At 49.3% G+C, this 143,133-nt stretch overlaps 3 protein-coding genes and 1 pseudogene across 5 annotated transcripts; 2 read left to right on the forward strand and 2 right to left on the reverse strand.

Moving 5' to 3' along the window:
• Window positions 1–3,222: 3,222 nt before the first annotated feature.
• Window positions 3,223–29,736, forward strand: LOC132382748 (double C2-like domain-containing protein alpha). The gene is given in 11 exon segments (XM_059953199.1): window positions 3,223–3,360; window positions 3,363–3,510; window positions 6,768–6,847; window positions 9,791–9,865; window positions 10,762–10,871; window positions 10,981–11,104; window positions 25,749–25,802; window positions 27,940–28,088; window positions 28,558–28,639; window positions 29,127–29,223; window positions 29,435–29,736. Coding segments are annotated over 11 exon segments (1,179 nt in total). The 3' UTR covers window positions 29,557–29,736.
• Window positions 29,737–36,353: 6,617 nt separating this feature from the next.
• hirip3 (HIRA interacting protein 3) lies at window positions 36,354–50,632 on the reverse strand. The gene is made up of 7 exons (XM_059953339.1): window positions 50,170–50,632; window positions 47,042–47,162; window positions 44,332–44,515; window positions 40,549–43,073; window positions 38,656–38,836; window positions 38,211–38,309; window positions 36,354–36,718 (listed from the first exon to the last, which is right to left on the reverse strand). Exons 1-7 carry the CDS (start codon window positions 50,220–50,222, stop codon window positions 36,540–36,542), a joined length of 3,342 nt encoding a protein of 1,113 aa, XP_059809322.1. The 5' UTR covers window positions 50,223–50,632; the 3' UTR covers window positions 36,354–36,539.
• A 10,814-nt stretch (window positions 50,633–61,446) lies between these two features.
• On the reverse strand, window positions 61,447–102,403 carry LOC132382863 (sulfotransferase 1C4-like). Of its 3 annotated transcripts, none has more exons than XM_059953340.1 (8): window positions 102,289–102,403; window positions 91,559–91,722; window positions 79,266–79,394; window positions 78,604–78,701; window positions 78,133–78,259; window positions 63,795–63,889; window positions 62,930–63,110; window positions 61,447–61,639 (listed from the first exon to the last, which is right to left on the reverse strand). In XM_059953340.1, the coding sequence occupies exons 2-8, from the start codon at window positions 91,719–91,721 to the stop codon at window positions 61,527–61,529; spliced, it is 906 nt and encodes a 301-aa protein (XP_059809323.1). In that variant the 5' UTR covers window position 91,722; window positions 102,289–102,403; the 3' UTR covers window positions 61,447–61,526. The 3 variants fall into 3 exon arrangements, with proteins under 3 accessions (XP_059809323.1, XP_059809324.1, XP_059809325.1); XM_059953341.1 differs by lacking the exon at window positions 102,289–102,403 and adding an exon at window positions 101,394–102,262; XM_059953342.1 differs by lacking the exon at window positions 79,266–79,394.
• Window positions 102,404–126,120: 23,717 nt separating this feature from the next.
• The window catches only part of LOC132382864 (coronin-1A-like), a 55,424-nt pseudogene continuing 38,411 nt past the window's right edge, over window positions 126,121–143,133 (forward strand).

The following is a 143,133-nucleotide window of genomic DNA, read 5'->3' on the forward strand; positions in this document are numbered from 1 at the left end:
CCTCACTCAGAGGGTTGTGAGAGTGTGGAAAGAGCTGCCAGTGGAGGGAGTACACATGAGCTTGATTTTAACATTTAAGATAAATTTGGATAAGTAAGTGGATGGTAGGGATATAGAGAGCTAAGGTCTTGGTGGAGGTCAACGGCAGTTTAATGGTTTGACACGGATTGGATGGGCCGAAAGGCCTGTTTCTGTGCTGTACTTTTCTGTGACTCTGTGTGTGTGTGTGTGTGTGTGTGTGTGTGTGTGTGTGTGTGTGTGTGTGTGTGTGTGTGCGCGAGGCAGTGCCTGCATCAATGTATACATTGTACAATGTATCAGAGCCTGTGTCAGTGTATACATTATACAGTGTATCAATGTCTGTATCAGAGCCTGCATCAATGTATACATTGTACAATGTATCAGAGCCTGTGTCAGTGTATACATTATACAGTGTATCAGTGTCTGTATCAGAGCCTGCATCAATGTAGACATTGTACAATGTATGTCTTTGTGGACTTGCCTGTGTGTGTGAGAGAGAGGGAGTGTATGTGTGTCTGTCTGTCTGAGTGGTGACTGGATGCACCGGTCAGTATGGAAGATGATGTGATCCTGGGGTGTCTGTTACACCAACTGAACCAGTGGCAATGACCCAGAGTGAGTTATGTTCTGCGTCCAGATCCTGACACTCTGTCAATGTTCCTCTCCCTGACTATCCACGTGTCCCTGCAACACCCGTCCCCTGACACTCCTCTCCCTCCAGCAACCTTCCTCTCCTCCTCCCTCCCTGGTCCTCCTTTCCCGTTCCATCTCTCCTATATCTGTTTCTTCTCTCCCTCTGTCACCTGTCCCTCCCTCCACTATGCACTCTCCCCCTCCCCCACTTCCGTCCACTCTCTCACTCAACCCTCTCTCTCTCCCTACCTTCCTCATTCATTTCATCTCCCCAATCCCTCACCTCTCTCTCAGTTCCTCCACCCCACCCTCCCCCTCCCCGTGGTCGTCCCTCAGTGATGACTAAGGTCTGACGAGGGTGTGTTGCGTCTCCCGGTGTCAATGACCGCGTCAATGAGCCGTCGCTGGCAGCAGAGCGGTGGGGCGGGGTGGACAGACTGACATCTGGGGGAGTGTGGGAGAGGGGGGTAGAGACGGGGCAAGGGAGGGAGAGGTAGAGGGGAAATAAAGCTGGAGAGGGTAGGGGAGGGGAAAAGGGGAAAGAAGAGGAAATAAAAGTGGATAGAGGGAGGGGGAGTGTGGGAGATGTGGGAGGGAGAAAGGAAAGGGGAGGGGGATGTAATGGAAGAGGTGTGGTGAAAGGGAGGGGAAGGGGAGGAAGAAAGGGGAGAGAGGGGAGAGAAAGGTGGGACAGGATGTAAAAAGGGGGAGGGAGAGAATGAGGGGAGAAGGAGGAAGGAAGTGGGAGAGGAGAGCGAAAGGTAGAACAGGAGTGAAGAAGAGAGGAGAGGGGGAAGAAAGGGGAGGGGTGGAGAGGAGGGAGAAGGAGAAGGGAGGGGAATGAGGTGGGGAGGAGTGGGAAGGGGAATGAGGTGGGGAGGAGTGGGAAGGGGAATGAGGTGGGGGAGAAGGAGGGAGGGGGAGGGGAATGAAGTGAGGTAGAAAGGGAGAGGAGAGCGAGGAGGATAACAGGGGAGAGGGAGAGAGGAGGGGAGATGAGGAAAGGGGAGAGTAGAGAGAAGGGAGAGTGAAATGAAGGGGAGCGAAGAGGGGAGGAGAGAGAGTGATAGGAAGGATTGGGAAGAGGGGAATGGGGATAGGAAGGTTAAGAGGGAGGGGTGATGGGAGAAAGGGAATACAGAGGGGAATGGGGTGGAGGGGTTGGAGAGGGAATGGCTAGAGTAGGGGAAAGAGGGGGACAGAGGTGGGGGCTGTTTTTTCTCTCTCGGGAGTTGTATACATGGAGACAGTATTTGCCCCACCCCACACACAGACTCAGCTCTCTGCCGTCAGGAGAAGAATTCCCTCCCTCCTCCGCCCCAGGACCAGCTGGTGTGTACTAGGAGCTGTCGGTGCGGACAGATCTCTCTCCCACTCATTCTCACAGCTGTTCCTCCGCTCGGCACCGCTCCCGCTCTCCGGAATACCATCTAGCAGAGTGGGGGATAGGGCTCTGGACACAGGGAGCGTCAGACACAGGGATCTCCGGACACAGTGACCTTCGGCCAAAGGGATCTCCGGACACAGGGAGCGTCAGACACAGGGATCTCCGGACACGGGGAGCGTCAGACACAGGGATCTCCGGACTCAGTGACCTTCGGCCAAAGGGATCTCCGGACACAGGGAGCGTCAGACACAGGGATCTCCGGACACGGGGAGGGTCGGATACAGGGATCTCCGGACTCAGTGACCTTCGGCCAAAGGGATCTCCGGACACAGGGAGCGTCAGACACAGGGATCTCCGGACACGGGGAGCGTCAGACACAGGGATCTCCGGACTCAGTGACCTTCGGCCAAAGGGATCTCCGGACACAGGGAGCGTCAGACACAGGGATCTCCGGACACGGGGAGGGTCGGATACAGGGATCTCCGGACTCAGTGACCTTCGGCCAAAGGGATCTCCGGACGCAGGGAGCGTCAGACACAGGGATCTCCGGACGCGGGGAGGGTCGGAGGCTGAGATCTCAGGAGGAGTCTCGGTTTTACCTCCGTGGTCCGTTCCAGACTTCATTCTGGTCTGTCTGCTATCGATCTGGTTTATCTCACTTCAGGTTCGGCTCTGGTTCCATTCCACTGTTATCCGAATTTGCTGATTTGACTCCGATCAATCCCACTTTGACCCTGATCTACTCCGACCCTACAACCCCGGTCCTGCTGCAGTCTGACTCTGATCTACTCCGACCCTACAACCCCGGTCCTGCTGCAGTCTGACCCTGATCTACTCCGACCCTACAACCCCGGTCCTGCTGCAGTCTGACTCTGATCTACTCCGACCCTACAACCCCGGTCCTGCTGCAGTCTGACCCTGATCTACTCCGACCCTACAACCCCGGTCCTGCTGCAGTCTGACCCTGATCTACTCCGATCCTACAACCCCGGTCCTGCTGCAGTCTGACTCTGGTCTGCTCCGGACTTACTCCCCTCCCGCTCTCCGTCGGGCTCCACTCTCACGGTAACCTCTCCAAGTTGTTCCCAGTCCGCTTCTGGTCTCCATCCTTTCCACTCCCACTCCCGCCCTCTCTCTACTCCGACTCCGTTCCAAATCAACACTCTGTCCCCTCCGGCTCCATGGCTGGGAGGGAGAAATCCGCTCCGTCCATACACGAACACATGGCTATTGACGTGAACCCGGGACCCATCCGGCCCATTCCTCACATCTCGCACCGCTTCCCGCGACCGCTGGCCGTACGCGGACCCGGAGCCGGATCAGCGGCAGAACCCGTAGCGGGACCTGGAATGGATCAGCCGAAGGGCCCAGACCCGGATTGGCGGCGGGTGCCGAGGCCGAAGCTGGAGCCGGACCACAGCCGCACCCGGAGTCTCCGGAACTCGATGCCAATGACTCGGATGATTCAAGTGAGTGGTTCCCTGATCTCCGGCCCTCAGTCCCGGCATCCATCACCTCAGTTCGTCAATCTCTCCATCCCTAAATCCCTCCATTCCTCCTTCCCTCCCGCCCATCCCGTCTCCACTCTGCCGCCTCACCTTGCTGTTCCATCCCCTCCACCCCGCCCCAGTCGTCATCTCTTAGCACCTGGGGCAGAAAACCTACTGACGCAGGAGGGTCGCTGCTTGGAGACCGTGGGGCTGAGGGGTTCCGACACTCACCACTCTTTGCGTAATAAAATGCCCGTATTGTACCTGATTCTACATTCACCCCTGACAGGCTGAGTAAAACACCTCTGACAACTCCCCGCACTTTTCTTCAATCACCTTGAAATGATGGTCCCTAGGGGTAGCCATTTCCGCCCTGGCTGTCCACGCTCGGTCAATATCTTTTACCATTTTGTACGCCCCGACAAGTCGTTCGCTCCAAAGAGAAAATCCCTAACGGCCACGGTGTCCACCCGATTCCCTGCTGTTGGTCCATGTCCCCAAACACTCCCAGTGCTTCCTACTGTCCCTGCTCAACCACTTCCTCTGGCAACTCGTTCCCCATTCTTAGTGAGAAATATTGCCCCCTTGGGTCCCTTTTAAATCTCTCTCATCTCACCCAAAGTTTGTGCCCCGTAGTTTTGGAGTACCTCTCCCTCCAACATCCTCACCCACACTGGCCCGTCTCCTCCCCGTTTATCCCCCTCACTACTCATACACACCCTCACCACCAACACACCTCCATCTCCCTCCTCCTCGCACCATCCTCTTCTCTCCCTCCCCTTCCCCCGCTCCCTGACGTCCCACCCCTCCCTCCCCAACTCACTTGCCCTCACATCTCTCCCTTCCCCATTCCCTTGCCCACACATCACTCCCTCCCATTACCTTGCGCCCACACCTCCCCCACTCCCATGTCGTCACTCCTCTCCCTCCCTTACCCTCCTCCCCCGCCCTCACTCCGCTCCCAACCCCACACCTCCCCCACTCCCATGTCGTCACTCCGCTCCCTCCCTTACCCTCCTCCCCCGCCCTCAGTCTTCTTCCTCCCCCACTCCTCTCTCTCCCTCACTCCTCTCCCTCCCTCACTCCTCTCCGTCCCCCACTCCTCTCCGTCCCTCACTCCTCTCCCTCCCTCACTCCTCTCCCTCCCTCACTCCTCTCCGTCCCCCACTCCTCTCCGTCCCCCACTCCTCTCCCTCCCTCACTCCTCTCCGTCCCACACTCCTCTCCGTCCCACACTCCTCTCCCTCCCTCTCTCCCTCCCTCACTCCTCTCCGTCCCCCACTCCTCTCCCTCCCTCACTCCTCCCTCCCTCACTCCTCCCTCCCTCACTCCTCTCCGTCCCCCACTCCTCTCCGTCCCACACTCCTCTCCCTCCCTCTCTCCCTCCCTCACTCCTCTCCGTCCCCCACTCCTCTCCCTCCCTCACTCCTCCCTCCCTCACTCCTCCCTCCCTCACTCCTCTCCGTCCCCCACTCCTCTCCGTCCCCCACTCCTCTCTCTCCCTCACTCCTCTCCGTCCCCCACTCCTCTCTCTCCCTCCCTCACTCCTCTCCCTCCCTCACTCCTCTCCCTCCCTCACTCCTCTCCGTCCCCCACTCCTCTCCGTCCCCCACTCCTCTCCGTCCCCCACTCCTCTCCGTCCCCCACTCCTCTCCCTCCCCCACTCCTCTCCGTCCCCCACTCCTCTCCGTCCCTCACTCCTCTCCGTCCCTCACTCCTCTCCCTCCCTCCCTCACTCCTCTCCGTCCCCCACTCCTCTCCGTCCCCCACTCCTCTCTCTCCCTCCCTCACTCCTCCCCCTCCCTCACTCCTCTCCGTCCCCCACTCCTCTCCGTCCCCCACTCCTCTCCGTCCCCCACTCCTCTCCGTCCCCCACTCCTCTCCGTCCCTCACTCCTCTCTGTCCCCCACTCCTCTCCGTCCCCCACTCCTCTCCGTCCCCCACTCCTCTCCGTCCCCCACTCCTCTCCGTCCCCCACTCCTCTCCCTCCCTCCCTCACTCCTCTCCCTCCCTCTCTCCCTCCCTCACTCCTCTCTCTCCCTCACTCCTCTCCCTCCCTCACTCCTCTCCGTCCCTCCCTCACTCCTCTCCCTTGCCCTCACTCCTCTCCCTCCCTCACTCCTCTCCCTCCCTCACTCCTCTCCCTCCCTCACTCCTCTCCGTCCCTCCCTCACTCCTCTCCCTCCCTCACTCCTCTCCCTCCCTCACTCCTCTCCGTCCCCCACTCCTCTCCCTCCCTCACTCCTCTCCCTCCCTCACTCCTCTCCGTCCCTCACTCCTCTCCGTCCCCCACTCCTCTCCGTCCCACACTCCTCTCCGTCCCCCACTCCTCTCCGTCCCCCACTCCTCTCCGTCCCACACTCCTCTCCGTCCCCCACTCCTCTCTCTCCCTCCCTCACTCCTCTCCGTCCCCCACTCCTCTCTCTCCCTCCCTCACTCCTCTCCCTCCCTCACTCCTCTCCGTCCCCCACTCCTCTCCGTCCCCCACTCCTCTCTCTCCCTCCCTCACTCCTCTCCCTCCCTCACTCCTCTCCCTCCCTCACTCCTCTCCCTCCCTCACTCCTCTCCCTCCCTCACTCCTCTCCGTCCCCCACTCCTCTCTCTCCCTCCCTCACTCCTCTCCCTCCCTCACTCCTCTCCGTCCCCCACTCCTCTCCGTCCCCCACTCCTCTCCGTCCCCCACTCCTCTCCGTCCCCCACTCCTCTCCGTCCCTCACTCCTCTCCCTCCCTCACTCCTCTCCGTCCCCCACTCCTCTCTCTCCCTCACTCCTCTCTCTCCCTCACTCCTCTCTCTCCCTCCCTCACTCCTCTCCCTCCCTCACTCCTCTCCCTCCCCCACTCCTCTCCGTCCCCCACTCCTCTCCGTCCCCCACTCCTCTCCGTCCCCCACTCCTCTCCGTCCCTCACTCCTCTCCGTCCCCCACTCCTCTCTCTCCCTCCCTCACTCCTCTCCCTCCCTCACTCCTCTCCATCCCCCACTCCTCTCCGTCCCCCACTCCTCTCCGTCCCCCACTCCTCTCCGTCCCCCACTCCTCTCTCTCCCTCCCTCACTCCTCTCCCTCCCTCACTCCTCTCCGTCCCCCACTCCTCTCCGTCCCCCACTCCTCTCCGTCCCCCACTCCTCTCCGTCCCCCACTCCTCTCCGTCCCTCACTCCTCTCCGTCCCCCACTCCTCTCCGTCCCCCACTCCTCTCTCTCCCTTGCCCTCACTAATGCTGCTGTCTTGTAATTCCAGTGAGCCTGGGCACTCTGGAATTTGACCTGTTGTACCGGTCGGAGGAGCAGGTTCTGCAGTGTTCAATTCACAGAGCAAAGGTAATGGTCTGTGAGGGGGGGGGGCGGTCACTCACAAAGGTAATGGTCTGTGAGGGGGGGCGGTCTTTCACAAAGGTAATAGTCTGTGGGGGGGCAATCTCTTCACAAAGGTAATAGTCTGTGAGGGGGGGCGGTCTCTTCACAAAGGTAATAGTCTGTGAGGGGGGCGGTCTCTCACAAAGGTAATAGTCTGTGAGGGGGGCGGTCACAAAGGTAATAGTTTGTGAGGGGGGCAATTTCTCACAAAGATAATAGTCTGTGAGGGGGGGTGGTCTCTCACAAAGGTAATAGTTTGTGAGGGGGGCAATTTCTCACAAAGATAATAGTCTGTGGGGGGGCAATCTCTTCACAAAGATAATAGTCTGTGAGGGGGGGGCGGTCTCTCACAAAGGTAATAGTCTGTGAGGGGGGGCAATCTCTTCACAAAGGTAATAGTCTGTGAGGGGGCAATCTCTTCACAAAGGTAATTGTGGGGGGGGCGGTCTCTCACAAAGGTAATAGTCTGTGAGGGGGGGCAATCTCACAAAGGTAATAGTCTGTGGGGGGGCAATCTCACAAAGGTAATAGTCTGTGGGGGGGGCAATCTCTCACAAAGGTAATAGTCTGTGAGGGGGGGCAATCTCTCACAAAGGTAATAGTCTGTGGGGGGGCAATCTCACAAAGGTAATAGTCTGTGGGGGGGCAATCTCTCACAAAGGTAATAGTCTGTGAGGGGGGGCAATCTCTCACAAAGGTAATAGTCTGTAGGGGGGGTCACAGCACAGGTGCTTAGACCACCGTTCAGTTCTGGCCTCGATAAACCTTCTCCAAGATCAACCCTTTGCTCTCATATAACCTTTCCTTTTTCCTTCATCCATGAATATGTCTGTCTTTTAAATGGCCCTAATATATCTGTCTCTACCACCACCTCCTGCAGAGTGTTCCACACACCCACCACTCTCTGTGTAAGAAACCTACCTCTGAAATCCCCCCTATACTCTCCTCCAAACACCTTTAAATTATAGGTATTGGCCATTTCCGTACTCTGGTTGTCCACTCTGTCAATGCCTCTCAAAATCTTCTACACATCTATCAGGTCACCTCTCATCCTCCGTCGCTCAAGGACAAAAACCGTAGCTCACTCTATCTATCTTAATAAGACATGCTTTCTAATCCAGGCAGCATCCTGGTAAATCTCCTCTGCACCCTCTCTAATACAGGCAGCATCCTGGTGAATCTCCTCTGCACCCTCTCTAATCCAGGCAGCATCCTGGTAAATCTCCTCTGCACCCTCTCTAGTCCAGACAGCATCCTGGTAAATCTCCTCTGCACCCTCTCTAATCCAGACAGCATCCTGGTGAATCTCCTCTGCACCCTCTCTAATCCAGACAGCATCCTGGTAAATCTCCTCTGCACCCTCTCTAATCCAGACAGCATCCTGGTGAATCTCCTCTGCACCCTCTCTAATCCAGGCAGCATCCTGGTGAATCTCCTCTGCACCCTGTCTAAAGTTTCCACATCCTCCCTATAATGAGGTGACTAGAACTGAACACATTAAATATTTCAAGTGTGGTCTAACTGGAGTTTCATCGAGCGGCAACATTACCCCCTGATGAACGGAGGCTGCCTGAAGCTCCTTGCTCGACTTGTGTGGCAACTGAGGCACCTATGGACGTGGAACTGAAAACACATCTTAACCCAACACTCACACAAGTCCTGGGGAACACAGCAGGCAACACCTGTGGAGAGGAAAACAGTCAGCATTTCAGTTTGAGACCCTTCATCAGTACACACTGACACACATCAGAGCCACTCCCTGTACACACTCTAAAACTTTAAAATTCAAACAAAGTTTAGTATCAAATACCCCATGTCACCATACAGTACAGCTCCGAGATTCACACCCTTACTGGCGTACACGGCAAGCCTCAGGAACACTAGAAACAATGAATGACTACACTGAACAAACAACTAACAGGAAAATGACAACAAACTGGGCGAATACAAACGAGAAAAGAAGAAATAACTATCAAGAATATGAGATGAAGAGTCATTGAAAGTGAGTTCCTTGGCTGTGGGAACGGTTCAGTGGAGTTGAGTGGCGTTTTCCCACTGGTTCGAGAGCCTGATGGATGAGAGGTAATAATTGTTCCTGAACCTGATGGTGTGAGTCCTGACGTTCTTGCCCCTCCTTCCTGATGGCAGCAGCGAGAAGAAAAAATGTCCTGGTTGGTGGGGTCCCAGATGATGGATGCTGCTTTCCTGCAACAAATGTCCGTGAAGATGGGGAGGGCTTTCCCCGTGAAGATGAGGAGTGATGGGGAGGGCTTTACCCGTGAAGATGAGGAGTGATGGGGAGGGCTTTACCCGTGAAGATGAGGAGTGATGGGGAGGGTTTTACCCGTGAAGATGAGGAGTGATGGAGAGGGCTTTACCCGTGAAGATGAGGAGTGATGGAGAGGGCTTTACCCGTGATTGCCTCGCCATATCCACTATTTTCTGCAGGATTTTCCGCTCAAGGGCGTTGGTGTTTCTATGTCAGGCCGTGATGCAACCAGTCGCCTCCACACATCTATAGAAGCTTGCCCAAGTTTTAGATTTCATGCCGAATCTTCACAAAGTCCTGAGGAAGCAGACGCGCTTTCTTCGTAATTGCAGTTCCGTGTTGGTCCCTGGACAGGTTCTCTCAAATGATAACACCGAGGAATTTAAAGTTGCTGACCCTTTCCACACCTAATTCTCCGATGCACTTCTGATTTCCTCCCTCTGAAGTCAAAAACCAACCCTTTGTCTGCTGACAGTGAGTTGCTGTGCCTCTCTCACCTGGTCCAGTCAGACGTTACACATTCGCACCAATTTGTACAACGCTTTGAGAAGTTAAACTCATTGCTCCGTCCGCCCAATGGTGCGATCTGCTCTCCTCCCATTGGCTAAGCTCTGACCTGTTCCTCTCCTGATTGGCAGGGTCTGAAGCCAATGGATTTGAACGGTCTTTCGGATCCTTACGTGAAGCTCCACCTTCTGCCAGGACCCTGCAAGGTGGGTATTGGATCCATGTCCTAATCGGCAGCGATGGGTCGAGGGAGGAGTGGGCAAGAGGGGGAGGGAGATAGAGCGGGGAGCGACTCCACACCGTCCCATCACACACTCCCGGGGCCAGACACAGAGTGAATCTCCCTCCACACCTTCCCATCACACACTCCCAGGGTCAGACACAGAGTGAATCTCCCTCCACACCTTCCCATCACACACTCCCGGGGTCAGACACAGAGTGAATCTCCCTCCACACCGTCCCATCTCACACTCCCGGGGTCAGACACAGAATGAATCTCCCTCCACACCTTCCCATCTCACACTCCCGGGGTCAGACACAGAGTGAATCCCCCTCCACACCGTCCCATCACAGACTCCCGGGGTCAGACACAGAGTGAATCTCCCTCCACACCTTCCCATCTCACACTCCCGGGGTCAGACACAGAGTGAATCCCCCTCCACACCGTCCCATCACAGACTCCCGGGGTCAGACACAGAGTGAATCCCCCTCCACACCGTCCCATCTCACACTCCCGGGGTCAGACACAGAGTGAATCTCCCTCCACACCTTCCCATCTCACACTCCCGGGGTCAGACACAGAGTGAATCCCCCTCCACACCGTCCCATCACAGACTCCCGGGGTCAGACACAGAGTGAATCTCCCTCCACACCGTCCCATCACAGACTCCCGGGGTCAGACACAGAGTGAATCCCCCTCCACACCGTCCCATCTCACACTCCCGGGGTCAGACACAGAGTGAATCTCCCTCCACACCTTCCCATCTCACACTCCCGGGGTCAGACACAGAGTGAATCTCCCTCCACACCGTCCCATCACACATTCCCGGGATCAGACACAGAGTGAAACTCCCTCTGTAACCATGGATGTTATTATTCCCAGGGAAACAAGCTGAGGACAAAGACGGTGCGTAACACCCTGAACCCTTGCTGGAACGAGACGCTGGTCTATTACGGAGTGATGGACGAGGATCTCCTTCGGAAAACTCTCAGGCGAGTGGGTGAGACTGGGGGACAGTTCCTCGTGCGGGAGCAGGATACTTGGAAATCCTGGGCTGTGAGATCTTCCTCTGTAACCCATGGTCTCCTGTTGTCCCCGCAGGGTTTCTGTTTGCGATGCCGACCTGCTGGGTCACAACGACTTCATTGGGGAAACGCGGGTCCCACTTCGGAAGTTGACAGCCGACCAGCGACGGCGCTTTAATATCGTTCTAGAGAGACCGCCGGTGAGGTGTGGGGGTGGGGGAGAACGGTCCTGAGTCATACCCCACTATACCACAACTCGTCTTCATCACCCTAATCCTTCCCGACACCATTCCCTCCCCTGCACCCCACCCTATCTTCGAGAACCCTACCCTTGTGCCCCAATTTGTCTCTGTTATCCTTTCCTCCCTGACACCCCTCCCCGTTTCCAACACTCTCCTCCCCACATCCCTTTCCATTCTAATCCCATCCCTCTATACCCCTCCCTCCCCTATACCCCGATTCAACTCCACCTCCCATACCTGAACCCTCATTACTCTCTGCCCTTCCCCGTTTCCAACACTCTCCTCCCCTACATCCCTTTCCATTCTAATCCCATCCCTCTCCCACACACCTCACTCTGAGACATCCTCCCTCCCCTATACCCCGATTCATCTCCACCTCCCATACCTGAACCCTCTGCCCCTCCCCGTTTCCAACACTCTCCTCCCCACATCCCTTTCCATTCTAATCCCATCCCTCTCCCACACACCTCACTCTGAGACATCCTCCCTCCCCTATACCCCGATTCATCTCCACCTCCCATACCTGAACCCTCTGCCCCTCCCCGTTTCCAACACTCTCCTCCCCACATCCCTTTCCATTCTAATCCCATCTCTCTATACTCCTCCCTCCCCTATACCCCGATTCATCTCCACCTCCTATACCTGAACCCTCTGCCCCTCCCCGTTTCCTTCACCCCTCCTCTACGTCACTCCCATCTCCGTGCCCTTTTCCCTCCTGTACATACCTCTTCATCTCCGAGATCCCTCGTACATTCATCTCCATCTCGTCGAACCCCTCACTCCATCACCCTCTTCCCTATGCCCCTCCCAGTCTCCAAAGCCCTTTCCTTGACACCTCACTCCATCACCCTCTCCCCTATGCCCCTCCCAGTCTCCAAAACCCTTTCCTCGACACCAACACCCTCTCCCCTATGCCCCTCCCAGTCTCCAAAACCCTTTCCTCGACACCAACACCCTCTCCCCTATGCCCCTCCCAGTCTCCAAAACCCTTTCCTTGACACCTCACTCCATCACCCTCTCCCCTATGCCCCTCCCAGTCTCCAAAGCCCTTTCCTTGACACCTCACTCCATCACCCTCTCCCCTATGCCCCTCCCAGTCTCCAAAACCCTTTCCTCGACACCTCACTCCATCACCCTCTCCCCTATGCCCCTCCCAGTCTCCAAAACCCTTTCCTCGACACCACCCTCTCCCCTATGCCCCTCCCAGTCTCCAAAACCCTTTCCTCGACACCTCACTCCATCACCCTCTCCCCTATGCCCCTCCCAGTCTCCAAAACCCTTTCCTCGACACCTCACTCCATCACCCTCTCCCCTATGCCCCTCCCAGTCTCCAAAACCCTTTCCTCGACACCTCACTCCATCACCCTCTCCCCTATGCCCCTCCCAGTCTCCAAAACCCTTTCCTCGACACCTCACTCCATCACTCTCTCCCCTATGCCCCTCCCAGTCTCCAAAACCCTTTCCTCGACACCTCACTCCATCACCCTTTCCCCTATGCCCCTCCCAGTCTCCAAAACCCTTTCCTCGACACCACACTCCATCACCCTTTCCCCTATGCCCCTCCCAGTCTCCAAAACCCTTTCCTCGACACCTCACTCCATCACCCTCTCCCCTATGCCCCTCCCAGTCTCCAAAACCCTTTCTTCAACACCTCACTCCATCACCCTCTCCCCTATGCCCCTCCCAGTCTCCAAAACCCCTTCCCCTACACCTCACTCCATCACCCTCTCCCCTATGCCCCTCCCAGTCTCCAAAACCCCTTCCCCTACACCTCACTCCATCACCCTCTCCCCTATGCCCCTCCCAGTCTCCAAAACCCTTTCATCGACACCTCACTCCATCACCCTCTCCCCATGCCCCTCCCAGACTTCAAAACCCTTTCCTCGACACCTCACTCCACCATCTCCCCTATGCCCCTCCCAGTCTCCAAAACCCTTTCCTCGACACCAACACCCTCTCCCCTATGCCCCTCCCAGACTCCAAAACCCTTTCCTCAACACCTCACTCCATCACCCTCTCCCCTATGCCCCTCCGACTCCAAAACCCTTTCCTCGACACCTCACTCCATCACCCTCTCCCTTATGCTCCTCCGACTCCAAAACCCTTTCCTCAACACCTCACTCCATCACCCTCTCCCTTATGCCCCTCCCAGTCTCCAAAACCCCTTCCCCTACACCTCACCGCATATCCACGGGCCCCTCCCTGTCTATCATGTCCATGCGCCCCGCACAGCCGCTGGCAACCCACTCCAGGCAAAGAGGAACTTTCTGCACGTTTCTCCTTTCACTTCCCCCCCCCTCACCTTAATGCATATTTTCTGGTATTAAACATTTCCACTCTGGCGATAAAGCTTCAATATAATTATGGAGAAGGACAGGACAAGACCTAGAGTTGAGATTTTTGAGTGGAGAAAAGCTAACTTTGAGGAGATGCGAAGGGATTTAGAGAGAGTGGATTGGGTCAAGTTGTTTTATGGGAAGGATGTAATAGAGAAATCGAGGTCATTTAAGGGTGAAATTATGAGGGTACAGAATCTTTATGTTCCTGTTAGGTTGAAAGGAAAGGTTAAAGGTTTGAAAGCACCAAGGTTTTCAAGGGATATTAGAAATTTGGTTCGGAAAAAGAGGGATGTCTACAATAGATATAGGCAGCATGGAGTAAAGGAATTGCTCGAGGAATATAAAGAATGTAAAAGGAATCTTAAGAAAGAGATTAGAAAAGCTAAAAGAAGATACAAGGTTGGTTTGGCAAATAAGGTGAAAGTAAATCCGAAAGGTTTCTACAGTTATATTAAAAGCAAGAGGATAGTGAGGGATAAAATTGGCCCCTTAGAGAATCAGAGTGGTCAGCTATGTGTGGAGCCGAGGGAGATGGGAGAGACTTTGAACGATTTCTTCTCTTCGGTATTCACTAACGAGAAGGATATTGAATTGTGTAAGGTGTGGGAAACAAGTAAGGAAGTTATGGAACCTATGACAATTAAAGAGGTGGAAGTACTGGTGCTTTTAAGAAATTTAAAAGTGGATAAATCTCCACGTCCTGACAGGATATTCCCCAGGACCTTGAGGGAAGTTTGTGTAGAAATAGCAGGAGCTCTGACGGAGATCTTTAATATGTCATTAGAAACGGGGATTGTGCCGGAGGATTGGCGTATTGCTCATGTGGTTCCATTGTTTAAAAAGGGTTCTAGAAGTAAGCCTATCAATTATAGACCTGTCAGTTTGAAATCAGTGGTGGGTAAATTAATGGAAAGTATTCTTAGAGATAGTATTAATAATTATCTGAATAGACAGGATCTGATTAGGAGTAGCCAGCATGGATTTGTGCGTGGAAGATCATGTTTGACAAACCTTATTGAATTTTTTGAAGAAGTTACGAGGAATGTTGACGAGGGTAAGGCAGTGGATGTAGTCTATATGGACTTCAGCAAAGCCTTTGACAAAGTTCCACATGGAAGGTTAGTTAAGAAGGTTCAGTCGTTAGGTATTAATGCTGGAGTAATAAAATGGATTCAACAGTGGCTAGATGGGAGATGCCAGAGAGTAGTGGTGGATAATTGTTTATCGGGATGGAGGCCGGTGACTAGCGGGGTGCCTCAGGGATCTGTTTTGGGCCCAATGTTGTTTGTAATATACATAAATGATCTGGATGATGGGGTGGTAAATTGGATTAGTAAGTATGCCGATGATACTAAGGTAGGAGGTGTTGTGGATAATGAGGTGGGTTTTCAAAGCTTGCAGGGAGATTTATGCCGGTTAGAAGAATGGGCTGAACGTTGGCAGATGGAGTTTAATGCTGAGAAGTGTGAGGTTCTACATTTTGGCAGGAATAATCCAAATAGAACATACAGGGTAAATGGTAGGACATTGAGGAATGCAGTGGAACAGAGAGATCTAGGAATAACAGTGCATAGTTCCCTGAAGGTGGAGTCTCATGTAGATAGGGTGGTGAAGAAGGCTTTTGGAACGCTGGCCTTTATAAATCAAAGCATTGAGTACAGAAGTTGGAATGTAATGTTAAAATTGTAGAAGGCATTGGTAAGGCCAAATTTAGAATATTGTGTGAAGTTCTGGTCACCGAATTATAGGAAAGATATCAATAAATTAGAGAGAGTGCAGAGACGATTTACTAGGATGTTACCTGGGTTTCAGCACTTAAGTTACAGAGAAAGGTTGAACAAGTTAGGTCTCTATTCATTGGAGCGTAGAAGGTTGAGGGGGGCATTTGATCGAAGTATTTAAAATTTTGAGAGGGATAGATAGAGTTGACGTGAATAGGCTGTTTCCATTGAGAGTAGGGGAGATTCAAACGAGAGGACACGATTTGAGAGTTAGGGGGCAGAAGTTTAAGGGAAACACGAGGGGGTATTTCTTTACTCAGAGAGTGATAGCTGTGTGGAATGAGCTTCCTGTAGAAGTAGTAGAGGCCAGTTCAGTCATTTAAGGTAAAATTGGATAGGTATATGGACAGGAAAGGAGTGGAGGGTTATGGGCTGAGTGCGTGTAGGTGGGACTAGTTCGGCATGGACTAGGAGGGCCGAGATGGCCTGTTTCCGTGCTGTGATTGTTATATGGTTATACTGGCTGCCTCCGCTATCAGTGCCTCTCATAATCGTATAAATCTCGATCACGTTGCCCCTCAGCCTCTGTCGCTCCAGAGAAAACAACCCAAGTTTGTCCAGCCTCTCCTTCCAGCTCACACCCTCAAATCCAGACGGCATCCTTGTGAACTCTCTACACCTCTCCAAAACCTCCACATGCCCCAGATCCAGACGGCATCCTGGTGAACTCTCTACACCTCTCCAAAACCTCCACATGCCCCTAATCCAGGCGGCACCCATAGCCCCCACACCCGCACTGTAATGAGGCAACCAGAACCGAATATATTACTCCGGATGTGCAGACCGGAGTTTTATAAAACTGCACCAAACCTTCCCGACTCTTGTAGTCGGTGTCGCAACTGATGAAAGTAAATGCGCTGTAAACCTTCTCTACCGTCCTGTCTACTTGTGCGGCCGCTTTCGGGAGCTGTGGTCTTGCACCCCAAGGTTCTTGTACATCAGCCTATGAGAGTCCACACACCGAGCTGACTCACAACTGCCCCTTTTAACAAACTGTTTATTTACATAACATATACACAAGGTACAGACATTCAATATCTGTAAAACAGTAAGTATAAACAGATTAAAACATAGTTACCACCGTCTATAAAAAACAGTCAATACCCCGGGGGGGGGGGCACCGCTCCCGGAAGTCCTCCCCTGAACCCATTTCAGCCGCGTCTCCCGGACAGTCAGGCACGAACGTATCTTCGGGGATATGGCAGGCAGTCGGCCCGGGCAGCGCCCTCCACTTTCCGCCGCCTAGACCCGTGAATGGCCACCCTAGCCCTCCTCACGACCCGCCCCGTATACGAGGAGCGCGGGACCAACCTCAGCAGCGGCCCCCTGAGAAGCTCATTGAGCGGCTGCAGAATCAGAATCAGAATCAGACTTTAATCGCCAAGTACCTGTACACATACAAGGAATTTACTTCCAGCAGATGTTGTCTCTCTGCTCATAACAATAATAATGATAAATATAAATGAAAATATAGATTATACATACAAGTAGTGCAATCCAAGTAATAGTTAGCCGACAGTTAACCGGCAGTTAACTGTTCAGCAAAGTGACCGCAGTAGGGAAAAAACTTCTCCAGTGCCTATTGGTCTTAGTCTGGAGGGATCTGAAGCGCCTACCAGACGGAAGCAGTTCAAACAGTCCGTGCGCAGGATGGGAGGAGTACTTTATGGTGTTCCCCGCCCTCTTCTTCAACCTGGAAGAGTACAGGTCCACAATAGAGGGCCTTTGACATTCCGGTCACGCGTGGTAAACTGACTCCTCCCGCCCACAGAATGGACAGGTAGACGAGGTGTCAGTGAACCTGCTCAAAACCCTGTTAATCCCACCCCAGGTCCCCGATGTACCCCGCTGCGTAAAAGAGATTTCCACTGGGGACCTCCAAGGCGAGGAAGTGGAAGGTGTGCAGGGGCGGCCCGTACAGGAGGCGCACGGTGGGCATCCCTGCGAGACGGCTCACGTTACGCGGGACTCCCTCCCGCCTGCTATCCCGAGGCCTGGGTCCGACGAGCACATCGGATGATGGTTCAGCCGGAGCCCCTCCACTTCCCCGCGCCCCACGACGCCCGTCTCAACTGCCCCTGTCCTACCCTGCCTCTCCGTGAAACACACAGAAAAACGCAGGAGGAACTCAAACAGGCCAAGCAGTATCAGTGGAGGGAAATGGACCAGAAGAACAATGTCCATTCCGTTCCAGTCCAAATGCAGGGTGTCGGCCCGAAGCGTCAACTATTTTTCCTTCCATAGATTCAAGATTCAATCCTGCTTAAACTCATTTCCTGTACACAAGTGGAAGGAGAACAAAATAATTGTTACTCGGGACCCGATGCAGCCAAAAAATAACCAACACAAAAGATAAAGAACAGAATAATAAGACACAGTAAATATGGGGAGAAGGCTCGAACATCAGAGATGCAAAGGGACTCCTGTCCTTGTGCGAGACTCCCAGGTTAATTTACAGGTTTAGACTGTGGTAAAGAAGGCAATTGCAATGTTAGCATTTATTTCAAGTGGAATAGACTATAAAAGCAAGGAGATAATGCTGAGCCTTTACAATACACTAGTCAGGCAGCACTCGGAGTATTTTCAACAGTTTTGGCCCCCGTATCTCAGCAAGGATGGGTTGTCATTGGAGAGAGTCCAGAGAAGGTTTACGAGGATGATTCCAGGAATGTAGGGGTTGACATATGAGGAGCATTTGGCAGCTTTGGGCCTGTACTCACTGGAATTTAGAGGGATGCGGGGCACAGGGTGGGGTGGGTGGGTGATGGCTTTGAAACCCACCGAATGTTGAAAATACTGGATAGTGGATGTGGAGAGGGTGTTTTCTATGGTGGGGGTATCCAGCCACAAAATTGAGGGGCGGCCTTTTAGAACAGAGGCAAGGAGGAATTTCTTCAGCCAGAGAGTAGTGAACCTGTGGAGTGCTCTGCCACTGACTGCGGTGGAGGCCAAGTCTGTGGGTGTATTTAAGGCGGAAAATGATAGTTTCCTGTTCTGTCAGGGCATCAAAAGATATGGCGAGAAGATAGGTGCATGGGGTTGAGGGGGATCCGGGATCAGCCATGACCCGATAGGCTGAACGGCCTAATTCTGCTCCTATGCCATATGGTCTTATACTCTTATAAACACATAAGATAGTTTAGCTGCACAGGTTGATTGTATGTAACAATAAATTGTAGCAGGTGAATGACGGTGGAGTTAGTGGGTAGAGATATTGATCAGCATTACTGCTTGGGGCAAGGAGCCGCTTTAAAGTCTGGTGTCCCTGTGTGGATGCTTGGCAGCCTCCTCCCTGATGGGAGTGGGACAAACAGCAGAGTGCGCGGAATACTTCGTGATGTCCTGGCCCTTTTCTGTATATACCTCTTTGTTGGCAGGTGAGCTGGTGAAGGTCATACACTGGGCGGTTGTGACTACCTGTTGTAGAGCCTTCCTGTGCGCCGCCGTACACTTACTGTACCGTGCAATGATGCAGCTTGTTAGAAAGCTCTCGGCTTCACATCTGTAGAATGACGTGGGGATGGGTTGCAAAGACCAGCTGCCTTCAGAAAACGGAGTGGTTTGGGATGGCGCTCGCAGGAGTTGGAGACGGCTTTTCTCTGCAGCTGCTGTGAAGGTGGGTGGGCTGGCGTGATAACCATCTCCTTCGTCTTGTCGACATTTGCCTGGCTCCGGGCCCGGAGCTCTTTCACCTCCTCTCTGTAGGCCCGGCTCATCATTGTTGGTGATGGGCCCCACACTGCCGTGTTATCGGCGAACTTGTAGCCGTGCAGTTGGGTGTGTGAGCGGAGTGTACAGCCCTGGGGGACACCCGCGTTGAGGGTGAAGGGGAGGATCCTGACTCCCCGAGGTCTGTTGATTAGGAAGGGTAACGCCCGGTTGCACTGAGGAGGGGTTTGTTCACCGACTTGTGGAACAGCAGTGTTGAATGCCGATCGGAAATCCAGAATCAGCGTTCTGACATGTGTCCTTGTTTTCCAGGTGTGTCGGGGCCAGGTGCTGGCAGATAGAGCGGTTCTGTCGGTAAGATTATTGCTGAGTGTGCAGTGGTGGCAGGAATGGAGGTTTTGATGTGAGCCGTTCAAAACACTTCGCTGTGCTTGGCCCATTGGACCGTGGTTGTGAAGGTGTAGAGTTCTTTAGTACAGTGCGGCTGCTCTGAAGCCTGTGGGGCGGCAGCCTGGATGAGTGAAGTGTTGAAGATATCCGTGAAGAGACGGTGTGCAAACTCGGCCTGGGATCTCTCCTGCCCCGGCCGCCTTACAGGAGTTGACTTTCTGTCGAGTTCACATACAGACTGTGACCGTCACCCGTGTCGGGGCTGGTGTCGTGACGGGTGGTTTGGAGATGTCACAGGTGCAGTCGACGCTGTTTTCCTTTGCGTAGTCGGTGTTGCCTTTGATGCCCACATTATCGGACCGGGGGGGGGGGTAAGTAGGCCGTCTTTGCCCTCTTGGTGCCTAAGACGAAGTTTCAAGGGCTGCTCTGTCACCAGACTTGAAGGCAGCGTCGCGGGTTCACCCAGGGCTTCTGGTTGGGCCGTAAGATGACCGTCCTTGAGGTAGCAACTTCCTGATGTAGCCGGTGACAGATGAGGCGTTTTCCTCGCAAATTCCGACTCCGTTTGTGACGGCCTCCTGCCAAGGTAGCTTCGTAAGTACAGCTTCTGTATAAATACGGTTTGTTCCTCCGCTGGCAACGATGACTCGTTGGTGAAATTTCGGTAAAATGTCCTGTAGGTTAACACGATTAGCGTCTCCTGCAATTATGAAGAGACCGTCTGAATGCGTATTTTTATAGACAATCGACAATAGGAGCAGAAGTAGACCATTCGGCCCTTCGAGTCTGCACCGCCATTTTGAGATCATGGCTGATCAATTACTATCAATACCCGGTTCCTGCCTTGTCCCCATATCCTTTGATTCCCCTATCCATAAGATACCTATCTAGCTCCTTCTTGAAAGCATCCAGAGAATTGGCCTCCACTAAAGGTAGACCCCCACAACTCTCTGGGAGAAGAAGTTTTTCCTTAACTCTGTCCTAAATGACCCACCCCTTACTCTCAAACCATGCTCCCAGCATCTGGAACATACTTCCTGCCTCTATCTTGTCCAATCCCTTAATAATCTTATATGTTGCAATCAGATCCCCTCTCAATCTCCTTAATTCCAGCGTGTACAAGCCCAGTCTCTCTAACCTCTCTGCGTAAGACAGTCCAGACATCCCAGGAATTAACCTCGTGAATCTACGCTGCACTTCCTCTACAGCCAGGATGTCCCTCCTTAACCCTGGAGACCAAAACTGTACCCAATACTCCAGGTGTGGTCTCACCAGGGTTCTGTACAAATGCAAGAGGATTTCCTTGCTCTTGTACTCAATTCCCTTTGTAATAAAGGCCAACATTCCATTAGCCTTCTTCACTGCCTGCTGCACTTGCTCATTCACCTTCAGTGACTGATGAATAAGGACTCCGAGATCTCTTTGTATTTCTCCCTTACCCAACTCTACACCGTTCAGATAATAATCTGCCTTCCTGTTCTTACTCCCAAAGTGGATAACCTCACACTTATTCACATTAAACGCCATCTGCTAAGTATCTGCCCACTCACTCAGCCTATCCAAGTCACCCTGAATTCTCCTATCAGCCTCATCACGTCACACTGCCACCCAGCTTAGTATCATCAGCAAACTTGTGGCACCTGTGGCACCCCACTAGTCACCACCTGCCATTCAGAGAAACACCCATTCACCGCTACCCTTTGCTTTCTATCTGCCAACCAGTTTTCTATCCATGTCAATGCCTTCTCCCCGATGCCCTGAGCTTTGATTTTACCCACCAATCTTCCATGTGGGACCTTATCAAATGCCTTCTGAAAATCGAGGTACACTACATCCACTGGATCTCCCCCGTCTAACTTCCTGGTTACATCCTCGAAAAACTCCAACAGATTAGTCAAGCATGATTTACCCTTGGTAAATCCTTGCTGGCTCGGCCCAATCCTATCACTGCTATCTAGATATGCCACTATTTCATCCTTAATAATGGACTCTAGCATCTTTCCCACCACCGATGTCAGGCTGACAGGTCGATAGTTCTCTGTTTTCTCCCTCCCTCCTTTCTTAAAAAGTGGGATAACATTAGCCATTCTCCATTCCTCAGGAACTAATCCTGAATTTAAGGAACATTGGAAAATGATTACCAATGCATCCGCAATTTCCAGGGCCACCTCCTTTAGTACCCTAGGGTGCTGACCATCTGGACCTGGGGATTTGTCAGCCTTCAGTCCCATCAGTCTACTCATCACCGTTTCCTTCCCAATGTCGATCTGTTTCATTTCCTCTGTTACTCTATGTCCTTGGCCCATCCATACATCTGGGAGATTGCTTGTATCTTCCTTAGTGAAAACAGATCTAAAGTACTCATTAAATTCTTCTGCTATTTCTCTGTTTCCCATAATAATTTCACCCAATTCATTCTTCAAGGGCCCAACATTGTTCTTAACTATCTTCTTTCTCTTCACATACCTAAAAAAAGCTTTTGCTATCTTCCTTTACATTCCTGGCTAGCTTGCGTTCGTACCTCATTTTTTCTCCCCGTATTGTCTTTTTAGTTAAGTTCTGTTGTTCCTTAAAAACTTACCAATCATCTATCCTCCCACTCACCTTAGCCCTATCATATTTCCATTTTTTTTAATGCTATGCAATCTCTGACTTCCTTTGTCAACCACTGTGGCCCCTTTCCCCCCTTTGAATCCTTCCTTCTCCGGGGGATGAACTGATTTTGCACCTTGTGCATTATTCCCAAGGATACCTGCCATTGCTGTTCCACTGTCCTTTCTGCTAGGATATCCATCCAGTCAACTTTGGCCAGCTCCTCCATCATGGCTCCCTAGTTTCCTTTCTTCATCTGCAACACTGACACCTCAGAACTGCCCTCAAATTGCAGATAAAAGATGATGTAGAGAGATGATGATGGTTTAAAGCCCGGCGTGCGCGCTCGGGTGTGATGGACACAACAGCAAACTCCCTGAGCAGGTTATGTGACCGGCTTTCAATTTTAAAATTATCAATGCCCTCAGAACAGTGACTGCTAAATACAGAAGCTTGTACACCAACCATTGTCATTATTCACACAGATTCAATCTTTAGATTTCTCAGACGGGGGTTCCCTTTGCGCAGAACGGAGTCACTTCGTCCAGATGCAGGGCCCAGTCCGGCATGTAGTTGTTAGCTTCATCCCACCCCCTCTGGTCTTCTCCATTCATTTCGCATTTCCCCCTCCCCCACTACTTTCAGATCTCTTACTATTTTTCCTTTCAGTTAGTCCTGACGAAGGGTCTCGGCCCGAAACGTCGACAGTGCTTCTCTTTATAGATGCTGCCTGGCCTGCTGTGTTCCACCAGTATTTTGTGTGTTGTTGTTTGAATTTCTAGCATCTGCAGATTTCCTCGTGTTTATAGTTGTTTCAACACATTTCGATGAAAACCAGAACACGGCAGTTTTTCATCTCTTTCTCTGCGTTCCTTCTTAGTCTCAGAGAGTCCATTTTATTATCTAGCGAGCGGGTGCTGGTCAGGAAAAGGGACGGTACCGCCGATCTGCTCGGGTTAACTCTCAGCTTCGCTGCCGGCGAAAACGTAGTTTTCTCTAAAATTATGCTGCCTGATCTGCTGAGTTCCTCTAGTCACAGTATTGGGCGCATTGAGTCCTCTCCACCGTTCAATCAGGACTGATTTATTTCTCCAGACCTGCCCCTTCATCCCCAGTTCTCCTGCCAACTGCCTCTGGCGCACTCACCATTCAAGAACCTATCAATCTCCGCCTTAGATACACCCACCATGTCTGGCATCCGATCCCACAGATCCCCCCACCCCACTCCTGCTGGCTTCCAACCCCACAGATCCCCCCCCCACTCCTGCTGGCATCGAACCCCACAGATCCCCCCCACTCCTGCTGGCATCGAACCCCACAGATCCCCCCCCCACTCCTGCTGGCATCCAATCCCACAGATCCCCCCCCACTCCTGCTGGCATCCAATCCCACAGATCCCCCCCCCACTCCTGCTGGCATCGAACCCCACAGATCCCCCCCACTCCTGCTGGCATCGAACCCCACAGATCCCCCCCCCACTCCTGCTGGCATCCAATCCCACAGATCCCCCCCCCACTCCTGCTGGCATCCAATCCCACAGATCCCCCCCCCCACTCCTGCTGGCATCGAACCCCACAGATCCCCCCCACTCCTGCTGGCATCGAACCCCACAGATCCCCCCCCCACTCCTGCTGGCATCCAATCCCACAGATCCCCCCCACTCCTGCTGGCATCGAACCCCACAGATCCCCCCCACTCCTGCTGGCATCCAATCCCACAGATCCCCCCCCACTCCTGCTGGCATCCAATCCAATCCCACAGATCCCCCCCCACACTCCTGCTGGCATCCAATCCCACAGATCCCCCCCACCCCACTCCTGCTGGCATCCAATCCCACAGATCCCCCCCACTCCTGCTGGCTTCCAACCCCACAGATCCCCCCCCCCACTCCTGCTGGCTTCCAACCCCACAGATCCCCCCCCACTCCTGCTGGCTTCCAACCCCACAGATCCCCCCCACTCCTGCTGGCATCCAATCCCACAGATCCCCCCCCCCACTCCTGCTGGCATCCAATCCAATCCCACAGATCCACCCCCCCACTCCTGCTGGCTTCCAACCCCACAGATCCCCCCCACTCCTGCTGGCATCCAATCCCACAGATCCCCCCCCACTCCTGCTGGCATCCAATCCAATCCCACAGATCCCCCCCCACTCCTGCTGGCATCCAATCCAATCCCACAGATCCCCCCCCCACTCCTGCTGGCTTCCAACCCCACAGATCCCCCCCACTCCTGCTGGCATCCAATCCCACAGATCCCCCCCCCACTCCTGCTGGCATCCAATCCAATCCCACAGATCCCCCCCCCACTCCTGCTGGCATCGAACCCCACAGATCCCCCCCCACTCCTGCTGGCATCCAACCCCACAGATCCCCCCTGCTCACTCCTGCTGGCATCCAATCCCACAGATCCCCCCCCCCCGCACTCCTGCTGGCATCCAATCCCACAGATCCCCCCCACCCCACTTCTGCTGGCATCCAATCCCACAGATCCCCCCCCACTCCTGCTGGCTTCCAACCCCACAGATCTCCCCCCCACTCCTGCTGGCATCCAATCCCACAGATCCCCCCCACTCCTGCTGGCATCCAACCCCACAGATCCCCCCCACTCACTCCTGCTGGCATCCAATCCCACAGATCCCCCCCACTCCTGCTGGCATCGAACCCCACAGATTTCCCCCCCCCACTCCTGCTGGCATCCAATCCCACAGATCCCCCCCACTCCTGCTGGCATCGAACCCCACAGATTTCCCCCCCCCACTCCTGCTGGCATCCAATCCCACAGATCCCCCCCCCACTCCTGCTGGCATCGAACCCCACAGATCCCCCCCACTCCTGCTGGCATCCAACACCACAGATCCCCCCCCACTCCTGCTGGCATCGAACCCCACAGATTTCCCCCCCCACTCCTGCTGGCATCCAATCCCACAGATCCCCCCCCCACTCCTGCTGGCATCGAACCCCACAGATCCCCCCCACTCCTGCTGGCATCCAACACCACAGATCCCCCCCGCTCACTCCTGCTGGCATCCAATCCCACAGATCCCCCCCCCCCACTCCTGCTGGCATATAAATCCCCCCCTCATCCCTTTTCAGCAGAGACGTCCATTTACTATGAGGCTCTGTTCTTGGGTCCTTTCTGCCGTTACTTTGGAAGGACGAACTTGAAAATAGGAGTCTTAGTGTCCTGGAGGAACAGAAGGATCTTGGAGTCCATGTCAATATTGCCGTGCAAGTGGCTAGGGTGATTAAGAAGGTGTATGGTGTGTTGGCTTTCATTAGTTAGGGGACTGAGTTCAAGAACCGTGAGGTAATGTTACAGCTCTATAAAACCCTGGTTGGACCATGCGGAGTGTTCTGTTCAGTTCTGGTCACGCCAGAGGAAGGATAGAGAAGGTTTAGAGAGGGTACCAAGTCAGTGCCTGGATTAGACAGAAAGTTTTATGAGGATAGGTTGAGAGCTAGGGCTTCTCTTTGGAGCAAAAAAGGGTCAGAGAGGACTTGATAGAGGTGTACAAAATGGTAAGAGGCATAGATTGAGTGGAGAGTAAGAGACTTCTTCCCAGTGTGGAAAGGGCTAACACGAGGGGGCATAATTTTAAGGTGTCTGGAGGAAAGTACCGGGTGCGGGGGTATGCCAGCTTTTTTACGGACATATTGTACACGCTTCTGAGGATGAAGGTAGGAGCTAATGCATTTTGTTTGTGTGTGAGTCTCTCTCTCAGTCGGGCAGTGAAAAGCCCCTCCCCTGAATCCTCAGCAGAGTTTGAAACACAGGACGATGGTCATTCTCGGGCACCTTCTCAATCACCTGTCTGCTATTTTTCACACAGCCCCAGTCTCCTATGTCACCACCACTCAGAGGAATCGCTTTCTACATGCAGGAGGTAAACGTGCACACAGGAACCAAACCTCCATCAGGGTGGTGGGATCTGTACACTGACCGGTGTCTCTCAGTCCCTCTCTCTCAGGGGAGATCTGTACACTGACCGGTGTCTCTCAGTCCCTCTCTCTCAGGGGAGATCTGTACACTGACCAGTGTCTCTCAGGGGAGATCTGTACACTGACCGGTGTCTCTCAGTCCCTCTCTCTCAGGGGAGATCTGTACACTGACCGGTGTCTCTCAGGGGAGATCTGTACACTGACCAGTGTCTCTCAGTACCTCTCTCTCAGGGTGAGATCTGTACACGGACTGGTGTCTCTCAGTCCCTCTCTCTCAGGGGGAGATCGGTACACTGACCGGTGTCTCTTAGGGGAGATCTGTACACTGACCAGTGTCTCTCAGACCCTCTCTCTCAGGGAGATCTGTACACTGACCGGTGTCTCTCAGTCCCTCTCTCTCAGGGAAGATCTGTACACTGACCGGTGTCTCTCAGACCCTCTCTCTCAGTGAGATCTGTACACTGACCAGTGTCTCTCAGGGGAGATCTGTACACTGACCGGTGTCTCTCAGTCCCTCTCTCTCAGGGAGATCTGTACACTGACCAGTGTCTCTCAGTCCCTCTCTCTCAGGGGAGATCTGTACACTGACCGGTGTCTCTCAGGGGAGATCTGTACACTGACCGGTGTCTCTCAGTCCCTCTCTCTCAGGGGAGATCTGTACACTGACCAGTGTCTCTCAGTCCCTCTCTCTCAGGGAAGATCTGTACACTGACCGATGTCTCTCAGACCCTCTCTCTCAGGGAGATCTGTACACTGACCGGTGTCTCTCAGTCCCTCTCTCTCAGGGGGAGATCTGAACACTGACCGGAGTCTCTCAGTCCCTCTCTCTCATGGGAGATCTGTACACTGACCGGTGTCTCTCAGGGGAGATCTGTACACTGACCGGTGTCTCTCAGTCCCTCTCTCTCAGGGGAGATCTGTACACTGACCGGTGTCTCTCAGTCCCTCTCTCTCAGGGGAGATCTGTACACTGACCGGTGTCTCTCAGGGGAGATCTGTACACTGACAGGTGTCTCTCAGTCCCTCTCTCTCAGGGGAGATCTGTACACTGACCAGTGTCTCTCAGTCCCTCTCTCTCAGGGGGAGATCTGAACACTGACCGGAGTCTCTCAGTCCCTCTCTCTCAGGGGGAGATCTGAACACTGACCGGAGTCTCTCAGTCCCTCTCTCTCATGGGAGATCTGTACACTGACCGGTGTCTCTCAGTCCCTCTCTCTCAGGGGGAGATCTGAACACTGACCGGAGTCTCTCAGTCCCTCTCTCTCAGGGGGAGATCTGTACACTGACCGGTGTCTCTCAGTCCCTCTCTCTCAGGGGGAGATCTGAACACTGACCGGAGTCTCTCAGTCCCTCTCTCTCATGGGAGATCTGTACACTGACCGGAGTCTCTCAGTCCCTCTCTCTCAGGGAGATCTGTACACTGACCGGAGTCTCTCAGTCCCTCTCTCTCATGGGAGATCTGTACACTGACCGGTGTCTCTCAGTCTCTCTCTCTCAGGGGAGATCTGTACACTGACCAGTGTCTCTCAGTCCCTCTCTCTCAGGGAGATCTGTACACTGACCGGTGTCTCTCAGTCCCTCTCTCTCAGGGAGATCTGTACACTGACCGGTGTCTCTCAGTCCCTCTCTCTCAGGGAGATCTGTACACTGACCGGTGTCTCTCAGGGGAGATCTGTACACTGACCGGTGTCTCTCAGTCCCTCTCTCTCAGGGAGATCTGTACACTGACCGGTGTCTCTCAGTCCCTCTCTCTCAGGGGAGATCTGTACACTGACCGGTGTCTCTCAGTCCCTCTCTCTCAGGGAGATCTGTACACTGACCGGTGTCTCTCAGTCCCTCTCTCTCAGGGGAGATCTGAACACTGACCGGTGTCTCTCAGTCCCTCTCTCTCAGGGGAGATCTGAACACTGTCCGGTGTCTCTCAGTCCCCAGATGCTGAGGTTGGGGAAGGTGTGACTCTGTCATCTCTGATCAAGTCTCTTCTCTCTCACTCCCTCTCTCTCTCCCTTCATCCTCCTTTCCCTGCACCCTCCCTCTAACACTGTTCTCCACTCATCCCTTCACTCTTCCCGTCCCCTCCAGCCGGATGGGCCCCAGGAAGGGGAGCTTGGTCGGATCCTGTTGGGCCTCTGGTTCTGCTCCTCCAGCCACCAGCTAACCCTGTCTATCGTCCGCTGTGCCCACCTTGCTGCCATGGACCCCCATGGGCTCTCTGACCCCTATGTCAAGGCGTGAGTTCTGGCTGTGGAAGGGAGGGGGGCTGGATTCTTTTTGTGGCCACTGGGGTCGGGGGAGGGCTGTTTCTGGGATGATCCTGAGCTCAGAGGGAGTAGTTCCTGGGAACTTCCTGTGTCCACTGTGGAGTCGATCACCGTAATTTCCAGATCTCATTGGAAACACTCCAGGAGAAATCACATGTCTGGGGTTCCCCTTTTCGATGGCACTGTTCCTGGGATCTTGCTGTGCTGAATCTTCACCACTGGTGTGTGGGATCCTTCTATACCCCTGTCAGGTTGCATCATGGGATCTTCCTGTGTGGCACCTTCCCATGGAATTTTTCCGTACGGGTCGGGGTGGAGTGTGGGATCTTCCTGTGCATGTTGGGCAAGCTGTAGGGGATCTTTCTGTGCCCCTGCTATTGGAGTGTGGGATCCTTCTGTGCCATGCTGCCCCTCAGCCTGTGATTGGCTCCTGGTCCAGGTACCTGAGGCCTGATGGAGGGAAGTCGTCTAAACACAAAACAGGTGTGAGGAAACGGACCCTCAATCCCGAGTTTAATGAGGTGAGTGGGAGAGAGAGAATGGGGGGAGAGGGTGGGAATGTAGGGGAGAGTGAGGGTAGAGAGTGGGGGAGGGAGAGAGGGGATGGAGGGGAGGTGGAGAGAGCAAGGGAATAGGGAAGGAAATAAGGGAGAGAAGATGGAGAGGGAAGAGAGTGGGGAGAGAGTGTGAGGGGATGGAAGTAGGGGAGAGAGTGGGGAGAGACAGTGGGGGAGTGGGGGAGAGGGTGATGGGGAGAGAAGGGAAGGGTGAAAAGGGGAAAGAGAATACAGAGAAGGGGTGGGGGGAGTGAAGTTGAGGTCGGGTGAAATGCGGGGGGAGAGGGAGAGGGGAGGGTGAGAGGGATGTGGTAGGAAGCCCTGTTTAATGTGATGGAGAAAGGAGGGAAGGTGAGAAAGCATGGAGGTATCGAGGGAGGGGTGGAGGAGGTGAGGGGCTTCCGGCTGCAGATACCACCCACTGATGAGTAAACCACCACCCCATCTGCAGGATTTCCTCTTCACCCTCGACCCTACCACCCTCCATTCCTGCTTCCTGCAGGTCACCGTCTGGGAACACCACCTCGGCAGGCCCAACCATCTCATCGGTGAGTGTGGGGATGGGGGGGGGGGAAATGATAGAGGGTCCATCATCATGACTGTTAGTGAGGTGTAGGATGGGGAAAGAGGAGGCTGAGGGAGGAGAATAGGGGATGATGGAGGGTGTGGGCTGAGGGTGGAGGGGGAAGGGTGGGTGGAGTTTTGGGAGCCTTTGCCCCTTGACCAACACTGAGGTGTGTTCTCCCTCTCTCCCTCCAGGAGGAGTGACACTGGGGACGGAATCCCGCGGACAGCCCGGTCGCCATTGGCAGGAGTGTTTGCAGAAGGCGGGCCAGAGGATAGAGCGCTGGCATAAGCTGACCAATCACTTCAGCAACTGACCTGGGGAAGCCACACCCCTCACTGGCACCGCCCTCCATCTTCTTCACCTTCTCTCTACCACTCCACGTCGTCTCACACCTCTCCACCCTATCTACAACATCTGCCTCCTCTCCACACCCTCACCGTCACCTCCCTCCTTCCCTTATCCCCGATCTTTCCGCTAAACCCTGCTCTCCCACTACCCCACCCCCACCCTCCCTCATCATGTAGGATTTTTGAATTTACTATCTGTATATCTCCAGAAGAGAAATAAACCACAAACTCAGAACCTCCCAAGTGTCTGGTCTCTGTGTCCATTATAGGAGCAAAGGATCATCCCCCCCCCCCCCCCATCCTCTCCGTGGTTCAAGGAACCTGCCCCAGTCTGAAGCATTCTTTCTGTCTCTTGAGCATCCGGAAGGCTCCTACAGGGAACCAAAGGATCTGCTCTGACTCCTGTGCAATGAGGGACATTCTCCATGTTCCAGGGTCGCTGGATAGAATCGACCTGAGGTACAATGAAAAGCTTGTCTTACAAACTGTTCACAGATCAGATCGCTACACCGTGCATTGAGGTAAAACAAGGCAGAACAACAACAAAATGCAGAATAAAGTGTTACAGCTACAGTCACAGTGCAGTGCTAGCGGACAATGAGGGTCACGTAGAGGTAGATTGTGGGGCCAAGTTTCTTATAACAGCAGGGTAGAAGCTGTCCTTGAGCCTGGTGTTACATGCTTCTGTATCTTCTGTCCGATGGAAGGGAGAGAAAAGGCAAAGTCAGGGTGGGTGGGGTCTTTGAATGTGCTGGCTGCTTTACCGAGGCAGCAAGTCAAGTCGAATTTATTGTCATGTGTGTGTACAGGGTCGATGGTAGCAGCATCACTGCCACACAACATCAGAAAAGCAGTGTTTACAAGAAATACTGTTAGGCACAGTTTATACAAGGAAGAACACGAATAAAACAAATTCCATTTTAGTGCAAAGTGGTCACAGTGTTGCTGTACTGAGGCTGTGATTAGGGTCATGCCGGCTGGTTCAAGAATCAAATGGTTGAAGGGATGTAGCTGTTCCTGACCCTGGTGGTGTGGGACGTCAGGCTTCTGTACCTCCTGCTCGATGGCAGGACCTGGATGGTGGGGATCTCTGATAAGGGATGTTGGAGATTTTGGTGGCAAACACGAGGAAATCTGCAGATGCTGGAAATTCAAGCAACACACACAAAATGCTGGTGGAACGCAGCAGGCCAGGGAGAAGTACTGTTGACGTTTCAAGCTGAGACCCTTCGTCAGGACTAACTGAAAGGAAAGATAGTAAGAGATTTGAAAGTAGGAGGGGGAGGGAAAATGCGAAATGATGGGAGAAGACAGGACGGGGTGGGGTGAAGCTGAGAGCCAGAAAGGTGATTGACAAAAGGGATACAGAGCTAGAGAAGGGTGTTGTTATAGATGAATTGTTGTTCCTCAAATTTGTTTTGGAACCCAGAGAGAAGAGTTAGAGTGAGATGATGAATGAAGCAGACAGTGTCTATGGAGGGCAGTTTGATTTCAATGATGTGTTGAGCTGTGTCCACAACTCCCTGCAATTTCTTATAGGCAAGAGCAGAGCAGTTGCCATCCCAAGAGGTGTTGTATTTGGATAGGATGCATTGATAAACATTGATAAACATTGGTGAGGGTTGACAGGGACATACTAAAAATTCTTTAATCTTCTGTGGAGGTAGAAGGTATTAGTGAACTTTTTGACCATGGCTCTGCAGTGCCTTGAAAAAGTGTTCAGCCCCCACAACTATTCTCACATTTTACTGTCTCATTTCTGAATTTAAAATATATTGTAGTAGGATTTTATTGAAATAGAGCGAATCTACAAAACATTGTGTGTCATATCAAATCAAAAGAAAAATTCCCAAACCTGGCAACAATTTACAAAAAATTAAAATCTAAAATTGTGAAACTGAAAAAGTATTCATTCCCATTTCTGAGTACTACACTAACTTTCCTCAGTTGCAATTTTCAGTATTACCTTACCAACTCAACCAATTTGTTGATGTAGAAAATTGGAGGATCACTTGTTTTTGGTGAATTCATAAGAATAAATATTCCATCTGTCTCCATAAAATTCAATAGTATGGTAGATTTACAACACACCAAACCAAAATGAAGGCAAAGGAGCATTCAGGTCAAGTCAGGGAAATGATAATAGAGAAGCACAAATCTGGGGAAGGGTACAAGATCCTCTCAAAGGCTCCAAACATACCTCAGAGTTCAGTTCAGTCCATCGTGAAAAAGTGGGAAAACTGTGGTGATGTGCAGGACTAATATGTTTTTAACACAGGGAGTGGTGCCAAGGGTGGTGGTGAGGGCAGATTCGATAGAGACTGTTAGACAGACACATGGATGTTCAGGGAATGGAGTGATATGAACATTGCACAGGCAGAAGTGATTAATTTAGTTGGCCATTGGATCACAGATTTAATTAGATTGGTACAAGACTGTGGGCCAAAGCACCTGTACCTGATCATGTGCTAGGTTATAGAAAAGGTAAAGGAAAAACCTAAGAGGTTCTACAAATACAGAGCATAGATATTCATATCCATCCAACCTTGGAAGTTCTCATGTCTTATTAGAACCATAGAACATTACAGCACAGAAACAGGCCTTTTGGCCCTTCTTGGCTGTGCTGAACCATTTTTCTGCCTAGACCCACTGACCTGCACCCGGTCCATATCCCTCCATACACCTCTCATCCGTGTATCTGTCCACCTTTTTCTTAAATGTTAAAAGTAAGCCTGTATTTACCACTTCAGCTGGCAGCTCATTCCACACTCCCACTACTCTCTGTGTGAAGAAGCCCCCCCCTAATGTTCCCTTTAAACTTCACCCTTAACCCTTAACCCATGTCCTCGTTTTTTTTCTTCCCTATACCCATCATAATTTTATATACCTCTATCAAATCACCCCTCATTCTCCGATGCTCCAGGGAATAAAGTCCTAACCTATTCAACCTTTCTCTGTAACGCAGTTTCTCAAGTCCCAGCAACATCCTTGTAAACCTTCTCTGCACTCTTTCAACCTTATTAATATCCTTCCTGTAATTAGCTGACCAAAACTGAATACAATACTCCAAATTCGGCCACCAGTGCCTCATACAACCTCACCATAACATTCCAACTCTTATACTCAATACTTTGATTTATAAAGGCCAATGTACCAAAAGCTCTTTTTTTCTACCCTATCTACCTGTGACATCACTTTTAGGGAATTTACTATCTGTATTCCCAGATCCCTCTGTTCTACTGCACTCCTCAGTGCCCTACCATTTACCTTGTTTTTTCCCTTCCAAAGTTCAATTCCTCACACTTGTCTGTATTAAACTATTGTTTTACAACATTAAATCACAGTAGATATAATACAGCTTTTTTGACACTGATCAACAGAAAAGACTATTTGTGTCAAAGTAAAAACAAATTTCTCTAAATTGGTCAGAAGTTATTACAATTATTAAACACAAAATTAATTGTTTGCATAATTATTTACTCCTTTCAAGTCATTATTTAGTAGCTGCACCTTTGGCAACAATTACATCCTTGAATTTGTGTGGATAGGTCTCTATCAGCTTTGCACATCTGGAAACTAAAATTTTTCCCCATTCTTCTTTACATAACTGCTCAAACTCTGTCAGATTGCATGGTGATTGTGAGTGAACAGCCCTTTTCAAGTCCAGCCACAAATTTTCAATTGGATTGAGGTCTGGACTCTGACTTGGGCACTCCAGGACATTAACTTTGTTGTTTTTAAGCCATTCCTGTGTAGCTTTGGTTTTATACTTGGGGTCATTGTCTTGCTGGAAAACTTATCTCCCAAGTTGCAGTTCTCTTGCAGACTGCATCAGGTTTTCCTCTAGGATTTCCCTGTATTTTGCTACATTTATTTTAACCTCCCAGGGCCTGCTGCAGTGAAGCATCTGCACGGCATGATGCAGCCACCACCGTGCTGTTTGGTATGATGTGGTATGTTTGGTATGGTGTGTTTTTGATGATGTGTGGTGTTTGGCTTATGCCAAAAATAGCATTTAGTCTGATGGCTAAATAGTCTAATTTTGGTTTCATCAGACCATAGAACCTTCTCCCAGCTGACTTGAGTCTCCCATATGCCTTCTGGCAAACTCTAGCTGAGATTTCATGTGAGTTTTTACAACAGTGGCTTTCTCTTTGCCACTCTCCCATAAAGCTGCGACTGGTGAATCACCCGGGCAACTGTTGCTGTATGCACAGTCTCTCCCACCTCAGCCACGGAAGCTTGTAACTCCTCCAGAGCTGTCATGTCTTGCTGGCCTCCTGTACTAGTCCCCTTCTTGCAGTCACTCGGTTTTTGAGGATGGTCAGTTCCAGGCAGATTTACAGCTGTGGCACATTCTTTTCATTTCTTGAATGATTGACTTAATTGTATTCCAAGGGATATTCAGTGACTTGGAAATTTTCTTGTATCCATCTCTTGACTTGTACTTTTCAATGACTTTTTCAGAGTTGCTTGGAGTGTTCTTTTGTCTTTGTGCTGTTTTTCTTTGCCAGGATACTAACTCACCAGCAGAATGACCTTCCAGATACTGTTGTGATTTTACTATAATCAATTGAAATACCTTGACTGCACATGGTGATCTCCATTTAACTAATTACAGTATATGACTTCCAAAATCAGTTGGCTGACCAGCGAAGATTTGGTTTGTCTAATTAAAGGGAGTGAATACTTATGCAATTATTTTGCGTTTATATTTGTAATTAATTTAAATCAATTTGTAGAGATGTTTTCACTTCAACACGAAAGTTTTTTTCTGTTGGCCATTGTAAAAAAAAGCCAAATTAAATCCACTGTGATGCAATGCTGTAAATTAATAAAACATGAAAACTTCCAAGGTGGGGAGGGGGTGAATTCTTTTCATAGGCACTGTATATTTAAAGCAAAGGGAAATAGGGAGAAATTCAGGGGACCTCGTCCTTCCATACCCCTCTTAGCCAGTGCATTCCTGATTCCAACCCCACCCCCCCAGATCACCTCTAAACCTCTGGACCCTACCCCCGCAACCCACTCTGATTTTCAACCACACATCTCTAGGGGTGGTTTCCCATTTACACCCTCTGTGATTGTGCCCACCTCTATAGTCTCTGAGATACAAAGAGCTGAGGGGGTAGAATGGTCCCCTCAGCATCCTGTTCTCCCCCATGTGTTGTGGGAAGCAGATCTGCACGTGGTTCTCCCGTTGGGGTCTGACCAGAGTTTACTGTTACGCCAATTCCCCTTCTTACATCCTACCCTGTCCAGGGAAGAGAAGTATCTTGTACTTTATCAACCTCTACCCGCAAACCATTTACCTGCGCAACCACCTTCAGTGATCCTTGGACTTGTACACCAAGGTCCGTCTGTTCTTCAACATTACCCAGCACATGGCCATTCAGGCTCATTTTACCTCCCGAGCTGTTTCACTTCACTACCCAATTTCCCTGGGGATTAATAAAGTATGCCTGTATCACCAATAAATCAGTTTATGTCTAAGCTTTCTTTGTGGATGGTGGTTAGATGATGGACAGTTATATAGACGTGGACTTTTTGGGCCAAAAGGCCTGTAACCCCGTGGCATTGATGAAAGACTCAAAGACTTTTCATTCCATATCCACGGATCTGTTACATAAAATTCAGAAGTTATGAATTTCTGGATTAGATCCCAGCCGGTAACCCGCTCCTAAAGATTTATTATTCTATATATAAACTCCTTGAATTCCTGGATTAGATCCTGGCCTATAACATACTCCCTGGAGTCTGTTATTCTAGACACAAACTCCGAAATTCATGGATAAGACCCCAGCTCATAACACACTCCTGGGGAACCTGTTATTCTATAAACCCTTGGATTAGATCCCACCCATAACACTCTCCTGGGGATCTGTTCTATATATAAACACCTGGAAGAGATTCTACCTTGCTACCCAGTCCCCGTTATGAGCGATCTTGGGGTCCGAGTCCATAGGACACTCAAAGCTGCTAAGCAGGTTGACTGTGGTTAAGAAGGCATACGGTGCATTGGCCTTCATCAATTGTGGGATTGAGTTTAAGAATCGAGAGGTAATGTTGCAGCAGTATAGGACCCTGGTCAGACCCCACTTGGAGTATTGTGCTCAATTCTGTTCACCTCACTATAGGAAGCCTGTGGAAACCATAGAAAGGGTGCAGAGGAGATCTACAAGGATGTTGCCTGGTGGGGAGCATGCCTTATGAGAATAGGCTGAGTGAATTTGGCCTTTTCTCCTTGGAGCGACGGAGGATGAGAGGTAACCTGATAGAGGTGTACTAGATAATGAGAGGCATTGATTGTGTGGATAGTCAGAAGCTTTTTCCCAGGGCTAAAATGGCCAGCACAAGAAGGCACAGTTTTAAGGTGCTTGAAAGCAGGTACAGAGGAGATGTCAGGGGTAAGAGTGGCTGCTGGTGGTGGTGGTGGAGGCAGAAATGATAGAGTCTTTTAAGAGACTCCTGGATGTATACATGGAGCTTAGAAAAATAGAGGGCTATGGGTAAGCCTAGGTAGTTCTAAGGTAAAGACATGTTCGGCACAGCTTTGTGGGCTAAAGGGTCTGAGTTGTGCTGTAGGTTTTCTATGTTTCTATCTGACATTTTGTATATAAACCCTCCAAACCAGATCCCAGCCTGCAACCCACTCCTAGGGATCTGTTATTCTATATATAAGGCTTGGTTGACTGCTGTGCAGTATGATGTACAGAACTGCATTTAAACTGCATTTAAACACCCACTGTAATTGCTGCTGTCGTTCAACACAGAATCCACGTCATTTATTTACAGAATTGTAAAAAGCTGTACAAAAGGGGCGTCAGAGTGGAGGGTGAGAGGGACGGGAAAGGAGAGATGGTTAGTGGGAGGGAGAAGGAGGGAAAGGGTTAGGATGAAGAATGAGGGTAGGGATAGGAGGGAAAGGGGGAAGAGAGCGGAAGCTCTCTCAGTCGCTGTCAGACTCCTCGCTGATGAGCCCCTTCAGATTGGACCAGGCTGTCAGCTTCCGGGGAGGTTCGTCCTCCCCCTCGGAATCAGAGCCCAAGGAGCGTCGGTAGGTCTGAGCCTCTAGGTCGGGGGTGGTCCTGCTACCCCAGGCTGAACCACAGTGACGGCGAGGGCGGCCTGTAGACAGAGTGACCATGAGCCCAGGAATAATCCCCCTCCCCCAAATATCACACTCCATACAAACACCCACCACCCCGAGCAGCCTCCCCACACCCACTCCAGCAAATTGTGTGAATAGTAGGTCTGAGCCTCTAGGTCGGGGGTGGTCCTGCTACCCCAGGCTGAACCACAGTGACGGCGAGGGCGGCCTGTAGACAGAGTGACCATGAGCCCAGGAATAATCCCCCTCCCCCAAATATCACACTCCATACAAACACCCACCACCCCGAGCAGCCTCCCCACACCCACTCCAGCAAATTGTGTGAATAGAGAGCCACAAGCCTGGGACATCTCCTCACCCCACCACCACAAAGTTCAAAATAAATTATTATCAAAGTATGCATATGGCACCATATTCAGCCCAGAGATTTAACTGTGTAAATAGAGGAAACACAATATAATCAATAAAAGACCACACCCAACAGGACAGACAAACAACCGATGAACAAAAGACAACAGACTGCGCAAATACAAAAAGACAGAAAAAGAAATAACAATAAATATTGAGAATGAGTTGAAGAGTCGTTGAAAGTGAGTCCATAGCTTATGGGAACAGTTCACTGACACTGAGTGAAGTTATCCCCTCTGGTTCAAGAGCCTACTAGCTGAAGCATAATAACTGTTCCTGAACCTGGTGGTGTGAGTCCTGAATCTCTTGTACCTCCTTCCTCATGCAGCAGCGAGAATGGAACAGGGCCTCTGCGGTGGGGTCGCTGATGATGGATACTGCTCTGTGTAGACATGCTCTATGGTGGGGAGGGGATGGACTGGGCCAGAGGCACTACTTTTTGTAGGATTTTCCATTCAAGGCATTGCTGTTTCCATATCAGGCCATGATACAGCCAGACAACATACTCTCCATCACATATCCATAGAAAGTTGTCAAAATCTTAGATGACAAGCAGAATCTTTGCAAAATTTAAGAAAGTAGAGGCACTGTTTTGCTAAATTCATAATAGCAGTTACATACTGGACCCAGACAGATCATCTGGGATTATAACACTGAGGAATTTAAAGCTGCTAAACCCTCTCCACCACTGATATCCTAGTGAAGACTGGTTCATGGACCTTTGGTTTCCTCCTCCTTAAGTCAATAATTAACTCCTTGGTTTTGCTGAAATTTAGTGAGAGGTTGTTGTTGTGGCACCACTCAGCTGGATTTTCAATCTCCCACCTACATGCTGATCGTCACCAGCTTTGATTCAGCTAACGACAGTGGTTGTCAGCAAACATAAATATGGCATTGGACCAATTGTAAGTATCACTCAACACCATCTCTACCTCCCAGCCATGACCCCGTGACCACAGCCCTCTTGGCAAAGCTCACAATCTCATCCTCCCTCATGCCTCCTTCTCACCCCTTTCAGCCCCCTCTCCCTTCCCTTTCCCGGCACGGCCCCTTCTCTCCACAGCCACAGAACTGTTGCCCGGATACGGACAGGATACCCACCCTCAGTCACAATGATGTTACTGACGTCCAGCGAAGCCAGTTCTGCTTCTTCCTCCCGTCTGAGCCGTACAGCCTTACACTTCTCCAGGGTGGGGTTCCCTGTGGGAGTGGGGGTATGGAGAGGGAAGTGAGGGTAGGGAGGGGGAGGGCAGAGAGGGGGAGGGAGTAGAGGGAGGTGGAGAAAGGCGTGGTTAAGTGTGATATGTTGGACAGACAGCAGAGTTGGGAACGAAGGGGAGTTTAATGCAGAAAGGGGAAATTGGAGAGTTTGCAGATGAGGTGACGGAAGGTGAGGAGGGGACGGAGGTGGTGGATATTGGTGTGAAGAGAAGGACCAGATTAGCGAGGGATGGGTGCAGTGAGACAACATACCACGATGCATTTACTGAGACACAGGAGATTTGTACAGAAGGGGGACAGAGAACGGTATATGAGGAAGACTCACCTTCTACCCCCAGCTCCTCCAGCTCCCGCCGAAGCACCCTAATCATGGACTTGTTGGAATGACAGTTTTCAAAGAGCTTCTTGTAGTTCCTGCGGACCCCACAGGTGAGGATACAACGCTTCAGCCGCCGGATGGTGGGGTGTTCTTCCTTCGCAGAATCCTTCCTGCTGCCTGACTGCTTCTGTAATCGGATGTCCACTGGTCAGCTCGGGGCATGAGACACCCATTCTGGGAGTGTGATATGGGAGTTTGTGATGGGACGGTGTGGAGGGAGCCACCGTCTGTGTCAGACCCTGGGAGTGTGTGATGGGATGGTGTGGAAGAAGCTTCACTCTGTGTCTGACCCCGGGCGTGTGTGATGGGACGGTGTGGAGGGAGCCACCGTCTGTGTCAGACCCTGGGAGTGTGTGATGGGACGGTGTGGAGGGAGCCACCCTCTGAGTCAGACCCTGGGAGTGTGTGATAGGAGCTTCACTCTGTGTCTGACCCCGGGAGTGTGTGATGGGACGGTGTGGAGGGAGCCACCGTCTGTGTCAGACCCTGGGAGTGTGTGACGGGATGGTGTGGAGGGAGCTTCATCTGTGTCAGACCCTGGAAGTGTGTGATGGGACGATGTGGAGGGAGATTCACTCTGTGTCTGACCCCGGGAGTGTGTGATGGGACGATGTGGAGGGATTCACTCTGTGTCTGACCCCGGGAGTGTGTGATAGGACGGTGTGGAGGGAGATTCACTCTGTGTCTGACCCCGGGAGTGTGTGATGGGACGATGTGGAGGGATTCACTCTGTGTCTGACCCCGGGAGTGTGTGATGGGACGGTGAGGAGGGAGACACCGTCTGTGTCAGACCCTGGGAGTGTGTGACGGGACGGTGTGGAGGGAGCTTCATCTGTGTCAGATCCTGGGAGTGTGTGATGGGACAGTATGGAGGGAGTTTCACTCTGTGTCAGACCCTGGGAGTGTGTGACGGGACGGTGTGGAGGGAGCTTCATCTGTGTCAGACCCTGGGAGTGTGTGATGGGACGGTGTGGAGGGAGCCACCGTCTGTGTCAGACCCTGGGAGTGTGTGATGGGACGGTGTGGAGGGAGGTTCATTTGTGTCTGACCCCGGGACTGTGTGATGGGACGGTGTGGAGGGAGGTTCATCTGTGTCAGACCCTGGGAGTGTGTGATGGGACGGTGTGGAGGGAATTTCACTCTGTGCCTGATCCTGGAAGTGTGTGATGGGACAGTATGATGGGAGTTTCTGTGTCAGACCCAGGAAGCAGGTAATGGGACTGTGTGGATGGAGCCTCCCCCTGCGTGCGTTCTGTAGGGATGTGCCTTATTCTGATTGCTGAAAGTCGCTTCTATTCTGATTGGTTAGTTTAGAAAGTGCAGCTGCTTTTTCCATTGGATAACTGCCTGGTGTCCCGTTTCAAATACCCTGGGAGTATAAACAGCACATGGGAGCAGCTTTCTCTCTTTTTCCTTTGTTCAAGGCGAGACCATTGGGAAGGTATGCCCTGTGTGCACTTTTAACAAACAAACAACAGGAAATCTGAGCAACACACACACACAAAATGCTGCAGAAACTCGGCAGGCCAGGCAGCATTTATGGAAAATAGTAGTCAATGTTTCGGGTTGAAACCTTTTAGCCTGAAATGTTGGCTGTACTTTTTTTTTCCCCATAGATGCTGCCTGGTCTGCTGAGTTTCTGCAGCATTTTGTGTGTGTTGCACTTTTAACTAAGTATGTTTGCTGAATGTTCAGCTTTGTAGTGTCACTAACTTGGGGAACATGAATGTTTGGTCAAATGTTTACTGCTTGTAAATAAAGTGCTTTCTGACCCATGAACCTGATTGAACATGAGTGTGTAACCCATACCCTGGTGAATTTCTCTGTTTGTGATCTCACCTTGCTGTGTTCCTTATGCTGTGCTTTCTTCCTCCAGGGAGACCCACTCTGCCCGTCAGTCTCTTTGTCCACTTCACTGGCCGATGTGGATCTTGTATCCGAGGAACCCTCGTCCCCAGAGTGACCCTTGTTCCTCTTTGATCCCTCTTTGTGTGGTGACCTCTCTGACTTGCCCCTGTCCATCTCTCCCTCACTTGATGAATTCCCTCCACTTGTCGCTTTATCCTCCCCTGTCTCTCTACCTCTTGTTCCTTGCTCCTCACAAGAATCTCCTGATTCTTCACCACTCTCCTGCTTCCTGCCATCACCCTTCCTGCTCCTCGCTTTCTGCTTGTGGCCCTCTTTCCTTCTCTCCCTCCCTCCTGCCAGCTTTCCCTGCGGCTTTCCGTTCCTTGGTACTGTTCTCAATGCTTCTTCCTCCTTACTGTCCTCACTATCCACATCCTCTGACAGGTCCTCCTTCTGTTTGGACCCACTCTTCCTCTGGGATCCCTCCACACCCTTCTGCCTCACTCTAGAGATCTCCTTCATATGCTTCTTACTCCACTCTTCCTCACTCTCAATCACCTCTGATTCCTCCTCACTCTCCTCCTCTGACACTGCTCCCTTCTTCTGTTTGGACCTGTTGTTTCTCTGGGTCCCTTGCACACCCTTCTCCCTCTCTCTGCCAGTCTGCTTCTTCGTCTTCTGCACTCTCTCCTCCTCATTGCCTTCGCTATCCTCATCTTCCTCTGACACCTCCTTCTCCTGTTTGGATCCACCCTTCGTCTGGGACAGTTTCTGTTTCCCTTTGACCGTCTCCTTCCTCATCTTCCCTACACTCTCCTCTTCACTGTCCTCATCCTCCTCTGACACCTCCTTCTCCTGTTTGGATCCACTCTTCCTCTGGAACCCTTTCTGTTTCCCTTTGACCGTCTCCTTCCTCATTTTCCCTACACTCTCCTCTTCACTGTCCTCATCCTCCTCTGACACCTCCTTCTTCTGTATGGATCCACCCTTCCTCTGGGACAGTTTCTGTTTCCCTTTGACCGTCTCCTTCCTCATTTTCCCTACACTCTCCTCTTCACTGTCCTCATCCTCCTCTGACACCTCCTTCTTCTGTATGGATCCACCCTTCCTCTGGGACAGTTTCTGTTTCCCTTTGACCGTCTCCTTCCTCATTTTCCCTACACTCTCCTCTTCACTATCCTCATCCTCCTCTGACACCGCCTTCTTCTGTATGGATCCACTCTTCCTCTGGAACCCTTTCTGTTTCCCTTTGACCGTCTCCTTCCTCATCTTCCCTACACTCTCCTCTTCACTATCCTCATCCTCCTCTGACACCTCCTTCTTCTGTTTGGATCCACTCTTCCTCTGGAACCCTTTCTGTTTCCCTTTGACTGCCTCCTTCCTCATTTTCCCTACACTCTCCTCTTCACTGCCCTCATCCTCTTCTGACACCTCCTTCTTCTGTATGGATCCACCCTTCCTCTGGAACCCTTTCTGTTTCCCTTTGATCGTCTCCTTCCTCATTTTCCCTACACTCTCCTCTTCACTGTCCTCATCCTCCTCTGACACCTCCTTCTCCTGTTTGGATCCACTCTTCCTCTGGAACCCTTTCTGTTTCCCTTTGATCGTCTCCTTCCTCATTTTCCCTACACTCTCCTCTTCACTGTCCTCATCCTCTGACACCTCCTTCTCCTGTTTGGATCCACTCTTCCTCTGGAACCCTTTCTGTTTCCCTTTGATCGTCTCCTTCCTCATTTTCCCTACACTCTCCTCTTCACTGTCCTCATCCTCCTCTGATACCTCCTTCTCCTGTTTGGATCCACTCTTCCTCTGGAACCCTTTCTGTTTCCCTTTGATCGTCTCCTTCCTCACTTTCCCTACACTCTCCTCTTCACTGCCCTCATCCTCCTCTGACACCTCCTTCTTCTGTATGGATCCACTCTTCCTCTGGGACAGTTTCTGTTTCCCTTTGACCGTCTGCTTCTTCGTCTTCCCTACACTCTCTTCGTCCTCCTCTGACACCTTCTTCTGTTTGGACCCACCCTTCCTCTGGGACCTTTGCACACCCTTCTTATGTGTCCTCTCACTCCTCGCCTTCCCCTCCTCCCTCTCACTGCCTTCACCACCTTCCTCCTCCTCAGACAGCACCTCGATCTGCTGGGGACTGGGTTTCCTCAGTGCCTCTCGGGCAGTATCACTGTCCTCACCCGCCCAGTTTCTGCCCTGGGTGAACTTTCTCCCAGTTCGTTTGTGTCCCTCCTCCTCTCCGCTCAACTGTGAGTCAGGACCTCGGTCGCCCTCCTTCCGGGGACTGTCCACGTGGGAACACCTCGCCAGGCACTCTGATAATTCCTGCCCCGATTTCATTGCAGATTCCTCTCCGTCTCTTCCCTCCACCGCCTCTCCGGCACCTTTGCCCTGCCCTGGGAGAACTCCTGGCTTCCGGTCAGTCTCAGAGGCTGGTTCAGCTCCTCCAACTCTCCTGCATCGCAGCTCATCACCTGACTCATCCCGTGAGGGAGACTCAGAACCGATGTCTGGAATGTTTCGGAGAAGAAAAATCCTTCAGCCATTGGCATGGGAGAGGTGACTAAAATATAAGGAACTAGAGGTCTAAAATATAAAAGCAAGGATGTAATGCTGAGACTTTATAAAGCACTGGAGAGGCCTCACTTGGGAGTATTGTGAGGTTTATGCCCTTTATCTTAGAAAGGATGCTCTGAATCTGGAGTGAGTTCAAAGGAGGTTCATGAACACATTTCTAGGATTGAATGGCTTGTCATATGAAGAGGTTTGATGGCTCTGGCCTTATATTCACTGAAATTTGGAAGAATGAGGGGTGACCTCATTGAAACCTATCAAATGGTGAAAGGGCTTGATAGAGTGGATGTGGAGAGGGTGTTTCTGATGGTGGAGGAGTCTAAGACCAGAGGACACAGTCTCAGTATAGAGGGGTGTCCTTTCAGAATAGAGATGAGGAGGAATTCATTTGGCCAGAGAGTGGTGGATGTGTGGAATTCATGGCCACAGGCAGCTATGGAGGCTGAATCTTTAAATAAGTTTAAGGCAGACGTTGCCAGATTCTTGATTGGTCAGCGCATGAATGGATACGGGGAGAAGGCAGGAGGTTGGGCTGAGAGGAAAATTATATCAGCCAGGATGAAATAGACGCGATGGGCCAAATGTCTAATTCTGCTCCTATATCTAACGGACTCTTCCCCCCCACCCCCCCACATATCCATTACCTACCCCTCCCCCTCTCTCCTCTATAGCCTGTCTGTCACCCTCTCCCACCCAAACCTCACCACCTTTCTGTCACCCCCCTCTCCCCCTCTCTCTTCACAGGCCTGCCTGTCTCTGCCACTCCCTCCCTCTCCTACACCCCTTCCCATCGGTCACCCCTCTACACTCTGTTCTGTCTCTGTCACCCCTTCCCTCCATCTGTCATCCCTCCCTCTCGCCACCTTCCCTCCATCTGTCATCCCTCCCTCCTTTACACCTCTCGCCACCTCCATCACCCCTCCCTCCCTTACAACCCTTCCCAACTCCATAGACCTCTTCCCTACACCCCTCCCTATCTCTACAACTCCCTCGCTCCCCTATACTCCTTCCCATCTCTGTGACCCCTTCCCTCCCCATAAGCCTCCGCCTGTCAATCCCTCCCCCTCTACAGCCGTCCCTGCCTCTGTCACCCCCTCCTTCCCCTACACTCCTCCCCGTCTCCATGATCCCTTCTAGCCTTTGTCTCTAGATTTTGTTTGTTTCAATGAAGCAACCCATGGTTAGGTGTCCTACCTGACTCAGTGGAGGCGATTCGTCCCTTCTTCCTCTGAGGGGCTGCCCCTCGGGGAGGGGGGCTCTCACTGCCACTTCCACCTCTCTCTTGTCGCTGGCGTTTCCGAGAGAGCTCCTGTTGCTTCTTGTTCTTCAGGGTCTCTGCCTTCCTGCTGAGGGGCTCATCATCACTTGAGTCACTGCTCTGTAAAGCAGGGGTGAGAGTGGAATGAGTGGGTGGTATGCTAGGGCAGGCTTCCACCCCTCAATGGGGGGGGGGGGGGGCGGGATCAGTGTGTGTCTATGCTTTGTAGCTGATAATCTGTGCGAATGTGACTGTGTGAGCGAGTTTTGTCTGTGTGTGTGTGTGCGCGTCAAGAATTTGTGTGTGAGTGAGTTTGTGTGTGTGAAAGTTTGTGTGCTTGTGAGAGATAAAGTGAGAGTGTCTGAGAGTGTGTGTCTGTCCATATGTAGCTGGTATCTGTGTGAGGACGTGTGATCTTACTGGAGGCAGACACACACACACACAGTTTCCAGTAGAACTTAACAGCACAATACAGGCTCTTCAACTCACAATATTGTGCCAAACTTTTAACCTACTCCAAGTTCAATCTATCTCTTCCATCCTCCATTTTTCTATCATCCATGTGCCCATCTCAGAGTCCCTTAAATGGCCTCTACCACCAGTCCTGGCAGCGTGTTCCACACAGCCACCACTCTCTGTATAAAAAAATACAACTCCCCCATACTTTCCTCCAATCAGCTTAAAATTATGCCCCCTCATATAAGCCATTTGCACTCTGGGACACAATATCTGGCTGTCCATTCATCTAAGCCCCTTATCAGCTCATACACCTCTTTCAAGACACCTCTCATTCTCGTCACACCACAGAAAAATCCCTAGGTTGCTCAACCTATCCTCATAAGACATGCTCATTAGTCCAAGCAGCATCCTGGTAGGCCTCCTCTCTAAAGCTTGCTTCTTTATAATGAGATGACCAGAACTGAACACAGTATCCCAAGTGTGGTCTGACCAGGGTTTTATAGAGCTGCAACATTACTCATGGCTCTTCAATTCAGTCCTTTGACTAACGAAGGTAAACACACTACACTCCTTCTTACCAACCCTATCAACTTGTGAACCCCTAAGATCAGTCAGTTCCTCCATACTGTAAGCTGCCATTAACCCTGTCTTTTGCTTCAAGTTCAACCTTCCAAAGTGAACCACTTGAACTCGGTCTGCATCTTCTCAACCCAGCTCTGCATCCTGTCAATGTCCCATTGTAACCTATGACAACCTTCTCCACTCTCCACACATCCACTAACCTTTGTGTCATCTGAAAAGCTACTAACTCACCCATTCTCTTTCTCATCCAAGCCAATTACAAAAAAATCACAAAGAGCAGGGGTTCCAGATCACATCCCTGCAGCCCACCACTGGTCACACTACCCCCTCCCATAGATGCTGTCTGGCCTGCTGAGTTCTGCCAGCATTTTGTGTTTTTATCAGTTCTGAATGTGTATGTCTCTGTGTCTTTAGCTGGTACCTGTGGAAAAAGCCTACTTACATTTACACTATCTGTAACCCCCCCCCATAATTTTGTATAGCTTTATCAAATCTCCTCTCAATCTTCTACGTTCCAATGCAGGGGTTCCAACTTTTTTTTTCTATGCCTTGGACCAATGTTATTAAGCAAGGTGTCCGTGGACTCCAGGATTGGAATCCTTGTTTCAATGGAATAATGTCCTAACCTATTCAAACTTTCCCTTTAACTCATGTCCTCAGTCCCAGCAACATCCTTGTAAATTTTCTCTGTGCTCAATCTCATTTACATCTTTACAGTAGGTGAACAAAATTGCATACAATACTCCAGATTAGACCTCACCCATCTCGTTTACAACTTCAACGTAACACCCCAATTCCTGAATTCAACATTTTGATTTTTGAAGACCAATGTGCCAAAAGCTGTCTGTACAACCCTATCTACTTGTGACACCACTTTCAGGGTACTATGGACATGTATTCTCAGATTCCTCTGTTCTACCACACTCCTCGCCCTGGTTTGTCGTCCTAAAGTGCAAAACCTCACACTTGTCTGCATTAAATTCCATCTGCCATTTTTCAGTCTATTTCTCCAGCTGGACAATATCCCATTGCAAGCTCTGATAGTCTTCCTCACTGTCCACTACACCCTCAATTTTGGTGTCATCTGCAAATTTGCTGATCCAGTTATCCATGTTATCATCCAGATCATTGACATAGATGACAAACAACAAGGGACCCAGCACTGATCCCTGCAGTACACCACTAGTCACAGGCCTCCAGAAAATCTCTGGCTTCTCCCATGAAGCTAATGTCCAATCCCATTTACTAGCTCATCCTGTGTGCCACTGAACCTTCCTGCCAATCCCCCAAGCGGGACTTTACCAAACACCCATGTAAACAACATCCACTACCTTGTCTGCATCAACTTTCCTAGTTACCACCTCAAAAAACTCTAAGGCTCGTGGATACCACCTACCACACACAAAGTTATGTGGACAAACTCCTTATATACACAGCTGGTGTTGTCTGAGTGGGTGGGAGAGATTGTGAGTGTGCAAGCGTGTGAATGTGAGCGAGAGAATTTGGGCATGTGTGAGTGCGTTAATGTACAGTGCGCTGAGTTTCGGCATGATGTGACCCCTTGGTGAAAGACTGGGACACAGTGCACCCGGTGTCTTCACTCACCGGGTATTCGAGCAGAGCTCTCTCCACCACCTCTTTCAACTCTGCCTTCTCCTGGCTGCTCAGGCTCTCCTTCTGGAGGTGCTTCAGATACTTCTGCTGCACAACGGTGTGTGTCAGGTCACTGAGAGAGAGAGAGAGAACGGGAGTGAGGGTGTTATCGGTGTCACGACCGAGTGTGTCAGGTCACTGAGACAGAGAGAATGGGGGTGAGGGTGTTATCGGTGTTTCAATGGAGGGTGTCAGGTCACTGAGACAGTGAGAATGGGGGTGAGGGTGTTATCGGTGTTTCAATGGAGGGTGTCAGGTCACTGAGACAGAGAGAACGGGGTGAGGGTGTTATCGGTGTTTCAATGGAGGGTGTCAGGTCACTGAGACAGAGAGAACGGGGGTGAGGGGTGTTATCGGTGTTTCAATGGAGGGTGTCAGGTCACTGAGACAGAGAGAACGGGGGTGAGGGGTGTTATCGGTGTTTCAATGGAGGATGTCAGGTCACTGAGACAGAGAGAACGGGGTTGAGGGTGTTATCGGTGTTTCAATGGAGGGTGTCAGGTCACTGAGACAGAGAGAGAATGGGGGTGAGGGTGTTATCGGTGTTTCAATGGAGGGTGTCAGGTCACTGAGACAGAGAGAACGGGGTGAGGGTGTTATCGGTGTTTCAATGGAGGGTGTCAGGTCACTGAGACAGAGAGAACGGGGTTGAGGGTGTTATCGGAGTTTCAATGGAGGGTGTCAGGTCACTGAGACAGAGAGAGAATGGGGGTGAGGGTGTTATCGGTGTTTCAATGGAGGGTGTCAGGTCACTGAGAGAGGGAGCACGGGGGTGAGGATGATATCGGTGTTTCAATGGAGGGTGTCAGGTCACTGAGACAGAGAGAGAATGGGGGTGAGGATGATATCGGTGTTTCAATGGAGGGTGTCAGGTCACTGAGAGAGGGAGAACGGGGGTGAGGGTGTTATCGGTGTTTCAATGGAGGGTGTCAGGTCACTGAGAGAGGGAGAACGGGGGTGAGGGTGTTATCGGTGTTTCAATGGAGGGTGTCAGGTCACTGAGAGAGAGAGAATGGGGGTGAGGGTGTTATCGGTGTTTCAATGGAGGGTGTCAGGTCACTGAGACAGAGAGAACGGGGGTGAGGGTGTTATCGGTGTTTCAATGGAGGGTGTCAGGTCACTGAGAGAGGGAGAACGGGGGTGAGGGTGTTATCGGTGTTTCAATGGAGGGTGTCAGGTCACTGAGAGAGGGAGAACGGGGGTGAGGGTGTTATCGGTGTTTCAATGGAGGGTGTCAGGTCACTGAGAGAGGGAGAACGGGGTTGAGGGTGTTATCGGTGTTTCAATGGAGGGTGTCAGGTCACAGAGAGAGAGAACGGGGGTGAGGATGATATCGGTGTTTCAATGGAGGGTGTCAGGTCACTGAGACAGAGAGAACGGGGGTGAGGATGATATCGGTGTTTCAATGGAGGGTGTCAGGTCACTGAGAGAGGGAGAACGGGGTTGAGGGTGTTATCGGTGTTTCAATGGAGGGTGTCAGGTCACTGAGACAGAGAGAACGGGGTGAGGGGTGTTATCGGTGTTTCAATGGAGGGTGTCAGGTCACTGAGAGAGAGAGAACGGGGTTGAGGGTGTTATCGGTGTTTCAATGGAGGGTGTCAGGTCACTGAGACAGAGAGAACGGGGGTGAGGGTGTTATCAGTGTTTCAATGGAGGGTGTCAGGTCACTGAGACAGAGAGAATGGGGGTGAGGATGTTATCGGTGTTTCAATGGAGGGTGTCAGGTCACTGAGAGAGAGAGAATGGGGGTGAGGGTGTTATCGGTGTTTCAATGGAGGGTGTCAGGTCACTGAGACAGAGAGAATGGGGGTGAGGGTGTTATCGGTGTTTCAATGGAGGGTGTCAGGTCGCTGAGACAGAGAGAACGGGGGTGAGGGGTGTTATCGGTGTTTCAATGGAGGGTGTCAGGTCACAGAGAGAGAGAACAGGGGTGAGGGTGTTATCGGTGTTTCAATGGAGGGTGTCAGGTCACTGAGACAGAGAGAACGGGGTGAGGGGTGTTATCGGTGTTTCAATGGAGGGTGTCAGGTCACTGAGACAGAGAGAACGGGGGTGAGGATGATATCGGTGTTTCAATGGAGGGTGTCAGTCTCACTGAGACAGAGAGAACGGGGTGAGGGTGTTATCGGTGTTTCAATGGAGGGTGTCAGGTCACAGAGAGAGAGAACAGGGGTGAGGGTGTTATCGGTGTTTCAATGGAGGGTGTCAGGTCACTGAGACAGAGAGAACGGGGTGAGGGGTGTTATCGGTGTTTCAATGGAGGGTGTCAGGTCACAGAGAGAGAGAACAGGGGTGAGGGTGTTATCGGTGTTTCAATGGAGGGTGTCAGGTCACTGAGACAGAGAGAACGGGGTGAGGGGTGTTATCGGTGTTTCAATGGAGGGTGTCAGGTCACTGAGACAGAGAGAACGGGGGTGAGGATGATATCGGTGTTTCAATGGAGGGTGTCAGTCTCACTGAGACAGAGAGAACGGGGTGAGGGTGTTATCGGTGTTTCAATGGAGGGTGTCAGGTCACTGAGAGAGAGAGAATGGGGGTGAGGGTGTTATCGGTGTTTCAATGGAGGGTGTCAGGTCACTGAGAGAGAGAGAATGGGGGTGAGGGTGTTATCGGTGTTTCAATGGAGGGTGTCAGGTCACTGAGAGAGAGAGAATGGGGGTGAGGATGTTATCGGTGTTTCAATGGAGGGTGTCAGGTCACTGAGACAGAGAGAACGGGGTGAGGGTGTTATCGGTGTCACGATGGATAGAACGGATCTGATCGAGGTTTATAATGAGTAGAGACAGTAGCGAGCAGGAGAAAATGTCTCATAACAGGAGTTGCATTTAAGTCGAGGGAGTTACGTTGAAAGGAGATGTGGGGGGAAGTTTGTGTCTGCACAGAGAGCGGCAGATGTCTGTACTGAGGCTCAGACCCATGGGCGTGTAGGAAAGGGATGGAGATGGTTATTGTCCAGGCAAAAGGGATTTAGTTCTCTGTCACCTGTCGTTAGTGGGTAAGGAAATGGCTTCCCTGCCAGTGGCCGGGGGTGAGGGGCATGCACGTTGCGCGAGTTGTCTGTGGGTAACGCGGGGATTTACCTCAGGCCGCCGCTCAGCAGCTCCGACACAAACTCCCGCATCTCCTCCGCCATTTTACTTCCCGCCTCGTCGCGACGACCAATGGCGGCCTCGTCACTGCCCCTTTGACCCGGACGGCAGCCAATGACAGCGGACGCACGTTTGGCCAAAGGGGCGAGGCCTATTTGTCGGGCGGCAGCGCCATCTTGGTGAGGTCTTTGCCTTCCGTCTCTGGACACTGTCGGCGCTGATTGGTTCAAATGTACAGGAACGCCATTTTGCCGCAGTTGGTTCGTTCCGACAGGTCGTCTGCCCCACGCCTGTTCCGTGTCGGCTACCAGAGCGGCGGCCGCGCCCCTTCCTCAGTGAACCCGTGTCCGTAAGCGGGGAGGCAACCGTCCTCAGCTCCCAGCTGAACGAAAGTCCGTGAGAGAAGAACCACCACATCCTGTTGCCTCTGTGAGGCTACCGCCATCTTGATGAGGGTGGCCCAGCTCAGGAGTCAACACCCCCCGCTTTGCCCCTTCCCCGTCCCTGCCATCCTTCCACCTTCTCCCCAATTCCCCTTCACCCCGACACCCCTTTTCCCCATCTACCCCTTAAACCCACCTCTCCTTTCCCCGACTTGCCCTTCCCGTGTCTCCCTTTCTCACCACCCTCTCCCTCTTGCCCCTTCCACCTTCTCCATCCCTCCCCCTTCTCTACCTCCTTCTTTCCACCCTCTGCCCTTTCTTCCCATTTCCTGCCCTTCATACCTCCCTTCTCCCCCTCAGCCTCTCCCTCACCATTTTTCCACCCCTCAGCTATTCCCTCCACCTTTCTCTATCCCCTCAGCCCCTCCTCCCCACTGCACTTATCCTTTGGGAAGGAAATAGAAAGCCAGAGGGTCATGAGAATAACCTTTTCCTCAATGCGAGTGAAATGACTTTGGGGGTGGGGCTGTGGACTTGCTCCATTGTCAGTGGTGCTGATGACGAAGGCATCACGTTGCTAGGTGTGAACATCACCAAAAGCTTTCGCAAGGTACACTGCAGATGCTGTGGTCAAATCAAGACGTATGAAAACGCTGGATGAACTCAGCAGGTCGGGCAGCATCCATTGAAAGGAGCAGTCAATGTTTCGGGCCGAGACGTTGACTGCTCCTTTCAACTAATAGCGTTTCTTGGTCCAACCACCATGGCCAAGAACTGTCAGTAGTGCATCTACTTCCTCAGAAGACTAAGAACTTAGCATGTCCACACTGAGCCTTACTAGTTTTTACTGAAGCACTATAGAAAGCATCACAGCTTGGCACAGCAACTGCTCTGAACATGATTGCAAGAAACTGCAGAGAATTGTGGACTTTCACCAGCCTATCTTCCATGGACTCCGTGGTTCCTGTAATCTGTCTCTTTAACTGACCATCAGACTCCCACTCTGACCCCTCTCTGTGGGTTCCTGGACTATTGCAACAAGGTCCAAATCAAATTTGAGGCACAACACCTATCTGAACAGGCAGGCTGCAGTAATCCATACCGACATCTTCTACATCCCCCATCAGAGATTCCCACCGTCTGGGCCATGCCCTCTTCTTACAGCTCCCATCAGGCAGGAAATACAGAAGCCAGATGTCCCACACCACCAGGGTCAGGAACTGCTATTTCCCTTCAACCATTCGGTTCTTGAACCAACTGGCGTGACCCTAATCACTGCCTCAGTACAGCAACACTGTGATCACTTTGCATTAAAATGGAATTTGTTTTATTTGTGTTCTTCCTTATCCAAACTGTGCCTAACAGTATTTCTTGTGAACACTGCTTCTCTGATTCTGTGTGCCAGTGATGCTGGCTATGATTAGGTTTTTTCATTGCCCCTGTACACATGTGACAATAAATTTGACTTGACTGGATGCCTCGGAAAGGCAGCCAGGATAAACACAGACCCCACCCACCCTGACTTTGCCGCTTCTCTCTCCCACTGGGCAGAAGATACAAAAGCTTGAAAGCACATTCTTCCAGGCTCAAGGATAGCTTCGATCCCACTATTTTAAGACTATTGAGTGGTCACCTAGTTCAATAAGATGGAATCTTGACCCTGTTCTCTCCTGGGCCAGTCTTTCAAGTTGTCCGCAGGTGTAGCCCATCTTCCTGCTGTACCCTTCTCCCAGGGATGGTGTTTCTCTGGCTCTGGGGTTTCTTGCTCAGGCTCTTCGCTGTATCTCTATGTGTGGGTTCTACCCCCCACTGTTGCAGAGTATGATAAGATCCACTCTTAACCTCATAATCTTATCACTTGACCTTAATTAGTTAGGATCTTGGACCCTTTTGTTTAACAACACTGTACTTTCTCTGCTCTTATTTTACCTTATTCTACCTCAATGCAATGTGCAACAATCTGATCTGTATAAACAGTATGCAAGACAAGTATCCATACGTGTGACAATGATAAACCAATTGCAATTCCAATTCTTTACTCCCAGCATCACAAGGATCTGGGGTAGATCCCTCACTGCACAGGAGATGCTCCCTGTAGGAAACACTCTCATGCCCAAAGGACAGAGAATCCCTCAGACTCCACTGGGAGATTCTGTCACTCTCGATGGGGTGGGTGGTGCTCCCTTGCCCCTTGTCCTACAACAGACACAGAGACTGGACACTTTGGCAGTTCCAAGATTTCTCATCCCCTGAAAGAAGGATGAGAGACACTGGTCACTGCCCCTGAAAGAGAGGAATTGGTCGGTGTACAGATCTCCCCCTGAGAGAGAGGGACTGAGACACCGGTCAGTGTACAGATCTCCCCCTCAGAGAGACGGACTGAGAGACACCGGTCAGTGTACAAATCTCCCCCTGAGAGAGAGGGTCTGAGAGACAACAGTCAGTGTACAAATCTCCCCCTGAGAGAGAGGGTCTGAGAGACACCAGTCAGTGTACAGATCTCCCCCTGAGAGAGAGGGAGAGTGACTGAGATCTTAGATCACATTACTTCCCCTTTCTGATGTGTGCATGCTTTTATGCTTTGAGTTGCTGTCACATGTTTGGCTGATTAGATATTTGCATTAATGAGCAGGTGCACCTAATAAAATTTCTTACTGTAATTTATAGTTTTTTATGTATTGCAATGTACTGCTGATACAAGCAACAAATTTCATGACATCATGCCACATTGATAATAAACCTGTTTCTAATTTGGGCCAGAATAAAGGGTTCTGATCTTTCCATCCTGGTGCAGTACAGATGAGAGGGGTCTCAGTCTGACACGTCGACTGTTGATTCCCTTCTATGGATGCCGCCTAACTTGTTGAGTTCCTCCAGCGTCAGACAAAGGGCACATTGAGTCCTCTCTGCCGTTCGATCAAGGCTGATTTATTTCTCTCTACCCCACTCCTGCCTTCTCCCTGGAACCTCTGACATCCTCACTAATCAAGAACTCATCAATCTCTCCTTTAAACACACCCAGTAACTTGACTCTACATTTAACTATGGCAATGAATCCCACCCACTGACTGAAGAAATTCCTGAGGCTGTACTCTCATATTCTGGACTTTCAATTACTTTGGAGGGTCAAACTTGAATGCCCAGTTCAAAGTTAACGGCAGGATTCTTAGCAGTGTGGCTCTTGGGGGTCTGTCTCCATGAACTTTCAATGTGCAAGGTGATTGGATTGTTAAGAAGGTGTATGTGTGTTGGTCTTCATTAGTCAGGGGATTGAGTTCAAGAGCAGCTCTATAAAATCCTGAGAAAGCCGTACTTGGAATATTGTGTTCAGTTCTGGTCTCTTCATTATAGGAAGGATGTGGAAATTTTAGTGAGAGTGCAGAGGAGATTAATCAGGATGCTGCCTCAAATAGAGAGAGTGTCATAAGGAATTGTTGAGCAGGCTAAAACTTTTCTCTCTGGAGCGATGGAGGAGGAGAGGCCACTATCAAGTGTGAGAAATGATAAGAGGCATGGGTAGAGTGGAAAGCTAGAGATTTTTCCCCAGGTGGCAATGGCCAGCATTGGAGGGCATCCATTTAAGCTGCCTGGAGGGACGTCAGAGGTTTCTTACACAGAGTGGTGGGTGTGTGGAATGCACATCAGGGACCGTAGAGGGACATACATTAGGGTCAGTTAAGAGACTCTTAGATCTGCACGTGGATGATAGATAAATGGAGGGATATACGGGAGGGAAGAGTTAGGCTTACAGAGGAGTAATTTATGAACACTACCCCTCAACCACCAGGCTCTTGATAAAAGGGGATAACTACACTCATTTAAGGACTCTTTTTATCTTATTATTTTATGCACATTATTTATTGTAGTGCAGTTGCATTCTTTGTGGGTGTATGAGCCCGCACGGTCGCATTCCATGTGAGCATATGATCCTGTGCAATAGGGTCTTATACTCAACTGAAAACATCATCTCTAGAATGTCTGTGTCTGTGAGGGAGACTGCCTCCTTTGAGGTCTCTTTTCCAATTTGGCAGCATAGAACCACTCCCCCAAAACCTCAGCTAAGTTTCAGACATGGTACAATGACATTTCTCAGGCACTGCCCAGAGAAATCACTTTCTATATGCAGGATTTGAACACACACACACACTAAATCTCTCATGGGGGGAGGGGAGGGATCTGTACACTGACCGGTGTCTCAGTCCCTCTCTCTCAGGGGAGATCTGTACACTGACCGGTGTCTCTCATCCCTCTCTCTCAGGGGGAGATCTATTCACTGACCGGTGTCTCAGTCCCTCTCTCTCAGGGGGAGATCTGTACACTGACCGATGTCTCTCAGTCCCTCTCTCTCAGGGGAGATCTGTATACTGACCGATGTCTCTCATCCCTCTCTCTCAGGGGGAGATCTGTATACTGACCGGTATCTCTCAGTCCCTCTCTCTCAGGAGGAGATCTGTATACTGACCGATGTCTCTCAGTCCCTCTCTTTCGGGAAGTAGCAGGAGATCTGTATACTGACTGTGACTCTCAGGGGAGATCTGTACACTGACCGGTGTCTCTCAGGGGGAGATCTGTACACTGACCAGTGTCTCTCAGACCCTCTCTCTCAGCGGTAGATCTATTCACTGACCAGTGTCTCTCAGTCCCTCTCTCTCAGGGAGATCTGTACACTGACCGGTGTCTCTCAGTCCCTCTCTCTCAGGGGAGATCTATTCACTGACCGGTGTCTCAGTCCCTCTCTCTCAGGGGAGATCTGTACACTGACCGGTGTCTCTCAGTCCCTCTCTCTCAGGGGGAGATCTGTACACTGACCGGTGTCTCTCAGTCCTTCTCTCTCAGGGGAGATCTATACACTGACCGGTGTCTCTCAGTCCCTCTCTCTCAGGGGAGATCTGTACACTGACCGGTGTCTCTCAGTCCCTCTCTCTCAGGGGAGATCTGTACACTGACTGGTGTCTCAGTCCCTCTCTCTCAGGGGAGATCTGTACACTGCCTGGTGTCTCAGTCCCTCTCTCTCAGGGGAGATCTGTACACTGACCGATGTCTCAGTCCCTCTCTCTCAGGGGAGATCTGTACACTGACCGGTGTCTCTCTGTCCCTCTCTCTCAGGGGAGATCTGTACACTGCCTGGTGTCTCAGTCCCTCTCTCTCAGAGGGAGATCTGTACACTGACCGGTGTCTCTCAGTCCCTCTCTCTCAGGGAGATCTGTACACTGACCGGTGTCTCTCAGTCCCTCTCTCTCAGGGGAGATCTGTACACTGACTGGTGTCTCAGTCCCTCTCTCTCAGGGGAGATCTGTACACTGCCTGGTGTCTCAGTCCCTCTCTCTCAGGGGAGATCTGTACACTGACTGGTGTCTCAGTCCCTCTCTCTCAGGGGAGATCTGTACACTGACCGGTGTCTCAGTCCCTCTCTCTCAGGGGAGATCTGTACACTGAGCGGTGTCTCTCAGTCCCTCTCTCTCAGGGGAGATCTGTACACTGAGCGGTGTCTCTCAGTCCCTCTCTCTCAGGGGAGATCTGTACACTGACCGGTGTCTCTCAGTCCCTCTCTCTCAGGGAGATCTGTACACTGACCGGTGTCTCTCAGTCCCTCTCTCTCAGGGGAGATCTATACACTGACCTGTGTCTCTCAGTCCCTCTATCTTAGGGGGAGATCTGTACACTGACCGGTGTCTCAGTCCCTCTCTCAGGGGGAGATCTGTACACTGACCGGTGTCTCAGTCCCGCTCTCTCAGGGGGAGATCTGTACACTAACCGGTGTCTCAGTCCCTCTCTCTCAGGGGAGATCTGTACACTGACCGGTGTCTCAGTCCCTCTATCTTAGGGGGAGATCTGTACACTGACCGGTGTCTCTCAGTCCCTCTCTCTCAGAGGGAGATCTGTACACTGACCGGTGTCTCTCAGTCCCTCTCTCAGGGGGAGATCTGTACACTGACCGGTGTCTCAGTCCCTCTCTCTCAGGGGGAGATCTGTACACTAACCGGTGTCTCAGTCCCTCTCTCTCAGGGGAGATCTGTACACTGCCTGGTGTCTCAGTCCCTCTCTCTCAGAGGGAGATCTGTACACTGACCGGTGTCTCTCAGTCCCTCTCTCTCAGGGAGATCTGTACACTGACCGGTGTCTCTCAGTCCCTCTCTCTCAGGGGAGATCTGTACACTGACTGGTGTCTCAGTCCCTCTCTCTCAGGGAGATCTGTACACTGACCGGTGTCTCTCAGTCCCTCTCTCTCAGGGGAGATCTGTACACTGACTGGTGTCTCAGTCCCTCTCTCTCAGGGGAGATCTGTACACTGACCGGTGTCTCTCAGTCCCTCTCTCTCAGGGAGATCTGTACACTGACCGGTGTCTCTCAGTCCCTCTCTCTCAGGGGAGATCTGTACACTGACCTGTGTCTCTCAGTCCCTCTATCTTAGGGGGAGATCTGTACACTGCCTGGTGTCTCAGTCCCTCTCTCTCAGAGGGAGATCTGTACACTGACCGGTGTCTCTCAGTCCCTCTCTCTCAGGGAGATCTGTACACTGACCGGTGTCTCTCAGTCCCTCTCTCTCAGGGGAGATCTGTACACTGACCGGTGTCTCAGTCCCTCTATCTTAGGGGGAGATCTGTACACTGACCGGTGTCTCTCAGTCCCTCTCTCTCAGAGGGAGATCTGTACACTGACCGGTGTCTCTCAGTCCCTCTCTCTCAGGGAGATCTGTACACTGACCGGTGTCTCTCAGTCCCTCTCTCTCAGGGGAGATCTGTACACTGACTGGTGTCTCAGTCCCTCTCTCTCAGGGGAGATCTGTACACTGCCTGGTGTCTCAGTCCCTCTCTCTCAGGGGAGATCTGTACACTGACTGGTGTCTCAGTCCCTCTCTCTCAGGGGAGATCTGTACACTGCCTGGTGTCTCAGTCCCTCTCTCTCAGGGGAGATCTGTACACTGACTGGTGTCTCTCAGTCCCTCTCTCTCAGGGGAGATCTGTACACTGAGCGGTGTCTCTCAGTCCCTCTCTCTCAGGGGAGATCTGTACACTGACCGGTGTCTCTCAGTCCCTCTCTCTCAGGGAGATCTGTACACTGACCGGTGTCTCTCAGTCCCTCTCTCTCAGGGGAGATCTGTACACTGACCTGTGTCTCTCAGTCCCTCTATCTTAGGGGGAGATCTGTACACTGACCGGTGTCTCAGTCCCTCTCTCAGGGGGAGATCTGTACACTGACCGGTGTCTCAGTCCCTCTCTCTCAGGGGGAGATCTGTACACTAACCGGTGTCTCAGTCCCTCTCTCTCAGGGGAGATCTGTACACTGACCGGTGTCTCAGTCCCTCTATCTTAGGGGGAGATCTGTACACTGACCGGTGTCTCTCAGTCCCTCTCTCTCAGAGGGAGATCTGTACACTGACCGGTGTCTCTCAGTCCCTCTCTCTCAGGGAGATCTGTACACTGACCGGTGTCTCTCAGTCCCTCTCTCTCAGGGGAGATCTGTACACTGCCTGGTGTCTCAGTCCCTCTCTCTCAGGGCAGATCTGTACACTGACCGGTGTCTCAGTCCCTCTCTCTCAGGGGAGATCTGTACACTGACCGGTGTCTCTCTGTCCCTCTCTCTCAGGGGAGATCTGTACACTGCCTGGTGTCTCAGTCCCTCTCTCTCAGAGGGAGATCTGTACACTGACCGGTGTCTCTCAGTCCCTCTCTCTCAGGGAGATCTGTACACTGCCTGGTGTCTCAGTCCCTCTCTCTCAGGGGAGATCTGTACACTGACTGGTGTCTCAGTCCCTCTCTCTCAGGGGAGATCTGTACACTGCCTGGTGTCTCAGTCCCTCTCTCTCAGGGGAGATCTGTACACTGACCGGTGTCTCTCAGTCCCTCTCTCTCAGGGACAGATCTGTACACTGACCGGTGTCTCTCAGTCCCTCTCTCTCAGGGGAGATCTGTACACTGACCGGTGTCTCTCACTCCCTCTCTCTCAGAGGGAGATCTGTACACTGACCGGTGTCTCAGTCCTCTCTCTCAGGGACAGATCTATACACTGACCGGTGTCTCTCAGTCCCTCTCTCTCAGGGGAGATCTGTACACTGACCGGTGTCTCTCAGTCCCTCTCTCTCAGAGGGAGATCTGTACACTGACCGGTGTCTCAGTCCTCTCTCTCAGGGACAGATCTATACACTGACTGGTGTCTCAGTCCCTCTCTCTCAGGGGAGATCTGTATACTGACCGGTGTCTCAGTCCCTCTCTCTCAGAGGGAGATCTGTACACTGACCGGTGTCTCAGTCCCTTTCTCTCAGGGGGAGATTTGTACACTGACCGGTGTCTCTCAGTCCCTCTCTCTCAGGGGGAGATCTGTTTACTGACCGGTGTCTCAGTCCCTCTCTCTCAGAGGGAGATCTGTACACTGACCGGTGTCTCAGTCCCTCTCTCTCAGGGGAGATCTGTACACTGACCGGTGTCTCTCAGTCCCTCTCTCTCAGGGACAGATCTGTACACTGACCAGTGTCTCTCAGTCCCTCTCTCTCAGGGGAGATCTGTACACTGACCGGTGTCTCTCAGTCCCTCTCTCTCAGGGGAGATCTGTACACTGACCGGTGTCTCTCAGTCCCTCTCTCTCAGGGGAGATCTGTACACTGACCGGTGTCTCTCACTCCCTCTCTCTCAGAGGGAGATCTGTACACTGACCGGTGTCTCAGTCCTCTCTCTCAGGGACAGATCTATACACTGACCGGTGTCTCTCAGTCTCTCTCTCTCAGGGGAGATCTGTACACTGACCGGTGTCTCTCAGTCCCTCTCTCTCAGAGGGAGATCTGTACACTGACCGGTGTCTCAGTCCCTCTCTCTCAGGGGGAGATTTGTACACTGACCGGTGTCTCTCAGTCCCTCTCTCTCAGGGGGAGATCTGTTTACTGACCGGTGTCTCAGTCCCTCTCTCTCAGAGGGAGATCTGTACACTGACCGGTGTCTCAGTCCCTCTCTCAGTGGGAGATCTGTACACTGACCGGTGTCTCTCAGTCCCTCTCTCTCAGGGGAGATCTGTACACTGACCGGTGTCTCTCAGTCCCTCTCTCTCAGGGGAGATCTGTACACTGACCGGTGTCTCTCAGTCCCTCTCTCTCAGGGGAGATCTGTACACTGACCGGTGTCTCTCAGTCCCTCTATCTTAGGGGGAGATCTGTACACTGACCGGTGTCTCAGTCCCTCTCTCTCAGGGGGAGATCTGTACACTAACCGGTGTCTCTCAGTCCCTCTCTCTCAGGGGAGATCTGTACACTGACCGGTGACTCTCACTCCCTCTCTCTCAGAGGGAGATCTGTACACTGACCGGTGTCTCTCAGTCCCTCTCTCTCAAGGTGAGATCTGTACACTGACCGGTGTCTCTCAGTCCCTCTCTCTCAGGGGAGATCTGTACACTGACCGGTGTCTCTCAGTCCCTCTCTCTCAGGGGAGATCTGTACACTGACCGGTGTCTCTCAGTCCCTCTATCTTAGGGGGAGATCTGTACACTGACCGGTGTCTCAGTCCCTCTCTCTCAGGGGGAGATCTGTACACTAACCGGTGTCTCAGTCCCTCTCTCTCAGGGGAGATCTGTACACTGACTGGTGTCTCAGTCCCTCTCTCTCAGGGGAGATCTGTACACTGACCGGTGTCTCAGTCCCTCTCTCTCAGGGGAGATCTGTACACTGACCGGTGTCTCAGTCCCTCTATCTTAGGGGGAGATCTGTACACTGACCGGTGTCTCTCAGTCCCTCTCTCTCAGAGGGAGATCTGTACACTGACTGGTGTCTCTCAGTCCCTCTCTCTCAGAGGGAGATCTGCACTCTGACCGGTGTCTCTCAGTCCCTCTATCTTAGGGGGAGTTCCATTCATGGACCAGTGACTCTTTGTTGTTCTGCAGGGGTCATTGTTGGCACCACTTCTTTTCATGTTATATGTGAACGATTGGATGATGGAATTGATGGCTTTATGGCCAAGTTTGCGAACGATATTGAGATAGGTGGAAGGACAAGTCGTGTTGAGGAAGCAGGAAGTCTGCAGAGGGACTTAGACATTGAGAGAATGGGCATAGAGGTGGCAGACAGAATATAGTGTAGGGAAGTGTATGGTCACGCATTTTGATGGAAGGAATAAAGGCATAGACAATTTTCTAAATGGGGACAAAATTCAAAAATCAGAGGTGCAAAGGGTCTTAAGCAGTCTCCTGCAAGATTCTCTGAAAGTTAATTTGCAGATTGGGTCAGTAGTAAGGAAGGCAAATGCAATGTTAGCATTCATTTCGAGAGGACTAAAATTTAAGACCAAGGGTGTAACACTGAGCTTTGTAAAGCATGGACTACTGTTAGCAGTTTTTCACCCCTTATCTCAGAAAAGATGTGCTGACATTAGAGAGTCCAAAGAAGATTCACAAGAATTAATTCAGGAATAAAAGGGTTAACATTTGAGGAGTGTTTAATAGCTCTTGGTCTCTACTCATTGGAGTTTAAAAGAATAAGGGGAAATCCCACTGAAACCTATCGAATATTGAAAGGTGTGGATTGAATGGGTGTGGGGAGGATATTTCCTATAATGGGTGAGCCTAGGACTAGAGGGCAAATCCTCAGATGAGGGGCATCATCTAGAACAGAGATGAGGAGTAATTTCTTTAGCCAGAGGGTATTGAATCTTCAGAATTCATTGCCACAAATGGCTGTGGAAGGCAAATCATCAAGTATATTTACAGCAGAGGTTGATAGGTTCTTGATTAGCCAGGGCATTAAAGGTTACGAGAAGAAGACAGGAGAATGGGGTTGAGAGGGATAATAAATCAGCCATGATGGAATGGTGGAGCAAGTTTGATGAATGGTTTAATTCTGCTCCTATGTCCTAAGGTCTCTCAGTCCCTCTATTTTCTCCAGATACACAGGACAGACACACCATGCTCTCATTAAATATTCTTTCCTGACCGTTTACTTAACAATTTTTGTTTCTGGTTTTCTTTGCTTGGTGAGGGAGAAAATGGTCACAGCACCTCCCGAAACAGAATGTCACTCTTCCCCATCTTCTCTGCATAGTCTTTATCGAAATGTTCATTCTGTGCCACAGTGAAATGATTCTTCCAGTCCCCAACTTCACCTGAGGGAGGAGAACAGAGGTTGGAAATAATTCAGAAGATGTGTAGCTTATGTGGCTGATAGTTGTGTTGAGTTCTTCTCCAATCTTGGCAATTAACTTGCAAACATTTAGATTATGAGGACACTCAGTCCTCATTTATTGTCATTTAGAAGTGCATTGCATGCATGCATTAAGAAATGATACATTTGTTCCTCTCGAGTGATATCACAAATAGAAAAAAAGGACAAACCAAGACCCACACTGACAAAACCACACATTTATAGCATATAATTACGGCAGTGCAAAACAATACTGTAATTCGATAAACGCAGACCATGGAGACGGTTTAAAAGTCTCAAGTCCCGATCGATTCCAATCGTCCCGATGTCAGGCAGCAAACGGGGGAACTCTCCCTGCCATTAACTTCCCAGCACTAACAATGCCTCGGAAGCACCAGACGACAGCAGACTCTGAGTCTGTCCAAAAACTTCGAGCCTCCAACCAGCCCCTCCGATACAGCCTCCCGAATGCCTTCGACCTCGTCCCGGCCGCCGAAATGAGCAAAGCCGAGGTCTCGGAGGCCTTCTCCTCCGGAGATTCCGGACCGCACAGTAGCAGCGGCAGTGAAGCGGGCATTTCAGAAGTTTCTCCAGATGTTCCTCCGCGCTCTCGCGTCTGCCTCCATCAAATCAGGATTGTGCACGGATCCCTACTTAACAGGAAATGGATATCCATTCTCCAGGGAGGTCCTGCGCCACTTCACATTGTGGTGAGTCTTCTGAATGCTCGGCCGTTATATACCTTTCAACAATTGATTGGATGCCATTTTGGAAACTCAATTGTGATGTAGGGAGGAAATCACATTGCTGATTGGCTGAGTGGTGAACTTCGTGTGTTGTGGTCAGGAATGTTGCCCACATGAACTCTTAAATAGGATCAGAAATGACAGCCCAACTGCTTCCAAAACAGAATTTCAGTGAAGCATGAGAATTGAGGAGAGAACTTTGCAGACCAAAACAAGGGACCAAGCTATTTGACAAGACCAATATGGTCTACAAAAATCCAATGCAGGGACTGCAGCAAATATTATGTTGGCCAGTTGAAGTTCGTAGCTCCACAAGGATTCATGAACTTCAACAGGACTGACCAACTCTCACTAGTCTCTAGCCATGAAGATTGAGAGGAGCTCAAATTCATCTGGGCATCAGTGAAAATGATGGCACAAGCAAAGACATGGCGTAAAAAATAATTGCTAGAAGTGTGGTTTTCTGTGAACAAATACATAGACCCTGATCCTATTGATAAACCTACCTTTCCTCATGAACTTGGAGATGTCTTGGTTGAAGACAGTGGAAGGGAGGGTGGTGTAGTTGGCCATTGGATTCTCCTTCATCACATTGAACAGGGAGTTATGGACCACCGACTGCAAAGCCTTCTCATCTAGGGCCTTACCCAGGAAGTCAGCCACCTTCAGGATCTCTTGCCGTGGGTTCTGGGAGAGAGGAGAGTCAGGGTCAGCGAGCTATGGAGAGGAAAGTGTCATGGAGGAGGAGGAGGGAGGAATTCACATGTCTACAGCTCTGCACATATTCTCCCTCCTCCTCGCCCTTCCCTCCCCATCAAACTCCATTCCTTTCCATCTTCCCCTCCATCTCCCCATTCCCCTCCCCTCCGTCTCCCCCCCCCACAGCTTCAATTTCTCCCTCCCTTATATCTACCCCCTTCCCTCCAACTCCCTGTCCCTCCCTTTCAATCGCCCCCTCCACCCTCTCCTATCTCTCCATCTCCATTTCCCCTTTCCTCACATCATCGCCTCTCAACCATCTCCCCATCTCCCTCCCCGTCCATCACCCTCTCTCTCTCCCTTCATCTTCCCCTCTCCCTTCCATCTCCTCTCTCTGCCTTCCCCTTCCATATCTCCCAAAATCCATCTCCCCATCCCCCTCCCACTCCATCTCCCCTACATTCATCTCCCTTCATCCCCTCTCTCTCCTTCCTTCTCCTATCCCTTCCATCTCCCCCGCTAGCTCCAATTCCATCCACCCCTCCCCTCCCCATCTCTCTACTGTCCTCCTCCCCATCCATTTCCCCCTCTTCCTCCCTCTCCATTTCTTTCCCTTCCAACTCTTACTGCCCCTCCCTCTCCCCTCTCCCTCTGCCCATCTCCTCTCCTCACCTCCTTTATGTCCTCATAGAAGAGGAAGAGAATCCGATGTTTCTTTCTGGCCTCCCACCAGTCTAGGTTGAAGTCATACCAGGAGCCCCAGCCGACTGAAAAACACAGTGATGCACCATCAATAACTCTGAGACGTGAGTCAAGGTAGGCTTTTATTGGCTGGAAGAAAGCACCGTCAGCAGCAAGAGCCCACCACACAACATCCTGGAGACTGAGGAAGGAGCAGTGCCTCCAATCGCCTTTATACAGGGTCTGTGGGAGGAGCCACAGGAGCAGTCAGCGGGGTGGGGGGGAGCGTGTCCAGACAGGTATATGTAGTTCACCACACACAGCAAGATCCCATCTGTTCTCTCCTGCAATATGTGATGGGATGGTGTGGAGGGAGCTTCACTCTGTGTCTGACCCCGGGAGTGTGTGATGGGACGGTGTGGAGGGAGTTTCACTCTGTGTCTGACCCCGGGAGTGTGTGATGGGATGGTGTGGAGGGAGTTTCACTCTGTGTCTGACCCCGGGAGTGTATGATGGGACGGTGTGGAGGGAGCGCCACCTAGTGTCTGACCCTGGGAGTGTGTGATGGGATGGTGTGGAGGGAGATTCACTCTGTGTCTGGCCTTATGTTTTTTTTCAAGATATCTTTATTATAAATTCAGCACTACAAATATTTCCAAGCCAGTGGCTAACATTATTACTAGACAAATGACATAGATGTTTCCATTTCTATCAATGAGGATGCTTATTGCCCCCCTCCCCGCGGAGCCCAACGGTCCCGGGACGCCTTTATGGTCGCCATGATTACCCAGGCACGGACATACCCCCTAAACATTGCCAGACAGTCTGCCCGGGCAGACCCCTCTGTCACCCGTTTCCAGGACCCACGGATTGTGTTTGAGTCAGCCCAGGAGCGAGTTGACAAGGACATCCTCATCCACCCTTGCCGCCCACCTCTCCCCCTTACTGGATGACCACATAAAAATGGGGGGGGGTGGGGGGAGTGAAATGTAACCAGAAAGAGAGGAGTATCCTTCACAGTTATGCAGTATGTGTGGTACACGGTCTCCTCCAGCCCGCAGAGGTGACATGGGCTGGGAGATTCGTGTACAAACCAAGGAACTTGTGACCGGGCACTGCTCTGTGTAGCAGCCTCCACCTCAGATCTTCAAGGCGCATGGGAAGAACTCCCTCGTAAAGGCCCAGTGGTGCAGAGGAGAGCCCAGCTGGAGCCTACAAGACTGTAAGACACAGGAGCAGAATTAGGCAATCTGGCCCATCGAATCTGGCTGATCTTTTTCTGCTTTCTCCTCCTGAACACCAGTTCCCGGCCTTCTCCCTGTAACCTTTGATGCCATGTCCAATCAGGAACCTATCAATCTCTGCCTTAAATACACAAAACAACCTGGCCTCCACAGTTGCATGTGGCAATGAATTCCACAAATTCACCACCCTCTTCTGGCTAAAGAAATTTCTCTGCATCACTGTTTTGAAAGGGCGCCACTCTATCCTGAGGCTGTGCCCTCTTGTCCTAGACTCTCCCACATCCTTTCCGCATCTACTCTGTCTAGGCCTTTCAACAATCGAAAGGTCTCAATTAGATCCCTCCTCATTCTTCTGAATTCCAGAGAGTACAGACCCAGAGCCATCAAACGTTCCTCGTATGATAATGCTTTCATTCTTGGAATCATCCTTCTGAACCTCCTCTGGACCCTCTCCAATGCCAGCACACCTTTTCTAAGATGAGGGGCCCAAAACTGTTCACAATACTCAAGGTGAGCCCACACCAGTGCCTTATAAAGCCTCAGCATCACATCCCTGCTCTTGTATTCAAGACCTCTTGAAATGAATGCAAAAGTTACATTTGCCTTCCTCACCACCGACTCAACCTGCAAGTTAACTTTTAGGGTGTTCTACACAAGGACCCCCAAGTTCCTTTGCGTTTCAGATTCCTGGGCATTTTCCCTGTTTAGAAAATAGTCAGCACATTTATTCCTACTACCAAAGTGCATGACCATGTATTTTCCAACATTGTGTTTCATTTTCCACTTTCTTGACCATTCTTCTAATCTGTCTAAGTCCTTCTGCATCCTACCTGTATCCTCAATGCTACCTGCCCTTCCACCAATCTTCATATCAACTGCAAACTTGCCAGCAAAGCTAACTATTCCATTATCTAAATCATTTATATACAGCGTAAAAAGAGGTGGTCCCAACACCAACCCCTGCAGAACACCACTAGTCACTGGCAGCCAACCAGAAAAGGATCCTTTTATTCCCAGTCACTGCCTCCTACAAATCAGCCAATACGCTAACCATGTTAGTAACTTTCCGGTAATACTATGGGCTCTCAACTTGGTACCTTGTCAAAGGCCTTCTGAAAGTCCAAATATACAACATCCACTGCATCCCCTTTATCTATCTTTCTTGTAATCTCCTCAAAGAATTACAACGGGTTTGTCTGGCAGGATTTTCCCTTAAGGAAACTACGCTGACTTTGTCCTATTTTGTCCTGTGTCACCAAGTAATCCTTCACCTTGTTCTTAACAATTGACTCCAACATCTTCCCAACCACTGAGGTCAGGCTAATTGGTCTGTAATTTCTTTTCTGCTGCCTTCCTTCTTTCTTAAAGAGTGGAGTGACATTTGTGATTTTCCAGTCCTCTGGCACCATGCCAAAGTCCAGTGATTTTTGAAAGATAATTTCTAATGCCACCACAATCTCTAATGCTACCTCTTTCAGTACCTTAGGGTGCAGCTCATCTGGTCTGAGAGACTTAAGTTCCTTTAGCTTTTTGAGCACCTTCTCTCTAGTAACAGTAACAGCACCCACTTCTCTTCCTTCACACACTACAACAGCAAGCACACTGCTAGTGTCTTCCACGGTGAAGATCGATGCAAAATACTCATTTAGTTCATCAGCATCTCCTTGTCCCCCGTTATTTCTCCGGCCTCATTTTCTAGCGGTCCTGTATCCACTCTCATTTCTCTTTTATTTTTAACAGACTTGAAAAAAACCTTTACTGTCCACTTTGATATTATTTGCTAGCTTGCTTTCGTATTTCATCTTTTCCATTCTAATGATTTCTCTAGTTACTCTGTACTCTGTAGGTTTTTAAAAGCTTCCCAGTCCTCTACTTTCCCACTAATTTTTGCTTTGTTGTATGTCCTTTCTTTTACAATAGCCTTGACTTTCCTTGTCAGCCACAGTTGTACTATTTTACCAATTGAGTATTTCTTCATTTTTGGAATACACATGTCCTTCACCTTCCTCATTTTTCCCAGAAATGCATGCCTTTGCTGCCTTGCTGATACCCGTGGCAGCAGCTCCTTCCAATTTACTTTGGCTAATTCCTCTCTCACACCTCTGTAATTTCCCTTACTCCACTGAAATCAGTCTTTACATCAGTCTTTACTTTCTCCCTATCAAATTTCAAATTAAACAAAATCATATTGTGATCACTGGTTCCTAAGGGTTATTTTACCTTAAGCTCCCTAATCGCCTCTGGTTCATTACATAACACCCAATCCAGTGTAGCTGATCCCCTCGTGGGCTCAGCTACAAACTGCTCTAAAAAGCTATCTCGTAGGCATTCAACAAACTCTCCCTCTTGAGATCTATTACCAATTTTTCCCAATCGTCCTGCATGTTGAAGTCTCCCATGACTACCATAACATTGCCCTTTTGACTCGCCTTTTTTATTTCCTGTTGTAACCTGTGGTCCACCTCCCAGCCACTGGGAGGCCTGTATATAACTGCCATCAACATCCTTTTACCCTTGCAGTTTCATTCAACATCTTCCGATCCTATGTCACATCTTTCTACTGACTTGATGCCATTCTTTACCAACAGAGCCACAGCACCCCTCTGTCTACCTTCCTATCCTTCCGATGTAACGTGTAACCTTGGACATTCAGCTCCCAACTACAACATTCCTTCAGCCACGATTCTGTGATGGCCACAACATCACACCTGGCAATCTGTAATGTTGCAACAAGATCATCCACTTTATTTCTTACACCACGCACGTTTAGATACAACGCCTTGAGTACCAAATTTGCTATCCTTTCTGATTCTGCATCCCTAATGATCCCTAACCTCTGTTAGCTACAACTGTCCCATCACCTGCCTGCCCTTCCTGACAATCTTACAGCACGCTATTTTTACTTTTTTACTATCTGTCCTTTCCTGAGTCCCTTCACTCCGGTTCCTATCCCTCTTGTCAAGATAGCTTAAACCCTCCCCAACAGCTCTAACAAACCTGTCAGCGAGAATATTGGTTCCCCTCGGTTCAGGTACAACCTGTCACTTTTGAACAAGTCATTCCTCCCCCAGAAGAGATCCCAGTTATCCAGGAACCTGAAGTCCTGTCCCCTGCACCAGCTTCTCAGCCAGGCATTAGTCTGCCAAATCATCCTGTTTCTACCCTCACTGGTGCATGGCATCGTCAACAATCCAGAAATTACTACCTGGGAGGTCCTGCTTCTCAGCTTTCTACCTAGCTCTCTAAATTCTCTTTTCAGGACATCTTTGCTTTTCCTTCCTATGTCATTGGCACCAATGTGTACCAAAACTTCTGGCTGTTCCCCTCCCTCTCCAAAATGTGTGGACGTGATCTGAGACATCCCTGACCCTGGTACCCTGGACCCGTTCACATCCACAGACTCTCCTGTCTGTTTCCCTCACTATCGAGTCCCCTATCACTACCACTCCCTTCTTCTCTTACTTTCCCTTCTGCACCATGGACCCAGGCTCAATGCCTGTAACCTGGTCGCTGTGGCATTCTCCCGGGAGGTCATCCTCACAAAAGTATCCAAAACGGTATACTTGTTTTTGAGGGGAATGGCCACAATATTCCAGACTCTCAGTAGGTCCTGATAGAAGCCGGGCAGACTCCGCAAAGCAGCACGGCTGATGTCTGCCGGTGGCAGCCGCATCCCTTCGTGAGGACAGCAGCCCCCCTAGAGAACACATGCCAGCTGGAGGGTGCTCGGCATACAGGAACTTCTGCAGGGTTCTGAGGCGGAGAGCCGCCAGCCCTGTATGGACTGTCTGCCCTCTCCCATTGGGAGACTCAGGATCACTGCAGAGACCCAGTGTCTCCTCTTGCCCTAGAAGAAGTCCACTAACTTCCTCTGCATCCTTGTGACAAAGGGCAAGGTCAGGGTAAAGTGACCATCCGGTACCACAACATGGAGACCACCAGCTGGTTTATGACCACCACCCTGCCTCAATAGGAAAGCACCCTGAGAAGGTCTGACCCAGTTTCCTAGAGCAGGTGGATCAGGGCCTGGACCAGACGGACATTGTCCTGAATGGACCGGCCTGGGACTGTGTTAGATTGGTCAGGGTGGATCACCTGTCTCAACACCGAGCCAAGATGGTTGGCCATTGCCTGGGTGAGGATCTTGTATTCCACACACAAGAAAGAAATTGGACGCCAGTTCTTTAGCAGGCAGAGGTCTCCCTTCTTGGGCAGTAGGACCACGACAGTTCTCCGCCATGAGAGGGGCATTTCCCTAGTGGCTCTGCTCTCCATCAAGGCATCCCAGAAAGCTTGAAACAATTCCATGCTCAGGCTATCTAGGCCAGGGGACTTGCCCCTCTGGAGTTGAAGGGATGTAGACAGCTCCATCCAAAGTAAGGAGACTTTTGATTATTAGTTAGAACTGCAGCTACCGGGGCATGATAAATCAATTTAATCCAGGAAATAAATCCTGGACCAAAATTGAACCTCTTCAAAACCTGGAATAGATAAAGCCACTTCACCCTATCAAAGGCTTTCTCTGCATCCAGAGATACAATACATTCAGATTCTTTGGCTGAGGGGGAATAAATGATATTTAATAATCTTCGAATACTAAAATGTGAGTACCTATTTTTAACAAATCCTGTTTGATCATTTGAGATCACGTTAGGCAAGATAGTCTCAAGCCTATTTACTAGAATCTTAGAGAGGATTTTAAAATCTACATTCAGTAAAGAAGTAGGTCTATAGGATACACATTTCAGTGGGTCTTTTCCTTTTTTTGGAATCAATGAAATTAGTGCTTCATAAAAAGTTTTAGGAAGGTTCCCAGAGGATGTAGAGTCGGTAAACGGTTGATGAAGATGTGGTATAAGCATTTCATGAAAGGTCTTTTAAAATTCTACTGCATAACCATCAGGTCCCGGAGCTTTACCTAATTGCAGAGAGGATATAGCCTTGGCTATCTCCTCTTGTTTAATAGGTGCATCTTGATATCGGCATCTTGAATCGAAATTTGGGGTATGTTTAACCTTTGCAAAGAATCTATTCATAGTAATCTATACTTTAGATTATATAGAGGTACCCGTCAGGGTTGTCCCCTTAGTCCTTTATTAATTAATTTGGCTTTAGAACCACTTGCTATTGCTCTTAGGGATTCTAATTCTGTGCGGGGTATTAGGAGAGGGGATAAATTACATAAAGTTTTGTTATACGTGGATGATTTATTAGTTTACATTTCAAATCCTAAGAAATCTATTCCTTCTATGTTATCTATATTTATGGAATTTGATACTTTTTCTGGATATAAACTTAATTTACATAAAAGTGAATTATTTCCTATTAATAATTATTCTGATTATTATGATCAAATACCTTTTAATATTGCCAAAAACCATTTTACTTACCTTGGTATCAAAATTACAAAACATTTTAAAGACCTATATAGGTATAATTTCTTCCCTTTAGTTGAATATACTCAACAGGCGCTTTCTAAATGGTCACCTATGTTGATGTCATTGATAGGTTGAATAGATGCTATAAAAATGGGTATTCTACCGAAATTTTTATATATATTTCAAGCAGTTCCCTCTTTTGATCCAAAAACATTTTTTGATAAAATAGATTCTCTGATTTTGTCTTATGTTTGGAATAATAAAAGCTCTAGAGTGAATAAACTTTTATTGCAAAAATCAAAAAAAGATGGAGGACTGGCTTTACCAAACTTCAGATTTTATTATTGGGCAATTAATATTCATTATATTAATTTTTGGATTTATGGTATAGACAACCAAGATCACCCTTCATGTTTACAGCTAGAGGAAAATTCAGTAATGGGGTTTTCATTAGCTTCTTTATTAGGAACTTCTCTTGCGTTTTCGCTCTCCAGAATAGGTAGACAAGCTCTTAACCCTATTGTTAAACATACTTTAAAAATTTGATTTCAATTTCGTAGATTTTTGAATTAAATGATTTTTTACTTTCTAGTAATATTTATTCTAATTTCTTTTTTAAACCATCAACTTTGGATAAGGCTTTTCTAACATGGAAAATTAAGGGAATAATAACTTTTTTAGATTTGATTTTACAAGACTGTTTAATGTCTTTTTCACAGTTAATGGATAAATATGATATCTCTAATACACATTTTTCAGGTATTTACAGGTTAGGAATTTTTAACGTGATTTTTTTACCAAATTACTCCTTGGCCTGCTCTTTAAATTTGGCTTATGTTATTGTTCAGTTTAAACCTTTTCAAAAATGATTAATAGCTATCATTTATAAATAGTTAATGAATGCTCGCAAGTCGCCTAATGATAGGGTTCAACGCACCTAGGAAGTAGAACTTCAATATTCACTTTCAGATAACCAGTGGAGTAAAATTTATTATTTAGTTAATAATTCATTTATCTGCGCACACCATACCTTAATTCAGTTTAAGATAGTACACATGTCCAAAGATAAATTGGCACATATTTTTCCTAATATAAGCCGTATTTGTGACAGATGTAATGCAGAAGTGGCTACTCTAACTCATATGTTTTGGTCATGTGTAAGTTTAAACAATTTTTGGAGGAATGATGTGTTTGGAATATTATCTAAAGTTATAGTTATGGATGTTCAATCTAACCCACTTACAGCAATTTTTGGGATTATTCCAGAGGAAGCAAGCAAAGACTCTGCTTCCGCCCAACATGTGATAGCTTTTTCAACTTTACTGGCTGGGAGAGCTGTTTTTTTACACTGGAAAGAATCTAACCCGCCTACTGTTTTCTGTCGGCTCTCCTCCATTACGTCATGTCTAAGCTTGGAGAAAATTAGAAGCCGGACATTTGATACATCCTTCAATTTTGAACAAATCTGGCGACCCTTTATTCAATACTTTCACATGATTTAATTTATTTTTATTTATTTATTTTTCTTTATTATCTTTGGGGAAAATCCTTATCCATGAAGGTTCAGAGATGACTGGAAGGATGAGTTTATTTCTCTCTCTTTTTTTCTAATTTTATCCTCAATTGGACTGCCCAATCTTTCTTTTTCTTTCTCTTTTTTTTGTTTCAGTTTAGTTAGTGTTTTTTTTCCTTTATCAATAAAATTTCCAATTTTTATATGACTGCTATGAGGTTGTAGTTTTTTTGACCATTGTACATATAACAGCGTAATATTTTACCTATTTGATTTTGATATTATATACTTTCTGTTTTTACTATTGCTGTTTATGTCTTTTATATTATCTACTTGTTAAACTTCTCTTCCGATTTGTATATTCTTTATTTGAAAATCAATAAAAAAGATTGAAAAATGAAAAATGACAGCTCCATCCAGTCAGGGGTGTCCAGTCGCTCTACATCCTCTGGGATGACCAGGGACAAATCTTTGCAGATCACACTGCACACGTCCGTGTGTGATGGGACAGTGTGGAGGGAGTTTCACTCTGTGTCTGACCCCAGGAGTGTGTGATGGGACGGTGTGGAGGGAGTTTCACTCTGTGTCTGACCCTGGGAGTGTGTGATGGGACGGTGTGGAGGGAGATTCACTCTGTGTCTGACCCCAAGAGTGTGTGGAGGGAGATTCACTCTGTGTCTGACCCCAAGAGTGTGTGATGGGACGGTGTGGAGGGAGATTCACTCTGTGTCTGACTCCAAGAGTGTGTGATGGGACGGTGTGGAGGGAGTTTCACTCTGTGTCTGACCCTGGGAGTGTGTGATGGGTTGGTGGGGAGGGAGCTTCACTCTGTGTCTGACCCCGGGAGTGTGTGATGGGACGGTGTGGAGGGAGATTCGCTCTCTGTCTGATCCTGGGACTGTGCGATGGGAGCTTTGCTTTGTGTCAGTCTCCAGGGGAGGGTGGGTGTCCCTGGGAGGGTGTGTCCCAGGGGAAGGTGGGTGTCCCTGGGGAGGGTGTGTTCCCCTGGGAAGGTGGGTGTCCCAGGGAGGGTGTGTCCTGGGGAAGGTGGGTGTCCCTGGGGAAGGTGGGTGTCCCTGGGGAAGGTAGGTGTCCCTGGGGAGGGTGGGTGTCCCGGGGAAGGTGGGTGTCCCTGGGGAGGGTGTGTTCCCCTGGGAAGGTGGGTGTCCCAGGGAGGGTGTGTCCTGGGGAAGGTGGGTGTCCCGGGGAAGGTGGGTGTCCCTGGGGTGGGTGTGTCCCTGGGGAAGGTGGGTGTCCCGGGGAAGGTGGGTGTCCCGGGGGAGGGTGGGTGTCCCTGGGGAAGGTGGGTGTCCCGGGGAGGGTGGGTGTCCCAGGGGAAGGTGGGAAGGTGGGTGTCCCGGGGAAGGTGGGTGTCCCGGGGGAGGGTGGGTGTCCCCCTGGGAGGGTGGGTGTCCCTGGGGAAGGTGGGTGTCCCAGGGAAGGTTGGTGTCCCGGGGGAGGGTGGGTGTCCCTGGGGAAGGTGGGTGTCCCCCTGGGAGGGTGGGTGTCCCTGGGGAAGGTGGGTGTCCCGGGGGAGGGTGGGTGTCCCCCTGGGAGGGTGGGTGTCCTGGGGGAGGGTGGGTGTCCCAGGGGAAGGTGGGAAGGTGGGTGTCCCTGGGGAGGGTGAGTGTCCCCTTGGGAGGGTGGGTGTCCCCCTGGGAGGGTGGGTGTCCCGGGGGAAGGTGGGTGTCCCGGGGGAGGGTGGGTGTCCCCCTGGGAGGGTGGGTGTCCCTGGGGAAGGTGGGTGTCCCTGGGGAGGGTGGGTGTCCCGGGGAAGGTGGGTGTCCCTGGGGAGGGTGTGTTCCCCTGGGAAGGTGGGTGTCCCAGGGAGGGTGTGTCCTGGGGAAGGTGGGTGTCCCGGGGAAGGTGGGTGTCCCTGGGGTGGGTGTGTCCCTGGGGAAGGTGGGTGTCCCGGGGAAGGTGGGTGTCCCGGGGGAGGGTGGGTGTCCCTGGGGAAGGTGTGTGTCCCCCTGGGAGGGTGGGTGTCCCTGGGGAGGGTGAGTGTCCCCTTGGGAGGGTGGGTGTCCCCCTGGGAGGGTGGGTGTCCCAGGGGAGGGTGGGTGTCCCCCTGGGAGGGTGGGTGTCCCGGGAGAAGGTGGGTGTCCCTGGGGAGGGTGAGTGTCCCCTTGGGAGGGTGGGTGTCCCCCTGGGAGGGTGGGTGTCCCGGGGGAAGGTGGGTGTCCCGGGGGAGGGTGGGTGTCCCTGGGGAAGGTGGGTGTCCCGGGGGAGGGTGTGTGTCCCCCTGGGAGGGTGGGTGTCCCTGGGGAGGGTGAGTGTCCCAGGGGAAGGTGGGAAGGTGGGTGTCCCTGGGGAGGGTGAGTGTCCCCTTGGGAGGGTGGGTGTCCCCCTGGGAGGGTGGGTGTCCCGGGGGAAGGTGGGTGTCCCGGGGGAGGGTGGGTGTCCCTGGGGAAGGTGGGTGTCCCGGGGGAGGGTGTGTGTCCCCCTGGGAGGGTGGGTGTCCCTGGGGAGGGTGAGTGTCCCCCTGGGAGGGTGGGTGTCCCTGGGGAAGGTGGGTGTCCCAGGGAAGGTTGGTGTCCCGGGGGAGGGTGGGTGTCCCTGGGGAAGGTGGGTGTCCCCCTGGGAGGGTGGGTGTCCCTGGGGAAGGTGGGTGTCCCGGGGGAGGGTGGGTGTCCCCCTGGGAGGGTGGGTGTCCTGGGGGAGGGTGGGTGTCCCTGGGGAGGGTGGGTGTCCCAGGGGAAGGTGGGAAGGTGGGTGTCCCTGGGGAGGGTGAGTGTCCCCTTGGGAGGGTGGGTGTCCCCCTGGGAGGGTGGGTGTCCCGGGGGAAGGTGGGTGTCCCGGGGGAGGGTGGGTGTCCCTGGGGAAGGTGGGTGTCCCGGGGGAGGGTGTGTGTCCCCCTGGGAGGGTGGGTGTCCCTGGGGAGGGTGAGTGTCCCCTTGGGAGGGTGGGTGTCCCCCTGGGAGGGTGGGTGTCCCAGGGGAGGGTGGGTGTCCCCCTGGGAGGGTGGGTGTCCCGGGAGAAGGTGGGTGTCCCTGGGGAGGGTGAGTGTCCCCTTGGGAGGGTGGGTGTCCCCCTGGGAGGGTGGGTGTCCCTGGGGAGAGTGGGTGTCCCTGGGGAAGGTGGGTGTCCTGGGGGAGGGTGGGTGTCCCCCTGGGAGGGTGGGTGTCCCTGGAGAGGGTGGGTGTCCCGGGGAAGGTGGGTGTCCCGGGGGAGGGTGGGTGTCCCTGGGGAAGGTGGGTGTCCCGGGGGAGGGTGGGTGTCCCTGGGGAGGGTGTGTTCCCTTGGGGAGGGTGGGTGTCCCTGGGGAAGGTGTGTGTCCTGGGGGAGGGTGTGTCCCGGGGAGGGTGGGTGTCCCTCGGGAGGGTGGGTGTCCCGGGGGAGGGTGGGTGTCCCCCTGGGAGGATGGGTGTCCCTGGGGAAGGTGGGTGTCCCGGGGAAGGTGGGTGTCCCGGGGGAGGGTGGGTGTCCCGGGGGAGGGTGGGTGTCCCCCTGGGAGGGTGGGTGTCCCTGGGGAAGGTGGGTGTCCCGGGGAAGGTGGGTGTCCCGGGGGAGGGTGGGTGTCCCCCTGGGAGGGTGGGTGTCCCTGGGGAAGGTGGGTGTCCCAGGGAAGGTTGGTGTCCCGGGGGAGGGTGGGTGTCCCTGGGGAAGGTGGGTGTCCCCCTGGGAGGGTGGGTGTCCCTGGGGAAGGTGGGTGTCCCGGGGGAGGGTGGGTGTCCCCCTGGGAGGGTGGGTGTCCTGGGGGAGGGTGGGTGTCCCTGGGGAGGGTGGGTGTCCCAGGGGAAGGTGGGAAGGTGGGTGTCCCTGGGGAGGGTGAGTGTCCCCTTGGGAGGGTGGGTGTCCCCCTGGGAGGGTGGGTGTCCCGGGGGAAGGTGGGTGTCCCGGGGGAGGGTGGGTGTCCCTGGGGAAGGTGGGTGTCCCGGGGGAGGGTGTGTGTCCCCCTGGGAGGGTGGGTGTCCCTGGGGAGGGTGAGTGTCCCCTTGGGAGGGTGGGTGTCCCCCTGGGAGGGTGGCTGTCCCAGGGGAGGGTGGGTGTCCCCCTGGGAGGGTGGGTGTCCCGGGAGAAGGTGGGTGTCCCTGGGGAGGGTGAGTGTCCCCTTGGGAGGGTGGGTGTCCCCCTGGGAGGGTGGGTGTCCCTGGGGAGAGTGGGTGTCCCGGGGGAGGGTGAGTGTCCCCCTGGGAGGGTGGGTGTCCCGTGGGAAGGTGGGTGTCCCGGGGGAGGGTGGGTGTCCCTGGGGAAGGTGGGTGTCCCGGGGGAGGGTGGGTGTCCCGTGGGAAGGTGGGTGTCCCTGGGGAGGGTGAGTGTCCCCTTGGGAGGGTGGGTGTCCCCCTGGGAGGGTGGGTGTCCCTGGGGAGGGTGGGTGTCCCCCTGGGAGGGTGGGTGTCCCGTGGGAAGGTGGGTGTCCCTGGGGAGGGTGAGTGTCCCCTTGGGAGGGTGGGTGTCCCCCTGGGAGGGTGGGTGTCCCTTGGGAGGGTGGGTGTCCCGGGGGAGGGTGGGTGTCCCCCTGGGAGGGTGGGTGTCCTGGGGAAGGTGGTTGTCCCGGGGGAGGGTGGGTGTCCCCCTGGGAGGGTGGGTGTCCCTGGGGAGGGTGGGTGTCCCCCTGGGAGGGTGGGTGTCCCTGGGGAGGGTGGGTGTCCCCCTGGGGAGAGTGGGTGTCCCGGGGGAGGGTGAGTGTCCCCCTGGGAGGGTGGGTGTCCCGTGGGAAGGTGGGTGTCCCGGGGGAGGGTGGGTGTCCCTGGGGAAGGTGGGTGTCCCGGGGGAGGGTGGGTGTCCCCCTGGGAGGGTGGGTGTCCCGTGGGAAGGTGGGTGTCCCTGGGGAGGGTGAGTGTCCCCTTGGGAGGGTGGGTGTCCCCCTGGGAGGGTGGGTGTCCCTGGGGAGGGTGGGTGTCCCCCTGGGAGGGTGGGTGTCCCGTGGGAAGGTGGGTGTCCCTGGGGAGGGTGGGTGTCCCGGGGGAGGGTGGGTGTCCCCCTGGGAGGGTGGGTGTCCTGGGGAAGGTGGGTGTCCCGGGGGAGGGTGGGTGTCCCCCTGGGAGGGTGGGTGTCCCTGGGGAGGGTGGGTGTCCCCCTGGGAGGGTGGGTGTCCCGTGGGAAGGTGGGTGTCCCTGGGGAGGGTGAGTGTCCCCTTGGGAGGGTGGGTGTCCCCCTGGGAGGGTGGGTGTCCCTGGGGAGGGTGGGTGTCCCGGGGGAGGGTGGGTGTCCCCCTGGGAGGGTGGGTGTCCTGGGGAAGGTGGGTGTCCCGGGGGAGGGTGGGTGTCCCCCTGGGAGGGTGGGTGTCCCTGGGGAGGGTGGGTGTCCCCCTGGGAGGGTGGGTGTCCCGGGGAAGGTGGGTGTCCCGGGGGAGGGTGTGTGTCCCTGGGGAGGGTGGGTGTCCCCCTGGGAGGGTGGGTGTCCCTTGGGAGGGTGGGTGTCCCGGGGGAGGGTGGGTGTCCCCCTGGGAGGGTGGGTGTCCTGGGGAAGGTGGGTGTCCCGGGGGAGGGTGGGTGTCCCCCTGGGAGGGTGGGTGTCCCTGGGGAGGGTGGGTGTCCCCCTGGGAGGGTGGGTGTCCCTGGGGAGGGTGGGTGACCCCCTGGGGAGAGTGGGTGTCCCGGGGGAGGGTGAGTGTCCCCCTGGGAGGGTGGGTGTCCCGTGGGAAGGTGGGTGTCCCGGGGGAGGGTGGGTGTCCCTGGGGAAGGTGGGTGTCCCGGGGGAGGGTGGGTGTCCCCCTGGGAGGGTGGGTGTCCCGTGGGAAGGTGGGTGTCCCTGGGGAGGGTGAGTGTCCCCTTGGGAGGGTGGGTGTCCCCCTGGGAGGGTGGGTGTCCCTGGGGAGGGTGGGTGTCCCCCTGGGAGGGTGGGTGTCCCGTGGGAAGGTGGGTGTCCCTGGGGAGGGTGAGTGTCCCCTTGGGAGGGTGGGTGTCCCCCTGGGAGGGTGGGTGTCCCTGGGGAGGGTGGGTGTCCCGGGGGAGGGTGGGTGTCCCCCTGGGAGGGTGGGTGTCCTGGGGAAGGTGGGTGTCCCGGGGGAGGGTGGGTGTCCCCCTGGGAGGGTGGGTGTCCCTGGGGAGGGTGGGTGTCCCCCTGGGAGGGTGGGTGTCCCGGGGAAGGTGGGTGTCCCGGGGGAGGGTGTGTGTCCCTGGGGAGGGCGGGTGTCCCGGGGGAGGGTGTGTGTCCCTGGGGAGGGCGGGTGTCCCGGGGGAGGGTGAGTGTCCCCCTGGGAGGGTGGGTGTCCCGGGGGAGGTGGTGTTGCTGTGAACCTGGATGCTTACCCTGTCCCTGGATGAACGTTCCCAGGTATTCCTCCCAGCTGCCGGGATCTGGCATCATCTGGTTCATCCTTTGGAAATGGAAGTAGGAGACTACGTTGTCCTTTGCATTGCGAGCAACCACGATCACCTACGGGGCAGTGGTAGGTCAGGTCTTTCCCTTGATCTGTCCAACCTGCTCCCACCATTTCTCTGTATCCCAATTCCCTTCCCCCCATGCTGTCACCAGCACTCTGCCCTCTCTCCCTCTTCACCACTCTCTCGCCCCTTGCGCTCTTCCCCATGCTCACTACCCTGTGCCCTGCCCCACTCCCTACCCCTGCTCTTTCTCCCTACCTCACTCTGTCTCCTCCCATCATTTCCCCCTTTTCCCTGTGTCCTTCACCCACATTCTTTTTCATTGCTTTTCTCTCTGCCCCACTGTCCCCCTCAACCCCTCTGCTCTTCCTCTCTTCTCCCCTCGGACACACTTACCTTACATTTCTGCTCCAAGAATGACTTAGGAACCTTTTGGATGGGAAGATGAGTTTTGATGATTCGGGGGGACTTCAGCTTCTTGATCTGCTCCAGCCCTGGTGACACAGACAGATTAGCCTTTCACCCCCTCACCCAAGAACACCGAATAGCTCCCCATCAATCAGAAACGTTGGCCTCTCCCACAACTCCTCCTCCCCTTGTTCTCCACCCATGCCTCCAATCCTCTCTTCTTGTGCTCTTCCCATCACCACCCTCACACCTTCACCTTCCCCCTTTTTACCCTCAACACGTTCCCATTCTGTCTCACATAGCTGTCCTCACCCAATCTCACTCTGTGTCCTCGTCTACACCTTTCTCTATCTCTACTCCACGCAGTTTCCTTCCTTCGCCTTCTCTCTCTATCTCTGCTCTCCCCCAAGCACTCTCCCTAAAACTCTCTCTTCATTCTCTCTCTCCTAAATTGCTCTCTTTCTTCCCCAACCTCTCTCCACTGCAGTATCTCCCTCTCCCCCAGTCTCTTTCTCTCGTTTGTCCTCTCCCTCTCACCCAATCTCTCTCTGCCCCAGTCTATTTCTCTCACCCCACTCTCCCTCCCTCTCTCCCACCAGTGTCTTTCCCTTCCCCATGTGACCCCTTCTGGCCTGGTTGGGTTCCCTCACCAGCGGAATGAAATTCAGTGGCACACATCTCGAGGAAGGGAATCCGTTCGTAGATGGGGGCACGCCTGCATTTTTGTGTGTCCCCGTTCATCATGATGAGATCCACTACCTCCTGCATCCATGTGGTGCCTGTGGGGAGGTCAGCGGTGAGAGGTGTTGTAGAAGGGTACAGAGTGGGGCAGATGGGGTGAGTGCAGGAGGAGTGACAGGGGAATGGAAGGGAGAAAGAGGGAAAAGGGAGGGCAATATGAGAGGTGGGGAGGGAGCAAAGAATGCAGGGAGATGAACTGCAGGAGGGAGAAAATTTCCATCGGATGAGGGCCAGAGGGTCAAACGCTTCAAACCAGGAAATCCCACAAATTTTCCAATTACAAATACCCGACTCTCCCTCCTCCACTCTCTGTAATCAGATAGGGTGAATGCGTGCAGTCATTTTTTCAGGGCTGGGCAATCAAGAACCAGAGGGCACAGTGGAGAGATTTGTTAGGGCCTCAAGGGCAACGTTTTCACCCAGAGGGTGGTCTTCATGTGGAAACAGCTTCCAGAGGAAGTGGTCGAGGCAGGCACATTAACTACATTTAAAAGACACTCAGACAGATACATTGAAAGGAAAGATTTAGAGGGGATTGAATGGATGGAAATCCGTGTTGGCCAGGATTGTTTGGGTCGAGCAGCCAGTTTCCCTGTTATACGACTTTGTGACTGTGAGTGGGCTGTGGGAACCTGGGGCAGATTGGCTGAGATCACCTTGAGTGATTGGATAGGTTAGAAGGGCCAAGTGGCCTACTTGTGTTGTGTGCAGTTCTCGGGTACCCCACGCAGTCTCACCGACTTGGAATCATGTCCTCGAATTCTTTGTGACAGAGCAGGATGCTCTTTACCTCTCACAGTCTACGCCGGCTTGCAGAGTAATCACTCCTGTAACCTGTTAGATTGTCTAATTCCTCGCTTACACACATCCATCTCCCTGCATTCCCTGTCCATCCATGTTATCTGTAAGACAGCTTTTTAAACACCTCACTCATATAAGCCTCCACCACCACTACGTTCCACCAGTACGTTCCAGCACTGATCACTCTGTGGCAGAAAGACTTGCTCCGCTCATCTCAACTTAAATGCATGGTGTTAGACCATAGGAGCAGAATTAGGCCAATCAGCCCATCAAATCTACTCTGTCTAACCTTTGATACCCTTACTAATCAAGAGCCCATATACCTTCTCTCATTATTTACACGATCACTTGGCCTCCTCAATTATCTGTGGCAATGAATTCCAACTAAAGAAATTCCTCCTCATCTCTGTTTGAAAAGGTTGTCTTTCTACTCTGAGGCTATTCCTTCTGGAACTACTCTCCCACTATGGGAAATATCCTCTCCACGTCCAATGTATCTTGACCTTTCAATATTCAATAGGTGTTATTGAGACCCTCCCTCATTCTTCAATATTCAATAGGTGTTATTGAGATCCTCCCTCATTCTTCAATATTCAATAGGTTATTGAGACCCTCCCTCATTCTTCAATATTCAATAGGTGTTATTGAGATCCTCCCTCATTCTTCAATATTCAATAGGTGTTATTGAGATCCTCCCTCATTCTTCAATATTCAATAGGTGTTATTGAGATCCTCCCTCATTCTTCAATATTCAATAGGTGTTATTGAGACCCTCCCTCATTCTTCAATATTCAATAGGTGTTATTGAGATTCTCCCTCATTCTTCAATATTCAATAGGTGTTATTGAGACCCTCCCTCATTCTTCAATATTCAATAGGTGTTATTGAGACCCTCCCTCATTCTTCAATATTCAATAGGTGTTATTGAGACCCTCCCTCATTCTTCAATATTCAATAGATGTTATTGAGATCCTCCCTCATTCTTCAATATTCAATAGGTGTTATTGAGATTCTCCCTCATTCTTCAATATTCAATAGGTGTTATTGAGATCCTCCCTCATTCTTCAATATTCAATAGGTGTTATTCAGACCCTCCCTCATTCTTCAATATTCAATAGGTGTTATTGAGATCCTCCCTCATTCTTCAATATTCAATAGGTGTTATTGAGATCCTCCCTCATTCTTCAATATTCAATAGGTGTTATTGAGACCCTCCCTCATTCTTCAATATTCAATAGGTGTTATTGAGATTCTCCCTCATTCTTCAATATTCAATAGGTGTTATTGAGATCCTCCCTCATTCTTCAATATTCAATAGGTGTTATTCAGACCCTCCCTCATTCTTCAATATTCAATAGATGTTATTGAGATCCTCCCTCATTCTTCAATATTCAATAGGTGTTATTGAGACCCTCCCTCATTCTTCAATATTCAATAGGTGTTATTGAGACCCTCCCTCATTCTTCAATATTCAATAGATGTTATTGAGATCCTCCCTCATTCTTCAATATTCAATAGGTGTTATTGAGTTCCTCCCTCATTCTTCTAAATTCCATTGAGTTCAAGCCCAGAGTCAGCAAATACTTCTCACGTGTTAACCCTTTCATCCCTGAGAACCTCCTCTCAATCCTCTCCAATACCAGCACATTTTAGGTGAGGCCCAAAATTGCTCACAATACTCTGTGTGGTCTGACCAATGCATTATAAAGTCTTACTATTACATCCTTGTTTTTATATTCTAGTCCTCTCAAAATGAATGCTAACATTACATTTGCCTTCCTTATTACCAACTCAACCTACAAGTTAACCTTTAAGAAATCCTGCATGAGTACTCCCAATCTCTCTGCACCTCCGATTTCTGAATTTTCTCCCCATTTAAAAAAATAGTCTGTGCCTTTATTCCTTCTAACATAATGAATGACCATACACTTCCCCAGACTATATTCCATCTGTTACTTCTTTGCCCATTCTCCCAATCTGTTGAATCCTTCTGCAGTCCCCCTGCTTCGTCAACCCTACCTGCTCCTCCACCTACAATACTATACAAAAGTCTTGGGCACCCGATATTTTTTATATTTGGTTTAAGATGGTGTGGCCTCCTCACAGCCCTGATCTTAATATCATTGAGGCTGTCTGGGATTACTTGAAGCAAGTGAGATGGCTAAAGTCTGCAGAAGAACTGTGGCAAGTTCTCCAAGATGCTTTGAACAACCGACCAGTCAATTTTTTTATAAAACTGCATGACAGTATACCTAAGAGAAGTGATGCAATTTTAAAGGAAAAGGGTGGTCACGCCAAGTATTAATTTGATTTGTTCTTTTTTACTGGTTTACTGCTCTTTGTAGTATTATTTTAGATATTTTATGTCATTATTTTCAGAAGTATCTTGGCTTTACAGAGTTTTTGCTTACGGCTTTTGCACAGTACCGTGTCTGCGTTGTCCACAGGCTTGGCCACAAAGCCATCAGCTCTGCCATCCAGATCATTGACATGCAAGTGAACAGAAGTGGTTGCACTGGCCCCTGCGGCACTCCACTAGTTACTGGCAGCCAACTGGAAAAGTCCCCATTTATTCCCTCTCAGCTTCCTTACAGTTAACTGGTGTTTTATCCATGCTGGTGTTGTTTCCAACTTGGGGAAAAAAGATACTGTCTGTCTGCTCTATCTGTGCCTTTCTTAATCTTATACACCTTGATCAGGTCTCCCCCGAGACTCTGACACTCCAGACAAAACAACTGAAGTTTGTCCAATGTCTCCTTCCAGCTCAGGCCCTCAAATCCAGGCAGCATCCTGGTGAGCCTCTTCTGCGCCCTCTCCAAAGCCCCCACACCCGTCCTGATCAGAACTGAATGTGATACGCCAGATGTGGCCTGACCAGAGGTTTATAAAGTTTTGATGTGACTTTTAATCTCCAACTTTTGAAGCAAGAAGGCTACGAGTGGAACGGCTAAGGATTTCCGGAGCGACGGTGTTTTACTAGCTGGGGTAAAGAGAGGTGAGACTGCGCAGGCGCGTGATGTCAGCAGGATAAGTTTAAAAAGAAGACCGTTGTATCCAGAGGGCCTCCCTTGGAGCGGGCAGCGGAGTGAGAGGTGGCAGAGTGATAGGGCTTTAGCTCAATGGGCTTAGGCCGTAATGAGGCAAGGTAGGTTTACCTGTGTTAATTGCAGAAAGGAAGTATGTTTGTGAGGCCGGTGTTCTGTGCTCAATGTCAGATGTGGGAAGTCCTGGAATCTCCCAGCCTCCCAGATGGCCACATCTGCACCCGGTGTGTCGAGCTGCAGTTCGATGGCCTTCGTCCAGTCAGGCAACGCAAGGAGGTGACAGAGAGGAGTTATAGGCAGGTAGTCACACTGGGGCCATGGGAGACAGACAAGTGGGTCACAGTCAGGAGAGGGAAGGGGAAGAGTCAGGTACCAGAGAATACCCCTGTGGCTTTACCCCTTGACAATAAGTACTCCTGTTTGTGTACTGTTGGGGGTGGGGGGACAGCCTGACTGGGGGAAGCGACAGTGGCCGTGCCTCTGGCACAGAGTCTGGCCCTGTGGCTCAGAAGAGTAGGCAGTAGTGATGGGGGACTCTGTAGTTAGGGGGTCAGACAGGCAATTCTGTGGATAGAGGAAAGAAACTCGGATGGTAGTTTGCCTCCCAGGTACCAGGATCTGGGATGTTTCAGATTGCATCCACAATACCCTGCAGTGGGAGGGAGAACAGCCAGAGGTCGTGGTACATATTGGTACCAATGACAGAGGTAGGAAAAGGGAAGAGGTCCTGAAAACAGAGGGAGTTAGGAAGGAAGTTGAGAAGCAGGACCGCAAAGGTAGTGATCTCAGGCTGGCTGCCTGTGCCACATGACAGTGAGTATAGGAATAGAATGGGGTGAAGGATAAATGCATGGCTGAGGGATTGGAGCAGATTTCTGGAACATTGGGATCTCTTTTGGGACAGTTGTGACCTGTTCAAAAAGGACAGGTTGCACTTGAATCCCAGGGGGACCAATATCCTGTTGGGGAGTTTTGCTAAGGCTGTTGGGGAGAGTTTAAACTAGAATTGTTGGGGGGGGTGGGAACTGAACTGAAGAGTGGGGAAGAGGAGGTTGGCTCACAAATAGAGAAAGCTTGTAGACAGTGTGAGAGGGAGGATAGGCAGGTGATAGAGAAGGGATGCCTCAGACTGACAGTTTGAGATGTATCTATTCTAATGCAAGGGGTGTTGTGAACAAAGCAGATGAGCTTACAGCATGGATCAGTACTTGGAGATGTGATGTGGTGGCCATTACAGAGACTTGGATGGCTCAGGGATAGGAATGGTTACTTCAGGTGCCAGGTTTTAGATGTTTCAGAAAGGACAGGGAGGGAGGTGAAAGAGGTGGGGGCATGGCACTGCTGATCAGAGATAGTGTCACGGCTGCAGAAAAGGTGGACGCCATGGAGGGATTGTCTACAGAGTCTCTGTGGGTGGAGGTTAGGAACAGGAAGGGGTCAATAACTCTACCGGGTGTTTTTTATAGGCCACCCAATAGTAACAGGGATATCGAGGAGCAAATAGGGAAACAAGATCCTGGAAAGGTGTAATAATAACAGAGTTATCGTGGTGGGAGATTTTAATTTCCCATATACCAGTTGGCATCTCCCTAGAGCAGGGATAGCCAACCTTTTACATTCCATGCGTCAATTTTTTCCAAGCACGAGTTCAGATGCACCATACAGAAAAGAAAAGCTTACAAAAGGTTCAGAGAGCTAGGTAAAGTCAGAGAGTTAGGAGATTATAAGGCTAATAGGAAGGAGCTTAAGAAGGAAATTAGGAGAGCCAGAAGGGGCCATGAGAAGGCCTTGGTGGGCAGGATTAAGGAAAACCCCTAGGCATTCTACCAGTATGTGAAGAGCAAGAGGATAAGACATGAAAGTATAGGACCTATCAAATGTGACAGTGGGAAAGTGTGCATGGAACCAGAGGAAGTAGCAGGTGTACTTAATGAATACTTCAGTGGTCACTATGGAAAAGGATGTTGGTGATTGTAATGATGATTTGCAGCAGACTGCAAAGCTTGAGCATATAGACATTAAGAAAGAGGATGTGCTGGAGCTTTTGGAAAGCATCAAGTTGGATAAGTCACCGGGACCGGATGAGATGTACCCCAGGCTACTGTGGGAGGCGAGGGAGGTGATTGCTGACCCTCTGGCGATGATCTTTGCATCATCAATGGGGACAGGAGAGGATCCAGAGGATTGAAGAGTTGCGGATATTGTTCCTTTGTTCAAGAAAGGGAGTAGAGATAGCTCGGGAAATTATAGAGCAGAGAGTCTTACCTCAGTGGTTGGTAAGTTGATGGAGAAGATTCTGAGAGGCAGGATTTATGAACATTTGGAGAGGTATAATATGATTAGGAATAGTCAGCATAGCTTTGCCAAGGGTGGGTCATGCCTAATGAGCCTGATTGAATTTTTTGAGGATGTGATTAAACACATTGATGAAGGAAGAGCAGTAGATGTAGTGTATACAGATTTCGGCAAGGCATTTGATAAGGTACCCCTTGCAGGCTTATTGAGAAAGTAAGGAGACATTTGATCCAAGGGAACATTGTTTTGTGGATCCAGGAATGGCTTGCCCACAGAAGGCAAAGAATGGTTGTAGATGGGTCATATTCTGCATGGAGGTCGGAGACCAGTGGAGTGCCTCAGGGATCTGTTCTGGGACCCTTACTCTTGGTGATTTTTATAAATGACCTGGATGAGGAAGTGGAGGGATGAGTTAGTAAGTTTGCTGATGACACAAAGGTTGGAGATGTTGTGGATAGTGTGGAGAACTGTCAGAGGTTACAGCAGGACATCAATAGAATGCAAAACTGGGCAGAGAAGTGGCAGATGGAGTTCAACCCAGGTAAATGTGAAATGGTTAATTTTGGTAGGTCAAGTATGATGGCAGAATATAGTATTAATGGTAAGACTTTGCAGTGTGGAGGATCAGAGGGATCTTGGGGCCCGAGTCCATAGGACACTCAAAGCAGCTGCGCAGGTGACTCTGTGGTTAAGAAGGCATACAGTGCATTGGCCTTCATCAATCGAGGAATTGAATTTAGTCGCCGAGAGGTAATGTTGCAGTCATATAGGACCCTGGTCAGACCCCACTTCGAATACTGTGCTCAGTTCAAGTTTTTTTTAATAAACTCAGAGAGTGGTGAGTGCGTGGAGGTGGATCCGATAGGGTCCTTTCAGAGACCTTTGGACAGGTACATGGAGCTTAGAAAAATAGAGGCCTTATGGGTAAGCCTGGTAATTTCTAAGGCAGGGACATATTTGACAGAACCTCACGGGCCGAAGGGCCTGTAGTGAGCTGTAGGTTCTCTATGTTTCTATGTAACCTGTGGAGGTTGATGGGAGTAGGCAGTTTAAATGGTTTGCCATTGATTAGATGAGCCAAAGCACCTGTTTCTGTGCTGTATTTTTCTATGATACTATGACCTGATGGTATGAACATTAATTTCTACAATTTGTCTGATCCATTTTAATTTCTCTTATCCCACCGGCCCCCATCACTTGTCTTCTCCTATCCTTCACCCTCTGAGTTTGCCTGTCACCTCAGTCATCTCCTTCCCTCTTTTCCACCCTATCTCTATCCTCCCCGATCAGGTTACACTACCCCTCACCTCCCTATCATCCACACCCTCCCCCAAGCTGGGTCCAGCTGCCTATACATCTCTTTAGACTGGCTTTCTCAAGAGTCCATTTTATCATTCTAAGGGACCAATAAACTCTTCTCGGGCTTCCAGCCCAGGTCCGCGATGATGGCAGAGTTTGTCATCATAACGTTGGTTGTGATCAGCCGGGAGCCCGAGAAGAGTTTATTTGTTATCATTCATATTTTGCATGGAGGACGGTGGCCAGTGGTGTTCTGCAGGGATCCTTTCACTGTGATTTTTACTAGTGACCTGGAAGAGGAAGTAGAAGTATGGATTAGAACATAAAATAGTACAGCACATTACAGGCCCTTTGGCCCACAATGTTGTGCCAACCCTCAAACCCTGCCTGCCATATAACCCCCACCTTAAATTCCTCCATATACCTGTCTGGTAGTGTCTTAAACTTCACTAGTGTTTCTGCCTCCACCACTGACTCAGGCAGTGCATTCCACGCACCAACCACTCTATGAAAAACCTTCCTCTAATATCCCCCTTGAACTTCCCTCCCCTTACCTTAAAGCCATGTCCTCTTGTACTGAGCAGTGGTGCCCTGGGGAAGTGGCGCTGGCTGTCCACTCTATCTATTCCTCTTAATACCTTGTACACCTCTATCATGTCTCTTCTCATGTTCCTTCTCTCCAAAGAGTAAAGCCCTAGCTCCCTTAATCTCTGATCTTAATCCATACTCCCTAAACCAGGCAGCATCCTGGTAGATCTCCCCTGTACTCTTTCCAATGCTTCCACATCCTTCCTATAGTGAGGTGACCAGAACTGGACACAGTACTCCAAGTGTGGCCTAACCAGAGTTTTATAGAGCTGCATCATTACATCGCGATTCTTAAACTCTATCCCTCGACTTATGAAAGCTAACACTCCATAAGCTTTCTTAACTACCCTATCTACCTGTGAGGCAACTTTCAGGGATCTGTGGACATGTACCTCCAGATCCCTCTGCTCCTCCACACTCCCAAGTATCCTGCCATTTACTTTGTACTCTGCCTTGGAGTTTGTCCTTCCAAAGTGTACCACCTCACACTTCTCCGGGCTGAACTCCATCTGCCACTTCTCAGCCCACTTCTGCATCCTACTAATGTCTCTCTGCAATCTTCGACAATCCTCTACACTATCCACAACACCACCAACCTTCGTGTTGTCTGCAGACTTGCCAACCCACCCTTCTGCCCCCACATCCAGGTCATTAATAAAAATCACAAGAAGTAGAGGTCCCAGAACTGATCCTTGTGGGGCACCACTAGTCACAACCCTCCAATCTGAATGTACTCCCTCCACCACAACCCTCTGCCTTCTGCAGGCAAGCCAATTCTGAATCCACCTGGCCAAACTTCCCTGGATCCCATGCCTTCTGACTTTCTGAATAAACCTACTGTGTGGTACCTTGTCAAATGCCTTACTAAAATCCATTTAGATCACATCCACCTGCACTACCCTCATCTATATGCCTGGTCACCTCCTCAAGAACTCTATCAGGCTTGTTAGACACAATCGATCCTTCACAATGCCATGCTGACTGTCCCTGATCATTCTCTAAATGCCCATACATCCTATCTCTAAGAATCTTTTCCCACCACAGACATAAGGCTCACTGGTCTATAGTTACATGGACTATCCCTACTACCTTTTTTGAACAAGGGGACAACATTCACCTCCCTCCTATCCTCTGGTTGCTAAGTTTGCTGATGACACAAAGGTTGGGGGTGCTGTGGATAGTCTGGAAGGTTGTCAGAGGTTACAACAGGACATCGATAGGATGCAGAAATGGGCTGACAAGTGGCAGATGGAGTTCAATCCAGATAAGTGTGAAGTGGTTCATTTTGGTAGGTCCAATTTGAAGACAGAATATAATATAAATGGTAAGATTCTTGGCAGTGTGGAGGATCAGTGAGATCTTGGGGTCCTTGTCGATAGGACAATCAAAGATGTTCTGCAGATTGACATTGTTGGCATTTGTCAGCTGTGGGACTGCGTCAAGGTGCCGTGACGTAATGTTACAGCGATATGAGACCTTGGTCGGACCCAACATAGAGTACTGTGTTCAGTTCTGGCCACCTCACTACAGGAAGGACATGGATGCTATAGAGAGAGTGCAGAGAAGATTTGCAAGGATGTTGCCTGGATTGGAAGGCGTACCTTATGAGAATAAGTTGAATGAACTTGGCCTTTTCTCCTTGGAGCGCCGGAGGACAAGAGGTGACCTGATAGAGTTGTATAAGATGATGAAGGGCATTGATCTTGTAGATAGTCAGAGACTTTTTCCCAGGGCTGAAGTGGCTAACATGAGGGGATATTGTTTTAAAGTGCTTGGATATAGGTACCAGAGACGTCAGGGGTATGTTTTTCCACACAGAGAGTGGTGAGTGTGTGGAATTCTAGGAAGTTTCTAGACTAGGTTACATGGTTGGCACAACATTGTAGGCCAGAGGGCATGCAATGTGCTGTAAATTTCTATGTTCTATGTTATATACCCTGGGAAAGCACTAGACCCTTTTTCATACTAAAGGACCGTTAAAGAGTCTGATAACAGTAGAATAGAAGCTGTCCTTGAGCCTGGTGGGACGAGCTTTCAGGCTTTTGTATCTTCTGCCCGATGGGAGAGGGTAGAAGAGAGATGTCTGGGGCAGGTGGGGTCTTTGATCACGCTGGCTGCTTTACCACTGCAGCAGGAAATGTAAACAGAGTCCGTGGAAGGGAAGCTGATTTTCTGTGTCCACAACTCTTTCAGTCACAGTCAGACCAAGCCATGGTGTGTCCAGATAGGGTGATCGGAATTTGACTTTAACCCTTTGCATACATGAGGAGTAAAAATCTTTACATTACATCTTCGTCTAGATGTGCAATGTATAGTAATTTGTAATAAATAGTATGTATAACAGAACAGTAAATGTAATATAGAAATACAATTGTATCAGCGTGAATTAATCAGACTGATGGCCTGGTGGAAGAAGCTGTTGGTCCTGACTTTTATGTTGTGGTACTGTTTCCCTGATGATAGCAGCTGGAACAGATTGTGATTGGGGTGACTCATGTCCCCAGTGATCCTTCAGGCCCTTTTTACGCACCTGTCATTGTAAATGGTCCTGAAGTTCACATCTACAGATGTGCTGGGCTGTCCACACCACTCTCTGCAGAGTCCAGCGATTGAGGGAAGTACAGTTCCCATACCAGGCAGTGATACAGCCAGTCAGGATGCTCACATTTGTGCCCCTGTAGAAAGTCAAGATTTGGGGCCTCTTGCTGAACTTTTTGAACCATATGATGTGAAAGAGGCACTGTTACCTTTTTTTCCCACCGACCATGTGAGGTCCTCGGTGATGTGTATACCGAGGAACTTAAAGGTGACCTCTCAACCCCAGATCTATTGATGTCTATAGGGGTAAACCTGTCCCCAATCCTCCTGTAATCCACAACCAGCTCCTTTGTTTTTGCGACATTGAGGGAGAAGTTGTTTTCTTGACACCACTGTGTCAGGGAGATGACTTCTCTGTAGGCTGTCTCATTATTATTTGAGATTAGGCCGATCAATTTTAATTAGCAGATTGGAGCTGTTATTTGGTGAATAATTGATTGGTGACACAGTCATGGGTGTACAGAGAGTAAAGGAGAGGAGTCAGTACACAGCCCTGAGGGTCAGAGGGGTGGAGGCGAGGGAGCCCACTCTTACAACCGGCCAGTGATCTGACAGGAAGTCCAGGATCCACTGCACAAGGCAGGTGAAGCATCCAGATACAATCCTCTCCACGGTGCTTCTGTGAACATTTGTGAGGATTCACATTCACATTTCTCATGAGGAAGTGGAGTGTTTGTGAACTTGCTGAGCTACCATGTTTGCATGGTGTCCTATGGGAGAGGTCAGTGGATCATGGAGAAGGGGAACAATCTAAACCAGAGAGAGGTGATGGGCAGATCACAAAGTGGGAAAAGGAAGGAAAGGGGTGAGAGGAATGAAGAATGAAGAAAAACAAGTGGAGGGAGAGCAAAGGGAAGTCACTACCAGAGGTAAGAGACTACGCAGATGGAATATGAGGCATTGTCCCTCCAACTTCCACCTTGCCTCATGAAGACAGTAGAGGAGGTGAGGATGGATGTGTTGCTGTGGGAACGGAAGTGGAATTGAAATGGGTGGCTACCTGCCTGCCTGAGTGGATGAACCGAAGGTCCCAATGAAGCAGTTGGCTCAATCTGCGCCAGGTCTCATCGAGGTAGAGGAGAACTTGAGACACGCTTGTTGGTAATAGTATTAGAATTGGTTTATTAATGACACATGTATGGAGATACAGTGGAAAACTTGTCTTGTTTACTGTTCATATAGATCAGATTGTTATGCTGAGGTAGAACAAGGGAAAACAACAGAATACAAAATAGTGTCACAGTTACAGGGAGTGCAGAGTAGGTAAACAATAAGATGCAAGTTGATTGCGAGGCCAACAGTCCATCTTATCATACAAGAGGTCCATTCAGGAGTTTGATAACAGAAGTGGTCCTAAAGCCTGGTGGGATGTGGTTTCAGGGTTCTGGCAACTGGGAGAGGGAGGAGAGAGAATGCCCGGGCTGGGTGGGTCTTTGACTATGCTCACTGAAATCAAAGCCGTGATGCATCAGGATAGCGTGCTCTCAATGGTACAATGATAAAAATTGGCAAGGATAGGAATGGGGAAAAATTGAAATAAGTGGCCCCCCCAAAGAAGCTCCACCCCCAGACCTCACCTGCTTTGGGGTAGGTGGCGATGAGGATATCGTCAGGCTTGGCCTGGACCATTTGGATTTCATTCCAGGAGCACAGAACCCAGCTTGGCAGGGGTAGCCCGTCCACCAACTCCAGGACAGGCTTACTCAAGCCCGAATTCTCAGAATCTTCCGGAGCCTGCATCCTGGAACAGAGCAAGTTCATCATCAAATGTCATTGTAAGGGAGGTTCAGGATCCTGGAGCCCCGCACTAAACATCTGAGGGATAGCTCATTTCCCTCCCTCCGCCTGGACAGACCCAAATAATCCAGGAGACCATTAGCACCATCTCGCTTTTCTTCTGTTTTTTGCACTGGAGATATCAGAGGTCCGTCCCGATTACCTCACTAAAGGAAGCATGTCAAAGTTTTAGAGAGGGTGCAGAGATTTTCCAGGATGCTGCCTGCATTAGAGGACACGTCTCATGAGGATGGGATTCTCTTTGGACTGAAGGACGATGAGAGGTGACTTGATGGAGGAGTATAAGGTGATAAGGGGCCTAGATAGAGTGAACAGACAGATTTTTTTCCCAGGGCAGAAATGGCCAATACCAGAGAGCATGTGTTTCAGGTGACTGGAGGAAGGTAGAGGGAGCATATCACAGATAGGGTTTTTCCACAGAGGGGGTGGGTGTGTGGAACACACTGCCAGGGGTGATGGTAGAGGCAGATATATTAGGGGCATTTAAGAAACTCTTAGATAGGCACGTGAAATGAAACAAAAATGGATGAAATGTGGGACGGAAAGGTGAGATTGATCTGAGAGTAGATGAAAGGGCCATCCCAACATGGTGGCCAAAGGACCTGTAACGTTCTGCACTGTTCTTCATTCCACAGCACAGAAACAGACCCTTTGGCCCATCCAGTCTGTGCCAACCTGGTCTTCTGGCCAGTTCCACTACCTGCACCAATCATCTTTTATCCCAAATTCATGACCTTGAACTGTACTCTCACCCAGCCTGGATGGAAGACAGCATTCACACCATATGTACCACTTATAATGTTATGTACATCTATAAGATCTCCCCTCATTCTCCTGCACCTAACCTACACAACCGTTCCTTATAACTTAGGTTTTAAAGAGCCAGCAGCATTTTCATAAAATTTCTCTGCACTCTTTCAGGCAATGAAAATCTTGCTTGTAGCAACATCACAAACACATTTGGACTGGATTTATTGATCACATGCAGACTAAGGCACACAGTCAGTGAGTGCATCAGAGAATCAACATTCTTAGCTAAAACATCAATTCAACACAAATTGTACACAATTTTTACAACAATGACACAGAACATCAAATGCAGTCATCAGAGTGGTCACGGTGTTTCTGTATTGAGGGAGTGATTAGGGTTGTGACGGTTGGTTCAGAGGTCACGGTGTTTCTGTATTGAGGGAGTGATTAGGGTTGTGACGGTTGGTTCAGAGGTCACGGTGTTTCTGTATTGAGGGAGTGATTAGGGTTGTGAAGGTTGGTTCAGAGGTCACGGTGTTTCTGTATTGGGGGAGTGATTAGGGTTGTGACGGTTGGTTCAGAGGTCACGGTGTTTCTGTATTGGGGGAGTGATTAGGGTTGTGACGGTTGGTTCAGAGGTCACGGTGTTTCTGTATTGAGGGAGTGATTAGGGTTGTGACGGTTGGTTCAGAGGTCACGGTGTTTCTGTACTGAGATAGTGATTAGGGTTGTGACGGTTGGTTCAGAGGTCACGGTGTTTCTGTATTGGGGGAGTGATTAGGGTTGTGACGGTTGGTTCAGAGGTCACGGTGTTTCTGTACTGAGATAGTGATTAGGGTTGTGACAGTTGGTTCAGAGGTCACGGTGTTTCTGTATTGGGGAGTGATTAGGGTTAGGGTTAACCCTATAGGGTCTATAGAAACATAGAAAATAGGAGCAGGAGTGGGCCATTTGGCCCTTTGAGCCTGCACTGCCATTCAATATGATCATGGCTGATCATCCAACTCAGAACTCTGTACCTGCTTTCTCTCCATACCCCCTGATCCCTTTAGCCACAAGGGCCATATCTAACTTCCTCTTAAGTATAGCCAATGAACCGGCCTCAACTGTTTCCTGTGGCAGAGAATTCCACAGATTCACCACTCTCTGTGTGAAGGTTTTTCCTCATCTCGGTCCTAAAAGGCTTCCCCTTTATCCTTAAACTGTGACCCTTCATTCTCGACTTCCCCAATATCAGAAACAATCTTCCTGCATCTAGCCTGTCCAATCCCTTTAGAATTTTATACGTTTCAATAAGATTCCCCCTCAATCTTCTAAATTCCAGCAAATATAAGCCTAGTCGGTCCAGTCTTCCTTCATATGAAAGTCCTGCCATCCCAGGAATCAATCTGGTGAACCTTCTCTGTACTCCCTCTATGGCAAGAATATCTTTCCTCAGATTAGGGGACCAAAACTGCACACGATATTCTAGGTCTCACCAAGGCCTTGTACAACTGCAGTAGAACCTCCCTGCTCCTGTACTCAAATCCTTTTGTTATGAATGCCAACATACCATTTGCCTTTTTCACTGCCTGCTGTACCTGCATGCCCACCTTCAATGACTGGTGTACAATGACACCCAGGTCGCATTGCATCTCCCCTTTTCCTAATTGGCCACCATTCAGATAATAATCTGTTTTCCTGTTCTTGCAACCACAGTGGATAACCTCATATTTATCCACATTAAATTGCATCTGCCATGAATTTGCCCACTCACCTAACCTATCCAAGTCACCCTGCATCCTCCTCACAGCTAACACCACCACCCAGCTTCATGTCATCCTCAAACTTGGAGATGCTGCATTTAATTCCCTCATCTAAATCATTAATATATATTGTAAACAACTGGGGTCCCAGCACTGAGCCTTGCGGTACCCCACTAGTTACTGCCTGCCATTCTGAAAAGGTCCCATTTACTCCCACTCTTTGCTTCCTGTCTGCCAACCAATTCTCTATCCACATCAATACCCTACCCCCAATACCGTGTGCTTTAAGTTTGCACAACCCTAATCTCCTGTGTGGGACCTTGTCAAAAGCCTTTTGAAAATCTAAATATACCACATCCACTGGCTCTCCCCTATCCACTCTACTAGTTACATCTTCAAAAAATTCTATAAGATTCGTCAGACATGATTTTCCTTTCACAAATCCATGCTGTCTTTGTCCGATGATTTCACCTCTTTCCAAATGTGCTGTTATCACATCTTTGATAACCGACTCTAGCATTTTCCCCACCACCGATGTCAGACTAACCGGTCTATAATTCCCTGGTTTCTCTCTCCCTCCTTTTTTAAAAAGTGTGGTTACATTAGCCACCCTCCAATCCTCAGGAACTAATCCAGGATCTAAGGAGTTTTGAAAAATTATTACTAATGCATCCACTATTTCTTGGGCTACTTCCTTAAGCACTCTGGGATGCAGACCATCTAGCCCTGGGGATTTATCTGCCTTTAATCCCTTCAATTTGCCTAACACCTCTTCCCTACTAACATGAATTTCCCTCAGTTCCTTCATCTCACTAGACCCTCAGTCCCCTACTATTTCCGGAAGATTATTTATGTCCTCCTGAGTGAAGACAGAACCAAAGTAGTTATTCAATTGGTCTGCCATGTCTTTGTTCCCTATGATCTACTGAGTTAAATACTGTATGTAATTAGTTTTGCTACAATAAGTGTATGGGACACTGGAAAAATGTTGAATTTCCCCTTGGGGATGAATAAAGTATCTATCTATCTATCTATCAATTCACCTGTTTCTGACTGTAAAGGACCTACATTTGTCTTGACCAATCTTTTTCTTTTCACGTATCTATAAAAGCTTTTACAGTCGGTTTTTATGTTCCCTGCCAGCTTTCTCTCATAATCTTTTTTCCCTTTCCTAATTAAGCCCTTTGTCCTCCTCTGCTGGTCTCTGAATTTCTCCCAGTCCTCAGGTGTGCTGCTTTTTTTTGCTAATTTATATGTTTCTTCTTTGGACTTGATACTATCCCTAATTTACCTTGTCAGCCACGGGTGCACTACCTTCCCTGGTTTATTCTTTTGCCAAACTGGGATGAACAATTGTTGTAGTTCATCCATGCGATCTTTAAATGCTTGCCATTGCATATCCACCGTCAACCCTTTAAGTATCATTTGCCAGTCTATCTTAGCTAATTCACATCTCGTACCTTCAAAGTTACCCTTCTTTAAGTTCAGAACCTTTGTTTCCGAATTAACTATGTCACTCTCCATCTTAATGAAGAATTCCAACATATTATGGTCACTCTTACCCAATGGGCCTCGCACGACAAGATTGCTAACTAACCCTTCCTCATTGCTCAATACCCAATCTAGAATGGCCTGCTCTCTAGTTGGTTCCTCGACGTGTTGATCTTTTAAGAGACTTTTGGATAGGTACATGGAACTTAGAAAAATAGAGGGCTATATGTAAGCCGAGTAATTTTTAAGGTAGGGACATGTTCGGCACAACTTTCTGGGCCAAAGGGCCTGTATTGTGCTGTAAGTTTTCTATGTGTACAATGTCCTGTGTATGTTACTCAAAATGGCTGCTTTGGTTTGTTAAGAGTAGGAATGCTTCTTTGTATGATAAGTGTTTCTCTCGCAGTTGTTCAGCTTTGGACTTGCTGATATGGGGATTGTACACATTTGTTAACCAATGGGGAGTGTTATTTTGTCTTGTGAGGCTGGGAGCTTGGGGGTTTCGCGGTCTTTTCAGGGGAGGCGGGAAGGAGACGCCGAGGAAGGTGGACGTGCGCTGCACTGCTCGGTCGACCACCAGGGTGGTCCCAGGTGCGAGGACGTGGAGGTTGGAGGAAAGTGACGAGGGGTCGAATGGCTCGATGGTTGAGCTCCAACGATGTGCACTAAACTGACTGACTGATAAAAGTTGGCGCCTTTTGCTTTTTTTTCAAATATATTGTATTGCCTAGTACTCTTGTAGTTTTAGTAAAATCTTTAAAGTGTATTTCATAACGGTATCTGGTATGAATTTGATACTGTGTGCATGCGCGAGGCATAAACTTGATTCCCACAGCACCTGCGCGTACAGGAGGTGGGGGTGGTGTGTGGCTGGATCTCCTTTTACCCTAGACATATACCAGCCTGTTGGGTGAGTGTTACATATGATAATAAATGAAACTTTGAACCTCAGACTGTCTGGGTTCCTCCAGGTACTCAAGTTTCCTTCCACAGTTCAAAGATGTTCAGCTTGGTCGGTTATTTGATCATTGTAAATTGTCCTGTGATTAGGGAAGGGTTAAGTGAAGTCATGTCCAGGACATGGACAAACTTTACACCCGGAAGCAATCGGTCTGAAAAAGCTGTCCCCTTCGGGGCTCAGGAGTTGCTGGGTGGATTCGGTCAAGGGGTGGAAGGGCTCACTAGGGTTAGATCTCCCATCACTACAAGTTTGTTATTACAACTTTCCAGGATCTGTTTCCCTATGTGCTCCTTGATATCCCTGTTACTATTAGGCATCCTATAAAGAAAAACACCCAGTAGAGTTATTAACCCCTTCCTCTTCTTGTTCCTCTTCCTGACATCAGGAAGAAGAGGAAGGACATTCTGCAGCGGGACTTCAGAGAACTCGGAAGAAGGCTGAAAAGCAGGACTTCCAGGGTGGTTATCTCTGGTTTGCTTCCAGTTCCTCGTGCTAGAGAGGGCAGGAACAGAGAGATAATGGATCCGAATGTGTGGCTGAGGAACTGGTGCAGGAAGCAAGGATTTACATTCTTGGACCACTGGGATCTGTTTTGGGGTAGGGGTGAATTTTACAAAAGGGACGGGTTGCACCTTAATAGGTGGGGGACCAGCATTCTGGCAGACAGGTTTGTCACTGCAACACGGATGTGTTTAAACTAAGTAGTGGGGGGAGAGGGGATGAACTGGAAATATAAGGATGGAATTAAAGGGAAAAGGAAAATAAGAAAAGTTATAAAGGACATCAGAATCAATGGAGTAGAAAGCTCAAGAAGAGATTATACAGTATGGCCAAGTGAAATAGGAATTGATATGAAAGGAGAGGGGAGTACCGAATTAAAAGTATTATATACTTTAAAAAAAATATATAGTGGGAATATATATATGTTGTGGGAATAACTGAGACATGGCTTCAAACGGACAGGGCCTGGGAAATGAATATTCAAGGATATACATCTTATCAAAAGGACAGGCTGACTGGCAGAGGGGGTGGGGTGGCTCTGTTGGTGAGGAATGATATTCAGTCCCTTGCTAGGGGGGACATAGAATCAGGAGATGTAGAGTCAGTATGGATAGAACTGAGAAATTCTAAGGGTAGAAAGACCCTAATGGGAGTTATCTACAGGCCCCCAAACAGCAGTCTGGATGCAGGGTGTAAGTTGAATGAAGAGTTAAAATTGGCATGTCCCAAAGGTAATGATACAGTTGTCATGGGGGATTTCAACATGCAGGTAGACTTGGAGAATCAGAATGGTACTGGACCCCAAGAAAGGGAGTTTGTGGAGTGTCTCTGAGATGGATTCTTAGAACAGCTTGTACTCGAGCCTACCAGGGAGAAGGCAATTCTAGATTTAGTGTTGAGCAATTAATCGGATTTGATCGGGGACCTCAAGGTAAAGGAATCATTAGGAGGTAGTGACCATAATATGATATGTTTTAACCTACAATTTGAGAAGGAGAAGGGAAAATCGGATGTGTCAGTATTACAGTTGAACAAAGGGAACTATGGAGCTATGAGGGAGGAGTTGGCCAAAGTTCAATGGAACAATACCTTAGCAGGGGAGACAGTGGAACAACAATGGCAGGTATTTCTGGGAATAATGCAGAAGGTACAGGATCGGTTCATTCCAAAGAGGAAGAAAGATCCTAAGGGGAGTAAAGGGCGGCCGTGGCTGACGAGGGAAGTAAAGGGGAGTATAAAAATAAAAGAAAAGAAGTATAAAATAGCAAAGATGAGCGGGAAACTGGAGGACTGGGAAGCTTTTAAAGAGCAATAGAAGATAACAAAAAAGGCAATACGTCAAGAAAAAATGAGGTACGAAGGTAAACTAGCCAAGGATATAAAGGAGAATAGTAAAAGCTTCTTTAGGTATGTGAATAGCAAAAAAATAGTTAAGACCAAAATTGGGCCATTGAAGACAGAAACGGGTGAATTTATTATGGGGAACAAGGAAATGGCAGATGAGTTGAACGGGTACTTTGGATCTGTCTTCACTAGGGAAGACACAAACAATCTCCCAGATGTAATAGTGGCCAAAGGAACTAGGGTAATGGATGAACTGAATGAAATTTATATTAGGCAAGAAACGGTGTTGAGTTCAGACTGTTGGGTCTGAAGGCTGATAAGTCCCTGGGACCTGATGGTCTGCATCCCAGGGTACTTAAGGAGTTGGCTCTAGAAATCGTGGACGCATTGGTAATCATTTTCCAATGTTCTATAGATTCAGGAACAGTTCCTGCTGATTGGAGGGTGGCTAATGTTGTCCCACTTTTCAAGAAAGGAGGGAGAGAGAAAACAGGGAATTATAGACCAGTTAGCCTGACGTCAGTGGTGGGAAAGATGCTGGAGTCAATTATAAAAGAGGAAATTACAACATATTTGGATAGCAGTAGAAGGATCAGTCCGAGTCAGCATGGATTTATGAAGGGAAAATCATGCTTGACTAATCATATGGAGTTTTTTGAGGATGTAACTATGAAAATGGACAAGGGAGAGCCAGTGGATGTAGTGTACCTAGACTTCCAGAAAGCTTTTGATGAAGTCCCACGTAGGAGATTAGTGGGCAAAATTAGGGCACATGGTATTGGGGGCAGAGTACTGACATGGATTGAAAATTGACTGGCTGACAGGAAAGAAAGAGTAGTGATTAACGGGTCCCTTTCGGAATGGCAGGCTGTGACCAGTGGGGTACCGCAAGGTTTGGTGCTGGAACCGCAACTGTTTACAATATACATTAATGATTTAGATGAAGGGATTAAAAGTAACATTAGCAAATTTGCTGATGACACAAAGCTGGATGGCAGTGTGACATGTCAGGAGGATGTTATGAGAATGCAGGGTGACTTGGACAGGTTAGGTGAGTGGGCAAATGTATGGCAGATGCAGTTTAATGTGGATTATCCACTTTGGTGGCAAGAACAGGAAGGCAGATTACTATCTAAATGGAGTCAAGTTAGGAAAAGGGGAAGTACAATGAGATCTAGGTGTTCTTGTACATTAGTCAATGAAAGCAAGCATGCAGGTACAGCAGGCAGTGAAGAAAGCTAATGGCATGCTGGCCTTTATAACAAGAGGAATTGAGTATAGGAGTAAAGAGGTCCTCCTGCAGCTGTACAGGGCCCTGGTGAGACACCACCTGGAGTATTGTGTGCAGTTTTGGTCTCCAAATTTGAGGAAGGACATTCTTGCTATTGAGGGAGTGCATCGTAGGTTCACAAGGTTAATTCCCGGAATGGCGGGACTGTCATAAATTGAAAGATTGGAGCGACTGGGCTTGTATACACTGGAATTTAGAAGGATGAGAGGGAATCTGATTGAAACATATAAGATCATTAAGGGATTGGACACACTGGAGGCAGGAAGCATGTTCCCGCTGATGGGTGAGTCCAGAACTAAAGGCCACAGTTTAAGAATAAGGGGTAGGCCATTTAGAACAGAGATGTGAAAAAACTTTTTCACCCAGAGAGTGGTGCATATGTGGAATGCTCTGCCCCAGAAGGCAGTGGAGGCCAAGTCTCTGGATGCATTCGAGAGAGTTAGATAGAGCTCTTATAGATAGCGGGGTCAAGGGATATGGGGAGAGGGCAGGAACGGGGTACTGATTGTGTATGATCAGCCATGATCACAGTGAATGGCGGTGCAGGCTAGAAGGGCTGAATGGCCTACTCCTGCCCCTACTGTCTATTGTCTAACCTCCACCCACAGAGACTCCGTAGACAATCCCTCCATGAAGTCAACCTTTTCTGCAGCCGTTTTACTATCTCTGATCAACAGTACCAAACGCCCACCTCTTTTACCTCCCTCCCTGTCCTTTCTGAAACATCTACAACCTGGCACTTGAGCCACCCAAGTCTCTGTATTGGCCACCACATCACATCTCCAAGTACTGATCCACACTCTGAGCTCATCCACTTTGTTCACAACACTCCCTGCTTTAAAATAGAGGCATTTGGAGCCTTCGGTCTGAGGCATCCCTTCTCTATCACCTGCCTATCCTCCCTCTCACACTGTCTACAAGCTTTCTCTATTTGTGAGCCAACCTCCTCTTCCCCACTCTTCAGTTCAGTTCCCCCCCCCCCAACAATTCTAGTTTAAACTCTCCCCAACAGCCTTAGCAAACCTCCCCGCCAAGATATTGGTCAGAATTTCAGAATATCAAAGTTACAACTCTGAAATTCTTCTTCTGCACGCATCCATGAAATGAAGAAAGAAGTTTTAAAAAGGCAGCACGATCCTCAACCCCGAATCCTTCTGTCCACGAAAAAGCAAACAAAACGCTACAGCAAATCAAATCACAAACTAAAGAAAATTCGCAGATGCTGGAAATCCAAGCAACACCTGCCGTACGAAACGTCGACTGTGCTTCTTTCCCCATAGATGTCTGGCCTGATGAGTTCCTCCAGCATTTTGAGTGTGTTCTTTAAATGGGACAGGGAATGTCCCCAAATCCCCCTCCCCGCACAATAAAAACTGAACGCAAATGGAGCAGGCATATCAACCCTCGAATCCCCCCTCCCCGCACAAAAAAACGGAGCAGAACTGGAACAGGCACATCAACTACCCCCCCCCATCCCCACCCTTCGCAAAAAAAACGAGAATCATCGTAGGGAGAAGATACCAGCTCCTTACAGACAGCGGTGGCAATACTCCCCGAGCCCTCGCTGCTACAGACTCTGTCCAGGAATACTGTACATGCCAGCGCGGGTTATACCGGTTGAACAACTCGCAGATCAAAGTTGGGGGGAACGTGGTGGGGGGGGGGGGTTAGGTAGGAACCTGGGAACTGATAGAAGCAAGGCAAGGATGAGAACTGATTATGGGATCAGTCGTAGAGGAATGGGAGAGAGTGAAGGGGAGGTTGGGGTGGGAGGGAGGAGTCTGGAAAAGAACGTAGGTGACAAATCCCTGGTGTGTGTGAGTGTGAGTGTGAGAGTGAGAGAGTGAAAGTGAGGTAGAGTGTGTATGAGTGTGTGTGAGTTACAGAGGGAGGGGAGGGGAGCGTGCGTGTTGGTGAGAGTGCGAAAGAGGTCCTGCTGGGAGGTGGGGAGGGAAATTGAGAGACAGAGAGGGAGAGGCAATAGAGATTAAGGGTGTGCGTGCGAGTGTGTGAGAGAGTGGAAAAGAGATCTACTGACGAGGGAGAAGGTGCGAGAGAGGGCAAGAGCAAGAGATCAGTGACAGGAGGAGGGAGGGTGGCAGTGAGGGTGACAGAGGGGAGGGGGCGACGAGAGTTAGGGGCACCCGCTGCAGACAACAGAGTGTCCAGGGAGTTTTGATCTCGATGCTGGGATGGAGTGAGTTACGGGGTGGGGCAGTGGGGGGGGGGGGATGTGGAGAAGTGGTCAGGGAAGCGACTAGAACGTGTCACAAACAAGGGGAGACGAAGTGTGTGAGAGAGAGAGGGGGAGAGGAAAGGGAGAGGGTGGGAATGCGGAGAAAGGAAAGTGTGGTGGAAGTGATGAGAGGAGAGAATGAAAGGGAAGGAGGCAAGAGTGGAACGGGAGAGTTAGGGGTGAGGACTTACGGAGAAACTTAACAGAAATCTGTCGATCCTCTCTCTCCTATGAACGGCAAACTTTGGTTTGCATCCAGCAGTTTCACAATCCACATCTCACGTGACTGTTTCCAGGGAAATCAGAGACCAGCCCTCTGCTGTGGCCGGGAGGGAGGGAGGGAGGAAACTAGGGGAAGGAGGGTGAGGATTGTCTGAGGCTCCTCGACACAGCGTTCTTCTGTTTGTCTGTCCATTATTGCCCCAGCCCTCTACTCACCACCACCCTGCCCTCCTCCTGTTTCTCTCCCAACCTCTTTCTCTTCTCTCCACCCTCTCCCCTCAACTCACTTCCTCATATCCTCTCCAATACCCTTCTCTCCTCTACCCCATCCCCTCCACTCCTTCCTCTCTCTCACTCCTTCCTCAATTCCTCTCCTCTCCAAAGCTACCGTCCCTCTTCTTTTCTCTCCCTCTTCCACTCCCTTCTCCCTCCTAAACTCTCTTCCACATCCAACCTCTCCCTCACCACCCTCATTTCCTTTTCTCCACCTGCCTCCCCTCTCTTTTTTCCTCTCCATCTCCTCTTTCCCTATTTTATTCCCCATCTTCATCCCTCCTCCTTTCCCCCTCTCTCCCTCCCACTAACCGCCTCACCCTCTGCCAGAAGATCCCACACACGTTAGTTTGAAACAACCACACCCCCCCTTAATCTTTGAAGCAAGCTTGAGACTCTCGAGCTGTTGGAAACATCCCCCGCCCCCCAGGATCTGCTGTCAGTATCGTCCCTCGTTCCCCTGAAACCCAACTTCTGCACCTGATGGTGCTGAGATGCCCCAGGAAGCAGAGCCCCATCGCTCTCCACTGGATTGTTTCCAGTGTCACTCAGTCCTCTGCTCCAGTGCTTTATTACCCTCACATGCCCCAGGAAACAGAGAAAAGCTTGTCCTGCAAACTGTTCATGCAGATCAGGTCATTACACAATGCACTGAGCTAAAACAAAGTGTTACAGTGACAGAGAAAGGGCAGTGCAGGCAGACAACAAGGTGCAAGCTCATAATTAGGTAGATTGTGGGGCTGAGTCCCATTCAAGAGATCCATTCAATGATTTGCTAACAGTGGGTTAGATGCTGGCCTCGAGCCTGGTGAGACAAGGTTTCTGATTCCGCATCTTCTGTCTGATGGGAGAGGGGAGAAGAGAGATCGTCAGGGGCCTTTGATTATTCTGTCTACTTTACTGAGGCAGTGAGAAGCATTCAAGAAGACACTGTCCAGGACCCTGGGCGTAAACTCCAAACCCCTTCCTGATAAATACCCATCACCCCTCCTCCTTCCCTTTCTCCTATGGTCTACTCTCCTGTCCTATCAGACTCATTTTTCTTCAGCCCTTTATCGCTTCCACCTATCACCCCTCAGCTTCTTATTTCATCCCTATCTTTACACACTCACCTTTCCCCTCACCTATCACCTGCTGGCTTGTCCTCCTTTCCCTCTCTCACCGTCTTATTCTGGCTTCTCCCCCACCCGCCTCCTTTCCAGTCCTGATGAAGGTCTTGGTCTGAAATACCCTTTCTGCAGATGTTCCCTGATCTGCTAAGTCCTTCTGGTGTTTTGTTTGTGAAAGTTACTATGTAAGCTGATCCTTTGATCAGCCTGTTAATGCTCTATAATTTTTGATTGCCCTGAACTTCACCCTCATTCTCTCAGATAATAGTCTGCCTAACTGCATGCACGCTAATTTTAAAAGCCCCATTCCCAGTCTGCAAAGTTTCTTGCTACATTTATCATGGCCTTTCAGTACAGAAACAGGTCTTTTAGCCCAAACAAGAGAACATTTACTGGTATTTGAAATCCAAGCAACGCACACAAAATGCTGGAGGAACTCAGCAGGCCAGGCAGCGTCTGTGGAAAAGAGTGCAGTTGACGTTTCCAGCCGAGACTCTTCTTCAGGACTGGAGAAAAAAGCTTAGGAGTAGATTTAAAAAGTGGAAGTGGGAGGGGAGAGAGAAACACAAGGTGATGGGTGAAGTTGGGAGGCAGGGTGAAGTAAAGAGCTGGGAAGTTGATTGGTGAAAGGGACACGGGGCTGGAGAAGGGGGAGTTTGATCGGAGAGGACAGAGGCCATGGAAAGAAGAAAAGGGGGGAGGAGCACCAGAGGGAGGCAATGGGGAGACAAGGAGTTAAGGTGAGAGAGGGAAAAGGGGATGGGGACTGGTGAAGGAGGTGGAGGGGACACTACCAGAAGTTTGAGAATTTGATGTGTCCATGCCCTTCAGCCCATCTAGTTTCAGCCACATTGACCTGCAGCCAGATCAGTTCTCCATTCCCCTCTCTGCCATGTACCCATCATCCACTACTTCCCCTGGCAGTTCATTCTGTAGTTCATACTGTCTGAGTAACCAAATACTCTATCTGATTTACCTTTCACCCTAAATCTGTGACCCCTAGTTCTAGTCTCACCTCCCCTGAGGGAGAAAGCCTGCATGCATTCACCCTATCTATGCCCCTCATACTCTGTACCTCAATAAGGTCTCCCCTCATTCTCCTACACTTCAAGGAATCAAGTCCTAATTTACTCAGCTTTCCCCTGTAATACAGGCCCTCAGGTCCTGGAAAAGTCCTTGTAATTATTCTTTGCACTCTTTCCTGTAGAACTGAACGTCTCACTAGCTTCAACATAACATCCAAACTCCTGTACTCAATACTTTGATTTATGAAGGCCAATGTGCCAAAAGCTTTTTACAACCCTGTCTACTGGTGATGCCACCTTCAAGGAATTATGAAACTTTGTTCCCAGATCCGTTTGTTTTAGCACACTTCTCAGTGCCCTACCACTCTGCATGTAAGTCCTACCCTGATTAGTCCTACCAAAGTGCAACACCTCACGTGTGTCTGCATTAATCTCTATCTGATGTTTATCTTTGAAAAGCGTTTGGTCCTTTTCTGTAGAATTGGAGTGCAGACACCATGGGGAAGAAAGCCCACCAAGAAGCAAAACAAACAGCATATAAGTGTCGACTCTCACCGATTTTTATCAACTGCACCACACAAAGCATCCCCTGCAAACACATCATGGCCTGGTACGGCTACTACTCTGCCTGTGACCGCAAGACACTACGGAGAGTCTACGGAGTGGACGTGGCTCAGCATGTTGCGGGAACCAGCCTCCCGTCCATGGGCTGTCTACACTTCCTCGGTAAAGCAGCCAGCGTGATCAAAGAACCCCTACCCACCCACATTCTCTCTTCTCCCCCCACCCACCTTCCATCACACAGAAGATACAAAAGCCTGAAGGCACGTCCCACCAGACTCAAGGACAGCTTCTACCCCGCCATTATATAAACTATTGAACTGTCCCCTTGCACAATAATATCGACTCCTGACTTCACAATCTACCTCATCATGACATTTCACCTTATTGTCTGCCCTCTCATCAGTCCGAGTCAGCATGGATTTATGAAGGGAAAATCATGCTTGATTAATCTTCTGGAGTTTTTTGAGGATGTAACTATGAAAATGGACAAGGGAGAGCCAGTGGATGTAGTGTACCTGGACTTCCAGAAAGCTTTTGATAAAGTCCCACGTAGGAGACTAGTGGACAAAATTAGGGCACATGGTATTGGGGGCAGAGTACTGACATGGATTGAAAATTGACTGGCTGACAGGAAAGAAAGAGTAGTGATTAACGGGTCCCTTTCGGAATGGCAGGCTGTGACCAGTGGGGTACCGCAAGGTTTAGTGCTGGAACCGCAACTGTTTACAATATACATTAATGATTTAGATGAAGGGATTAAAAGTAACATTAGCAAATTTGCCGATGACACAAAGCTGGGTGGCAGTGTGACATGTCAGGAGGATGTTATGAGAATGCAGGGTGACTTGGACAGGTTAGGTGAGTGGGCAAATGTATGGCAGATGCAGTTTAATGTGGATTATCCACTTTGGTGGCAAGAACAGGAAGGCAGATTACTATCTAAATGGAGTCAAGTTAGGAAAAGGGGAAGTACAATGAGATCTAGGTGTTCTTGTACATTAGTCAATGAAAGCAAGCATGCAGGTACAGCAGGGAGTGAAGAAAGCTAATGGCATGCTGGCCTTTATAACAAGAGGAACTGAGTATAGGAGTAAAGAGGTCCTCCTGCAGCTGTACAGGGCCCTGGTGAGACCCCACCTGGAGTATTGTGTGCAGTTTTGGTCTCCAAATTTGAGGAAGGACATTCTTGCTATTGAGGGAGTGCAGAGTAGGTTCACAAGGTTAATTCCCGGAATGGCGGGACTGTCATAAGTTGAAAGATTGGAGCGACTGGGCTTGTATACACTGGAATTTAGAAGGATGAGAGGGAATCTGATTGAAACATATAAGATTATTAAGGGATTGGATACACTGGAGGCAGGAAGCATGTTTCCGCTGATGGGTGAGTCCAGAACTAAAGGCCATAGTTTAAGAATAAGGGGTAGGCCATTTAGAACAGAGATGCAGAAAAACTTTTTCGCCCAGAGAGTGGTGGATATGTGGAATGCTCTGCCCCAGAAGGCAGTGGAGGCCAAGTCTCTGGATGCATTCGAGAGAGTTAGATAGAGCTCTTATAGATAGCGGGGTCAAGAGATATGGGAGAGGGCAGGAACGGGGTACTGATTGTGTATGATCAGCCATGATCACAGTGAATGGCGGCGCTGGCTAGAAGGGCCGAATGGCCTACTCCTGCCCCTACTGTCTTTTGTCTATTGTAACCTTGACACTTTATTCTACATTCTGTTATTGTTTTACCTTGTTCTGCCTCAGTGCTCTATGTAACGATCTGATCTGTATGAACATTGTATGAGACAAGTTTTTCGCCGAATCTCTGCACAAGAGACAATAATAAACCAATTCCAGTGCCAAAACCCTTGCGTTACCACTTGAGAGACCCAAGTTCAATGTGTCTCTGTGTGTTGGGTTGGTACAACCTCTACACTGGGAGTACTACATTCAGTTCTGATCACCCTGCACCTTCTCTCTGTGACCCCATGGGGTATCCCCATATCCTCTGGTTCCCTCCCACTTTCTAATGTCACGCAGGGTCAGTGTGTAGCTGAGGGGTGAGTTTTAGGTGGGGGCACATTTGAGGGTGAGATGGGGTAAGTTCAAAGTAAATGTGTGGTTGCCTAGAATGTGCCGCAGGGGCTAGTGGCAGAAGCAGATATAACTGAGGTATTTATATCTCGCGTGCATCACCTCCATCTGCTTCCCCTCCAGCTTCCCTTTCTCCCATGGTCCACTGTCCTCCCTCATTAGATTCCTTCTTTGTCAGCCCTTTACCTCTTACAACTCTGCCCTCCCAGCTTCTCACTTAATTCCAGCCTCTTTGACCCTCTCAACAATTCTCCATCCGGCACTTATCCCTCAAGTGGCCCAAGTGCTACACCTCCCTCACCTCCATTGAGGGCCCCAAACAGTCCTTCCAGGTGAGGACACACTCCACCTGCAAATCCACTGGGGTCATCTGTTGTGTCCGCTGTTCCCAATGTGGCCTCCATTACAGTCATGAGACCTGTCCTAAACTGGGGGACCGCTTTGTCGAGCACCTCCACACCATCCGCCAGAAGTGAGACTTGCTGACGGCCAAGTATTTTAATCCTGTTTCTCATTCCCGTTCTGACGTGTCGGTCCATGGCCCACTCTTGCACCACGATGAGGCCACCCTCAGGGTGGACGAGCAACAGTTTATATTTCATCTGGGTAGCCTCCAACCTGATGGCATGAATATCAATCTCGTTCTAGTTAACAAATCACCCCCCCCCCACCTTCCTCTGTTCCCCACTCTGACATTTTACCTCTTCTCATCTGCCTATTACTTACCTCTGGGTCTCCTCCTCCTTCCCTTTCTCCTATGGTCCTCTCCTCTCAAATCCCTTCCTCTCCAGGCCTTGACCTCTCCCACGCAGCTCGCTTCACCTAGCAGCTTCCAGATGGCTTCCTTCCCCTCCTCCCCAGCTTTTTATTCTGGCTTCTGCCACCTTCCTTCTCAATCCTGTTGACAGAATGTGGACTGTTCACTCATTTTCATAGATGCTGTCTGGCCAGCCAAGTTTCTCCTGTGTTCTGTGGATTCCCAGCATCTGCAGAATCTCTTCTGCCTAGACAGACTTGTGGATGGGGAGGGACGTGCACCTTATACAGGCAGGAGGGATTATGTTTTATTGTTTTAATTTGTTCAGTACAGTTTTGTGCACAAAAGGAGCTGTTGCTGTGCCTGTGAATCAGTACAATAGTTTAGTGGTAATATCTCAGGTAATTGGGTACAGTCAGGTGAGGGAAGGGGAAAGGGCAGGCAGAGCAGGGTTCATCTGTGGCCATTCCCCTCAACAACTGCTATACCGATTTGGATACTGTTGGGGGGGGGGGCTTACCTGGGACAAGCTGCGGCAGCCGGATCTCTGGCACTGAGTCTGGTTCTGCAGTGCAGAAGGGAGTGTGGAAGAAGAGGAGAGCGGTAGTGATAGGGTCTCGATAATTAGAGGTACAGACAGGAGGTTCTGTGGTCGTGACAGAGACTCCAGGATGGTTTGTTGCCCCCGGGTGTCAGGGTCAGGGATGTCTCTGACTGCATGCACAGCATTCTGAAGTGGGAGGATGATCAGCCAGATATCATGGTACACATCAGTACCAATGACGTAGGAAGAAAGAGTGAGGAGGTCCTGAAGAGTGAGTATAGAGAGCTTGGTAGGAAGTTAAAAAGCAGAACCTCGAGGGTGGTAATCTCAGGATTGCTACCTGTGCCACGTGCCAGTGAGGGTAAGAGTAGGATGGTCTGGAGGATGAACACGTGGCTGAGGAACTGGTGTAGGGGTCAGGGATTCAGATTTCAGGATCATTGGGACCTCTTCTGGGACAGGTGGGACCTGTACAAGAGAGACGGGTTACACCTGAACTACAAGGGGACCAATATTCTTGCAGAGAGGTTAGTTAGTGCTATTGGGGGGGCGGGGGTTGTGGTTTAAACTAGATTTGCAGGGGGATGGGAACCAGAGCAGACAGTGGAGCGGGGGTGAAAATAAATGTATTAAAAGTTCATGCAAAGTCACAAATAGAAGAGCTATGTGTAGTGGTAATAATGTGGGGAAGGCTGACAAGCTGAGGGCATGGATTGACACATGGAATTCTGACATAGCCATTAGTGAAACTTGGCTACAGGAGGAGCAGGACTGGCAGCTTAATGTTCCAGGGTTCTGATGTTTCAGACGTGATAGAGGCAGAGGGATGAAGGGTGGGGGGGGGGGGGGGAGTGGCATTGCTAGTCAGGAAAAATGTTACAGCAGTGCTCAGGCAGGACAGATTAGAGGGCTTGTCTACTGAGGGCATATGGGTAAAGCTGAGAAACAGGAAAAGTATGAGCACATTAATGGGTTGTATTATAGACCACCCAATAGTCAGCGAGAATTGGAGGAGCAAATCTGCAGAGAGATAGCAGACAACTGCAGGGAACAAAGTTGTGATAGTAGGGGATTTTAATTTTCCACTTATTGATTGGGACTCCCATACTGTTAAAGGTTTAGATGGGTTAGAGTTTGTAAAATGTGTTCAGGAAAGTTTTCTAAATCAACATATAGAGGTACCAACTAGAGAGGATGCAATATTAGATCCGAGTTAGGACAAGTGACGGAAGTGTGTGTAGGGGAACACTTTGGTTCCAGTAATCATAACACCATTAGTTTCAACTTGATCATGGATAAAGATAATCTGGTCCTCGGGTTGAGTTTCTAAACTGGAAAAAGGCCAAATTTGAAGAAACGAGAAAGGATCTAAAAAGCCTGGTTTGGGACAGGTTGTTCTCTGGCCAGGATGTGACTGGTAAGTGGAAGACCTTCGAAGGAGAGTGCCGAGTTTGTATGTTCCTGTCAGGATTAAAGGCAAAGTGAATAAGGACAAGGAACCTTGGTTCTCGAGGGATATTGGAACTCCAATAAAGAAGATGAGAGAGATGGATGACATGTATAGGAAACAGAGCAAATAAGGTGCTTGAGGAATATAAAAAGTGCAAAAAATACTTAAGAAAGAAATCAGGAGGGCTAAAAGAAGACATGAGGTTGCTTTGGCAGTCAAGGTGAAGGATAATCCAAAGAGCTTCTACAGGAGTGGAGGGTTATGGGCTGAGTGCGGGTCAGTGGGACTAGGTGAGAGTAAGCGTTCGGCATGGACTAGAAGGGCTGAGATGGCCTATTTCCGTGCTGTAATTGTTATATGGTTATACAGTTATAGGTATATTAAGAGCAAAAGGATAGTAAGGGATAAAATTGGTCCTCTTGAAGATCAGAGTGGTCGGCTATGTATGGAACCAAAAGAAATGGGGAAGATCTTAAATGGGTTTTTTGTGTCTGTATTTAGTAAGGAAACTGGCATGGGGTCAATGGAAATAAGGCAAACAGGTAGTGAGGTCATGGAACCTATACAGATTGAAGAGGAGGTGGTGCTTGCTACCTTGAGGCAAATCAGAGTAGATTTGAAGAAGACCTCGGACCTTGAAGAAGACTAGTGTTGAAATTGCAGGGGCTCTGGTAGATATACCATATAACCATATAACAATCACAGCACGGAAATAGGCCATCTTGGCCCTCCTAGTCCGTGCCGAACTCTTAATCTCACCTAGTCCCACCTACTCGCACTCAGCCCATAACCCTCCACTCCTTTCCTGTCCATATACCTATCCAATTTTACCTTAAATGACACAACTGAACTGGCCTCTACTACTTCTACAGGAAGTTCATTCCACACAGCTATCACTCTTTGAGTAAAGAAATACCCCCTCGTGTTTCCCTTAAACTTCTGCCCCCTAACTCTCAAATCATGTCCTCTAGTTTGAATCTCCCCTACTCTCAATGGAAACAGCCTGTTCACGTCAACTCTATCTATCCCTCTCAAAATTTTAAATACCTCGATCAAATCCCCCCTCAACCTTCTACGCTCCAATGAATAGAGACCTAACTTGTTCAACCTTTCTCTGTAACTTAATTGCTGAAACCCAGGTAACATCCTAGTAAATCGTCTCTGCACTCTCTCTAATTTATTGATATCTTTCCTATAATTCGGTGACCAGAACTGCACACAATATTCCAAATTTGGCCTTACCAATGCCTTGTACAACTTTAGCATTACATCCCAACTTCTGTACTCAATGCTTTGATTTATAAAGGCCAGCGTTCCAAAAGCCCTCTTCACCACCCTATCTACATGAGACTCCACTTTCAGGGAACTATGCACAGTTATTCCTAGATCTCTCTGTTCTTCTGCATTCCTCAATGCCCTACCATTTACTCTGTATGTTCTATTTGGATTACTCCTGCCAAAATGTAGAACCTCACACTTCTCAGCATTAAACTCCATCTGCCAACGTTCAGCCCATTCTTCTAACCGGCATAAATCTCCCTGCAAGCTTTGAAAACCCACCTCATTATCCACAACACCTCCTACCTTAGTATCATCGGCATACTTACTAATCCAATTTACCACCCCATCATCCAGATCATTTATGTATATTACAAACAACATTGGGCCCAAAACAGATCCCTGAGGCACCCCGCTAGTCACCGGCCTCCATCCCGATAAACAATTATCCACCACTACTCTCTGGCATCTCCCATCTAGCCACTGTTGAATCCATTTTATTACTCCAGCATTAATACCTAACGACTGAACCTTCTTAACTAACCTTCCATGTGGAACTTTGTGAAAGGCTTTGCTGAAGTCCATATAGACTACATCCACTGCCTTACCCTCGTCAACATTCCTCGTAACTTCTTCAAAAAATTTAATAAGGTTTGTCAAACATGACTTTCCACGCACAAATCCATGCTGGCTACTTCTAATCAGATCCCGTCTATCCAGATAATTATAAATACTATCTCTAAGAATACTTTCCATTAATTTACCCACCACTGATGTCAAACTGATAGGTCTATAATTGCTAGGCTTCCTTCTAGAACCCTTTTTAAACAATGGAACCACATGAGCAATACACCAATCCTCCGGCACAATCCCCGTTTCTAATGACATATTAAAGATCTCCGTCAGAGCTCCTGCTATTTCTGCACAAACTTCCCTCAAGGTCCTGGGGAATATCCTGTCAGGACGTGGAGATTTATCCACTTTTAAATTTCTTAAAAGCGCCAGTACCTCCACCTCTTTAATTGTCATAGTTTCCATAACTTCCTTACTTGTTTCCCACACCTTAGACAATTCAATATCCTTCTCCTTGGTGAATTCCGAAGAGATCATTCAAAATCTCTCCCATCTCCTTCGGTTCCACACATAGCTGACCACTCTGATTCTCTAAGGGGTCAATTTTATCCCTCACTATCCTCTTGCTTTTAATATAACTGTAGAAACCTTTCGGATTTACTTTCACCTTATTTGCCAAACCAACCTCGTATCTTCTTTTAGCTTTTCTAATCTCTTTCTTAAGATTCCTTTTACATTCTTTATATTCCTCGAGCAATTCCTTTACTCCATGCTGCCTATATCTATTGTAGATATCCCTCTTTTTTTGAACCAAATTTCTAATATCCCTTGAAAACCATGGTGCTTTCAAACCTTTAACCTTTCCTTTCACCCTAACAGGAACATAAAGATTCTGTACCCTCATAATTTCACCCTTAAATGACCTCCATTTCTCTATTACATCCTTCCCATAAAACAACTTGACCCAATCCACTCTCTCTAAATCCCTTCACATCCCCTCAAAGTTAGCCTTTCTCCAATCAAAAATCTCAACTCTAGGTCCAGTCCTGTCCTTCTCCATAATTATATTGAAGCTAATGCTATTGTGATCACTGGACCCGAAGTGCTCCCCAACACATACATCTGTCAGCTGACCTATCGCATTCCCTAACAGGAGATCCAACACTGCCCCATCTCTAGTTGGTACTTCTATGTATTGTTGCAAAAAACTATCCTGCACACATTTCACAAACTCTAAACCATCCAACCCTTTTACAGAATGAGCTTCCCAGTCTACGTGTGGAAAATTAAAATCTCCCACAATCACCACCTTGTGTTTTCTACAAATATCAGCTATCTCCTTTCACATTTGCTCTTCCAACTCACGCGCCCCATTAGGTGGCCTATAATACACTCCTATCAGTGTTACTGCACCTTTCCCATTCTTCAATTCCACCCAAATGGTCTCCCTAGAGGAGCTCTCTAATCTATCCTTCCAAAGCACCGCCATAAGATTTTCTCGGACAAGCAATGCAACACCTCCTCCTCTGGCCCCTCCAACTCTATCACACCTGAAGCAACTAAATCCAGGACTATTTAGTTGCCAATCACACCCTTCCTGCAACCATGTTTCACTAATAGCTACAACATCATAATTCCAGGTATCAATCCATGCTTTAAGCTCATCCACCTTTCTTACAATGCTCCTAGCATTAAAATTGATACATTTAAGATTCTCTCCATCTCCTCCTCTCTTTCCATCCCTAACAATGCATTCAAATTTATTATCCTTTTCTTTCTTCTCCCCTACATCTTCGGGCTGAGCGCATCCCTTCTCCATCACCTGCCTTTCCTCCCTCACACACTGTCTATTTACTTGCTCCACTGGTGAACTAACCTCCTCTCCCATAGCCTCCTCAAATAGTCTCCCGCCCCCCCATCTTACTAGTTTAAAGTCCGCCCTGTAGCCCTAGCAAACCTCCCCGCTAGGATATTGGTCCCCCCACGATTCAAGAGTAACCTGTCCTTCTTGAACAGGTCACTCCTGCCCCAGAAGAGGTCCCAATGATCCAGAAACTTGAATCCCTGCCCCCTGCTCCAATCCCACAGCCACGCATTCATCCTCCACCTAATTCTATTCCTACTCTCACTGTCGCGTGGCATAGGCAGTAATCCCAAGATTACTGCCTTTGCAGTCCTTCTTCTCAACTGCCTTCCTAACTCCCTATACTCTTGTTTCAGGACCTCTTCCCCTTTCCTTCCTATGTCATTGGTACCTACATGTACCACGACCTCTGGCTCTTCACCCTCCCACTTCAGGATATCTTGGACGCAATCAGAAACGTCCCGAACCCTGGCACCAGGGAGGCAAATTACCATCCGGGACTCCTGGTCACCTCCACAGAAACGCCTGTCTGAGCCCCTGACTATTGAGTCCCCTATTACTATGGACCTCTTTCTTCGAACCCTACCCTTCTGAGCTACAGGGCCGTCCTCAGTGCCGGAGGCTCGGCCACTGTCACTCCCACCAGGTAGGCTGTCCCCCCCAACAGTACTCAAACATGAGTACTTAATGTCAAGGGGTACAGCCACTGGGGTACTCTCTAGTACCTGCCTCTTCCCCTTCCTGACTGTAACCCACCTATCTGCCTCCCGTGGTCCCGGAGTGACCACCTGCCTGTAACTCCTCTCTATCACCTCCTCACTCTCCCTGACCAGGCGCAGGTCATCGAGCTGCAGCTCCAGTTCCCTAACTCGGTCCCTCAGGAGCTGCAGTTCGGTGCACCTGGCGCAGATGTGGACGTCCGGGAGGCTCGGAGATTCCAGGACCTCCCACATCCGACACCGAGAACAACAAGCTGCCCTCACACTCATACCTCCCAAATAACAGAAAATACAAGAACTAAAAGATAAGCCTACTGTGCCCTCTTCCGCCTAAGCCCTCTGAGCCCAAGCCCTACACTCTGCTCCCGGCTCACTCCCAAGCCCTACACTTTGCGCCGGGCTCACTCCCAAGCCCTACACTCTGCGCCCGGCTCACTCCCAAGCCCTACACTCTGCGCCCGGCTCACTCCCAAGCCCTACACTCTGCGCCCCGTTCACTCCCAAGCCCTACACTCAGTGCCCGGCTCACTCCCTAACCCTACACTCTTCGCCCGTCTCACTCCCAAGCCCTAAACTCTGCGCCCGGCTCACACCCTAACCCTACACTCTGCGCCCGGCTCACACCCTAACCCTACACTCTGCGCCCGGCTCACTCCGCTGCCCGCTTCTTAAGGCGGCGTTCTTTATATATCTTCCCTCCTTCCCAGGCCTCCTTCACGCGCCTGCGCAGTCCCGCCTCTCAGAACTCCGATCTGAGAAACAATTGGACAATTTGAAAATGGCCGCCGCCGCACTTCCTCTCAAGCCTCGCTGTCCTCTTCCAAAAGAGCAAATGTACTTTAAACTATGGGTGAGATGCCGGAGGGTTGGAGGATAGCTCATGTTGTTCCGTTGTTTAAAAAAGGCTCTAAAATTAATCCAGGAAATTATAGGCCAGCAAGTTTGATGTCGGTAGTAGGTATATTATTGGAAAGAATAATAAGAGATAGGATCTACAAGTATTTGGATAGACAGGGACATTAGGGAGAGTCAACATGGCTTTGTGTGTGGCAGGTCATGTTTAACCAATCTATTAGTGCTTTTCGAGGAGGTTACCAGGAAAGTGGATGAAGGGATGGCAGTAGATGTTGTCTACATGAAATTCAGTAAGGTCTTTGATAAGGTCCTGTATGGGAGGTTAGTTAGGAAGATTCAGTCGCTAGGTATACATGGAGAGGTAGTAAATTGGACTAGACATTGGCTCAATGGGAGAAGTCAGAGAGTGGTAGTGGAGGATTGATTCTCTGAGTGGAGGCCTGTAACTAGTGGTGCACCACAGGGTTCAGTACTGGGTCCATTGTATTTGTCATCTATATTAATGATCTGGATGATAATGTGGTAAACTGGATCAGCAAATTTGCTGATGATACAAAGATCGGAGGTGTAGTGGACAGTGAGGAAGGTTTTCAAAGCTTGCAGAGGGATTTGGACCAGCTGGAAAAATGGGCTGCAAAATGGCAGATGGAGTTTAATGCAGACAAGCGTGAGGTATTAGAAGAACAAACCAAAGTAGAACATACAAGGTAAATGGTAGAACACTGAGGAGTGCAGTAGAACAGAGGGATCTGGGAATACAGATACATAATTCCCTAAACGTGGCATCACAGGTAGATGGGGTCATAAAGAGAGCTTTTGTTACATTGCCCTATATAAATCAAAGTATTGAGTATAAGAGTTGGAATGTTATAGTGAGGTTGTATAAGGCATTGGTGAGGCCGAATTTGGAGTATTGTGTGCAGTTTTGGTCAACAAATTACAGGAAGGATATTAATAAGGTTGAAAGAGTGCAGAGAAGTTTTACATGGATGTTGCCGGGACTTGAGAAATGGAGTTACAGAGAAAGGTTGAATAGGTTAGGACTTTATTCCCTGGAGCGTAGAAGAATGAGGGGAGATTTGATAGAGGTATATAAAATTATGATGGGTATAGATAGAGTGAATGCAAGCAGGCTTTTTCCACTGAGTCTAGGGGATAAAAAAACCCAGAGGACATGGGTTAAGGGTGAAGGGGGAAAAGTTTAAAGGGAACATTTGGGGGGGGGGCTTCTTCACACAGAGAGTGGTGAGAGTGTGGAAGGAGCTGCCAGATAAAGTGTTAAATGCAGGCTCATTTTCAACATTTAAGAAAAAGGTGGACAGATACACGGATGAGAGGTGTATGGAGGGATATGGACCAGGTACAGGTCAGTGGGACGAGGAAGAAAAATGGTTCAACACAGCCAAGAAGGGCCAAAAGGCCTGTTTCTGTGCTGTAATGTTCTATGTTTCTATGGTTCTATCTCAAGGTGGTCTCTGTAGAGGTTGTGTCTCCCACTGAGTTGTTTTGTTTTAGGTTTGTAGAGATAGTTTTGGGGCAGAGAGGGAGTTAGGGGTCAGGTTTGAGCTTAGGGACAGGGAAATGAAGGAATTAGGGGACAGGCAAGAATCTAAACCCAGTGGCATAACTGTAGCCAGATGTTGGCAAGAATGCTTGAGGTCCCATTATCGGCAAGACCAGAATTTGGATCCTCATTCATTGTCATCAGCAGGTCCTGGGCTGACACCGAGAATTGAACCCCAAAAGCCAGTCGGAATCCCGGTAGGTCAAGGTGTGATAGCTGAAATCCCAAGTCTAGAAGCCTCTGAGAGTCCACTGGGGAATATCTGTGAATCGCCGAGTCCCCTGGGGAAGATGAATATCTAATATTTGTGAATTACTGAGTACACTGGTAGCCAAAGAAGACAGCCTGTCTTAGAGTTACAGGACTGCATATGTGCATTGTACATAGAATCATAAAGTCATGGAGAAGTACAACACAAAACAGGCCCTTCAGCCCATCTAGTCCAAGCCGAAACCATTTAAAATGCCTACTCCCATCAACGTTCTCTGGGACCATGGCCCTCCATGCCCCTACCATCTGCGTATCTATCCAAACTTCTCTTAAACATTGAAATCGAGCTCATGTGCAGCTCTTGAGCTGGCAGCTCATTCCACACTCTCATGACCCTGTGAATGAAGAAGTTTCCCTCATGTTTCCCTGAAACTTTTCATCTTTCCTCTGAACCCATGACCTCTAGTGGTAGTCCCACCCAACCTCAGAGGAAAAACCCTGTTTGCATTTACCCCCGACTGTACCCTCATAATTTTGTATTCCTCTGTCAAATCTCCTCTCAATCTTCTACATTCTTATGAATACAGTCCGAAGCTATTCAATATTTCTTTATAGCTTAGGTCTTCCAGACCCAACAACATCCTTGTAAATTTTTTCCGTACTCTTTCAAACTTTCTTACACCTCTCCTGTAGGTAGGTGACCAAAACTTCATACAATCCTCCAAATGTGGTTGCACTGTCTGATACAACTTCAACATAACGTCCCATCTCTCATACTCAGTACTTTAATTTATGAAGGCTAATTTGCCAAAAGCTTTCTTTACAACCTGTGATGCCACTTGCAGTTAATTATAGACCTGTATTGTCAAATCCCATTGTTCTACCACAGTCCTCAGTGCTCTGCTGATCACTCTAAGACCCACCCTGGTTGGTCCTACCGAAGCTCAAAACCTCGAACTGGTCTGTATTAAATTCCATCTGCCATTTTTCAGACCATTTTTCCGGCGGATGCAGATCTCCCCGCAAGCCATGATAACCTTTCTCATTGTCCACTACACCCCCAGTCTTGGTGTAACCCACAAATTTGCTGATCCAGTTAACCGCATTATCATCCAGATTATTGATATAAATGACAGACAATAAAGGACCCAGCACTGATCCCTGCAACATTAAGTCTGCTCCGACATTCCATCATGGCTGATCCTGGATCTCACCCAGCCCCATACACCTGCCCTCTCCGATCCCTGACCGATCAGGGAAATATCAACTTCTGCTTTGAATATTCCACGGCCTTGGCCTTCACCGCAGTCTGTGGCAGAGCATTGCAGAGAGTCACTACCGTCTGGCTGTAAAAAATTCCTCCTTAACTCTGTTCTAAAAGGTTCACCTCAGTTTTGAGGCTGTGCCCTCCAGTGATGGAAACATCATCCCCACCATAGGAAACATCATCTCCACGTCCACCCTTTCAACATTCGGTACATTTCAATGAGATCCTCCCCCACCCTGTATTCTTCTAAGTTCCAGTGAGTACAGACCCAAAGCTGCCAAACAGTCCTCATATGTTAACCCCTTCATTCCTGGAACCATCCTGGTGAACCTCCTCTGGACTCTCTCCAATAACAACCCATCCTTCCAGAGATATGGGGCCCAAATGCTCCAAGTGTGGCCTGACTAGTGTCTTATAAAGCCTCAGCATTACCTCCTTGCTTTTATATTCTATTCCCCTTGAAATAAATGGGAACATTGCATTTGCCTTCTTTATCACAGACTCAACCTGTAAATTAACCTTCTGGGCATCTTGCACGAGGACTCCTGTCCTTCTGCACGTCTGATGTTTGAAGTTTCTCCCCATTTAAATAAAAGTCTGTGCTATTGTTCCTTTTACCAAAATGCATTATTGTAATTTCATATCACTATATTCCATCTGCCACTTTATTGCCCATTCTTCCAATCTGTTTAAGTCCTTCTGCAATTGCATTGCTTCCTCAGCACTAACACCCTCCATCTATCTTTGCATCTCTCAGCACCACCGTTGACCCGAGTAATGACTCGAGGCCTGCGCAGGTTGAGCCATCCATCCTGATGTTGATGTGGATTCCAGGATTCCCTGAATGCATCAGTCAATATTGCACTGAACATCATGCTGAAGAGGGTGGGAACCAGCATGCATTGCTTCTTGTCCCCATTTGTGACTGAAGAAGCAACTGAACAATCCCATCATTGGATACACGGGCTGACATCCGGTCATGAAACTGCTTGACTGTGGTGATGAATCTGCCAGGACAACCAACCTTCTCCATCTTCCATAATCCCTCGCAGCTCATGGCGTCAAAGGCATTGGTAATATCGAAGGCAATGTTGAGCTGTCTGTTCTGCTCCAGCAGCTCTCTCATAGCAAAGATCAGATGGATAATTCCTCTTCCTTTCCTTAAGCTGCACTGCCTCCCTGGGAGATGACCTCATTCCAGATGAGCATTTATCCTGTCTAGCAGGACTCTGGCTAAAATTTTCCCAGATACTGTGAGCAAAGAGATGCCTCTATGGTTCTACGGTTGAGACATGCTTGGCGGTTTCTCTTCCTCTTTTGTAGGTGTACGATGGATGCATCCTTTATTTCTTGTGGAATTTTAGTCTTCTCCGAGAAGGACTGAAGGAGCTCCGTCAGTTTTCTGGTGACGAATGAACCACCTGTTTTGTAAACTTCTGCTGATGTTCCAGGAGCCTTGCCACTTGACAGCTGGCCTATTCCTTTCTTGACTTCCTCTTCTTGGGGAAGAGAGTCCATCTCATGGTTGATGTCTATTTGATAAAGATGATCAATTGCTTCCATGTTTATAGAGGATGGTCTGTTGAGCACAGATTCAAAATGCTCTGCCCATCTGTCTAGAACCTTGGCATGCTCAGTGATGTGTGCGTTGCCACCTGCACTCAGGAGGGGCCAGGCCCAAGAAGACTGAAGCCCGTACAGTGTCTTGATAGCATCGAAGAATCTCTTCGAGTCATGCCTTTTGGTGAAGACCTGAATCTAGTCCGCACTTTTGCAGCTTTCTGAGTTTGGCTTGAACTATTCTGCGCATATTGGCAAATATCTTCTTGGAGATGCAGGAAGAATCATTCTGGTTGGCTCTGTATCACCTGCGCTTTTCCTGCAGGAGAGTTTTTATCTCCTCATCATTCTCATTGAACCAATCTTGCTTCTTCCTTGTTGTGTGGCCGACAACCTCGAAGGAGGCCAAGTGTGCACCATCCCTGAAAGCAGCCCAGTCTTCTTCAATTTGCCCTCCAAGATGGACATCAGGAAGCTGTGACTGGAAGCTATGAACTAGGTGGTCTGCAGCAGCACCCAATCTCAGCTTGCTGACGTTCAGTTTCTGGGCAAATTTCCTTGCCTGTGCATGTCCTTTGGGTTGGATGTGGATGTTAAGCTTGATGGTGACCTGTCCAGCAGTCTGAGCCCCACAAGGCTTCAGTCACTCTGATATGGTGTCCGTCATATCTTCTGGTGATGACCTAGTCCATCAGATGCCAGTGAGGATGCATCCAAGGGGTCGGCAGGCAGAAGACCATGTGGGTGATTATCAGGTCATGTATGACACAAGTTTTCAGAAACTGTTGTATTTGCCTGCCCCATGGTGCCCCTGGACTCCATCTCAGGTATGGTGGTCTCTTCCCACTTGACCAACAAAATCTCCAAGGGCAAAGAGCTCGTCTGACCTTGGTACTGTCATAAGGGGGGGCGTTGAGACCCAACCCAAATGCAAGACACAGACGCTGAAGTACTAGGAACAGGACAAGGTGTGACAAGAAAGCAAGTAAAGTGGGGAAGAAACGAGCAGGACAAGCCGCAGGCCCTGGATGAGACTAGGATACAGGCCAGGGCCAGGACTAGACTAAGAAAGTGGGACCTTGTCGAGGAACTAGGAACTGGGAACCTGGACAAGGAATCCGAGCCAGAGACGGGACAGGGACCCGGAACCTGGGTCTTGACTCGGGCTCGGACTCCGGATCTAGTCGAGGACAAGACGTGGCAAGGCAACAGGACTGGACGTTGGGGCAGGACCGTGGGACACAGAGCCTTTGTCTCGGGAGACAGGAATGTGGAACACAGAGCCAGGACCTCTCCTTGGGAACAGGACGTAGGGCCGGGTCACATACACAGAATGCTGAACACAACGAGACAGTTCCCAACAAACAGCAAACAGCCAGCCCTACCTAGTGAAGGTGAGGACACAAAGAGACAATTCCAAACAATGGAAGACAGTTTCTTATCAGGACATAACAAGGCTCTGGACTTGCTCCGGTGGTAGAACTTGATGGCGAGAATAGGCGAGGACACAGGTGAAAGGTAGCAGACCAGGCTCCAGCCAAGGGTTACAGAAAGAAGGGGAAGGGAAGGGAACAGTCCAGCCTCAGGGTAACAGCAAAGTCGGCCTGACTTACCCAATGGAGGCAAGGACATGAAGGGACAGATCCAACCACAGGGTAACAGCCTGACAGAGGCAGGACGGGATACTGACGAGATGAACAAGCACTTGCACTTGAACCCATGGCCACTTATATTCCCAGCCCCAAGACAAGCGACAGGTGCCTATGATTAAGCTCAACTGAAGCAAGGGACAGCCAGAAGATCCAGAGTCCGAAGTCCACGGACTGGACTGTGAACCAGAACACGGCTTCACGGACCGGACCATGACAGGTACAGTCTCATTCAGGGAATCAGGCTCTGCATAGAACTTGTCTTTGGGTTGGTCATCGTCGGGCTGCGGGTGCTCATCAGTGTGACATTGCGTTTGTTTCTCAGGGTCATTGGGCGATCGTTGAACCCTTTTGGCAGACTGGTAAGCTTTCGGACAAGGTGATTCTTGATTGGAAATCTGATTTCCGCTTTGCAATATTCAGTGCTGCTGCACCCACTGCAGAATAATGCGTGGCCACCACCTGCTTCTGTCAGTTGGCCTTAGTTGGCCGAGTGATTCTCCGAGAAAGCTGCGATGTTCATCATGAACCGCTCCATTTCTCTTGCCACCAAAGCACTTCTCTCAGGGCTGACAGACTTGGTTTTGTCCATTAAGGTTCATGTGTTCCATGTGCCGATTCTGAGCGGTGTAACTTTTGTTAGATTTCTTTGATTTTGATTGATGAAGTGGGATCCCCACCAGCCGCAGTTCCCTGAACGGGGCTGAATGAAGTAAACAATTCTTTTCTCACCCCTTCTTTATACCACCGAGTTCCTCAATGTGGTCTGGGAAGGGCTGCTCGGTCACTCAGTGGCTGCTGACTACTGCTGCTAATTCAGTCAACAACAGATGACCCGTTGGCCTGAGCCGCCTGTGTGCAGGTCCGTGGCTACAGTCTCCAGCGTATCCCCACCCGGTGCGTCATCGTTCGCCCATCGCCACAGGAGTTCCACTTCAACGTTGTGACTCGTGCATGAAAGTGAGGGGGAGTTGTGCAGGACGTCAACCTCACTCTCTCTTATCTATATGCAGTGACTGTCGGGATACAGGGTGATCTACATGTCTTACCGTGCTCGTCACGCTCCAGAACGTGTGCAGGGAAATGCCTTCCTTCCCATTGGACCAGCTGGTGGTTTCCTCCGCACAGTCCGCCAAATCCAGTGCTTTGGGTAGATGAGCCTAAAGTGACCGACAGTTCAAATAAAGACTCTGATGCCTGCACTCACCTGGCTTGGCCGGCCTGTTGACTGCAAACAGCTTACTTGGAGCCATAGGTCAGAGCTGAGTTTCACAACACAGAGAAAGCTACACTGACTACAGACCTACACAGGACTGCATAAAGTGCACAAAAACAGTGCAGGCATTACAATGAATAATAAACAGGACAATAGGGTAAGGTGTCAGTCCAGGATTTGGGTATTGAGGAGTCTGATAGCTTGGCTTTGTGCATGGTAGATTATGTCTAACCTTAGAGTTTTTCGAGGAAGTTACCAGGAAAGTGGATGAAGGCAAGGCAGTGGATGTTGTCTACATGAGCTTTGGTAAGGCATTTGACAAGGTCCCGCATGGGAGGCTGGTCAAGAAGGTTCAGTCTGTCAGCATTCAAGATGATGTAGTAAATTGGATTAGACACTGGCTTTGTGGGAGAAGCCAGAGAGTGATAGCAGAGGGTTGCCTCTCTGACTGGAGGCCTGTGACTAGAGGTGTGCCACAGGGATCAATGTGAGTCCATTATTTATCATCTATATCAATGATTAGGTTGATAATGTGGTTAACTGGATCTGCAAATATGTGGATGACACCTAGATTGGAGTGTAGCGGACAGTGAGGAAGACTATCATGTCTTGTAGAGGGATTTGCATCAGCTGGAAATAGGCAGATGGAACAATGCAGACAAATGCAAGGTTTTGCACTTCAGAAGGACCAATCTTACAGAGTGAATGGTAGGGCACTGAGGAGTTTGGTAGAACAAAGGATACAGGTCCATAAATTGTGAAAGCGGTATCATAGGTAGATAGGGTTGTAAAGAAAGCTTTTGGCATATTGGCTTTCATAGATCAATGTGCTGAGTACAGGAGGTGGGATGATATTTTGAAGTTGTATAAGACATTGGTGAGGCCTAATTTGGTATATTGTGTGCAGTTTTGGTCACCAACCTACAGGAAAGATGTTAACAAGGTTGAAAGTGTACAGAGAAAATTTACAAGAATGTTACTGGGTCTAGAAGACCTGAGTTATAAGGAAAGATTCAATAGGTTAGGACTGTATTCCTCAGAATGAAAAGATTGAGGGACTTGATAATGGTATACAAAATTATGAGGGATAAAGACAGTGGAAAAAGCCTGCTTACATTTACCCTGAGATTCAGTGGGACTACAACTAGAGGTCAAGGATTAAGGGTGAAAGGGGAAAAGTTTAAGGGGAACATTAGGAGAAACTTCTTCATTCAGAAGGTGGTGAGGTTGTGGAACGAGCTGCCACACAAGTAGTGCATGTGAGCTCGATTTCAGAATCAGAATCAGGTTTATTATCACCGGCACATGACATGAAATGTCTTCACTTAGCAGCAGCAGTTCTTTGCAATACATGATCTAGCGAAGAGAAAAAGGTAATAAATAAAAAAATGATAAATGAACAAAAAAATCAATTATGCATATTGAATAGATAAAAAATGTGCAAAAACAGAAAGACTGTACATTAAAAAAAAGTGAGGTAGTGTCCAAAGCTTCAAAGTCCATTTAGGAATCGGACGGCAGAGGGGAAGAAGCTGTTCCTGAATCGCTGAGTGTGTGCCTTCAGGCTTCTGTATCTCCTACCTGATGGTAACAGTGAGAAAAGGGCATTCCCTGGGTGCTGGAGGTCCTTAATAATGGACACTGCCTTTCTGAGACACCACTGCCTAAAGATGTCCTGGGTACTTTGTAGGCTAGTACCCAAGATGGAGCCATCTAAATTTACGACCTTCTGGAGCTTCTTTCAGTCCTTTGCAGTGGCCCTTCCATACCAGACAGTGATGCAGCCTGTCAGAATGCTCTCCACGGTACAACTATAGAAGTTTTTGAGTGTATTTGTAGACATGCCAAATCTCTTCAAGCTCCTGATAAAATATAGCCACTATCTTGCCTTTATAACTACAGCAATACGTTGGGACCAGGTTAGATCCTCAGATCTTGACACCCAGGAGGATTGGTATGTGTTCCTTCGTCTTACCTTCCGGCAGTCCACAATCAACTCTTTCATCTTAATGATGCCAGGTTGTTACTGCGGCACTATTCCACTAGTTGGCATATCTCACTCCTGTACGCCCTCTCATCACCACCTGAGATTCTACCAACAATGGTATACAGATGGTATTTCAGCTAAGCCTAGCCACATAGTCATGGGTATAGAGAGAGTAGAGCAGTGGGGTAAGAGAAGTTTGGATAGGTACATGGATGGTATGGGGGGCTTTGGTCCCAGTGCAGGTTGATGGGAGTAGGCAGCTTAAGTACCTTGGCATGGAATAGATAGGCTGAAGAGCTGGTTTCTGTGCTGTTCTTCACTATGGATCTATGAGTAACACACTGTTGATCGTCCCTTTACACCGACACACTGTTGATCGTGTCTTCTGAAAATCCAAGTACACAACATCAACTGACTCTCCTTTGTCCATCCTGCTTGTTATTTCTTCAAAGAATTCCAACAGTTTTGTCAGGCAAGATTTTCCCTTGAGAAAATCATGCTGACTACAACCTATGTTATCATGCACCTCCAAGTACCCTGAGACCTCATCCTTAATAATCAACTCCAACGTCTTCCCTACCCGCTGAACTCAGACTAACTGGCCTATAGTTTCCTTCCTTCTGCCTCTCTGCCTCCTGGGGTGAACCAGGTGACTTATCTACCTTCAGACCTTTCAGTTTCCCAAGAAACTTCTCCCCTAATGAAAACTTCATACACTTCATGACCCCTGACACCTGAGACTTCCACCATATTGCTAGTGTCTTCCACAGTGAAGTTCGACACAAAATACTTATTCATTTCATTGTCCCCTATTACTCCCTCTCCAGCATCATTTTTCAGCGGTCCACTATCAGCTCTTGTATCTCTTTTACATTTTATGTATCTAAAGAAACTTTTGTGACTGTGATAATGTCTGTGACCGTGTCTGTTTGTCTGTCTGTCTCTGTGACAGTGTCTGTCTGTCTCTCACTGTGACGGTGTCTGTGACCGTGTCTCCCTGTCTCTTACTGTGACGGTGTCTGTGACCGTGTCTGTCTGTCTCTCACTGTGACGGTGTCTGTGACAGTGTCTGTGACCGTGTATTTCTGTGACGGTGTCTCTGACAACCTCTTTCTCTCTCTCTCACTCTCTTCGCTTTCATGTTACTCCAATCCCCCAACAATTCCTAATTAGGACAAATTTCCCCCATGTGCCAGGAAGTTTTAAAAGACCGCGCTGCGCCTTTAAGGACCACGTGATCTTGGGAGGGAGGGGCCTGCATCCTCTTAAAGTGCCCTGTTCCCGGAGCGGTCTGCGCAGTGTCGGGTCTGCTCGTTCTGGCAGCAGCAAGCGGTTTACCGAGAAAACTTCAGTAGCAGGTGAGTCTGTCCGAAAATGGTGTGAGTAACAAAGGAGCAGAATCCTTTCCAGATGCGGTGGGACAGAATCGTTCACCGCCAATGCACCTTCTCCAGAAAGTTTTCACCAAAGTTTTGAAATGTTAATTGGGGCTGCCTCAAATTTTATAACTATTGAGGTGTCTGGATGCTGGGGAACGTCTTGATGCAAGATATCCCCCATTTTGGGGACGCTGCCTGACCTGGTGACTTCTGCATTTGTTCTGCATTATTGCTCTCTCTGCCCCCTTTCATAATTTGCGTGTTTATCTGTGAAGAATTGATGTTTTTTTCCTTTTGAAAGACTTCCATCACAACTACTTGTTTTTGCTGTTATTGTGAGTTCCGGTGAGTTTGGGGAGGGAGATGGAGGCCATTCCTGCTTTGCTGCTGGTCCATCGATGTAAGCATCCCTCATTCATTTCCAGGTTTGGGGAGAGGGGTTTAGAGATCCAGGCAGGGAGGGTGTGACTGAGGAATGGAGGGAGGGAGGAAAAAGATTTCTAAGTAAGAGTGGGGAAAGGAGAGTCGCTGAGGCAGCTGGGGTGGGGAGGAGAGTGAGGTGGTGGAAAATTCAAAAGGCCAAGGGGTATTTCTGAGTGAGAGGGGCAGGAGTTTCTCTGAGAGAGGATAGGATGGAGATGGGAATGTGAGATTCAGAGAAGGGAGGAGAAATTTGAGTGAATGGAAGGCAAGATTTTTTGGAGAGAGAAGGAAGAGAAAGTACTGAGAGTGAGAGATAAAGGAGGAGAGAGTTTTATCTGAGAGTGAGGCGAGGAGAGAGAGTTTACAGAGCGAATCAGAGAGATGGAGTGAGATGGGAGCGAGAGATTGAGAGAACTGGACAACAGAGAGGAAGGAAAGAGTGAGATTCAGGGAGGAGGGATGTAGAACTAGAGATTAAGGTAGCGGCAGTTAGAAGAGTGAAAAAGAGAGCGGAAACAGAGATTCGTTGGTGGGGGGGGGGGTAGAGAGAGAGATTCAAATACCATGGAGGGGAGCTGGAAACCAAGGCAATGTGTCGTGGAGGGAGAGAGGGGGAGATTAAAACAGCAGCGAGGGGAGATGGAAACGGAGGCGATGGGTAGTGGAGGGAGAGAGGGGGAGATTAAAACAGCAGTGAGGGGAGCTGGAAACAGGCGATGGGTAGTGGAGGGAGAGAGGGGGAGATTAAAACAGCAGTGAGGGGAGCTGGAAACAGGCGATGGGTAGTGGAGGAGGAGGAAGTGGGCAGAGAGGCAGCGGGGAGGAGGAAGGAGCAACGAGGCACAAATGTCGAGGAGGAGGAAGTTGGGCAGCGATCTGCAACCGACCAACAGCCTTCACTGAGGTCGCGCCATTGACCTTAAAAGGCAATGTGATTGTGAGTGGGAGGGGCGGTGGCAGCCTGAGGTCTATCTGCACTCTCCTAGGGTGCGAGAGGTCGTATCAGAGTCAGGTAGCAGCTCGGGCGGTGGGGGGGAATCACCTCTTACCCTGGGTGGGATCTAGTGAGGGCTGCGTCGGAGGAGAGGGCAGAAGCTGCTCGGGAAGGCTGTGCAAGAACTCTGTGAGGGAGACGTTGAGGGAGAGGGGGACTATTTTGCATTCCTTGGCCCCGTGGCGTTTCCTCGCCAGGAGCTCACTGGTAAAATGGCCTCAGCTTTGCAGTCAACCAACTTACAGCAAGGTCGATAAGGTCTTGCTCCCTCCCGGACAACATCCCCCCCCCCCCCCACGCAACTCTCTGCTCCCATACAGCCTGCATCACCCTGCTCTGCTCCTTCACCACATAGATAAGGTTGAAAACTCATTCAAAATGTGACCCCATCCCTTCCCATTCACTCCCACTGTGACCCCGTCCCTTCCCATTCACTCCCACTGTGACCCCACCCCTTCCCATTCACTCCCACTGTGACCCCGTCCCTTCCCATTCACTCCCACTGTGACCCCGTCCCTTCCCATTCACTCCCACTGTGACCCCACCCCTTCCCATTCACTCCCACTGTGACCCCGTCCCTTCCCATTCACTCCCACTGTGACCCCACCCCTTCCCATTCACTCCCACTGTGACCCCGTCCCTTCCCATTCACTCCCACTGTGACCCCACCCCTTCCCATTCACTCCCACTGTGACCCCGTCCCTTCCCATTCACTCCCACTGTGACCCCGTCCCTTCCCATTCACTCCCACTGTGACCCCGTCCCTTCCCATTCACTCCCACTGTGACCCCGTCCCTTCCCATTCACTCCGGTTATTCTCATTCCGAATGGGCTCCCACACTTTCCAATTCACTTCCATCCCTCACAGTCCGAATGGATCCCCTCACTTTCCCATTCACTCCCACTTCGCACACTCACAATGGGACCCCACCCCACCTGTTGAGAGAGCCTGATAGATATATATATATATATAGAGAGAGAGAGAGAGAGAGAGAGAGAGAGAGAGAGAGAGAGAGAGACTGATACAGAGAGAAAGAAGGAGTGTGAAGATTAGCGAGGGTTGGGGAGTGGGAAGGAGAGGGGGACTGCGGGACAGAATGGAGCAGTGATCGGGACAGTGGGAAGAGGGGTGGGGTGGTATCAGGGAGACAGTGAGAGAGACCGAGATTAGGGACAGCAGTACAGGAGACAGGAAATGAAAGTGCAGACTGAGCTGTTGTCTTCTGCTCAGAAGTGTGAGGTGTCAGTCTGTGGGAAATAGCTGCATTTGGGAAGATTGTGGGGCTGGGGGGTGGGTAGCCTGCATTGGCAACCCCTCATCCATCAGGACAGGGAGCTGTGACCGGAGTACTCTGGGTGAGTCACTGTGGTGTGTCGATGCACACTACAGCCGCTCTCTGCCCCTGTTGCTGGAGAGATCACAGCTCTCTCCAGTCTCTGCACTCACACGGAATCACTGGCTCAAATGGAGAACATTATTGTTTTGTGCTGACAGTCCTGTGCAATACCTAAAAGTCAGAAAGATACAGAAACTGGGCACAGCAGCACCACACAGGCCCTTCGGCCCACAATGTTGTGCTAAGCTTTTAACCTACTCCACGAATAATCATATGCTTCTCTCCCACATAGCCTTTCATTTATCTCTCATCCAAGTGCCTATCTAAGATATTTAAATGTGGCTAATATATCTGCCTGTACCACTACCCCTGGCAGTACATTCCATCACTTACAACTCACTGTAAAAGAATCTTACCTCTGACCTTATCTCCCCTAAACTCCTCTCCACTCACCTTAAGCAGATGCCCTCTGGTTTTCACCATTGCCACCCTGGAGGAAAAAGTGTTAGCTATCCACTCATCTTATCTTGCACATCTCTATCCATTTGCCCTTCATCCTCCTTAGCTCCAAACAGAAAAGCTTTAGCTTGCACAACCTTTCATCATTAGACATGTTTGCTAGTTCAGGCAACATCCTGGTGAATCTCCTCTGCACCCTCTCTAGTCCAGGCAGCATCCTGGTGAATCTCCTCTGCACCCTTTCTAATCCAGGCAGCATTCTGGTGAATCTCCTCTGCACCCTCTCTAATCCAGGCAGCGTCCTGGTGAATCTCCTCTGCACCCTCTCTAGTCCAGACAGCATCCTGGTGAATCCCCTCTGCACCCTCTCTAATCCAGGCAGCATTCTGGTGAATCTCCTCTGCACCCTCTCTAGTCCAGGCAGCATCCTGATGAATCTCCTCTGCACCCTTTCTAATCCAGGCAACATCCTGGTGAATCTCCTCTACACCCTCTCTAATCCAGACAGCATCCTGGTGAATCTCCTCTGCACCCTCTCTAATACAGGCAGCATCCTGGTGAATCTCCTCTGCACCCTCTATAATCCAGGCAGCATCCTGGTAAATCTCCTCTGCAACCTCTCTAATCCAGGCAGCATCCTGGTGAATCTCCTCTGCACCCTTTCTAATCCAGGCAGCATCCTGGTGAATCTCCTCTGCACCCTTTCTAATCCAGGCAGCATCCTGGTGAATCTCCTCTGCACCCTCTCTAATCCAGGCAGCATCCTGGTGAATCTCCTCTGCACCCTCTCTAGTCCAGGCAGCATCCTGGTGAATCTCCTCTGCACCCTTTCTAATCCAGGCAGCATTCTGGTGAATCTCCTCTGCACCCTCTCTAATCCAGGCAGCGTCCTGGTGAATCTCCTCTGCACCCTCTCTAGTCCAGACAGCATCCTGGTGAATCCCCTCTGCACCCTCTCTAATCCAGGCAGCATTCTGGTGAATCTCCTCTGCACCCTCTCTAGTCCAGGCAGCATCCTGATGAATCTCCTCTGCACCCTTTCTAATCCAGGCAACATCCTGGTGAATCTCCTCTACACCCTCTCTAATCCAGACAGCATCCTGGTGAATCTCCTCTGCACCCTCTCTAATACAGGCAGCATCCTGGTGAATCTCCTCTGCACCCTCTATAATCCAGGCAGCATCCTGGTAAATCTCCTCTGCAACCTCTCTAATCCAGGCAGCATCCTGGTGAATCTCCTCTGCACCCTTTCTAATCCAGGCAGCATCCTGGTGAATCTCCTCTGCACCCTTTCTAATCCAGGCAGCATCCTGGTGAATCTCCTCTGCACCCTCTCTAATCCAGGCAGCATCCTGGTGAATCTCCTCTGCACCCTCTCTAGTCCAGGCAGCATCCTGGTGAATCTCCTCTGCACCCTTTCTAATCCAGGCAGCATTCTGGTGAATCTCCTCTGCACCCTCTCTAATCCAGGCAGCGTCCTGGTGAATCTCCTCTGCACCCTCTCTAGTCCAGACAGCATCCTGGTGAATCCCCTCTGCACCCTCTCTAATCCAGGCAGCATTCTGGTGAATCTCCTCTGCACCCTCTCTAGTCCAGGCAGCATCCTGATGAATCTCCTCTGCACCCTTTCTAATCCAGGCAACATCCTGGTGAATCTCCTCTACACCCTCTCTAATCCAGACAGCATCCTGGTGAATCTCCTCTGCACCCTCTCTAATACAGGCAGCATCCTGGTGAATCTCCTCTGCACCCTCTATAATCCAGGCAGCATCCTGGTAAATCTCCTCTGCAACCTCTCTAATCCAGGCAGCATCCTGGTGAATCTCCTCTGCACCCTTTCTAATCCAGGCAGCATCCTGGTGAATCTCCTCTGCACCCTTTCTAATCCAGGCAGCATCCTGGTGAATCTCCTCTGCACCCTCTCTAATCCAGGCAGCATCCTGGTGAATCTCCTCTGCACCCTCTCTAGTCCAGGCAGCATCCTGGTGAATCCTCGCTAAAACTTCCACATGTTTCCCATAATGAGGTGGCCAGAACTGAACACAATATTTCAAGTGTGAGTTTCAGAGCTGTAATGATAGATTCATCTTCACTATCTCTCTCGTTATGATTCTGTATTTTATCATTTACTGGTACTAACTCCTTTATTCTGTTTTATCATTGTTTTACCTCATTCTGGCTCAATGCACTGTGCAATGAACGGATCTGTGTGAATGCTATGCAACAGGGTGTCTATGATAAATGCTGCCTGGCCTGATGAGTTCCTCTGGCATCTTGTGTGTGTTGCTTGGATTTCCAGCATCTGCAGATATTCTCTTGTTTAAACAGTATGCAAGACAAGCTTTATACTGTATCTTGCCTAAAAAGGCAGCATCCATCATTAAGGACCCCCATCACCAAGTCATGCCTTGTTCTCATTGCTACCATCAGGGAGGAGGTACAGGAGCCTGAAGACACACACTCAACAATTCAGGAACGGCTTCTTTCCCTCTGCTGTCAGATTTCTGAATGGGCATTGAACATTGAACACTGCCTCACACCTGCTTTGCACTACTTATTTAACATGTATGTAAAACGTATGTTAAATATATGTGTGTGTGTAGTGTAATTCACAATGTTTATTATTATATTTTGCATTGTACTGCACCTCACGTTCCCAGCATTGCCTGTTGTGTGGTTTGCACAACTTGTCCTCTTTTGCACGTTGCACGTCTTTGTTGTGTGTGGTTATTCGTGGATTCAATTGTGTTTCTTTGTTTTGGGGTGTCTGCAAGAAGATGAATCTTGTATATATACATGAAGAACAAATATGAACTTCGAATTTTGAAATTTGCTGCATCTACTAAGTGGGGTTCTGCACAGCCGTGAAGGTGATGCCCCAATCCTTTCATTCATCGCCTTGGCATCTGATAAATTGGTCAAAGACAAGTTCCCAATTGGGCCAGCTGTTGACCAGCTCTGTGGTCGGTACCTGTCACATACTGTCGTGAGCTGGGTTCGATCCATCCCCGTGTGGGATAAATCCTTTTCCTGACGCCACACCCAGTGGCAGTTGCATTGGGTCCATTGATATCCGTCAAAGTTGGGCTAACTCTCAGATGCACAGGCGCAATGAGAAATAGATGCAGGCACACAGCATCAGATACACAATATGCATTAGTATTGGAATTGGTTTAAATGGTCACATGCACGAAGATACAGCGAAAAACATGTTGACTGTTCATATAGATCAGATTGTTACACTGAGCATTGAGGTACTACAAGTTAAAACAATAGAAGAATAAAGTGTAATATCGAGATAGGTGTGACGTCATCTTATACTAGAGGACCATTCAATAGTTGATGCAATGGACAGAAGCTGTCCTTGAGCCTGGTGGTTTGTGCTTTCAGGCTTTTGTATCTTCTGGGTGAGGATAGCTGCCCGGGACTGAGATATTTTAGGCTTTCTGGAACCGTGGCCGAGGGAGAGACTGGACTGGCAGCTCAATGCGGGCTATGGTGGTTTTGGTGGGATAGAGACGCAGGAAAGAGGAGGATGGTTGTACGTTTGGCTGAGGGCGATGTCATGGCAGTAGTCAGAGACTAAATTAGATAGTGTTGCAATTGGTTTATTATTGTTACAGGCACTGATTTACAGTGAAAAGCTTGTCTTGCACACTGTTCAAACAGATCAGACCGTTACACTGCACTGAGGGAGAAGAAGGGAAAACAACAACCGAATGCAGAATAAAATTACAGAGAAAGGGCAGCGCAGGCAGACAATAAGGTGCAAGGGCCACCATGAGGTAGATCGTGAGTCTAACTGAGCGTACAAGAGTCTGTCCAAGAGTCTGATAACATCGGGGTAGAAGCTGTCCTTGAGACAGAGCTTTGTTTATTCTGCCCAATGGAAGAGGCAAGAAGGGAGAATGTCCAGGGTGGATGGGGTCTTTGATTATTTAGCTACTTTCTGTGGTTTATCAAAACAATTGGCAAGGGTTGATGGAAACATGCTGGATTTCTTGAGGAAGTAGAGGCGTTGGTGAGCTTTCTTTGCCGTGCCATGTGTGGTTGGACCAGGACGTTCACTCCAAAGAACTTGATCCTAAACACCACTGATGATGGAGTACGTGGACCAACCCCCTTCCTAAACTCAATGAGCAACTCTTTTGTCTTGCTGACTCTGGGGGAAAAGGTTGTCATGACAACATGTCAGCAAACTCCCTATTTCCTTCCTGTTCTCTGACTCATCATTATTTGAGATTCAGCCTGTTACGGTGGTATCATCTGCAAATATGGAGATAGATTTGAAGCAGAATCTAGCCTCACAGTCATGTATGTACAGGGAGTAGAGTGAGGGCTGAGGACACAACATTGCAGAGCACCAGTCTTTAGAATGATCATGGTGGAGGTGTTGCTACCTATCCTTACTGATTGTGGGCTGTTGGTCAGGCAGTTGAGGATCCAGTTGCAGAAGGACGCATTCATTAGAGTCATGGAGTCAAAGAGCAGTACAGCACAGGAACATGTTGGCATTTTTTTAGCAGGCTTTCTTATTTTTATAAGGCCAAGTTGCTAGTTTGACGCTCAGCCCAGCAGGGATGGAAAGTGTGCAAGGGGGCCGGATGGATTCGAACTCGAGAGTCTTCACTCCACTGCACCACCAGCCAGCAATCATGGTGTGGCATTTAAAACATTTTGCAGGGGGATGGGAAACAGTGATAGGACTGAGGATGGGTAACCATATAACCATATAACAATCACAGCACGGAAACAGGCCATCTTGGCCCTCCTAGTCCGTGCCGAACCCTTAATCTCACCTAGTCCCACCTACCCGCACTCAGCCCATAACCCTCCACTCCTTTCCTGTCCATATACCTATCCAATTTTACCTTAAATGACACAACTGAACTGGCCTCTACTACTTCTACAGGGTAGTGGGTTTACAAGCAGAGGCGTGTAGTGATTGTCAGGAAGGACAGGCAGATGATGGTACAGAACTGCAGTCAGTGGGATGAGTTGATGTGTAACATGGGAGCAAAATGGAAAAGGGCAATGAATATAGGACTGAAGGTGTTATATTTGAATGTACATAGTATATCGAATGATGTAGATGCTCTTGTCGCACAGTAAGAGATTGGGAAGAGCCATGGCTGAAAGATTATAGTTGAGAGCTTAGCATCCACAGATGCACATTGGGCCAAAAGGACAGGCAGATGGGCAGAGTGGGTGGCGTCACTCTGCTGGTAAAACAGGAAATCGAATCCTTAACAGGAGGTGACATGGGATTGGAAGATGTAGAATCATTGTGGGTAGGGCAAGGGTAAAAAGACCCTGATGAGAGCCTCCAAACAGTCGACAGCTGTGGGCTACAAGTTACAGTGGGAGATAGAAAATGCACGTAAAAATAACTATTTTACACTGGTCATGGAGGAGGGATTTCAGTATGCAGGTAGATTGGAAAAATCGGGTTGGTGCTGATTTTAATTCCCAAGAGAGAGAATTTGTAGAATGCTTACGAGATGATTTCTTAGAGCAGCTCATAGTCGAGCCCTCTAGAGGATCAGCTGTTCTGGGCTGGGTGTTACGTAATGATCTGGGTTTGATTCGCGAGCTTAAAGTAAAGGAACCGTTAGGAGACAGTGATTCTAATATGATGTAATTCACTCTACAGTTTGAGAGGGAGAAGATAAAGTCATATATATCAGTTTTACAATAGAGTAAGGGAAATGACAGAGGTGCGAGAGAGGAGCTGGCCAAAGTTGATTGGAAGGGGACATTAGCTTGGATGATGGCAGAGTAGCAACAGCTACAGTTTTTGGGAGTAATTCAGAAGGCACAGGACAAATACATCCCAAAGAAGAAGTATTCTAAACAGAGGTTGATACAACTGTGGCTGACAAGAGGAGTCAAAGACAGCATAAAAACAAAAGAAACGGTATATAATAGAGCAAAAATTATTGGGAAGTTAGAGGATTGAGAAGCTTTTAAAACCCAATAGAAGGCAACTAAAAAAGTAATAAGGAGAGAAAAGATGAAATATAAAGATAGGCTAGCCAATAATATAAAAGAGGATTAAAAGATATAAAAGAAGTATTAGGGAGGTGAGAGTGGATATTGGTCTATTGGAAAATAACACAGGAGAGCTAGTAATGTGGGAAAAAGAAATTGCAGACAAACTGAATAAGTAATTTTCATCATTCTTTACTGTGAAGACACTAGCAATATGCCACAAGTTCGAGAGTATCATGATTCAGAAGTGAGTGCAGTTACTATTACGAGGGAGAAGGTGTGTTGGAAGCTGAAAGATCTGTAGATCTGTAGTTAAGTCACCTGGACCAGATGGTCTACACCCCAGGGTTCTGAAAGAGGTGGCTAAAGAGATTGTGGAGACATCAGTAATGATCTTTCAAGAATCTGGAATGGTTCCACATTACTGAAATATTGCAAATGTCATTCCACTCTTCAAGATGGGAGGGAGGCAGAAGAAAGGAAATTATAGGCCAGTTAACTTGACCTCAGAGGTTGGGAAGAAGTTGGAATCAATTGTTAAGGATGAGGTCTCAGGGTACTTGGACGCACATGACAAAATAGGCCAAAATCAGCATGGCTTCCTTAAGGGAAAATCTTGCCCAGCAAGTCTTTTGGAATCTTTTCAGGAAATAACAAGTAGGATAGAGAAAGGATGTTATGTACAGATTTTCAGAAGGCCTTTGACAAGGTGCCACACATGAGGCCACTAAACAGGAGGTATTGGCATGGATAAAGTAGTAGCTGATTGGTAGGAAGCAAAGAGTGGGAATAAAGGGAGCCTTTTCTGATTGGCTGTTGGTGTCCACAGGGGTCAGTATTAGGACTGCTTCATTTTAAGGATGTAGTGCTTTCCTGGGGAATATGATAAATAAATACTTCTTGAGCTTCCAGCAGGTTAAAATCAATACCTATACCTGGCTGGAAGAAGAGTTTATTCATTGTATTTTAATGATTTGGATGATGTAATTGATGGTTTTGTGACCGAGTTTGCGGATGATACGTGGAAAGATAGGTGGACAGGCAGGTAGTGCTGAGGGAGCAGGGAGGCCGCAGAAGGACTTAGATAGATTAGGAGAATGGGCAAAAAAGTGGCAAAGGGAATATAGCGTCAGGAGATATATGGCCATGTGCTTAGGCAGAAGGAATAAACCATAGACTATTTTCTAAATGGAGAGAAAATTCAAAAATCGAAGGTGGAGAGGGACTTGGGAGTCCTTGTGTAGGATTCCCTAAAGGCTAACTTGTAGGTTGAGTTGGTGGTGAGGAAGGCAAATGTAACATTGACTTTCATTTCAAGAGGACTAGAGTATAAAAGCAAGGATGTAATGCTGAGGCTTCATGAAGCACCGGTGAGGCCTCAGTTGGAGTTTTGTGATCAGTTATCAGTCCCTTATCTAAGAAAGGATGTGTTGACATTGGAGAGGGTTCAAAGGGGGTTCACAAACATAACTCTGGGGATGAGTGGCTTGTCATGTGAGGAGCATTTGATGGCTCTGGGCCTGTACTCACTGGAATTCAGAAGAATGAGAGGTGACCTCATTGAAGCCTATTGAATGTTGAAAAATCTAGATCGAGTGGATGTGGAGAGGATGTTTCCTGTAGAGACTGCGTCTAGGACCTGAGGACACAGATAGAAAGGATGTTTCCTATAGTGACGGAGTCTAGGGCTGGAGGGCACAACCTCAGAATAGAGCTACATCTGTTAGAATGGAGATGAGGAGGAATTTCTTCAGCCAGAGAGTGGTGAATCTGTGGAAATCATTGCCGCAGGGAATCATCGGGTATATTTAACACGGAGGTTGATAGGTTCATGATAAGTCAGGGCATGAAAGGTTACAAAGAGAAGGCAGAAGAATGGGGTTGAAAGGGAAATGGATCGGACATGATCGAATGATGGAGCTGACTCAATGGGCCAAATAGTGTAACTCTGTGCATGTGTCTCATGATATATGGTTTTATAGTCCTTGCCAAACTATTAATCTGTCTAGTCTCATCAATCTACACACAGACCTGATCCCTCCTTACCCCTCACATCTATGTACCTATCCAAATTCCTCTTGTGCTGAACTTGAACCCAAATCTGAAACTTGCACTGGCAGCTCATTCCACACACTCACCACCCTTTGTGCGAAGGGGTTCATTTATTATCAAAGTATACAACTCTGAAATTCTTCTTCTCCAGATAGCCATGAACCCAAGAAAGAAGAGAAAAGAAAGACAGCACAGTCATCAACCTCCAAATCCCACCTCCCCACACAAAAAATGAACAAAATGGAACAGGCATATTGACAGAAAGATCACGCGAAAAACACAAAATTAAACAAGTTTATAGTTCAAGTCCACATGCAAAATACAGAAAACCTGGGCAACATTCTTCATGCATAGTGGCAGGCTGTTCCCTTCTGGTACAGAGCGATCAAAAGACAGGCAACAGGGGTTCATCCTCCACACTCACCTCGATGTTTCAATCTCCCTCATTGCTTATAAGTTCCCATTAAAAATTTCACCTTTCTCCTTTAACCCATGACCTCTAGTTCTAGTCTCAGTGCAAAATGTCCGCCTGCATCTACCCTATCTATACTTCTCAATTTTGTATACCTCTATTAAATCTCCCCTCATTCTCCTGTGCTCCAGGGAATGAAGTCCTACCCTATTTAACCTTTCCCTATAACTCAGGTCCTCAAGACTCTGCAACATCCTTATAAATTTTCTCTGCACTCTTCCCATTTTCTTGATATCTTTCCTATCAGAACTGACCAGAACTGCACACAATACAACTTCCCACATACAACTTCAACAAAACATCCCATCTCCTGTACTCAATGCTCTGATTTATGAAGGCCAATGTGCCAAAAGCTCAGTTATGACCCTATCTATTGTGACACCACTTTTGAGGATTATGCAGCTGTATTCCCAGATCCGTCTGTTCTACCACACTTCTCAGTGCCCTACTGTTCACTGTGTAAGACCTACCCTGGTTTGTCATCCCAAAGTGTAACACCTCACACTTGTCTGCATTTAATTCCATCTGACATTTTTTCAGCCCATATTTCCAGCTGGTCTAGATAGTGCTGCAAGAATTGATAGTCTTCCTCATTGTCCACTACACCCCCAGTCTTGGTATCATCTGAAAACTTGCTGATCCAGTTTGCTACATTATCATCCAGCTCATTGAGATAGATGACAAACAACAATGGACCCACCCAGCACCGACCCCTGCAGCACTCCAGTCAGAGTGGCAACCATCCACTCTCTGGCTTCTCCCACAAAGCCAGTGTCTAATGCCGAGCCACTTCAATTCTTGAACCTTCTTGATGACCCTACCATGTTGAACCTCGTCAAGCCCCTTGTTAAAGTCTAGATAATGTCCACTGCCTTGCTTCACCAGCTTTCCTGGTAACTTCCCCGAAAAACTCTGTAAGATTGGTTAACCATGATCTAACCACTCACAAAGCCACGCTGACTATCCTTAACCGTACCATTCTATCAAATACTGAGATACTTATCTGATAGCTTCCAATTATTTACCCACTACTGATGTCAGTCTTACTAGCCTATAATCTCCTGGGTTATTCTTGGAGCCTTTCTTAAACAGCTTTCCTCCAATCCTCCGACACCCTACCCATTGCTAAGGATGTTTTCAATATCTCTGCTAAATCCCCCACAGTTTCTGCACTTGCCTCTCTCAGGTTCTGAGGGAACATGTTGTAAGGCCCTGGGGATTTATCACCCTGATTTGCCTCAAGACGGCGAGCAACTCCTCCTCTGTGATCTGTACAGGGTCAGGATAAAGGGTCTCGGCCTGAAACGTCGACAGTGCTTCTCCTTATAGTTGCTGCCTGGCCTGCTGTGTTCCACCAGCATTTTGTGTGTGTTGCTTGAATTTCCAGCGTCTGCAAATTTCCTTGTGTTTGCTCTTCCAATCCAACATGCTGGATCCTTTCTGATTCCACCAAAATTGGCCTTTCTCTAACTTAGAATCTCAACCCGAGGACAAGGCACCTGTCCTTTTCCATAATTACACTGAAACTAATGGCATTATGATCACTGGATGCAAATTGTTCCCCTACACAGACTTCTGTCACCTGACCAGCCTCATTCCCTAATAGTAATTGGCACCTCTGTGTATTAATTTGGGAACTTAATTTGACAAACCCTTTCCCATCCAGCCCTCTTACAGCATGGAGCCCCAGTCAATATGCAGAAAATTAAAATCACTTACTATCACACACTTAGGTTTCTTGCAGCAGTTTGCAATCTCTCTACAAATTTGCTCCCCTAATTACTGTGGACTGTTGGTTGGACTATAACATAATCCCATTAAATTGATCACCCCTTTCTTATTCCTCTGGAGAAAGCCTCAGTGGGCAAACTCTCCAGTCTACCCTGACTCAGCACTGCCATTACAGTTACCCTGATAGGTAACGGCACCACTCCCTTCAACCCCTCCCGCTATGGCTTGTCTGAAACAATGGATGTCCTGCCCTTTAATTGAACATGTAACTCCTTGAACTCATTTTGCAGGACCTTCTCACCTTTACTACCCATGTCATTGATACGGACAGGGACCACAACCTGCAGCTACTCACCCTCCCAGTTAAGAATGCCGTGGACTCTGTCTGAGATGTCCCTAGCCCTGGCATCTGTGAGTCGGAGAATCTCGTTCTCATCCACAGAGCTGTTCCCCTGGCCAACGAATGTCACTACATCTCACCTCTTCTTCCCCCTTCCCTTCTAAGCCACAGAGCCAGACTCAGTGCCAAAGGTCTGACTGCTGTGGCTTTCAAACTCTTCTAATGTGTTAACTCTTTCATTCCTGGGATCACTCTCGTGAACCTCCTCTGGACCCTCTCCAATGCCAGCACTTCTTTTCTTAAATAAGGAGCCCAAAACTGTTCACAATACGACAAATGTGGTTTTACCAGCGCCTTATAAAGCCTCAGCATTACATCCTTGTATTACAACATTACAACATTATATTCCTCTCGAAATGAATGCTAAACATTGCATTTTCCTTCCTCACCACCAACCCAACCAGCAAGTTAACCTTTAGGGAATCCTGCACAAGAACTCCCAAATCACCTTGCACATTTGATTTTTGAATTTTATCCCCATTTAGAAAATAGTCTATACCTTTTTCCTTCTACCGAAGTGTATGACCATACTCCCCCCTAAACATCCACCTGCCACTTCTTTGCCCATTCTCCCAATGTGACCAAGTCCCTCTACAGACACTCTCCTTCCCCAACACTACCTGCCCTTCCACCTATCTTTGTATCATCCACAAACGGCCAAAAGAATAGCTGATCCCCTAGTGGGCTACATGCCACTCTGAAATACCATCTTGTAGGCATTCTACAAATTCCCTCTCTATGTTTCCAGCATTTTTTCCCTGATCTACCAGCATATTGAAATTCTCCATGACTATTGTAACATTGCTCTTATTACAAGTCTTTCTACCTCCTGCTGTAACTTATATCCCACATCCTGTCAGAGCTCTGTATGTAAATCCCATCAGGGTCTTTTTACCTTTGCAGTTTCTTAACTCTACCATATATAACTATATAACAATTACAGCATGGAAACAGGCCATCTTGGCCCTTCTAGCCCGTGCCGATCACTTACACTCACCTAGTCCCACTGGCTTGCACTCAGCCCATAACCCTCCATTCCTTTCCTGTCCATATACCTATCCAATTTTACTTTAAATGACAATACCAAACCTGCCTCTACCACTTCTACTGGAAGCTCATTCCACACAGCTACCACTCTCTGAGTAAAGAAATTCCCCCTTGTGTTACCCTTAAACTTTTGCCCCCTAACTCTCAAATCATGTCCTCTTGTTTGAATCTCCCCTACTCTCAATGGAAAAAGCCTATCCACGTCAACTCTATCTATCTGCCTCATAATTTTAAATACCTCTATCAAGTCCCCCCTCAACCTTCTATGCTCCAAAGAATAAAGACCTAACTTGTTCAGCTTTTCCCTGTAATTTAGGTGCTGAAACCCAGGTAACATTCTAGTAAATCCCCTCTGTACTCTCTCTATTTTGTTGACATCTTTCTTATAATCTGGTGACCAGAACTGTACACAATACTCCAAATTCGGCCTTACAACATTTTAATTTTAACATTACATCCCAACTCCTACACTCAATGCTCTGATTTATAAAGGCCAGCATACCAAAAGCTTTCTTCACCACCCTATCCACATGAGATTCCACCTTCAGGGAACTATGCACCATTTATGAACTATACCCACAAGGATTCTACATCTTCTAATCCTACGTCTCCTCTTTCTAAGGATTTGATTTCATCTTTTACAAACAGAGCCACCCCTCCCCCTCTGCCTTCCTGCCTGTCGTTTCAGTACAATGTGTATCCTCAGAGTCAAAATCAGGTTTATTATCACCGGCATGCGACGTGAAATTTGTTAACTTAGCAGCAGCAATTCAATGCAATACATGATCTAGCAGAGAGAGAGAAAACAAAAATAAATGAAATAAAACATAATAATAATTAAACAAGTAAATCAATTATGTATATTGAATAGATAATTTAAGAATGTGCAAAACAGAAAGACTGTGTATTAAAAAAAGTGAGGTAGTGTCCAAAGCTTCAAAGTCCATTTAGGAATCTGATGTCAGAGGGGAAGAAGCTGTTCCTGAATTGCTGAGTGTGCGCCTTCAGGCTTCTGTACCTCCTACCTGACGGCAACAGGGAGAAAAGGGCATGCCCTGGGTGTTGGAGGTCTTTAATAATGGATGCTGCCTTTCCAAGACACCGCTCCCTAAAGATGTCCTGGGTACTTTATAGGCTAGTATCCAAGATGGAGCTGACTAGATTTACAACCTTCTGCAGCTTCTTTCGGTCCTGTGCAGTAGCCCCTCCATACCAGACAGTGATGCAGCCTGTCAGAATGCTCTCCACGGCACATCTATAGAAGTTTTTGAGTGTATTTGTTGACATGCTAAATCGCTTCAAACTCCTAATAAAGTATAGATGCTGTCTTGCCTTCTTTATAACTACATCAATGTGTTGGGACCAGGTTAGATTCTCAGAGATCTTGACACCCAGGAACTTGAAGCTGCTCACTCTCTCCACTTCTGATCCCTCTATGAGGATTGGTGTGTGTTCCTTCGACTTACCCTTCCTTAAGTCCACAATCAGTTCTTTTGTCTTACTGACATTAAGTGCCAGGTTGCTGTTGTGGCACCATTCCAGTAGTTGGGATATCTCACTCCTGTACGCCCTCTCGTCACCACCTGAGATCTTTGGATGTTAATCTCCAAACTATAATTGTCTTTCAACCATGACTCAGTGATGCCTATAGCATATCCGTCATTGTCTTACTGTGCTACAAGTTCACCTACCTTATTCCATTTACGGTGTGCATTCAAATATAACACCCTCTGTCCTGTATTCATCATCCTTTTGAACTTTTCCCTATTACACTGCAACTCATCCTACTGACTTCTGCTTGTTCTTCCTCACAGTCTCACTACACACTGCATCTCCTTGTATACCAACTACCCCATACTCAGCCCTATCATTCCAGTCCCCGTCCTCCTGCCAAATTAGTTTACACCCTCTCCAAAAGCTTTAGCAAGCCTTCCAGCAAGGGCATTGGTCCCCCTTGTGTACATTTGAAACGGTGTCCCCTGCACG

This window comes from Hypanus sabinus, chromosome 29 (assembly GCF_030144855.1).
Source record: "Hypanus sabinus isolate sHypSab1 chromosome 29, sHypSab1.hap1, whole genome shotgun sequence".
NCBI lineage: Eukaryota > Metazoa > Chordata > Chondrichthyes > Myliobatiformes > Dasyatidae > Hypanus > Hypanus sabinus.

What these genes read in the sequence shown, in the direction of transcription:
- hirip3 (XM_059953339.1), bottom strand. Translation starts at nt 50,222, where the DNA reads ATGGCGGAGGAGATGCGGGAGTTTGTGTCGGAGCTGCTGAGCGGCGGC. An exon ending in GAGCTCTGCTCGAATACCCG is followed by an intron (nt 44,516 to 47,041) that starts GTGAGTGAAGAC and finishes CCTGCTTTACAG; the next exon opens with AGCAGTGACTCAAGTGATGA. An exon ending in AGCATAAGGAACACAGCAAG is followed by an intron (nt 38,837 to 40,548) that starts GTGAGATCACAA and finishes ATCCGATTACAG; the next exon opens with AAGCAGTCAGGCAGCAGGAA.
- LOC132382863 (XM_059953340.1), bottom strand. Translation starts at nt 91,721, where the DNA reads ATGCAGGCTCCGGAAGATTCTGAGAATTCGGGCTTGAGTAAGCCTGTC. An exon ending in TCTTGGAGCAGAAATGTAAG is followed by an intron (nt 78,260 to 78,603) that starts GTAAGTGTGTCC and finishes ACTGCCCCGTAG; the next exon opens with GTGATCGTGGTTGCTCGCAA. An exon ending in TCTATGAGGACATAAAGGAG is followed by an intron (nt 63,111 to 63,794) that starts GTGAGGAGAGGA and finishes CCTCTCTCCCAG; the next exon opens with AACCCACGGCAAGAGATCCT.